General features: G+C 46.5%; 25 protein-coding genes and 3 non-coding genes across 28 annotated transcripts; 15 read left to right on the top strand and 13 right to left on the bottom strand.

Annotated features, from left to right (window-relative positions):
* Nucleotides 1–17,889: 17,889 nt before the first annotated feature.
* On the bottom strand, nucleotides 17,890–20,345 carry cdc28 (cdc28-like). The gene is made up of 3 exons (XM_955024.2): nucleotides 19,592–20,345; nucleotides 18,823–19,507; nucleotides 17,890–18,740 (listed from the first exon to the last, which is right to left on the bottom strand). The coding sequence occupies exons 1-3, from the start codon at nucleotides 19,626–19,628 to the stop codon at nucleotides 18,476–18,478; spliced, it is 987 nt and encodes a 328-aa protein (XP_960117.1). The 5' UTR covers nucleotides 19,629–20,345; the 3' UTR covers nucleotides 17,890–18,475.
* A 223-nt stretch (nucleotides 20,346–20,568) lies between these two features.
* On the top strand, nucleotides 20,569–22,673 carry NCU09779 (oxidoreductase). The gene is made up of 3 exons (XM_955025.3): nucleotides 20,569–20,709; nucleotides 20,776–21,305; nucleotides 21,365–22,673. Exons 2-3 carry the CDS (start codon nucleotides 21,029–21,031, stop codon nucleotides 22,162–22,164), a joined length of 1,077 nt encoding a protein of 358 aa, XP_960118.3. The 5' UTR covers nucleotides 20,569–20,709; nucleotides 20,776–21,028; the 3' UTR covers nucleotides 22,165–22,673.
* An 865-nt stretch (nucleotides 22,674–23,538) lies between these two features.
* On the top strand, nucleotides 23,539–24,177 carry NCU09780 (hypothetical protein; the record flags this gene model as incomplete). The annotated part of the gene is made up of 1 exon (XM_955026.1): nucleotides 23,539–24,177. One exon carries the CDS (start codon nucleotides 23,539–23,541, stop codon nucleotides 24,175–24,177), a length of 639 nt encoding a protein of 212 aa, XP_960119.1.
* Nucleotides 24,178–25,506: 1,329 nt separating this feature from the next.
* NCU09781 (hypothetical protein) lies at nucleotides 25,507–26,832 on the top strand (the record flags this gene model as incomplete). The annotated part of the gene is made up of 1 exon (XM_955027.2): nucleotides 25,507–26,832. One exon carries the CDS (start codon nucleotides 25,507–25,509, stop codon nucleotides 26,596–26,598), a length of 1,092 nt encoding a protein of 363 aa, XP_960120.1. The 3' UTR covers nucleotides 26,599–26,832.
* Nucleotides 26,833–27,388: 556 nt separating this feature from the next.
* Nucleotides 27,389–27,477, bottom strand: NCU15368. Its single transcript has one exon. It is a non-coding gene; the product is annotated as a tRNA-Tyr (tRNA).
* A 2,027-nt stretch (nucleotides 27,478–29,504) lies between these two features.
* Nucleotides 29,505–32,400, top strand: NCU09782 (hypothetical protein). Its single transcript, XM_955028.3, has 4 exons — nucleotides 29,505–30,056; nucleotides 30,119–30,228; nucleotides 30,295–31,172; nucleotides 31,228–32,400. Exons 1-4 carry the CDS (start codon nucleotides 29,901–29,903, stop codon nucleotides 32,208–32,210), a joined length of 2,127 nt encoding a protein of 708 aa, XP_960121.3. The 5' UTR covers nucleotides 29,505–29,900; the 3' UTR covers nucleotides 32,211–32,400.
* Nucleotides 32,401–32,829: 429 nt separating this feature from the next.
* Nucleotides 32,830–34,299, top strand: NCU09783 (D-isomer specific 2-hydroxyacid dehydrogenase). The gene has a single exon (XM_955029.2). The coding sequence runs from the start codon at nucleotides 32,978–32,980 to the stop codon at nucleotides 33,989–33,991; it is 1,014 nt and encodes a 337-aa protein (XP_960122.2). The 5' UTR covers nucleotides 32,830–32,977; the 3' UTR covers nucleotides 33,992–34,299.
* A 1,218-nt stretch (nucleotides 34,300–35,517) lies between these two features.
* NCU09784 (hypothetical protein) lies at nucleotides 35,518–36,961 on the top strand (the record flags this gene model as incomplete). The annotated part of the gene is made up of 2 exons (XM_955030.2): nucleotides 35,518–35,849; nucleotides 35,918–36,961. The coding sequence occupies 2 exons, from the start codon at nucleotides 35,518–35,520 to the stop codon at nucleotides 36,516–36,518; spliced, it is 933 nt and encodes a 310-aa protein (XP_960123.1). The 3' UTR covers nucleotides 36,519–36,961.
* A 470-nt stretch (nucleotides 36,962–37,431) lies between these two features.
* Nucleotides 37,432–40,124, bottom strand: NCU09785 (hypothetical protein). The gene is made up of 2 exons (XM_955031.3): nucleotides 38,952–40,124; nucleotides 37,432–38,890 (listed from the first exon to the last, which is right to left on the bottom strand). Exons 1-2 carry the CDS (start codon nucleotides 39,249–39,251, stop codon nucleotides 37,640–37,642), a joined length of 1,551 nt encoding a protein of 516 aa, XP_960124.1. The 5' UTR covers nucleotides 39,252–40,124; the 3' UTR covers nucleotides 37,432–37,639.
* Nucleotides 40,125–40,476: 352 nt separating this feature from the next.
* Nucleotides 40,477–42,433, top strand: NCU09786 (hypothetical protein). The gene is made up of 4 exons (XM_955032.3): nucleotides 40,477–40,565; nucleotides 40,660–40,756; nucleotides 40,821–41,387; nucleotides 41,474–42,433. The coding sequence occupies exons 3-4, from the start codon at nucleotides 40,907–40,909 to the stop codon at nucleotides 42,310–42,312; spliced, it is 1,320 nt and encodes a 439-aa protein (XP_960125.2). The 5' UTR covers nucleotides 40,477–40,565; nucleotides 40,660–40,756; nucleotides 40,821–40,906; the 3' UTR covers nucleotides 42,313–42,433.
* Nucleotides 42,434–43,767: 1,334 nt separating this feature from the next.
* On the bottom strand, nucleotides 43,768–47,536 carry NCU09787 (hypothetical protein). Its single transcript, XM_955033.2, has one exon. It carries the CDS (start codon nucleotides 46,893–46,895, stop codon nucleotides 44,424–44,426), a length of 2,472 nt encoding a protein of 823 aa, XP_960126.1. The 5' UTR covers nucleotides 46,896–47,536; the 3' UTR covers nucleotides 43,768–44,423.
* Nucleotides 47,537–49,717: 2,181 nt separating this feature from the next.
* On the bottom strand, nucleotides 49,718–50,028 carry NCU10278 (hypothetical protein; the record flags this gene model as incomplete). The annotated part of the gene is made up of 2 exons (XM_001727937.1): nucleotides 49,718–49,774; nucleotides 49,864–50,028. 2 exons carry the CDS (start codon nucleotides 50,026–50,028, stop codon nucleotides 49,718–49,720), a joined length of 222 nt encoding a protein of 73 aa, XP_001727989.1.
* Nucleotides 50,029–51,358: 1,330 nt separating this feature from the next.
* Nucleotides 51,359–52,229, top strand: NCU10161 (hypothetical protein; the record flags this gene model as incomplete). The annotated part of the gene is made up of 4 exons (XM_001727938.2): nucleotides 51,359–51,519; nucleotides 51,636–51,756; nucleotides 51,888–51,929; nucleotides 52,128–52,229. 4 exons carry the CDS (start codon nucleotides 51,359–51,361, stop codon nucleotides 52,227–52,229), a joined length of 426 nt encoding a protein of 141 aa, XP_001727990.2.
* A 741-nt stretch (nucleotides 52,230–52,970) lies between these two features.
* Nucleotides 52,971–55,578, top strand: NCU09788 (endonuclease/exonuclease/phosphatase). Its single transcript, XM_955093.2, has 3 exons — nucleotides 52,971–53,956; nucleotides 54,054–55,050; nucleotides 55,133–55,578. Exons 1-3 carry the CDS (start codon nucleotides 53,284–53,286, stop codon nucleotides 55,329–55,331), a joined length of 1,869 nt encoding a protein of 622 aa, XP_960186.1. The 5' UTR covers nucleotides 52,971–53,283; the 3' UTR covers nucleotides 55,332–55,578.
* Nucleotides 53,899–58,272, bottom strand: ad-8 (adenine-8). Its single transcript, XM_955094.3, has 7 exons — nucleotides 57,760–58,272; nucleotides 57,647–57,660; nucleotides 57,440–57,520; nucleotides 57,038–57,336; nucleotides 56,598–56,969; nucleotides 56,149–56,508; nucleotides 53,899–56,082 (listed from the first exon to the last, which is right to left on the bottom strand). The coding sequence occupies exons 1-7, from the start codon at nucleotides 57,789–57,791 to the stop codon at nucleotides 55,948–55,950; spliced, it is 1,293 nt and encodes a 430-aa protein (XP_960187.1). The 5' UTR covers nucleotides 57,792–58,272; the 3' UTR covers nucleotides 53,899–55,947.
* Nucleotides 58,273–58,778: 506 nt separating this feature from the next.
* NCU09790 (hypothetical protein) lies at nucleotides 58,779–60,669 on the bottom strand. The gene is made up of 3 exons (XM_955095.2): nucleotides 59,945–60,669; nucleotides 59,751–59,876; nucleotides 58,779–59,699 (listed from the first exon to the last, which is right to left on the bottom strand). Exons 1-3 carry the CDS (start codon nucleotides 60,297–60,299, stop codon nucleotides 58,882–58,884), a joined length of 1,299 nt encoding a protein of 432 aa, XP_960188.2. The 5' UTR covers nucleotides 60,300–60,669; the 3' UTR covers nucleotides 58,779–58,881.
* Nucleotides 60,670–61,566: 897 nt separating this feature from the next.
* On the bottom strand, nucleotides 61,567–64,773 carry NCU09791 (beta-1,3-exoglucanase). Its single transcript, XM_955096.3, has 2 exons — nucleotides 64,600–64,773; nucleotides 61,567–64,476 (listed from the first exon to the last, which is right to left on the bottom strand). Exon 2 carries the CDS (start codon nucleotides 64,450–64,452, stop codon nucleotides 61,720–61,722), a length of 2,733 nt encoding a protein of 910 aa, XP_960189.1. The 5' UTR covers nucleotides 64,453–64,476; nucleotides 64,600–64,773; the 3' UTR covers nucleotides 61,567–61,719.
* Nucleotides 64,774–68,096: 3,323 nt separating this feature from the next.
* NCU15369 lies at nucleotides 68,097–68,205 on the top strand. The gene has a single exon. It is a non-coding gene; the product is annotated as a tRNA-Ala (tRNA).
* Nucleotides 68,206–68,999: 794 nt separating this feature from the next.
* On the bottom strand, nucleotides 69,000–69,073 carry NCU15370. The gene has a single exon. It is a non-coding gene; the product is annotated as a tRNA-Val (tRNA).
* A 2,284-nt stretch (nucleotides 69,074–71,357) lies between these two features.
* NCU09792 (UDP-galactose transporter Gms1) lies at nucleotides 71,358–73,924 on the top strand. The gene is made up of 5 exons (XM_955097.2): nucleotides 71,358–71,758; nucleotides 71,829–71,858; nucleotides 71,936–72,244; nucleotides 72,308–73,018; nucleotides 73,079–73,924. Exons 1-5 carry the CDS (start codon nucleotides 71,672–71,674, stop codon nucleotides 73,328–73,330), a joined length of 1,389 nt encoding a protein of 462 aa, XP_960190.1. The 5' UTR covers nucleotides 71,358–71,671; the 3' UTR covers nucleotides 73,331–73,924.
* A 514-nt stretch (nucleotides 73,925–74,438) lies between these two features.
* Nucleotides 74,439–79,508, top strand: NCU09793 (DEAD/DEAH box DNA helicase; the record flags this gene model as incomplete). Its single annotated transcript, XM_955098.2, has 4 exons — nucleotides 74,439–74,670; nucleotides 74,723–75,022; nucleotides 75,075–76,921; nucleotides 76,997–79,508. The coding sequence occupies 4 exons, from the start codon at nucleotides 74,439–74,441 to the stop codon at nucleotides 79,307–79,309; spliced, it is 4,692 nt and encodes a 1,563-aa protein (XP_960191.2). The 3' UTR covers nucleotides 79,310–79,508.
* A 520-nt stretch (nucleotides 79,509–80,028) lies between these two features.
* On the top strand, nucleotides 80,029–81,925 carry NCU09794 (NAD-binding Rossmann fold oxidoreductase). The gene is made up of 3 exons (XM_955099.3): nucleotides 80,029–80,204; nucleotides 80,548–81,072; nucleotides 81,181–81,925. Exons 1-3 carry the CDS (start codon nucleotides 80,159–80,161, stop codon nucleotides 81,681–81,683), a joined length of 1,074 nt encoding a protein of 357 aa, XP_960192.1. The 5' UTR covers nucleotides 80,029–80,158; the 3' UTR covers nucleotides 81,684–81,925.
* On the bottom strand, nucleotides 81,332–84,585 carry NCU09795 (hypothetical protein; the record flags this gene model as incomplete). The annotated part of the gene is made up of 11 exons (XM_955100.3): nucleotides 81,332–81,800; nucleotides 81,873–81,963; nucleotides 82,033–82,148; nucleotides 82,206–82,353; nucleotides 82,439–82,501; nucleotides 82,682–83,121; nucleotides 83,258–83,399; nucleotides 83,582–83,805; nucleotides 83,881–83,964; nucleotides 84,041–84,047; nucleotides 84,123–84,585. 11 exons carry the CDS (start codon nucleotides 84,583–84,585, stop codon nucleotides 81,716–81,718), a joined length of 1,863 nt encoding a protein of 620 aa, XP_960193.3. The 3' UTR covers nucleotides 81,332–81,715.
* A 3,902-nt stretch (nucleotides 84,586–88,487) lies between these two features.
* On the bottom strand, nucleotides 88,488–89,919 carry NCU09796 (integral membrane protein; the record flags this gene model as incomplete). Its single annotated transcript, XM_955101.3, has 4 exons — nucleotides 89,662–89,919; nucleotides 89,571–89,600; nucleotides 89,066–89,510; nucleotides 88,488–89,001 (listed from the first exon to the last, which is right to left on the bottom strand). Exons 1-4 carry the CDS (start codon nucleotides 89,867–89,869, stop codon nucleotides 88,488–88,490), a joined length of 1,197 nt encoding a protein of 398 aa, XP_960194.3. The 5' UTR covers nucleotides 89,870–89,919.
* A 3,801-nt stretch (nucleotides 89,920–93,720) lies between these two features.
* NCU09797 (hypothetical protein) lies at nucleotides 93,721–94,056 on the top strand (the record flags this gene model as incomplete). Its single annotated transcript, XM_955102.3, has 2 exons — nucleotides 93,721–93,817; nucleotides 93,890–94,056. The coding sequence occupies 2 exons, from the start codon at nucleotides 93,721–93,723 to the stop codon at nucleotides 94,054–94,056; spliced, it is 264 nt and encodes an 87-aa protein (XP_960195.3).
* Nucleotides 94,057–94,610: 554 nt separating this feature from the next.
* Nucleotides 94,611–96,540, top strand: NCU09798 (aryl-alcohol dehydrogenase; the record flags this gene model as incomplete). The annotated part of the gene is made up of 2 exons (XM_955015.3): nucleotides 94,611–94,850; nucleotides 94,921–96,540. The coding sequence occupies 2 exons, from the start codon at nucleotides 94,611–94,613 to the stop codon at nucleotides 96,517–96,519; spliced, it is 1,839 nt and encodes a 612-aa protein (XP_960108.2). The 3' UTR covers nucleotides 96,520–96,540.
* Nucleotides 96,541–96,583: 43 nt separating this feature from the next.
* NCU09799 (hypothetical protein) lies at nucleotides 96,584–98,521 on the bottom strand. Its single transcript, XM_955016.3, has 3 exons — nucleotides 98,109–98,521; nucleotides 97,051–98,039; nucleotides 96,584–96,983 (listed from the first exon to the last, which is right to left on the bottom strand). The coding sequence occupies exons 1-3, from the start codon at nucleotides 98,338–98,340 to the stop codon at nucleotides 96,903–96,905; spliced, it is 1,302 nt and encodes a 433-aa protein (XP_960109.2). The 5' UTR covers nucleotides 98,341–98,521; the 3' UTR covers nucleotides 96,584–96,902.
* A 202-nt stretch (nucleotides 98,522–98,723) lies between these two features.
* On the bottom strand, nucleotides 98,724–100,728 carry NCU09800 (taurine dioxygenase). Its single transcript, XM_955017.2, has 2 exons — nucleotides 99,988–100,728; nucleotides 98,724–99,932 (listed from the first exon to the last, which is right to left on the bottom strand). The coding sequence occupies exons 1-2, from the start codon at nucleotides 100,277–100,279 to the stop codon at nucleotides 99,028–99,030; spliced, it is 1,197 nt and encodes a 398-aa protein (XP_960110.1). The 5' UTR covers nucleotides 100,280–100,728; the 3' UTR covers nucleotides 98,724–99,027.
* Between the last annotated feature and the right edge of the window lie 4,875 nt (nucleotides 100,729–105,603).

Consider the following 105,603-nt stretch of genomic DNA (forward strand, 5'->3'; position numbering starts at 1 on the left):
ATAGTAAAGTACTTTTTATATTAATATAATTTTTATTCTATTTCAAATAGTAATAAGGACAAAATTAAATTTCAAACTCCTAATTAAATTAATTAATACAAACTTATAAAACTCCCAAAAAGGATTTCCTAACAACGCAAAAGTTATCCTCAAAAACCTCAAAATACCAACTCGAACGCCAAAAACTAAACAACGAAGGGCTAATCAATTCTTCCAGCAGAGGAACCTCTTACTCAATTTAATAAAAACCTTAATTCTAAATGTATTTAAATCTCCGCTTTATTAACTAATTTATAATTTACTAATAGTAGATTATAAATACTTTAAACTGTTATACTTATAAAATTAAAATAGAAACCCCTTACTTTATAATTTTAAGACCGATTATAATAAAGAAAAAAAATAAAATTAAATTAGAAAGACCCTGAATAGTACCCAAAAAGAAAAATTAAATAAAAAATAATAATTAAAAAAAAGATCGGCATAAATCTACCCCTTACTAAGTAATATTCAATATTTAAATACTTATATGTTATATATAAAGTTAGTACTTTAAACTACCGAAGTTACTATAGGACTAATAATTATATTATTCTATTCCCTACTTAATATTTTTAAAGTAACGTAAATAATATTTTATAAGGTTAATAAAATAAACGAAGAAGTAATATTAATAATTTTAATTCACTAATTATACCGCTCGCCAAACCCTTAAACGCCAATACCTATATAAAACTCTAAAAATTAACTATTACAATTACTAAAGTACTTATATAAAGAAGAAAAAATTGAAAAAGAGTACTAAATCAACTCTTTACCAAACAAAAAGAAAAAGAGTATTGCTTTTCAGTACTAATACTATAAACTACCGAATTATTACCAAAATCCTTACAAATCTCAACCATCTACTATATTTAACACTAACAATACCACTACTAATAAAACTCCTTTAACTAACACTCCTACTTATCCAAATAAAATATCCCTTAATACTATCGCTACCCTCCTTATAAATAATGCTACCTTTACTCAAGAAATTCTCCTAAAGAAAAAATTTAATAGAAAAAGAATCTCTAAATATATTAAATTATTTAAAAAAGAAGTTAATATTTATAAATTTAGAAATAATAAATTTAAAATTAATATTTAATTCTAATAGTATAAAAAGGAGCTTAAGAACGTTAATAAGGGTCTCCTTCGTAACCTTTAAACTAAAAATACCGCCACTTAAAAGGAATTTACTAAAAGATTTAAAATTATTTATAAAATAAAAAATCCCGAATAGACGGATAATATATTTACTACCCTAAAGAAATTCTATACTAAACACGTCCCTTATTAAATAGAAAAAATCGTCGATACTATTCTTACCTATTTAATACTATTTACTTACTAAAAAGTATAAAATTAAAATAACGCCAATTGCAATACTATCAAAAACTTCTATAAGAAGTTATATATTGATACTAAATATATAATTACTACTTTCTTATAAAAATTAAAAGAAGAACTCTATATTATAGAATAAATTAAATTCTCTTAATCTCTAAACAAACTCGTAGTAAAATAATTTAATAATATTAATTCTAATACCTCGTTAAATATTAATAATAATAGTGAAGAAGAAATATCTACTAAAAAATATAAATATAAAACTAAACATATAATTAACTTAAACAACTCTTTAGAATCCTCTAAAAAAGAAGTTATAACTAAAATCCCTATTAAAAAAACTACTATAAAAATACAAATCCCTACTAAAATTACCCCAATTTTTAATAAAAAAACTATAAATAATCTAATTAATTGTATAAAATAATTAATAATTATCCGAAGTATTACTTTTACTCCCTAAATCTAATAATAAATCCCCCTCCCTCAATAACCTACCCTTTACTAACCTACCTAACTTACGAACTTTCAAATTAATATTATCTAAATTAACGCCCTTTATAAAAGAAGTAGGGGTAGATAAAATATAAAAAAAATAATAAGGGAAGGTATTAATAATAATATTATTAATATAATTAATTCGGTTACTATATTTAAGAATATAAGTAGAAGGAGGTTAATTATAATTATAATATTACTAATTAAAAGCCCGCTAACCGAAATAGGAATATAAATACTGTAATATTTATAAACTCCAAAATAAACTATAATAATAAGGTCCCTAAGGATATATACTCTCAAATATCCAATTTAAATTAATTAAAGGATACAATCCACTCCCTTATAATTCTAACTATTAATTACCCTAATTACTAAAAATTCAAGAAATAGGAATTCGAAATCTAATAATAGTACAACCTACAAAACGCACCGTTCATCCCAATCTTTAATTTACTTCAAAATCCTAAATAAATTAAATAACGTTAGGACTAAATCCAAGCTAAAAACGGTTCCCCTACTATTACTATTAACTACATTTTAATAAAAACATTTAAAAAACTATATAAAATATCCTCTCTTACCTAAGAATAAATAACCTAAATTTATACAATCGTTACTAATCCTAATTAAACTACCAAATTAAAAAGGCTCTCCAAAATAAATATAAACTAAAAAAAGATCTATACTACTTCCTAAAATACTATAATAATAACTAATAAATTCAAAAAGCCTAAAATTAATAATACAATACCAAATTCTACAACTACCCCTCCTTTTACTCCAATCCCTTATCCATCTACCGCAAAAATACTCAAATTTACCCCTAAATAGCCTAGGACTACTTTAAATAACGAAATTTAAATATACTTATTTACCCCTACTAATAAAGCGCTAAAACTATAATCTAAAAAGGTTTTGTTCGTATAAAAGGAAGAAGGGCTAGATTAGGTATATATAAAGGATATCCAGACTCGAAACAACATCTTAAATATAAAAGAAATATACCCTATAGCCACCAAATTTATAAATACTAAAATTACTATTACTATTAAAAACATTATCTGAAACAACCCTACTAATACCCTAACCATTTATAATTAAATTAAGTAACTCTCTAAAGTACCTTATAACAAGGATAGGATCCCCACCGCGCAATTTAAATACTATAATAATACAACTCCTAATAATAATTCGGAAACTAATAAATTTATTCCTATTAAACCCAATAAAATACAAATTCATTTTATATTTATAGAAAAACAAAAGCCTAAAACAAATATATTAATAAATTTAATTAAAATTACTTTAAAGAGCGATAGCCCTATATTTGCTTAACCATCTTTAGAAAATAATATTTTCTCTCTATTTAACTAATAAAATATTAAGAATTAAAGAAAGAGCAAATTTATACTATTACGCATTATCTCTCCTCAAAATACCCTAACTCTCGCTACAAACTAAATAAAATTCATTAATAAATCCCCCTTTATAAAGGGTAATATTATATATCTCGCCCCTTTACCTATACTTTATATATTAATTAAATTCTAAGGAGGAAAGAAAGTAACCGCTCTATTAAATACAAGTACCGAATACAATACTATTTATAAAGTACTAATGGATTCGCTAAAACTCTAAAACATTACTATAAAAATCTCTAATATTAATAATAATAAAAGAAGGAAGGGATTTCTTAATAAAACCTACAAAAAAGTTTAACTATTCGATAAGGGATAAGAAATCTATTTCTTTATTATAAAGCAAGCCCTACTAAACTATAACATTATTTTAGGGTTACTATTCTTTTAAAACACTAAAATCTATATAAAATATAAAAAAAGTAGAAGGAACTATATAATTATAACGTTTAACGGGGTAATAATCTATACCACTCTAATTACCAACTTAGAAACTCTTAAAGGGAAGTAAAACGACGGATAAAAGGTTTAACTCCCCTACTATTATAATAGCCTCGTATACTAAAGGGCAAGGAAGTAGGCTTAACGAAAATTATATAGAAGAAACCGCCTTATTAGTAAATTAAAAACAACCGTTAAAGGATATCCTAAAGGAAGATAATAAGCGAATCACCCCCTTTAATAATAAAATAGTAAAGGACTTAATAATTTTCCTAAAAAAGGAATAAACATTTCTAATTAGCCCACAAAGTCCAAATATCTCTCGGCAGGCTTATCGTTATTAAAAAAAACTCATCTTAAAACTAATAAGGACTACCAAATAAAATCTCCCACTAACAATACATACACCCGCACCAAATAAGTACAAAAAAGCTTAAAAGAAATTAAAAAGTATTAAAAGAAGATTAAAATATATAATTATATAAACCAATATAATATACAAGCAAGCGGCACAGAAAGCAAACCCAATTAATAACATTATATTAAATAAGTTAAAACCTAAAGGAGACTCCAACTAAAAAGAAAAGAAATTAATAATAATAAAAAAACAGATCGCCTCTACACTCAAAAATTATAGTTCAAAATAGGACTACTATATAATACTAAAATTTACAAAACTAATTCGAAGGTTACACCTAACGGAAGAACAATTCCAAGCCCTATTAAAAACGGTCTAAAATACCCTAAACGAAAGAGAAACCGAACTATTCACCTACATCCTCTTTAATAAAAAGTAAGCTCTAGCTTAGAACTTTACTAAATATAGAAAATTAAATTCCAATATTATTCTACTTTAAAAAATCCACACTATCCCTCACTCCGCCTAATAAACAAAAACTATCCTAATCCCAAAAACCCTCTATAATAAAGTATATAACCTATTAAAAAATTAAATTAAGAAGGGGATTTTAGAAGAAAATTATACGGTATATAAGAATAATTAATTCTTAATTATAAAGAAGGATAATAGTTTGCATCTTATTAACAATGCCCAACGGATCAATAGGGTAACCCTCCGAAACGCCAACCCACCCCTAAGCTATAAAAAATTCAACGAAACATTTAAAGGCTATAAAATAATATCCCTATTAAATCTTTTCTTAGAATACAACCAAATCCCCCTCAATAAAACTAACTATAACCTTACTACCTTCTTAACCCCTATCGGTCACTTCCAAATAACTACTCTACTATAAGGAAATACAAACTCCATCGTACAATTTATAAGAACAATAACAAAAATACTATATAATTTAATTCTTAACGTCTACTAACTTTACCTTAATAATATCTATATTAAAAGACCCCAAAACAATTATAATAAAGAGTAAATCAGCACTAAGGGGATTAGGAGGTATATATTAGAATACCTTATAAATATTAATAAAGTACTTATTAATATAGAGCTAATAAGAGGAATAATTGTAACCGTAAAATCCTAATAGTACTAAAAGGAAGTAATACTAGTAGGGTATTTATATATACTAAATAGAAGAACGCTAATTATAAATAAAATTATAAAAATTAATAAATAGATTTACTACAAATACTAAACCAATAAGAAAGGAAAGGAGCTAGAATAAATCCATACCTTCCTAAATATTATAAGGTACTATAGAATTTAAATTAAAAAATTCGGCATTATTACAATCCCCCTCTATAACCTAATAAAGAAGGATATTAAATTCTAATAAATAAAGAACGAATAGTTCGTAATAAAGTACTTATAATATATAATTACTATTATATTAATCCTCACTACCCTAATATATAATAATAATTATTATAGGACAATTTTCTTTATAATTAATATATTACTAGAAGGTTAGGGAATTATTCTAAAATAGATTAGCTCGGACGGAAAGCGATACTTATACCAATTCGAGAGTAGGATCTAATCTAGTACCGAAAAGAAGTACAATACTACAAAGAAGGAACTTTAGAACCTCCTCTATACTTTAAAGCGTTTAAGAAGGTACCTATTCGGTATTTACTTTATAATTAAAACCGATATAATAATCCTAATTTACTAATTAAATAATATTATAAATAATATACCCAATATACTACTAATATAGTAAATCGCTTAAATAAAAATTTTTAACTTCAACGTTAAATATATTCTAAAAAGTAAAAATATAATAATTAATAGCTTATTTTACAAACCCTTTAAACCTTCTAACTTCTACAAGTAAATATATAAAGAGGATATTAACAACTTTATAAATATACAAATCTACTCTATCTTTATTATATACATAAATAACCTTTAACTAATATTTAAAGGGGAATAATTTAAGAAATTAAAAGAGATTATTAGGTACTTATTGACCTACGAAGTCCCTTCGAGACTAATAGGAACTATTATAAAATACTAATTCCGGACTAATACTATTAAATTTATAGTATATAATAAAATCCTTTAATTACGCCCTATAATTTTAATTTAAAATTTAAAACAATTAATTAATAGTCTAAAAGAATACTAATAAATTATATCCTATTACTATAATAAAGTAAGATATAGAGGCTAAGAAGGGACGTACTACTATATTACAGAATACTACTACTAAAAAGGAATATATACCCAAATAGAGGAACTAATCCGCTCATACTCTAACTACCAAATATTTAACCCCAAACAATTCGAAGATAGCTACTAATAGACTTACCCGAACTTTTACCCCTTTAGAAAATAATTATTAAATATCTAGTACCTCCCAAGTACAAACAATAAAAGAGTCCTTCTATTAAAAATTAAAAATAATTTAATAAATTACATTGAAACTACCTTACTCCCTACAATTTCGTTAAATAAAATAAAGGACTTTCTTAAACTTCTATTCCTAAAATAAAAATACCCTCTAATAATTCTAATTAATAGTAATACAAAATTCTAAAAGGCTATTACTAAATACTTACTTCAACTAAAAATCCCTAAAGAATCTATCGCACTTTATAATTTACAAACTAATAGTACAAATAAATAAAAATATATTATAATTACTTCTTTATTTATAAAAATAATTAGAGAGAATAGCACTAATTAAAAAAAATATTTACCTTATATCCTTTTTACAAACTAGACTACTATTAAAAGAAACTATAAATATACTCCCTTCTAACTAATATATAATTACAATCCAATATTACTAATCGAATTTAACTTACCCTCCTAGCGAATTACTAACTAAAAGAATAATAATAAGGTAATAATTAGGAAGGAACTAATTAATATAATTACTCAAATATATAAGAACTTTAAATACAAATTTATATAGGCCGCAAAAAAAATTGTAATAATAAGGGAAGTAACAACCAATTACTATAATAAATAAAATTAGTAGAAAATATAACCTAAAAACGCCCAAATTAAAGTTAATAACTTAATTTTAAAGTATAATAATATTAAAAAGATTAATATAAATTTAATAAAGAAATTCTCGTACTAATAGCAAAGCCCTTACAAAATATACTAAATCTCTAATTTAAAGAGTATATACTATATTAACACTCTAAATAGGATATAGCTTAGTAAGTCTATAAATATTAAAAAGATTAAGAAATTTATAGTTAGGGATAAAATAATACTAAACGCTAAGAACCTAAATATAATACTTAAGAAGGAGTAAATCTTACCTAAAGACGGAGGAAATTAAAGAAACCCTAAACCGGCTAATAACAAATTACTTATAGAGGAAACTCTAAACCGAATACTATAATACAAATTTAAAGAAAGTATAACTATAGAGAAAAAGAAAATAAAGTAAAATACTTTTAAAAATAGAATACAAAAAGATCTAACTCGGATAAGGATTAAAATTACAATCCCTAAAAAGCAACCCCTAAGGACATAAACAAATCCTAAGGATTAACTTAACGCCCTACTCATATACCCTAAGGATAGGTAAATCCGTACATACACCCAACAATTAACAACCGACGCATTATAATAAAACCGAAATAATAATATAACTCCCTTTCTTAGCCTTTTTTTTCTTATTTATCTTTCTTTACACTATTTTTCCTTACAAATTTATACTTTATATACTTACAATAATATTTCTTTTATTTTTAAAACGTTTTAATATTTTTACTTTTCTATTTTTTAACGAAGGGAAGTCCCTACCAATCTTATAATACAAAGGATATAGGATCAAACCAACCCTAATATAATAGTACTATATAATAATAATACAAAAATAGGCACAAAGCGGATCTATACTATATAATTAAAAAATTAATAATTTAAAAAATATATAATTATTATATTTTATTACTATTCTATTTAATTTTTTAATAAAAATAATAAATTAGACCCTTACCACTTTCGAAAGGAAGACTAAATACTATAAATATACTAAGGAATAAGGGAAGATCTCGATCTAAATATAATATAATAAAATATCCACCCCCCTCCTCTACCTTTTCTATTTAGGAACCTTTCCCCCTTATATTATAAGAATTTAATTAATTAATAAAAAGGATATTAGAAACGACCTTATTATTTAACTCTATTAAATCCCCTCCTAAGATTACTAAATTATTAATACTAATAAAAGTAGTAACAATATTTCCCTTAGCGTTAAGGAATTTCTTAATATTAAGAAAATCGCTAAAATTATTATCACTTTCTTTAAACAAGGAAATTACTATAAAATTACCCTTTCCTTTTAAACTATAAATATTAATAATAAGAACGAAGTAATAAAATAGAATTTTTAATTTACTACTAGTAATAATAAACTACAGATCCGTACTACCCTTTTTATCAATCTCCTAATTATAAACCTCAATAATAGTAACTATAGGAAGAAGAGTCTCTTTATTTATATAAATAAGAAAATTTATACCTACAAGCGCAATAAGAGAAAAATACTTTAGAGTATTAGGAGGCGGTATTTTAAAACTTATACTACTACTTTTAACTATAATATTAATCTCTATTTTATTACTATTTCCTTTATTTAATTATTCGCTATAATAGATTAGTTTAAAGGTTTTAAGAATTGCTAGAGGAGGAATAATACTTTCCTTAACTTTAAATAAATTAATAACGAACAAATTTATATTATTAACCTCTATTTTATTATTATAGTAGTCCGGTTTAGGGCCCTTAAAAACTAACGAAGGAGGAATTACTTAATCCTTAATCTCAAACTTATTAATATCTTACAAATTTACACCCTAACCTTTATTATTAATTTCTATATTATTACTAGACAAATCCTCGTTATTAGAAACTTTATTAGCCTTAGAGGAATTAGAATTAATTTCCAAATCCTTAGCCCTCTCTTAAAAATTATTATTATTATTAAAAGAACATTATTAAACTAAATAACTCCTTCTAACAATATTACCTTAACCTCTAATTCGGAACTAAAAATATTCAAATTCCACATACTCTTCCTAAAACTTCTTATTAGGAATAATTTACTTATTAACATAAATCTAAATATTCTAAATAACTTTACTAATTACTAAAAAATCCCTACCTATACTTCTATTCTTACTTAAACATTTAGTAAAATCCTTATAAAAAAAGGATAATTTATATTTAGTAACAATTTAAAGACCCTCGAAACTAATAGTTAAATAAATATACTTATCGATTTACTTAATATTCTAAATATAATTACTATAAATCCCTCCTTTAATATTACTAAATATAGAAATATATTTAATAAAAGGCAATTAAACATTAATTATCTCCTACTAATTTCTTATAGAAAAGATAAAAGTAAAAATCTTTTAGGCTTTAGTTAAATAATAAAAATAAAGGAAGCAATTCCTATAAAAAAAAAGTTAATAAGGAAGAATAAAAAGGTGAAATAAGGAAAGGATTTATACAAAATACTAAACGCTTAAATAAAAAAGCCTAAAATCCTTTCCTTCTTAACCCACAAATAGGTACTATAGTAGCCCTAAAACTAAACCCCCTTTTTCTCAATAAATAAACGCTAAGGAGGCTAATCGTTAAAATTTCGGGCTATAAAATAAACCGCTAGGATTATACAGTACTAATCAGTAGGACGAAAAATATTAAAGAATTTAATAAGGCTAGTAAAAGACTAAAGTAAAACCTATTCTATATATAACTTCCTAGCGAAAATAAGCTCGGCAATAGTATAAACCCGAACTAAATTAGCAAAAACTTCGTTAAATTCATTTAAAGTCGCACCCTAAAAGGAATTTATAGTAATAAGACTAAAAAATAAATAAATATATACTTTAAATAATAATTATTATTTACTATTAAAATACTTATTTATATACCAAAAGTTATTCTTCGTTACTAAAGGATAAAAAGGGAATAAACTTTTATTAGGGTTCGTATTACACCCTCTTTTAATAATAATAACTAATAAAGGAACATTAGAAGCCGGCTAGAAATTTATACCCCAACGCTTAAGCAGAAAATTAAATTATTATATAAATTCTTAAATAGGATTATTAGGAGAAATATCCAAATTTAATATAATAAGGGTAGTAAAACTAAATATTAATACTTAAAAATAAGAGGGTATTAAAAGAAAAGAAAAAGAAATAAACGGATTTACTACGAAGGGAAGAAGGTAGTATACTTACTAGCGAGGAATAAAAATAAATAATAAAGTACGCATTACTTAAATAATAATAGCAAGAAAGTTTTAAATAGGGGCGGGAAGTAAATAAACGCACTACAACGTACCCTTCTAACGAATTAGTACTAAAATAGTCCTTAAAAGACTATAGAAAATTATAGAATTACACTAGACTACCATTATAATACTAACCGAATAAATATATTTAAAAACTTCCAACTCCCTACTATACTTAAAAGTAAACTAATAAAAAAAAGCCTCTTACCTCCTAAGAAAAACAATACAACAACTAAATCAACCCCCCCTTTATTCCTAAAAAATACCCTTCTACCCTTTAAACGAAGAATACACTTTCCTAACAATATTAAATATTTTAGAGATCGCCTCGTAAATATTCTCCTTCGAAAGACCCTTTAAAAAATTTAAGAAGAAAAAAATTATAATAACTTCGGCCTTAAAGAGTGTAATTATATAAAGAATAAAAATAGACCGCTCTAAGAAGTATAAAGCGAAACTAGCTACGGGGACCTTAGAAAGTAGTAATAAGGAGTAAATTATTATCTAATAATTATCTATCTCTTTTAAATTAAAGAAGAAGAAATAGCCGGAAGCGAATATTACTATTAAATTTATTATAATCTCTAATAGTTTAAATATATTTAGAGAAGTAATAAGGTTTTAGAAAAGTAAAAATAAAAGTATAAAAATTACATCTCGCCGGATCCCTATAATTTAATTTACTATTAAGGACAACAAAAATAAAAAAAGCTCTAAGGGTTCTAAAAAAAGTAAAAAAACCCCGAAGAAAGATAAAAAATTATCAAAAAACGTATTACTACTTATAGTAAATCTATTTAAAACCCCGTAGAAAGAAAGTACACCCTCAATAAACTAAACTCTTAATAAAACAAATAAAGAAGAAAATAATAAACTTACAATAATTATACTAACTAAAATAATCCCTCTAAACTAAAAGCTATTAAATAATAATAAAGAAGCGTTAAGAAATATATTTCTAATCGTAATATACTTAATTAATACCTTACAAACATCTTTAATAAATCCGACCCCTATTAAAAAGGGAGAAGAGAAGGCTAATAAATTTATACCAAATACGCTTATTAAAGAAAAAATTTTACTAAGCAAGAAGATTAATAATAAGCCCTTAATATTATAAATCCTAACTAACAATTTACTATTAAAAAAGGAATTCCTAACTATAACAGATCCTCTCCCTTATACACTAAAGGAATTAATACTTTTACTAACCTAAATTCCTACTAAAAGTATTCGTAAAATTAATTTTATTAAGAATCCTATTATAAACAAATAATATTTTACCTTAAAAAGAGAAAATAATAATAAAGAACCTACATTACCAATCCCTACTTTACCCTCTATTATTTTTAAATTATCCTACTCTACAACAATAATACTAGAAGAAGAGTAGGGGGAAATTACAAAAGATTATAGAATTCAATAAATATAAAAAGCTACTAATTAATAAAATATTATTTTAGGATTTAAAGAGGTCTACCTCCTTTAGGGAAAAGCGCCGAGGAACTTTAATTTAAAATTTAATTAGAAATTACTTAAATATTTAAATAACAAATTAATAAATAAGGATCGGATAGCACTATTCGAATTAATATTCAATACTCTAAATATCAACCTATATAATACAATACTTAAAATAAATCTCCTTCCCCCAAAAGATTAGCTAACAATAATTCAACTAGACCGAATAACTTAGTATAAATATATACTAGGAATAACGAACTTATAGTATATTACTTATACTAAGGGTTAAATAAATAAAGTAATTATAAATGTAAATTTAATTTAACTATTTAAAGTATACGGAAATTAAATTTATATCCCCTCCTCTACTCAAACCATAACCAAAAACGAATTAGGGAATCCGTACCTAATAAATATTAAATTAATAGAAGAAGCCTTCTTATTATTAATAAAATAATAGTATATTCCGATTTGTAAGGATAAGCATTTTTCCTTAACTATCTTTAACTAATTAAAATATATATAATATTATTTTTATATAATAAAGTACAAATTTAGAATATAGGAAATATTAAAGGCCTATAATATATTTACGCTAGTAAATTATAAATATTTTACCAATAGAAGAAAATAAATTTATATTAAGATACGCTTTAACAATTACGAATTCCCTCAATAAGCAACTATATAACTATACAGCTTCTAAATATTAAAAGTAACTAAAACTTTCTTTTTAAATACAAAGAGAGTAAATCGGCACCTAAATAGACAGATAATTCCTTATATTAAACTATATATCTAGGAGTAATTTAACTATTAGAAATTTTAGATATAGCTATTAGATTTCGAATAATTAGAAGAAGCTATAACTTACCAATAAATAAGAATAACCTACGACTATCTAAGAACACTACAAACTAAATTATTAGTAACTCTTATAAACTAAGAACAAAGAGTAAATTTATAGTACAAAGTAAAATATAGGACAATACAATATTAAAAGATCGAAATAAAAGGAAATCTTCAGGAACCTAAATTTACAAAAGATAATAATATTATATAAGAATACCTAAGAAACCCGTTCGCCCTCTATAATTTACTAATTTATACTTAAAATATCTAGTAGCTAAAGAAGTTCTCCGTATTTGAAGGGCTAAAAGTAGAAAATATTAAGGATATATTAATTAATAATTATAAAGATAATAAAAATAAGAATAAGGAGGATAAATATATAAATAGGTTTACTATACTATAATATTAAATCTCTTCCCCTTCGGAGGATAAAGTACTTCCAAAACCCCTACGGAAGCTAAAGGTAATTAAATAAATAAAAGGCTATAAAGTTAATAAGTAGGTAAAATTATTTAATTTATATAATAAATTTATTATTAATTACTTTATTTTACTTAAAAAGAAGAAGGCGGATCTACGCCTACTAAGAAGAAAAGCTAAAGGAGAAAAGAAGGGGAGGTTAACTATAGAATACTAATACATACTAATACTAGGCAAGTAAATAGTATAGAATATTCCCGCTACTAACAATATTAATATAGAAAAAGCGTAAAAAGTATTAAAAATTTACAAAATATTAATCCGGAATATTAAGAAGGAGGTAAAAAAAAAGAAGAAGATTAAAACAAAGGAAGAAAGAACAAAAATTCGGAAGGTTGTATAGGATAAAAAGAAACAACATTAACAAATCTACTTCTAACCCTTTACTTATATTATTTATTATATATACCTTTACTAATAGTAATTAATACTCTTACCTATATACGTATCTATACTTAAAGTCTTATTTAATAATAAGGGTTATTAGTATACGAATATTCTTATAAAGGATTATAAAAGAATATTCGAAGGGAAGTTTAATATAGAGTAATTAATTCTTTTTTTTGTTTTTTCTTTTCTTACTTTAAAAATTCTTACTTTTATATAATAAGTAGAAATATTAGGGCCTTGGTTTATTATATATTGGGGAGCAGATCTATTATATTAGTCGGTTAGGACCCTAGGAATATACTAAATAAGGAAGAGGATATAAGGAGGAGATCCCAAATTAAGAATAAGCGAAAGGATAGGTACTTTTAATTAAATAATACTTTTTCCTCGTAAATAAACTAAAAAATTCCACTCCCAAATTATAGAATTACTATTAAACACTCTCGTAATAATAAACCTAGTAACCCTCTTATAAAAGAAACTAACTTCTAAAGTCGCCCATTAATCCAAAGCTAATAAGAAGGGTCTTATCCTTCTCGTTAGTCTTTAACAGTAGTTAATAAATTATAACTTTATTACTCTATTTCAATTTCTAAGGACGAAGGCTATGTTTAATTCCAAATCTGCTCCCCGCTACATTTAGGTGTGGTAGGGTGCTTTTCGTATTGGTGTGGTTTTTGCTCCATTTTACTAGTACTATATATTTAATTTTAAGGAAGTTTTTAATACCGTCCCTAAATGCCGTATAGAAGTCGTAACTAAACCCTAGCTTTATAAATTACTTTGCCGGCTGCTCTTTAAGTATAAGTATATTGGGTGGCGCTTTTTTATTCCGGAGTTTATTCCTTAAAGTAATTAGAATTCTATATACTAGTACTATTTTAGTTAACGATCCAATATAGTGACGCTTGTAGAATATTTTGAAGAATTCGGTAATAATCTCTTTAGCCGGCCAATTAAGTAGGGCGGAGGGTAGCGGTAACGAACGAAGACTGAAAGTCGAGGGTATAGGTGGATATAGTATAAATAATTCTCTAGCTTCTATTAGAGAATTTCTAATCTCCTCGCCCTCGTCCTCCTCGCCTACTATTAATAGTAGTATAATTAATAGCGGTACTAATAGTTAAGTAAATATTGTAGTTACTATAGAGATAGGAGGAGGGTTAGTATTAGTACGCTTAGTAGTAAAAGTCTTGCGGTTGGTTGGGTGCCTATAGAATATAGTAGTAAAATACTTTAATAGTGTATATAAATTAATAATTACTATTTTACCCGGTAGGAGGAAAATGCCCGCTATATTATAGTTATAGCTGCTAGCGATTGCCGAATTAGCGATAGAGCCGCCGGCGGTATAAGGTAGTTAGATTTGGGGATATTAAAAGTAGGGAGGGAAGTGCTAGTATAGTAGCGGGTATGGTAGGTATAGGGGAGGAGGGTATAGCTAGTATAGACTTCTAAAATTGTCCTTCCTTAGTATAGTTTATAATAGATTATTTATAGTTTTTATATTGGTACTACTATTATTACTATTAATATTATTAATAATATTAATATTAACCGGTAGATTATTACCTCCTCCCCTATATTTATTATTGCTATTACTAATATTAGAGGCGGCTACTGCCTTATTACCTAGTATATTTCGTACTAGTTTAAATAGTGGGTTAATTACTGTAGCCTTCCCTAGTGATATAGTGCGTATTTATTTACCTATATCTTTAATATTGAGGTTATAATAGGTTATACTTCTATTTATAATGTAATATATTTAGTATTTAATAGCCTTATTGTAATTCTTGTACTTATAATTAAGATTGTACGCCTATATTTATACTAGCTCCTAATATGCGGTATTGTATAGCTTTACTCCCGTACACTCCTTTCGCTGCCGGTCCTCCTTTAGATTCTTTTCGACTTCTACTAGTATAATATTTATTATAATGTACTTAGACTTTTCGGTGCCGGCTAGAGTTTATAACCCTTATAACGATAATATATTAATTACTCGTAGAATTGAGGTAACGAAAGGATTAATTAGATTACGAGAGGGGGTAGGAGTAGAGGGTATACTACTATAGGAGGATAGGGTAGTAGGGATTTTATTAGTGGGCGGGTTAGTTAATTAAAATTTAAATAATATAGTAAAATAATAGTATTAATTAATATAATAGAGGTATAATTTTATAATAGTTTTATATTTAATATTATTATACTTATTATAAAAATCCTTCTTAGGAATAGTCTTATTATATATAATAACCCGGGCGCGGCGGTTATTATAGGTAGTAGCGATATATATAACATTATACAAAGAGACTAACTACTTTATCCCTACGGTTATATTATTACTAATAATATTTTCTATATAATTTTACTATATATATAGGATTTTACTAAATAATATTATCCTAAACTGCTATTTATAGAATTCGCCGTCGTTTTATTTAATTTTAACCTCTTTAAATAAATTATATTCTTTAATAGCGGGTAATTTAGTACGGCTAGTAGTAATATATAAACCGACTATATTAAATTAAATTTATATCGAATTAGGGTATTTAGAATATAACAGTAGCGGTACTATAATAATTAGTTTACGGATAGCGCGGGGTTAGGCCGGTAGTACCGAAGTAATTAATTTAATTAGAGAGGTTATTTCGCTATCGTTATCGTCCGATAAATAAAATAAAATATTAAAAACCCGCTTCTTAGAAATAAAGCGGACGGGGAGCTATTATTCAACCTCATTATTATTATTAGAGTCCTCTTTACTACTAGAAATCTTAATAAGTATTATAAGTTTAAGAAGGGACAATGGTAGTTCTAAGATTAGGATTAGGATTAATTTTAGCGCGGTAGCCTTCCCCTTCTTAATAGTAGTCTTTTTAATAATAATTTTAATAAAAATAATCTTCTTTTTAAGTAGAATAGTTTTAGGGATAATTTTAGTAGACTACTCAGCTTTACAGCTCTTCTTTCTAGAGCGGAATAAGGCGTATTATAGAATTATTAAGTTAGGATCTTCCTAATCTTAATCCTTATTGAAGTAGATTACTAGCGCGCTACTTCGAATACGGAATCGCTTTACGCTGGCGGGTTTTAAATTGAGGATTGTTTTGGGAGGCATTGTTGCGATGGATTTGATTGATTACTAGTATTGTAATTACTTTATACGTTGAAATAGCTTCAAATTGATGTAGAAATTGTTGTGAAATGATGAATTTTGACGAAGTTGTACAATACAGAAGTGCGGTGTGTGTGTGTGTGTGCACGCACACACACCTCTTGCCAAGACTGCACAGGCGATTGAGTGTGGGAAAGACAGACTCTTCTTGCTTGTGGGTGATATAATCTGTTATTTTCTGAATTTGAACCAAATCGTTAGAACTGAAACACCCCGCTTCGCTAATAACCACTCATACCACTCACTCACTGCCCATATTCACACACACCACACCAGCCTTACGGTGAACCACCACATCCGCTGGGAGCCCGAACGTCTTTCCACTATTTTCGAGGGATAATGAGCGTGGTGTCGTACCAAGGCACACTGAAATACACAGTCCTGTGTATTATTCAGTTACTTCCCAATTGACCAATTGCCTACTACCTTTCGTTGATCATGCACGATATCGTCGAACGAATCCGTCCTCCGCTGTCAGCCTTCTCCAAGCCAAATATGTAAGTACTTTTAAGGTACGATAGCAGATGTCGGTCCGGATTGGCGAGATAAAGCTCCTGTTACCGGTTTGTGTTGAAAATACAGACCGTTAAACAGGCAAAAAAAAGGTACGGCCCCGATGGAGTGTCTGGACGCCACACCACGCAACACCACGGTTGAGATACTGGGACTAGGAAGAGCTTCAGTGAGTGTATTGCAGGTATATAGCCTCCCTATGACGCCTGATCTGTCTTGTTGAGTGGTTCCCAATCCACTGACGTGATGCTCTTTTGATAGCTGAAATGTTGGGAGCCAACCGCTTGGTACAGGCTTGAGTGAGCTAGGCTTTTCTGAAAGCATTCTTCATTAGCGCTGTCAGCATGACGATGTCTGCAGTCCCATGTGCTGAGGTACCATTTGCTCAGTCTGATAAAAGCGAATGCCTACAATGTTGGGGGACATGTAATGCGGTGGTGTGAGCGCTTGTCGGAAAGAAAGACAGCCAAGAAGGCAACATGAGAAATCGATCAATGGCAACATAAATCCGAGCAGGGAGAAAGAAATGGAGCACATCAAAGATGAAGGAACAGCCGACATCACTTCGCATCTCCAAACGAAGGACCTGTGTTTGGACAGGGGAAAGTATGTACATGCGAGATTTATTGGAACAATGTCTTGCGCCTTTTCCCTGCCTGTGTACAGTACACTTCACACCACAACTCCCTAATATGCACCAGGGCTAACAGAAAGCCCCATCCCTTGAATGCCATTTGCTCTTCCAGATAACACCGAATCGTGTAATACAGAACTCCATTCCAATGTACTTCCTTTACCCATGACCCCTTTGAACGCTGTTCCCTAAAAACACAACCCTACATACAACAAAATGTAGGTATGGGGAATTTGATGTGTCGAATATCATGTTTCCGAGTATCCTGAAAGCAAAGTGGGATGCTATGATATGCTTCAGGTGTGATAATGACAGTTTGTTTCTGTCACCGTTTCGGTGTGTCGACCTCACTCGCTACTGGTAGAATCACAAAGACTGTACCCTTGCCACGAACTGCCCACTTTGAAGTCACCGAGATCCAACCGAACCTAAGCAGCCGGCTGCAAAACTTGGATAGTCGATCTGCTATTGCCTAACGCTCCTGCTTCGACCTTGGCGAACGTCCCTAGGCGTATCTGCTGCTGTCGCGGTATTTGCTCTTTGGCTTGGGGTTGTAGTCTTCAAAGTAAGGGTGATTGCACGCTGCCTTGGCAGAGATTCGGCCAGCAGGGTCGTAGACAAGCATGGATTCAAGTAGCTCAAGACCGACATCGTCGAGGTTTTGGCAAAGTGGTACGTTGTAGTCGCGTACCCACTTGGGGAAAGATGCCTTGAAGTCGGGATAGGAGGTGACGCCGGGCCAGATGTCCTCAGTAGGGGTTCCAAGCAGACTGTTTGGAGGAAAAGAGGTCAGTATAGCGGACTAGGGGAGAAGCAGAAAGGTGCCAAGAAAAGGTAACTGCATAAACGTACCGGAAGATCTTGAAGATCTCGTCAATTTCCGAATCACCAGGGAACAAGGGCTTGCGTGTGCACATTTCGGCAAAGATGCAACCAACGGACCACATATCGACACCGGTCGAGTACTGACGACCACCCAGCAGGATTTCGGGCGCACGGTACCACAATGTGACGACCTCGTGGGTATAAGTACGGAGTGGAACACCAAAGGCGCGGGCGAGACCGAAATCTGCTAGCTTCAAGTTGCCGTCGCGGTCGATGAGCAGGTTCTGGGGCTTGAGATCGCGGTGTAGGACACGGTGGCTGTGGCAGTATCGGACGCCCTCGCAAAGCTGGCTCATGAACTTCTTGATGATATCCTCGCCCAGTCCCAAATTGTGCAGTCCGGCGCCCGTTCCTTCGGGGAGGGCCTTGCCCCTACCACCGTCGCTGACAGGAAGGGCCTCCATGTACTTCTTCAGATCAAGATCGAGGAATTCGAAGACAAGATACAGCTTATGGCCTTGACCGCCGTCGGCGTGGACAATGTTGAGGAGACGCACAATGTTGGGGTCGCGCATCTCCTTGAGCAGCGAGATCTCACGGATGGCGGTAGAGGGGACGCCCTCATCTTCGGCTTCGAGGCGGATCTTCTTGAGGGCGACAATGCGCCCGCTGTTAGCCAAGTCGCGGGCCTTGTAGACGACACCATACGTTCCTATGCGGAAGGTGGAATGTCAGTACGGGACATGGAAGGAAGAGAGCCAAGGTGGAGGGGTCGAAGAAGAAGGGGGTGTTGTACCCTCGCCAATCTTTTCCAGCTTCTGATAGTTCTCCATGGTTGCTCTGTTACCCGTCCAGGCCGCTATACTGAGATGGGTGGTTTGAAAGTCCCTGGAGGGAAAGAATTGACTTTGCCCGGAGTCGTAGAACTACTAGTTGGGGTTGGTGCCTGGTGTTCGTGGTCGTCGTGGTGGGGGACGATTACGACGAACGATGTTGTACCTAGCGCGCTGAAGCACAGTGATTGATGGAAAAGCCCAGAACGAAGCGTGGGGCGGCGGCGGCGGCGGCGGCGGATGGAGAAAGTGACGGCCGTCGAAGGGTCGCCTTCTTGAGATTGATTGATCCTTGGAGAGTCAAGGTCCAGCCAAGGATAGGTGGTGTCCAAAGGGAGCGCAGTGGCGGATTGGTAAACAAAAACGAAAAAAGGTGGAATCGTCCGTCGTTGCCGTCAAAAGGCTACAGTACTAGCTACCGTAAATACTTTGTTTTGGTGTTGACTTTTGGTGGTGATGATGGTGCCGTGAATGGTCGACGGGTCGTCCTGGGCGGAGGGCTGAATGCGAAAGGCCGCTGATGAAAAGGCAATATGATGCAGCGAGCGATGTAATTGTCGTCCGTTGTTCCTGCAACTTCTTGATACTAAGGGACCGTGATGGTGAAGGGACAGAAATCCAAGGAAGGAGAGGCGGTGGACGTGCAAGTGGAAGTTGAGGTTGTGAAGTTGTGGTTGTCGTTCGAGTGTCGGATTTAGAGGGCAGTCCAGGGGGGTGGTCCGCTGTACTGTAGTGCAGTAGGTAGGTTTTATTCCAGACGGGCATCCGAGTGCAGGTGGTTGGAGACGGGACGATTACGTCTTAGACTTGGCGCTTGCAACGGAAATCCGTGTCAACACAAAAAGCGCGGACCGCGACGGCACCATGGAAACCACTCACTGGAGGGACGGACTGCAAGGGAGGAATGAACGCGTCCAAAAAATGCCCGCTTTCCTCGTCGGTAGGTACTCCGAGTTCAAGGTAGGTAGGTAAACTTTCAAGCAATCTAGGTACATATGTACCACCTCTACCTAGTTCTAGTAAGTACTACTACTTGGAGCATTGACTGTACCCGACAGCCCACCAAGATGGGGCAGAATACGTAGGTACCTTCTAGGTAGCCACGATCTCTAACTGTTGACTACCCCTGACTTGTGGCGCCATTCAGAAGCTCCAGCCATTCAGACGCCCAGCCCAGCCTCAGCTCGACGCCCACACATCAATCCATCTCGACCATCCGTCCCGTCTGAAGCTTCACTCGAGTCCCCACAATTTCATCTCACGATACTTCCCTACTCCAAATCCGCAACGTCACACGAGGACTCGGAAGGAGTCAACTTGTATACTCATATCCATTTCTTCGGTCACTTTTCTGTTCTCTTTTTGGATATCTCGCTCAAAAGAACTACCCGACTTTCAAGATGATGGGTGGACACCATGACCTGGATGCGCACGAGCAGCCGTCGGATGAGCTGCGGCTCAAGTGGAAGTCGTTCGCCAAAGTCGACCAGAAAATCGTCATGAACAGCCCCGAGATCGATGACTTGCGCAGTCCCGAAAAAGCCCCCGAGTTTGTGCTCGCTGGCTCCATTCCTACCGAGACTTTGAACAGGTCCTTCAGCTATATCTGCCCCGAAGACTCACCAGAGTTCCGCACAGACAAGGACGCCCCCATCTATTACCATCCTCTCTTGCCTGGTGAACTCAAGATCCTGGACCCCTCTTCCTCACGAATCATTGCTGACCAACCCCAAAAGGTCTCTTGATTCTCCCAAACCTCATTCCCCCCGAGGTCCAAAAGACGCTACTGCGCAACATCATTCACCGCGATCTCAACCAACCCCATCACCAGACCAACATGCATCTCCATTTCAAGCTCCCCTACCCGCCCGTGGATCCCGAAACAGGCCTTCAGGAATCCTTCTTCTCCTACCCTCCAGATTCCGAGACGTGTTTTGAGCCAAAGGACCCTTCTGTACACAAGCCTCTCACTTTTCAACAAGTCTTCAACCGCAAGCTACACTGGGTCACCCTAGGTGGACAGTATGACTGGACGAATCGCGTTTACCCGGGCGAGCTGCCCCCCGAGTTTCCCAAAGACATTGCCGGCCTTTTGGAGACCCTGTTTCCCGAGACTCAGGCCCAAGCGGCCATTGTCAATTTCTACACCCCCGGCGATACCATGATGATGCACCGCGATGTGTCAGAAGAGACCGACAAAGGCCTGGTCAGCTTGAGTATAGGCTGTGATTCGCTCTTCATGATTTGTCCCGAGGACTGGGGCAAGGTGTCGGAAGACGAAAAGCAAAAGGGATCCGCAGAAAATGAAAGTGGCAAGAGCGACAAGAAGTTCTTGCTGCTAAGGCTACGGTCTGGCGATATCATTTACATGACTAAGGAGTCCAGGTTTGCCTGGCATGGTGTACCCAAAATCTTCAAGGGCACCTGTCCCGAGTGGCTGGAGGATTGGCCCGCCGAAGATGGAAAGTATGAGGCTTGGAGGGGCTGGATGAAGAACAAGCGCATCAATATTAATGTTAGGCAGATGAGGGACTGAGCCGAAGAACGCCACTATCTTCAACCACATGTTCAGTCAACAGAATGCCAAGTGGACAAAGGCCGTCATAAAGCCATGGCCGTCACCATCCCACTTTTGAACTGTCTATGTCTCGTTTTCCAGGACACTTTGTTTCCCCTTTTACCACTCGCCATTAGAGTTTTCCTGAGACCAAGTTTACTGCCCATACCTTGAAACCATGAAATGACAAGCGTCCATGACTAGAGGTTGTGTGTGCTCGCTTATCACATTTGTCCACTTATGTAATCTTTCATCATCACAAACATATCAACATGTCACGCGGCAGAGATCTGGGGATTTCCCCATTATCAAGGTTGATTCTGGTTTTGCTATGAGGTAAAAACGAGCTGAATCACAACATGCTCGATGAAGCGGCGGACGCAAAGCGTACTCAGCGGACATAAGGGCTTGGGCGATGGATTGGATCATCATCCTTGATATTCATGACGAACTCATTTTAGACAGCAACACCGTTTATCAAGTGATACGATAGGGTGACTGTCGCTTTAGCACTATCATATATCATTGTACCTGAGTCGTTCTGTCTCAGGAACTACGGTCGTTTCATTTGCTACTTAGTTAGTTGAAATGGTAAGCATCATATCTAGGCCTGGAAATATACCATATCTTCATTTCACATCAAGTTGGCCAAGTCTGTGCCAGTCCCATGTTTTCTTTTGTGAATACATGCGCTTGTCGACATCATATGTTTGAAAGCAAGACATGATTGTTAACTCCCCCATGATACGATATCCCCCCTATGCAGCACATGCCAGAGTAGAGACTAGCCATCTCTTTGTCTTTGGGACAGAGCTCGGCCGTTTAGCAGGGTTCTAGTCCCTGTGGCTACAAATTCCCTTCTTGTTCACTGAACAAGTCTTGTCAGTGCTGTCATTTTCTTTGTTTCGACGCGGGAACGCCGGGTTCATGTATCCGTAGAAATAGAAAAGAACACCTGCGCTGTTACAAGTATCGGGAACTGAACAGTGAGGATGTATGTCGAACAATTTTCTCTTTCAGAGCACAGCTCAAGCATTCATGACGTTAGTCGCCGCTGTCTCACATCCACGATCAAGCCAAAACAGCTCTCTTTGATTGCTTACCTCCGTCTCATGATGACGACCAAGCCGTATGATATATAAGTATTCCAGGTGATATCTCATCTTTGACTTTCGACAACACGTCAAGCAATCTCTAAAGCATTAAAAGATGCACAACAGCAACCTCACACAAAAACAGCAACAACAAGCTTCACATCAGCAACTTTACAACAACAACAATAACAGCAACTTGACAATGACCACCCCAAACACTCAACCAACCAACCAACAACCCCTGGTATCTCCACCCAAGATGCCGGCCTCCCCCGACTCCCAAAACATCAACACCTTTCTCACCATCGAAGAGATGAACAGCCCCAAACACCGCGCCATCCTCGAGTTCACCTCCAAAAAAGCCGGTTTCACCGACTACGACACCTTCACCGCCTGGCTCGCCTCTCCAGCCGTCGCACCCTTCTGGACCGAATTCGAGCGTGACTTTCTCAAGCCCCTAGTAGCCGCCTCCCGCAAGTCCGACGCCACCACCATCACCATCAACAACAACAACAACAACAACAACAGCCCCCCTGAGGCGGTGGACCCCTTTGCAAAAACCACCACGATTCCCTGCCCCATCTACCACATCATCCCGCTCTTCCAGGGCGTTTTCGGCTCCAGGGAATACCAGCGCAAGAACCCGAGCAAGGCGACCTGGAGGCCGAACCACCACATCATTTTCTTCTTCTTGAACGTGTGGGAGCGCAACCACGACCAGATGCGAAACAGCCCCTGGGCGGGCTGTTATCTGGAGAATGTCAAGATGTGGGCCATGCAGCTTTGTTGGATCGTGGATGCCATGACGAGGTGCAAGTACGCGGAGGAGTTGGGCTTGCATGTGGTGGAGTTTAGAGGGATGAGGGATGAGGGGTGTCTTATCACTTATAAGCATTAGATTAGAGAGGGAGAGAGGAGGGGGGGGTTGACGTGTGGGTTGGTGGTGGATGGATGGTGAAGGGGGCAGTGAGCTTGGTGCTGGCGTGTAAACGATCTCGGGGTTTTCTGGTTTTCTGGTTTTCTGGATATGTTTCTTTACTTTGTGGTGAAATGTGGTAGGAAGCGGTAATGCCGGGTAATCATGTTGGCGGTGGATAGTAAATCTCCTCACATCTTTCAATATCAACCACTCGATTGTCCAATTAATCACTGATTATTAACCAGTCTCTCTTCGTTTGTTGCTCAAATTCGGAATGAAATAGAAGCCAGGATCGAGTAAGCTCATTCATGGATAGAAAGAAGAAACAGTTCGATGTAGACAGGAAATAGTTTGGCTCGGATTGGAGGTGCCAAATATGTGTTCAAAAAATCAATGGTGCTCACCTCAGTTTTGGTGCGCGATCGCTCCTTCTTATACCTTGGAGCGCACGGCAAATGTCCCTTTCCATACGGCAAGTTTCTTGAGAACCACAAACGGTTTTCTGATGGCAGCAGAGACGCATGCTTGCTCGAGGCCCGGATCTTCATGGCATGGGGGATTGGTAATGAGTCAGCATCTACTGCTGCATCAGAGTTGTGAGCAATGTGGTTTAGACTTGTGGATATGTGTTTCCTGGTACGTAGTGGGCGTTGGTGAACAATCTCGAGAACTTGAGAATGCGCTGTGTCTCGGCGTCTTCGGAAAATCATCGCGTTTTGAAATGAGCGGGCTGCGTTTGGTGAAGCTTGACGGTGCCTCGTTGGTTATGGCATTGTTGCCTCGAATATTCTGCGCTCGATTGTTGATCCAAGAAAACAGCTTCCGAAGCCAACGACATGGCAGCTGTCGGGATCTTTGTCGAAGATTGTCGAACCAGAGAATCATCCATTCATCGCCCACGGCCAACACTTGTCATAGCTGTGCGTGTTTCTGCATCAAACTTGTGTTGTCGGTGCCGAAGCCCATCATGGTGTTGGTTCAGCTGATACCGGACTATGTCGTGAAATACAAGACGACAAACACTCTTGTGAATCATCTCTCTGTATCGACACCAACAATGCTGCTGTCAGTGATTACGATGCATCGACAAGCCTCCAGAGTTGTGCGGACCTGGGAACCCGTAACTCGACAGTAGGCGACTTGAAAGTGCATATAACGAACCATTCCCCGACCTGTTCCTGGTCTTCTCTTCCCTCATCACCATCAGCATTAACATCTTCACACCAACGAGAACCATCACTGCAACAACCAAAGCTAACAACAAAGTAACCACATCTAACAACCAACAACTACCAAAACATCAACAAAATGACTACTTGCGTCGCTACTCAGACTTTCACCCACGTCTCTCTCAAGGCGTACCATCCGGAGTCGGACTACACCACCTCCACCGAGCCCGGCAAGCCTCGTCCCGGCAGCCCCGGTCCCAACAAGCCCGACAACTGTGGCTTCGAGTCCGGCGGCCCCTTGAAGAGGGATGATCCTATTCCTCGCCCTCAGACTCCCTTGGTCCCGGTCCCCAACTCTGACGGTGAGGGCGATTCTAAGCCCGCTCCTCGACCCCCTACTCCTCACCCCAATGGTGACCACCTCGAGTTGGACCCCATTCCCCGCCCGCAGACCCCTCTAGTCCCGGTTCCCAATAGCGATGACATGCCCGTTCCTCGTCCCCAGACTCCCCTAGTCCCTGTCACCAGCGACGATTCCGACGATGAGTGCATCGACGAAGAGATGCCGGTCCCTCGTCCCCAGACCCCACTCGTTTCAGTCACCAGCGATGATTCTGATGACGAGTGCCTCGACGAAGAGATGCCGGTCCCTCGTCCCCAGACCCCACTCGTTCCAGTCACCAGCGACGATTCTGATGACGAGTGCCTCGACGAAGAGATGCCGGTCCCTCGTCCCCAGACCCCACTCGTCCCGGTCACCAGCGACGATTCCGACGACGAGTGCCTCGACGAAGAGATGCCCGTCCCTCGTCCCCAGACACCCTTAGTGCCTGTTACTTCCGACGACTCGGATGACGAGTGCCTCGACGAAGAGATGCCCGTCCCTCGTCCCCAAACGCCTTTGGTCCCCGTCACTTCCGACGATTCCGACGATGAATGCCTCGATGAGATCGACCCTATTCCCCGTCCCCAAACCCCTCTCGTCCCTGTTCCCAACTCCGACGACGGTGAGGGTGACTCCAAGCCCGCTCCCCGCCCTCCTACTCCCCACCCCAACGGCGATGATGAGATGCCGGTCCCTCGCCCCCAGACCCCTTTGGTCCCTGTCACCAGCGACGATTCCGATGATGATGAGTGCATCGATGACAACATCGATCCCATTCCTCGTCCTCAGACGCCCATGGTGCCTAAGCCTAATGCTGACATGATCAAGCCGGTTGCTTGCTGCTAAGCTTATGGCTGATGCCGAGACAGTTGGACGATTTTGGAAGAATAGGATTCAAGAGGAGGAAGTGTTTGTATTTGGAAGATGACCGAATGAATGAACGAACGATGGAATGATTGGTTGGTTCACTTGAACATGGAAGAAATACAACGAGAAGGATTGATGGAGCTCGATTTGGTGACAGAAGAGTTCGGCAGTGGATGGGATTTGCGATGGATTTCAATCAGTGTTTGATATAAGGAAAAAAAAAAAAAAAAGAAAAAAAAAAAAGCCGGATTTCCGCACTCAGAAAGTATAGAAACGCGTGTGTCGCAGAATAAAATCATTGATTTCTCCACGTTGGTCACACGCGATGTGACATATATTTTCGATTATACGTGAAGCAGTTGTTGTTTGAGGCGGATCTGACATTGCAATTCGCGTGGTGACTGTGACAGATTGACAACTCTTGACTGGTGGTGAGCGTTTGATGGAAAGGGAAGCATGAAAGCGAGCGAAGTGACTGATGATGAATTGAGGAAAGAAGAGAAAAGTGATGACAGAAATGGAAGTTGCAGTCAAATAACTCAGTTTTCGTTGGAGTGGCCTGTGCGCTACATCTGGCGAACACCGCTCTTAAATGATGATGCCGCGGATGTGAAATCGAGACTTGATCATCCTCGTAGAGACTGCAATTGAGGTTCCCAAGGAAGAAAAAAGAAGCCGCTAATTCAAGAATTTGCCAGTTGTCTTCGTCCTGGTGGAAAACGATAGTCGACGATATAAGAGCAAAAAAAAAAAAGAAAAAAAGATAATGTCCCCTCGACCGGAATCGAGCCGGTGACCTTTCGGTATACAATCTAGACAATTACAGCCGAACGTGATATCCAACTACACCACAAGGGGATTTTAATGGTTTGTTGAAACTGGGAAAAGAAGTGACTACCTAAGTAGTCCAGTGCGCAAAAGCGCTACAAATACCACAAAGCCTGTACTTTGACTTTCGGGGCTGACCTGAGCATCACGTTGGTATCGAACTGGGTTGTAACATAGTAATTGAGCTTTGAAGAATTGTAGCAAGATATCATGAAACTTCCACAGTTTCATTGCCCAGAGCCGTCGAGGCATTCGAAGAAAAGACCTGTAGATGTGCAACCAACATCGACCTTCTTCCTACAACATCTCAGGATACAAAGTAGGGTTTACAGGCTTTGCTAGCCACTTACACTTACTTACTGTATCTGAGAGAAGAGAGCTTCCCTAAGCTTTCTAGGTACCAGTCTCATAACCTCTGAAACGAAACATGGACATGGTGCCGACTCCCGCAACCGCCCACCTCCCGTAGCACAAGTAGACATGGAATTGTTTCTCTGAGACATTTTCCATGGAAAAAAAAAAAGCCACTTCGCTTAGTCCCAAGCAGTCCCAGCCTGTTGCAGCATGTCTCGCATGCACGTTTATAGTCTTGCAGGTCCCACGGTGCCTGCAGGTGTATCCAGTCCAGACTTGCCTTGTCAATAATGCTCATCACGTCCAGACTTCCTCTCAGCAACCAATAGCGGCCAAGTCGGGGAATAGGACAAATCTTACATACTGCCGTTATGTATGTACTGCGTTGATCACCACTCTCCAACCTTTCAGCCCTCTCTGTACAGACCATGACAGGCATTGGTGTTCTAGTCCCCACAATACAGCCCACTAGGCCATTCAACGGCCAGTGTTGTGCATCCTAGAAGATGTCTCGGTCTCTGACGGAGGGGGGTATTCCTGGTTTTGATAAGGCTTATCGTGAAGTTCTAAGGTATCTTAGGAAGTTTCGAGAGCCACTGGGAGTGACATATCTCATTTCCACCATCCATCACACCATTGCCATTTCACACCCTCAGACTCAAGAGGCCTCAAGGCCCGAAGGACTTGTCTAATCTTCTCAAGAGCAAAAAAAAAAAAAAAAAAAAGGCCCAGACCCTCCCTTGGCCTTTGGCCGCCGAGTCCCGACAGCCTTCCCCAAATTTGCCAGAACCGGAGCATGGCCCGCGGTTAGTGGCGCTTTCAACGATAGCTGAATTCCTCAGATCGGCAGGCGATGCAGAGAAGAGCTGGGTAATGGATGGGTGGATGGGTAAAATGGGCCACGGGATTAATTCAGGCCTAGGCTGGAGAGATTGGAAGATTTTGCTTTCTTACATATCCAGTGGACGGACGAGAGCTGAATGAGGGGGCGAGAGGGGAAGGCGCACCAAACGGGCATCGAATTAAATCCCAAACTGCCACAACCTCATGCAACTCACGACCCGTGCATGTTGCGAGTTTGGGATTCGAGATCATCTGTGACGACCGATGAATGGGCAAATGTCGAAATCTGCATGTGCTTTCTGCAGCCAGAAAGGGGGGGGGGGGGGGAGGGAATAAGGTCGAGATCGACAAAGCTGAAGTCAAAGTCCGGCAAAGCTTCTTTCCCAGCCACTGGTTTATTGCAGCCCTTCTTTTCCTTACTATTCTGTGGAGAGTCTAGCTGTCAGTAGCTAGCTTCTTCGTTGGCAGCGAGTCCCTTGTCGTCCTTTTGTTGATTGGAGAGGCCACCCAAAAAAAACTTTCGGACCGGCCCTCCTGGAGAAGGCTCTCTTGCAGCACCAGTCGCAGACAGTCCGGCAGAGCTACCGCGGCCATAAACCGCATGCTTGCTGAAATGTCGTATCGTGGCTGGTCAGCTCTCATCCGGAATTATGGAGCCCAAAGAGCCCTGTTGTGGCCGTCGTGGCACCAATGCCAGCACAGGATCATCTCAACCGAGCCACTGAAAGTCGCAACCATCACGGCCGTCCAACAGGTCAGTTTTGTCGTGTACACTACCTACTGACAGTCACAGCCTGAACCGCAGAGGGTCTTGAAACCCAATGATCGACACTAGGGTCCGCCAAGGCGGCAGCCAGTAGAAGGGCATTCTCGCGATTCTGTTGGATCAAGAAGCTTTTCCAGGGTATCACCGCATTTTCCAGCATTCCCTGCCTTTTGAGTCGAGGGACCGGGGTGCTTTTGGTGCCAAGTCCAGTGATAAACCGTTGTCGCGGACGGAATAGCCGCATGTGGGGCTTGGCTCTCCTTTCTGAAATCGAGAGACCGACCAGATGGGCTTTATAACTCTAGAGCCCTCTCTCGGCTCGGGGGCAAGCACATGTTGGGCTCTCGCCCTTGGGGAGTTTGTGTATACTTCTTTCTTCACGACCATCACCGGGTGTTTGAGGTTTTTGAGGTTTTCAAGTTTTGATCGTCCATCGACATCCAAGCCCCAGCTGCCGTCCCCGGATCAGGACTCCTGATCAGCGGTGAACATGGGCGCCTATACTTCAGTACCCCAGTGCCGTGAGCACTATGGAATCGCGGTAGATTGTACTGTAGTTTACGCATCCGACAACAAGACCGTGATATCTGTCGGAGGAAACAGACCCGGAGACTTTAACCCAGATCCAGATATTGCGGGTATCGGTGTAAGGTTCCCCGGCGTACAACTTGTATGTGGACACAAGCTTACCCGTTCCCGTGTCTTTAGATCCTCGGAGCCTTTGTTGTTATAACGGGGTTTGCGTTAATAATAGCCTTCTTGCATGTCTTGTGGCACTACGCCAAGCTGACAAAGCTCAAAAAACGAATAACGGCAGTGTAAGTCATACTTGGATGGACGAAGCGCTCCAAGGAAGGTGGGGTTGCTAACCGCCTGCTCAACAGAGAGAAGGAAAACAAGAGATGGCAGCTCAGCATCGGCGGCTTCTTCGAGATGCTCATCATCTCGTGTAGTGATCAGCAGATTTTCACCGGAGCGGCGTACGCCATCACGATGCGCTTCGCCAAAGCCTGCTCCATCTCGGCCTACCACTACAATGTTATTGCGAACATGCTGTTGATCACCTGCGCCACACACTTGCTGACCCTTCTGGTGTCCAAGCACTACTGGGAGCACCCTTGGGTGGCCGCGATCCGGACGGTAGCGACAGGGTTATTGTACCTCGCGACAGGAATTTATCTTTCCACCCAGGCAACCCCAGGTTCCGAGCTTGCGTTTCCGACCGCAGTTCCTAAAGACGACGAGAAATGGAGCACCCTCCTTCTACCCGCCGCCTGCTTCCAAGGGAGCGCTGAGAACTTTGCAAACACCCTGCAGCAGTCTTTCCACGGAGCCGGGCTGTTCAAGGTGGGCGACCGTATCACCGGATGGACTCCCTTCGTCATTCTTGTCCTGTACTACGTCCTTGCCAACATCGTTACCCTTGGTCGGGTCGTTCGCGCAGGACGGGAGAATGGCGGAAAGCGGGAAAGGTTTTGCAAGTGGTTGGTGGACATGATCGGACAGAAGAAGCTGAAGTGGGTGAATCGTATCGGTGGACAGATCTATGGCGTCTATCTCTTGGCTGGCCTGGTCATTTCAGGATACACGATGGCCTCCTCTTCCGAGTACATTGAGATGCTTCGCCGCTGGGTGGACCGGTCAGGCTGGATCCAACTCTATAATGGCACCAACCCGGAGAACGACCCCAAGTCCTTTGGTCAGCTTGTTCCTCTTCTGATGATGACACTTACCGTGTTTACGTTTTTGCAGATGCTGAGTGGTAAGTGGCGTTGTGTTCGTTCCGTGGTTTGCTCATCAGCTGATATCTTTTCCAGAGGCCATTACCATCAGGAAGTTGAAGAACAACCACAGCGATGAACTTGAGGACGTGAGGCAGGAATTTGAAGACCAACTCGAAGACGCAAGAACAAGTTCGGACAAAGCCCAAGGCAGTGGCATGGGCAACGGAAAGCGGCCTGAGGTCCACGAGAAGGAGGCGTTCAGCAGGCCATCTGGAGCAAGTGGAAGCCAGGCTTATGGAATGAACTCCCAAACGCCTCTCTCGCCGGCCCCGATGTACACCATGTTCGCCAACCCATCTTCTTCGAGCAGCGCTCCGTTCTTTGTCTACGCCGCACCGCCGACTGGCTCGCCGGTGGCAACACCCGATTGGGCATCCATGACGCCGCAGCAAGGAATGCCGATGCATTTTATCATCCCGGCGCAGTTTGTAGCGGGAGCGTTTCCCATGATGAGTCCTGGAAACGGAGGCGCGCCTTCTCCTCCAGGATTTCCTTGGAACTCTCCCACTCCTTTCGGACCTGGTCCTGCCCCAGCATCGAGCGAACCTGGCCCGAGTAAGCCCTCGCCGTCCGATGATGTGTCGTCCTCGCCGGAAGCCCCAACAAAGGCGGAACCTGAGGTCACCACAAAGGACATCAAGTCGACGCCAGTGGTTTCCGTGTATGATGTGAACCCCACGCCACCTCCGCCATCGAGATCCTCGACCGTTCCAATTCCGAAGTCGGACCCCTCGGACAATGAGAAGCTGGCGCCTCATCCGGCTAACCTTCGAAGGGCTGATAGCGAATTCACGCTGATAGGACAGCCGAGCTCGAGCCTGGATGCCGGGGGCCAGACAGGTCAGCCAATGCCGGCACAAGGCCCCAGTGGTGTTGCCGCGGATCCCAATACTCTAAGTTACTTTCCGGCAGTTGCCGAGTCAAGCGCAGAGGAAGAGGGTCAGGAAGCAGAGAGAAGGGCTGGCGACGGAAACACCGCGGGAGGCACTGGATTTGAGGTTGGAAAGGCGATGTAGGATGCCAGACGTCAATAACGAGCGAGGCTAAAGGGAGTTTATGGAATCAAGGCTACCGGGATAAGGGAACGAAACATGATTTGGCTGGAGTTTTGGGCATTTGGCTTTCTGGAAGGATGTGCTACGATACCACGGATTAATGAGCTTGATATAGCATTGAATAATATGTGACGACGTTTGGAGAGCTCACACCGACGGGCATGGCGTTTGTGGGAGTGTCTGATTTGTATGACGTGATTGAAAAGAGGAAAGGGCTTCAGGTTCAGTTGGACTCCACGCCCCAACCTGCCCGGCCGCTCGGCCCCCACCACAGGCGGAATTCAGCCGAAACGGGCCGTGACCAAGATCGGGACATTGTACCCCGTGGGCGCCCGCATTGTCTTGTCAAATTTCTCCGAACGTGGGAAATTGGGGGACGCGAGAGGAAGTGGGAGTCAGTGGGAGTCAGTGGGAGGCAAGTGGGGGGTTATGTGCGTGGGGAGGGGGAGGGGGAGGGGGGAGGGGGGGGGAAAGCGGGGAAATGCCCTGGAGACCCCTAGGAAATTGGGGTTCAGGACGGGAACTTCTGGGGAAAATGGACCAGAAGCATCTCCACCCCACCTTGGCCCTTAGTGTAGACGGGAACCAGACCCCTCCAAGAGCACCCCAAGGGAACCCAACCCCGGGCGTTCATCTCATTCACCAACCTTCCACTAGGTTACTCCAACAAAACGAGGACGACTTATCATCATCGACATCCCATCCTATCCCTTAAAAGGACGAGCCCAATGCGGTCAACTCCCACCCGCTTTCTTTCCAGCATCAACTCGCATCTCTCTGCAGCAACATCAAACATGAAGCTCCTCTACCCCACCTCTCTCAAGCTGGACGTCTCCCAGATCGAAGGATTCCCTTCCGTCACGCTCCACCCCTACGACGTCAAGGCTCCCATTCCCGAGGAGCACGTCGATGCCGAGATCCTCGTCACCTGGACCAACTCCTCCGACAATCTCAAAGATGCCGTCAACCGTCTGACCAAGCTGCGCTGGATCCAGTCTCTCGCCGCCGGTCCCAATGACGTTCTCAGCGCCGGCTTCGACACCTCCAAGGTTGCCGTCACCACCGGCTCCGGTCTCCACGACCACACCGTTGCCGAGCATACCCTTGGTCTCCTTCTCAATGCCGCCCGCAGATTTTACGAGATGCGGGATTACCAGCTCCAGGGCAAGTGGCCCGGTCACCTCGGCGGTCCCCAGCCCGATCGCCCCGCCGATAGATTCACCACCCTCCGTGACGCTCGCGTCTTGATTTGGGGCTTCGGAAATATCGCAAAGACTCTCACCCCCTCTCTTGTGCAACTTGGATCCCACGTTCGCGGAGTTGCCCGCCGTCAAGGTGTCCGCAATGGAATCGAGGTATACTCTGAGGACAAGCTTGCCGAGCTTCTACCAGAGACCGACGCCTTGGTCATGATCCTCCCTGGCGACCCATCCACAAGGCACGCTCTCAATGCCGAGAGGCTGAAGCTGCTTCCCAAGCACGCCTGGGTGGTCAACGTCGGACGCGGCACCTCCATCGATGAGGATGCCCTCTACGATGCTCTAGTAGAGGAGAGGATTGGCGGTGCCGCTCTCGACGTGTTCGAGACAGAACCTCTTCCTGAGCCAAGCAAGCTCTGGAAGGCCCCCAACCTTATTCTCAGCCCACACGCGGCCGGCGGCAGGCCACAGGGTGCCGAACAGTTGATCGTCGAGAATTTGAGAAAGTTCTTGGCCGGTCAGCAGTTGAAGAACCTCATTTAAGCGTTTCCTGATTTGTTTGGATTTTGGGATTTGAAAAGAAATAGCATCTATAAGGTCAAAGCGATTTATCAAAGGGTCGAATATAATACACCATGACTTCAATCACCATCACTCCCTGCGCCTTTTGTTTGGTTTTTCCAGAAAATCCTTGTGCTCCCGCGTCTCGAGCGACTGTCCTCGCTTTGTCCGGGTTGCAGTTCCGGAAATTGACAACAAGCTTACCAGAAGTTTACGAGTCTAGACTTTCGCACCCACCCGTTCAGATTGCCCTCCTGTGGCTAGAATCTAACGAGCATTCCCGAAAAGCCAGCACGATGCCTTCCCTCTCGCCACCTCGCGTGCGCCTGGAGTAACCCCTTGAGCAATGACTTGGACCGCGCCGTCGCTGGTCGTTGCTTACGACTCATCGCTACGGGCTCCATGTATGACCCGCCAGCAGTTGAGCTCTCCTGGCCAGCCTTTTGTGGGTTTTACCTCATCCTAGCCTTCAGCTGGTGAATTTAAAAAGAGGCGGTGCTCTCCTGCGAGCCATACGTGGCAACGTAAATTGGTTTATGGCTCGCTGAAATCGACTTCTTTCTGAGGTCAAGAAAATGATAGTTGGCAGAGTTCAAGTTGTTGTGCGGAACAACTGAGGGAACTACACCCATCTGGCAATGGCTTCTGATAACCGGGGCTCAGCGAAGCATACTGTGTAGCTTCGGGAGAAAGGGCAAGTGTTTACAGAACCAACCAAAACCCGGCCGCACATACAAACCCCATCGAAACCCAGGCTTTGCAGCAGAGTTTTATACTTGACCAAAGATGGATCAAAGTCTGGAAGGACTTTCGGAGACCTTAGTCCATATACAACTCACCTGCGTAAACGAAAGTACCATCCGATTCGTTCTTTTCCAGCTTAATATAACTTCCTTCTCCCACCTCTACCCTCGCACTTTGGCTAATACTTCCTTGGCTCCCGAACCACTTCTCCCCCTCATTTAAACTAAACAGTACAGCAGCTGCTACTTCGACTTCCCGCAGCTCTTTTGGTTATTTTGTCGAGCTGTACTGAAATTCCCATATTTAGAGGACGTCATGTTGGAGTGGGGACGAAGATCAGGGAGCCGACAAACACGGATGCTAGACTACAGGGCAGTGTGTGACGTTGTTCTTGGACTTTCCACACCGCATCACCTGGTAACATATGCCCAGAACTAGTCCCTTGACTCAAACGGAACGAGAGAACCTGAGGGGTGGATAACCCAAGGTATTCCACATCGATGTTTGCGACTGGTGGCAATCGCGAGGGTTCCTTGGAAGTTTGGGCCCAACATTCCCGGCATCAAGTACCGGGGCCCTAAGTGAACGGGTTTGTTAGGCGGGGAACTTTGGCAGGGGACTTTGTGATGATCTCCACAACTGATACAAGAAGACTCAAAATCTCGTCTTTCGTTTCTTCTTTCTATTACTTATACATCTATCGCAAAATCCTCCCGCTTTGTTCCCTTCAGAGAGATAAAAAAAAAAAAAAAGGAGCCGAAAAGATGACACCATATACCCAAGATCAGCTGGATCGCTATTTCCGGCATATCGGCTATTCGCCGAAGGATGCCGAAGACGACCTCGGCAGGCTTGCCATGTTGCAGCTACGCCACATGGCCCGCGTTCCATTTGAGAGTCTGACATTGCATTACTCCCAACACCACCGATTGTCACTGGACCTGGAGGACCTTTTTGAAAAGATTGTGGACAAGGGGAGGGGAGGCTACTGCATGGAGGTCAATACGTTCTTCGGAGCCGTCTTGCGCAGTCTGGGTTACACACTCATTAACGTAGGAGGAAGAGTGAAGGCAGGCGATGGAGAGTACAAAGGATGGTTTGTGGTACCCGACCGGAGGCCTATGCCCATCTAAAGTCAGCATCGTGCACTAACGGGATTCCCAGGAATCACATGGTCAACATCGTGACCATCAACAACACACGTTATCTGGTTGATGTAGGATTTGGCTCCCATGGCTCGGTTAATCCAGTGCCTCTGGAGCACAACAACGTCTTCACTACAGTCTCACCAGCACGAGGTGTACTCGAATACAAAAGCCTCTCCCAACACACCGACCCTACCAACCAAAGGATATGGGTATACTCAACCCAGGAAAACCCGTCTGCGCCCTGGAAGGAAATGTACTGTTTTGCCGCCGACACAGAGTTCTTCCCGGCCGATTTTGAGGTCATGAACCTATCAACTATGACCAGCCCTCAAAGCTTCTTTGTGCAGACCGTCATGTGCATGTGGCTTCTGCTCAACGACAACAATAACAACGACGACGACAACAAACAGAAACAGCCTATAGGCCTCCTGATCTTGCACAAGGATTATGTCAAGAGGAGGATAGGCGATAAGTCCGAGATCATCGAGCAATTTGAGTCGGAAGAGCAGAGAGTGAAGGCCCTGCACAAGTATTTCGGCATCGTGCTTACAAGAAAAGAGAAGGAGGCAATTCGCGGCTTGCCAAGCGAGTTGAAGACGAGGTGCGGGCATTGTTGAGTGAATACGTAACTGGGGTTACCCGGGAAATTGGAACTGCATGCTGAAGTGAAGGTATGGGGAGCAGAGAACGGAGGTTTTGCCGTTTGTCTCGTCTTCATTCGACACCATAAGACAACGTGCAAATAGTGTGGTACCCAATCATCTTGGGCCCAGCTACCTTGAACATTCGCCGAATAGGTGCTCCTCACACCCGCACCCGCACCCACCTGCCTGGAGAGGATCAAACAAGGGAGCTGTACATGCAAAAACGTGGAAGAGTGGTACGCAATCAGCAAATTCCACGAGGTTGGCGAGAGTTAACTCAATGTTTTTTCCGAGCTCCTTCCTTCCTAAACCTGTTTCCCCTTGGATTAACACACCATCTCGGGGCCAACACCTCACCAAAACCCTTTCCACTCGGTTCATATTCGCAGAATCCGTTCCAGAAAATGTGTTTCAACGCCCTTATTCGACACTCAAGGCTGGATTGAGAATGGCATTTCATTGGCATGTTGATAATCCAAACATCCAACCTTTGCGAACCACGCCATATCATCCCGTTTCCCTATCCCGTATGCTGAGGTGGGAGACTTCACAAGTGTTCCTATGACAAACGAGGTTTACACAGAGAACGCATTTGGCGTATCTCCGTTCATTGGAAGCTTCACGACATTCAGGAAATCTACTACAGTTGCTTTTTTTTTAACCTCGAACGTCGAGACCATTGATGGCCACCTTGTCCTGCAACCACCTGGCACAGCACACAGTTCTCCTCCACCTCCTCCCTTACAGTTACCAATCGCCTGGGGGCTGGATCGCGTGACTTTACCTCTCATTGTTTACTCGTCCTTTATGGTACGGCATAGTATTCTTGCATAAGCGTTTCTTTCGAGTCTGGGGTTTACTTCTTGTCTAGCGTGTTGCAAGCAACTTCAGTGGTGATTCTGATGATTGATATCGTACTAGTCTTTCAATATGGCCTTCATAGCTTCGGTAGTAGTAGTAGCATTCTCAACACATTGAGCATCCTTTATTCTCATGTAACATCTCAATCACTCATCACCTCCTCATTCACACTCAGAGACAGACACAAATCTCTTCTCCAACTCATCCCTAGACCATCATCATCAACATCCTCTCTAAACCAAAGCCAAAACCCCAGCGACACCCACAACCCCGGCCCACATCAACGCCCTCGTCTCCCACCCACCACCCAACAGCCTACCCGCCGCATTCTCATCATCATCCTCGCCACCCTTGCCCGTCGCGCTCGGAGAGCTCTCGCTTCCCGATCCAGTCCCCGTAACAATCGTCCCATCTTCCGTTGTCGTCGGGTTTTCGTCCGTCTTCATCAACACATAAATCTCGCCCGTGCTATCACTCGTCATCCACAGCCTCTCGCTAGAATCCCACGCCATGCCCACCGGTCGGAAGCAACTCTCCGGACAAACCGAATTGTCTTTGTTCATCATGACAGGATGCTGCTGCTGCAAAGCGTCGCGGCTGTTTTCCGCTGATACCGTCGGTTCGCCAGTGACAGAATCAAACGAGATGGCGGACAGCCGGTAACCCACAGGATCCGTCTTGTCAAAGGAGCCCCTGAACGTGACGTAGGCGACGTCCCCCTGGGGAGCGAACTTGATGTCCATGGGGGCGTAGTGGGCTGGGAAGGTGAGGCGGGGACTCACGTAGTCGGAGGCGCAGGTTTCGTCTGTCAGTTTGTTGCCCGAGACGGTCTCCGCGTCTTCGTCTTCGGTGATGACGGCGAATTGCGAGCCGATCTTGAGGTTGTTGCCCTTGTCGTCGTTCTCGTTGGGAATCTCGGACACGTCCCACACGGCGAAGCACTTGGGGTAGCCAAAGTTGCCGCCCTGGTTGGGGAGGATCTTGGTGCCGTTGAGATAGCCAAAGAAGTTGAGCTCCTCGCCCGGGTTGTTCTCGTGAATGTCCTTGCCGTTGCGGGTGACGCCGTCGATGGAGTTTTCCACGGCGTAGATGCCGCCTGTGATGGGGTGCTCGCCGACCCCCACGGAGTTGCGCAGGCCCCAGCCGAGCACGATGCCGTCTTCGTTGTAGTTGTAGGCTTTGGTGGTGGAGCTGGTCATGTTGGAGATGTCGAAGGCGCGGATCTGCGAGAGACCGTTGGTGAGCACCTCGGCTTGGGCCTCGTTGCCGTCGGCGCTGCCGCGGGAGACAAGCAGGTAGCCGTCTTCCTTTTGCGAGAGAAGGAGGGTGCGGGTGACGAGGTCGTTGTTGCTCATGTTGGTGACGATTTCGCGCTTGCCGCTGACGATGCCGGCTTTGGAGTCGTAGTCCCAGGCGTAGACGGCCGAGGCGGAAGATGCGTAGAGGGTCTTGCCATCTTTGGAGAGAGCAATGCCGTGATTCAGCTGTTGTTATTTGTTAGCTTGAGGTTATCTTGCTTCTTTGATGACTCAAAAGGAAACGGACCGTCTTCTCATCGATGAGCGTCTTGGACTCAGAAACAGAGATACAAGTGCCTCCATTGTCTTTAAGCGTATGATGAGTGATACCCTTCCCGCTCTCAACAACCAGCAAAGCACCCGAGCTGTCAAACTGAAGGCTTCGGGGCTTGGTTAACTCGCCGGCGATCAGTTGGGCTTGCCATCCAGCGGCAACGACAGGGAGGTTATATGACGGGACAAGAACTTTGTCGCAGGAGGTTTGAGCGAGGGCAGTGGCTGAAAGTCCAACTGCAAGAGCTGCTTTGGCAACGCCGTTGGTTTTCATTTTGCTGGTATCAAACCGATTCACACAGCCAGTGACTGGATATCAAACAAGCTAAGAGAATGACATCAATGTGTCCTGTTGTTTCAGTAAGAGAACGGCCGGGTTAACTAGAATAGAGAGAAAAAGATGATGTGAGATGGACAGACAGATGGATTAGAGGTTGGGTACAACAAGGTAGTAGATGGCCATGTAAGCACACATGTAAAAGGGGTGCATTCGATGAGGGTTATAAAGGGCTTCCTTCTAAGGACATGTCGAACCAAAAGGGTGGTGACATACAAACATCAGGCCCGTGACGACTATAACTAGGATTCGGCTGCTAAAGAGGAGGCCATATTTCCATAGCTCCGACTTACCGCACAAAACGCCACAAAAGCGACGATAACAGGCCGGACCGGTCATGGTGCATCCAAAAGGGTGTTGGCCAACCACGAGATTCCCACGATAGTTCTTCAGCTCTGTACGTACAGCCAGAGGCGTTCGGTACATAGTCAGGACTTGCCGTGTTCGGCTCGCACTGGTCAGAGTTGGGACTTGAAGCCCGTCGCCGCTCTCCTCAATACCCAGGACATCCTATATAATCCTGCATACGGAATCCAATAGTGTAGCACCCAGACGCGGGTTGAAGCTGTCAGGCATGTCCTTCAGGCTTCAGGCTGTCCTTCACACCATTGCTGTGCCATCCTCAACCGCCAAACCCCGCAATAATCTTCACAGAGAGGGTAGTATTGGGCCAATCCCTGTGGTTCCCCATGGTGTGGTTCTGTATATCGAGTGGCGAGTATCAATAGAGACAAAAGAAGAAATGAGAATAGGGTGATGGCTTGATGGTGTGCTCCCCGCATAGCTCATGGACAATAAAGTGAACGCTGCTGGAAGCCATCAGCAAACAAATTTATGGTACTGTGATATAACACCGTCGATTCGGCACCCAGACGGGTCTCCGATAGGGCTTTAGACAATGTTGGGGAAGGTCATTGCCACTGCAAAGCAGGCCTATCCCAGAGGTTTTGACAGCTGAAGAAGCTGGAAGCCCAAATACCACGAGGGAACATTGCTTTTTATCCCGATTGGGACAGCAGAGGCGTGCGCGTGATGGAGGGTGGGCAGCTGAGGAGATAGGACAAAAGGCTGGAAGCAGAGAGTGAAGAGAGAACCAGTAAAAGGAAAAAAGAGAAAAACACACCTTCACCCCCTACACCATATTTGCATAGAGACTCTTCGTGTCCAAGCTCATGGGAACCGACCATCCGCGGCAACTCTGGTGCAGAGAGATCATGTACATGACCCGCGAAGACAGCTTTGCCTTCTAATGTCAGTTTATACGCATCTGCTTCCACCGTAAACCTGCTTCCAAAATCGACTTTGCACGGCATACGAAGCTTAACCTCTTGTTGAACTCTCACAGTTCGTTGGTGACATTGGTGACACCGTTCATATAATCGCGAGGCTGCCAAATTCCTTGATGCCAAACTGGTTGACAGCGGCCGGTAACGTTTCATGATGTAAGCAGCGCCCAACCACGTCCAAGCAAATACTATGCAATTGGACTGATCACGATGTTAGCAGAGCGGCACTGCCAACGACCGGATGATGTGTGTGGCGAGCTTAGTCAATCCAGCAGATAAAAGCAACCTCTCCGTCGTCTGCCTGGGATGATTATCTCATCGCTCTCTCGCAAAACAGCATCCCTCAAAATGGATCTCCATCCAACCCTCCGGGGCATTCTCGCGATAACACTGGCCGGCTTCGCCCTGGTCGCCCACGCCCTACCACAACCACAGCCTCAGGCCCAAGAAACCGTCGCCCCTTCGCCCAAAGTCTGGGTACACGTCGATGCCACAACCAAGGGCGTAACCATCACGCCCACCGTGACGACCTACCGCGACGGCGACAAAAACACCCAAAGCGCGCCCCCGCCGTATCTCACCGTATCTAAAGCATACAGCAGCTTCAAAGACGACGGGGTTCTGGCGACCTTCACCAGCCTCAACCCTGCTCCAACTGCCTTGGGAATCTCGGGAGCGACCGACCCCCGCGGCGAGTTCCTGGCTTGTCTACCGCAGCAATCGCTCGATGAGCCGTTCTGCGCTCCAAAGCGGGATGCGATCCTGAGGCCTGGACAGGGGTACTACAGTGAGTCTTTCCCTCCCTTTGACCCATTGCATACTTATTTCGCATCCTCCAGGTCCACCAACCATGCTGATACCTCCCCTCTGTAGTAACATGGAACACCCTCTACTTTGCCCTCCCCAACCAGCGTGTGCAAATCCTTCTTCAAACCGCCAACGTCCCTGACTCCCTCTCCCAAGACTCCTCCTCCTCCTCTTCTTCCCCGAAGCCCGTAACCCCAACCCTCCCCCATTTCTCCATCCTCCCCGCCGACCAAGGTTTCGCCTTGCTCCCCCTTCCCAGATCATTCCTGGGATCCTCCTCTTCGCACCAGATAATCAGACTCAACATCACCATGGCTGTCTGGGCCAGCGGTAACTACGACGAAGACGCGCCGACCGAAACAAAGCAAGGTCCTTTGGTCTACGTCACCAACGGTTACCAGTCCGATGATGTTGACGACGACGACGACAACGATGACGGTTTGGTCGGTGACCCTGGTGACCTATCCAAGGGCAAGAAAATCGCCATATCCGTCCCCGTAGCCATTGTGTCTCTGCTGGTGCTCGGTGGATTGTTCGCTTTTGCGGTGTGGGGATATAGGAAGAAAGGGGCAGTGCCGTGGGTTGGTGGACTCTTCGGTAAGAGAAGGGGAGGACCGGGAGGTAGGGGTGGTGGAAGCGGGTATGGAGTGAGGAAGAGTTATTCGGAGAGGGTTGGCGGGAAGAGAGGCGCTGGCGCGGGAGTGTCGGGGTTTGAAGAGGGGATGATCGCGACGAGGGGCGCGGGGGATAACAAGGGCGGTGGTGGTGGTGGTGGTGGTGGTGGTGGTGTCGAGTTGACGGATCGGGACAGTTGGTCGCCGACGAGCCCGACTAGTGCGCGGTTGGGCGGGGTGAATGTGTTCCGCGCGGAGGTGGAGAGGCAGGAAAGGGCAAGGCAGGGCTGAGGCATGGTCATGGCCATGGTCGCGATGCGGTTGTGGAGGAGGGACGGGAAAACGATGGAATGATGCCGATGATTGTTATGTCATTTTCTCTGGTTGGTTATGTATGGTTGTTCATAGAGCATTGTCGGCGTAGATTTCGGTAGATTGCAACTGAGGTGTTGTCTTGTCATTGTGCGGGGTGTCTTCGCATTCGTTTTTTGTCGAAGTGGCATGTTTGCTGCGTAGGTTGAAGAGGAGGGAAGAGAAGCGATCAAGGATGACGCTGCTGGCGACATGCTTTCTGGTGGGGAAGTGGACCAGAGTTGGCGATGCCTGCGTTACCCGTTTGGGGGGAGGGTTCAGATTTCACAGGCAGTTGAGCGTCTGATATTTCTTTAGCAAACTTGTGCCTGTTGTTCTGGCATCTTCGTTAGCGCGATAAGATCTTCCATCCAGATAGTGCAAGGCAACGAACCTGAAGGGACAGGGCGGGAACTCCAAAAATTTGTTAATATTGATTCTGACGAGGTGAGGAAAATGCTTTAATAAACTAGAGGCCTTGGGATTCCTTACATGCAAGTAGACTCATAGTTTTCCGTGTCCAACTGGACTTTCACTCCGCCATAGGCTCCCTTTCCGCGATCTGGGAATGCCCTCCTTTCTAAGCATCGACAACAAGCGGATGACCAGCCAGCAGGCAGTGCAAAAACTGTTTTATCAACAGGTAATCTCTTCTTCTTCCCCATGGCACGACCTCGCAGGCCGAGCACACATTGAAAAAGAGAAAAAAAAAAACAGTTGCAATAGGAACTTGCATTGCACTTGGATCGAGAACCAAAAATTGCGACCAGACGGCCCCCGAAGGGACAATCAACGGCGGCTAGCACCACGATGTGCAATGCAGGCTCTCCACCGTACTACGCGGATTTCTTGATCACCGCGCAGTCAGTCAATCATGAAAAGGATGAAGAAAAGAAAAGAGGAGGAGGAGGAAGATTTGGGAGGGCGGAGCAGGTGTTACTATTAAATAGAGAAGAATTTGGAGAGATTGCACGAGTGCAAATTCCATGAAATTCCGTACAGCTGCTGACGGTCTGTCTGTCTCGCTGTCCGTACGTAATAATGGCTTCCTTGAATTACTACTCAGTAGTCTTGAACTCACTCCTTCTTTTGTTGGTCATCGCCTTGTTGCCGTGGTCTCTTTCCTTTGCATCTACAGGTGCGCGCCTGCTATATATCCCGATCGCTACCTTCCCAAGACGGGACACATGGTGTTTGATATGTACCCTGGGTTAGTATAGTCGGTCGAACAGAGAGCTTAGCATTATTAGACTCATCGCGAAGCAGGGCAGGAATGAAGATGATGATGATCTTTTTCGTAACCTTTTCTTCTCTACTCCGAAGATGTCGTTCAAATGTCACACACTCACAATCTGCCATCACGAATCGCCAAGAAGCATCAAAGAACAGCATCAGTCTTGTTTGACTACCCTCTTCCGAGGAAGTCAATCGCGTCTGTCGCGTATTATTAGTTTGTATGTGTATGTTGTGCTATGTATATGACATATCCTCACGCCTTTTCCAACCGGGTATAAGTGTGGTGTGGTGTGGTATACATGTACTACAACTCTCAGAAAGCTTATCTTCATCATCAGCAATGATCAGCAACCACCATTAAAAGAGCATGTACAGAAGCCGGTTAGTGGTAATAACAACAACAGCCTCGTAGAATGCCAGGGACTTGTCGTGGGATCCTGCCTCTTCTCCTTTCCCAGGCCGCAAAATACGAATCGAAAAACATCGAGTACGGTTTGCTAGTGCGTTGCTGATCCATTGCCCAATCATGATAACAAGTCATTGGTTTTCCCGCCCAAAAACCTTTATGTTGCCTTCCCTTGTCCCGGCCCTACCCTGCCCTCCCCCTTTGTTCTTGTGGTATCTCTGACTCTCCGTTCCTTCCTCGTACATAAACAAAAAAGAAATGCAAAGCTATGCCTCCCTCCGTACTACCTTCGTACCGCTCTTCTTGTCATGTTCAACTTGTTCAAGGTGTTGTTGTTGTTGTTTGTTATTGTATCCACGGGTTCCCATCCATCTTAATTTGATTTTGTGCTATTTGTGCATCGTGTCGGTTAATGCCCAACAGCGCTCAGCCTGAGGTTCTTCTTCAGCATCGAAAGAGGCACCGGGAAGTCACCAGGCGAGATGGGCGAGTCAGGGCGGGGGATGCCATCCTCCATGTCGTCCTCCTCAGGGGCCTCGACAATTCGGTTACGGCGCTCCGCCTCGCGGCAAAGATGACCAAAAGTCTGGGGGCTGACCTGATCCGAGTCCCTCCTGTCTCGCGACGAAGCCTTGGAGCGTGAGGACGGAGTCCTCTGAGCCCTGTGGGATCCGGAAGTCGAGTGCGCACCGAGACTGGATCGGCTATTCCGCCTGTCATCGCCTTCATAAGGCCCACCGAAAGCACCCCTCGTCAAAATCTCGTCGCCGGCGTCGTCATAGTGCATAAACCGATCCATATCTAGGCTGGGCTCCGAATCGTCGCCCCTCGACTGCCTAAGCTGTCTGTCCATCATGACAAAAATCTGTCCCGAAGACTCCGACATTCTATCCGACTTCTTGTCGACGGATCCAGTGCTGATGCGGATCTGCGGTCGCTGATGCCCATGTGGTCGCGCGCTCAACGAGTGGGCCTCCATCAGGCGCATCGTGCTGGCCGACGACTGCCTCGAAACCCTGCTGGTGGGGCTTTCGCTTAGCACAGAGTGGCGCCCATCTCTCGCGTCATCGCCGTCCATGTCGTCCCGGTTGTCTCCATACTCGGCAAGGATATCCTCGCGCATGCGGGCGCGCTTCTGTCGCAGCGCTGCTAGCAACATCTCCTCCTGTCGAGTGACGGCCATGAATCGCCCGCTGGCGTTGTCCTGGATGCTGCTGGTGTTGCTTCCACGCCGTCCTGGACCCATCCCTTCGCTTCCTAGGCTCCTACCGCTGTATACGGATCTGTTGTCTGGCGCATACGCCCCAAACGTCTCGCTGCTGCGATTTTGAAGATAAAAGTCAACGCTGGTTGGCGACATGGGGGGCGTGGCATTGGTTTCCTTCTTCAACTGCGCAGATGCACCATGCATCGCGGTCTGGGAGGTGGATGTGCTGCCGATGGAGAGACGGGAAGTCTGGTACAGCAACGATGCTGCCTGCTGCTTCGATGAGCTTGTTTTGTGGGAGCTGCCTCGCGAAGAGCTCTTCCTCGAAACATCAGTTGCCGCAGCACCTTCGGGAATAGGTAGAAATTGCGATTGCGTGCCGTACTGGGATCGCTTTGCTGACTTGGTCCGACTATAATCTGCTGTCAATGAGGCAGGTAGCGAGCTTGCGGAACGAGTGCTGGCTGGGCTCATTGGTCCCTGCTCGCCCAACCCCATTGGCACGGCCAGCGAGTTCTGTGTAGACGGCTCATAGCTATCCTCCTCTGAATCCGATGAAAGAGACAAGACGCTGTTCATCTGGAGGTCAAGCTCGGTCATGCTGCGATCTGTCCGCTTCGAGGCCTTGGAGGTCCTGGTGTGACGACTCGAGATGCTTGCACTGTCCGCGTGAGGCGATGCTGAGCTGGAAGGGGTAAAAGCGTTGGACGGCGGGCCCTCGGGCTGCTTGGGTGTTTGAACGGGTCGACCGCTCGGTGCTGGCGGGAACAGAGACAGGGAAACCCTTCTTGCAGCAGGATTCAGAGGCGGCGCTGGAAATGAAGAGACTTCTTCGTCAGGTGCCGGGCCCTCATCCACACCTGGCTTCTCGTACATCTCCTGCCCGGCCGAGTTGGCATAGGATTCCTGTTGGTAGCGTTCGTAATCTGTCCTTTCCGTCCGGCGCTTCGTCGGCTGCTGGCTCATGTCGGGCGTTGTCGGCATAGCTGGAGAGTTGGTAATCATATCTGCCCCGAGAACATGGGCGCTGTAGTCAACCAAATCAGGCTTCAGGTGTTTGGAAGTCTTGGATTTCAGTATGCGGGAGGAGATATCAAGCATGGATGACTTCTTTTTCCTGATCTTCGCTTCGGGTATCGTCTCTGGAATGCCGTTGTCGTAATCAAGTAGTTGATGGGCCTTGGATGGTAGTTGTTTGGCCATGGCCGAGTTTTGTGTTTGTTGCTGTTGTAGCTGGTGCTGCTTGTCGTAATACGATGCGATTGTCGAGCTAGACTGTCGTCGTTGTTGATGAGAAGTGTTGGCAACCTCGTAGTTCATGGCTTCGGGCCTTTCGTGATGTTGCCAGCCCGAATTCCTTGGGGCCGGTTCTGGCTCGTTATCCCACCGTCTTCCGTGGGCAACGGACGCTTCCGCATCATTGTGATGAGCCCTTCGCCGACCAGCATCTCTCTCGTTATGATGAGCTGCGCCCGAAACAGGGGCGTTGCTGATGGCCGGACTAGCTCGTATTTCCCATGGAGAATCGATGTTGATCTCCCCCGTGCCAAGGATCTTTTGTGCCTTGGTTAACGGGCCAGAAGGTGGCTGTGGTTGAGGAGGAGGAGGAGGCGGAGGGACCGGCTTGGCTTTCCGGCCCGGTATGGAAAAAGGAAACTTTGATCGAGGGCCCATGATGGGCCTTTTTTTTCGCTGTAGAACAATGGAAAACTATAGAGGTTGCGCGGATCCGGTAGACATGCGGTTTCTGGGTTCCAAGGCGCAAAACTCCAAACAGACCCAGGCCTTGAGGTTCGAAAGAGTTGATCAACGAGAGGGAACCATGAGAAGTAAAGTTTTGTTCGATGAGAAGTCGCTCGGCGGTGGAGAGGTTTTTTTTTGTGTGTGTGTGTGTGTGTGTGCGGAAGAAACGCTCGGTGGAAAATACTGTTGTTGTTTTTTTTATTGGTTCTTGTTGTTTTCCCTGAAGTCGCGCAAGATGCCGAGCTGTCAAAAAAGGTGGTGGAGATATGTCACTCAAAAGGTTTGCGTCAAGAGCTGCAATTCCGGGATCCAGCAGCAATAAGTCGTCGAAATCGGTCAGAGGTGAAAAGAGGCGTCCCGGCGATTCCGACCCAGGCAGGCGGTCATCTCTTGGGTGCAAGGAACAGCCTGACAGTGAAGCAAAAACAAACAAAAGGGAAATAGGATCGGGAGTGTACTTGAGTGGTGTGGGAGAAGCCGAGAATATGAGAAAAGAGGCCCGAGAAGTTTGCTGCCGTGTCCTCCTTTTTCCCTTAGCCAAGTATGCGAAAATCATCGCTGTCCTGGCCCCGGGAATGGCAGTGGACAGGATCCCCGGCAGCGGTTTTGGAGTCGGGGGGTCCACCGAGACCGATGCTCCAAAATTGTCACCCAAAACGTGGCTCCCTTTGCAGTGCCGGGGGGTGGTGATGGAGGGAGATATCTCACCAGGCTCCCCCCTGATCAGCTAGGGAAAAACACGTGTACTGTGTACTCCGATACAGGTAGTCCCCAGGCCTAGTAGGACTTGGCGATCGAAAAGCGAAGTCCTCCAATATGGTCCTCTCAATTTGTATCTCGTTGGAGATTACCTCTACACTACATACACTATGGTACAAGGTGGCGTTGAAGGACCGGAGGTGACACAACATGGAAGCATCTGGCAGTCTGACAGCAACTCGCAAATGCCATTGGATCCCAAGGAGGCAAAAGGCCCAGCAGTGTATGCCGTGTCCCTTGGAACTTTATGCCACGGGCGCCACCCTTTTGGTTATTCGTCCGGCATTAATTTCCTGTACCGGTTGTTGTTTGTGGTGTTGAGCTCACGTGAAGCTGCAGAAGTGAGCTGCATAGAAGGAGGACGGAAGGTCGAGGGATGGACGCTGTTCGCGGTACAATAGTACACAGTAGTGTACGAGTGCACGGTGCTTAATGGGAATAGTGTCGAAGAGGATTGGGTCACCCGAGGTCCCTGGAGATTTGCTCCATGGGTACATGGGTGTAGCAGAACTGGTTCCTGTGTTTTCTTTTTTTTTTGTCTCTTTTTTTTTTTGTCTGTCTCATTTTTTTTTTCTTTTCTCCAAGTCGTCCTCCACCGCTTTGAAAGTCCGCTGACATATTGCTCTTGATTCTCTTTGTTTCTGATATTGCTCGATCGAGCCCCGACGTTTTGGCTATGGCGTTGCAGAGGGCGAGACTTGACAAGAACAGCCAAATCCTCATGGCACAAATCATAACCTCGTCCAGAAAGCCAAAAGGATCAAGTGATGAATGGCGAGGAGGATAGCGAGAGTTGTTGCTCTGCTGTCATGTCTGCGTCAAAGATTTGCTTCCTCATTGACCGCCGTGACAGAGACTGCTGAACATCTCTTGGCGCTGTAATTAGGGTGCGGACACATCATGGGATTGCCCTTGTTGCCATGTCTGATGTGCTCCCAGCATTGCCAGTATCGTCCCTTTTGCGCATTTCCCAGCATGACGATGATTTGGTGGGCATCTCGTCGGCGACCTTGTTAAACGACGCTGCAATAAAGGGTCTCGACGCGAGTTGATTGATGGTGACTGTTTCTGGTGGACCAGAGTGCTGATCACCAACAGTTCATATCGCGGACCCTGGAGGAAGATCCAGAGGACGGCGATCTCGTGGTGCAAGTCAAGCAGCAGAACTACTCTACTGTAAAGCCAAGATGTCGAAATGACGGGCACTGTCAGACAACCAAGCAGCAACTTAAAGTCCGTCGTGGGCTGGCGGGATATTGCGAGGTCTTGGTGCTCTAAAAGAAGGGAGATGAGCCCCGCCGAGTTTGAGGACAGGCTCAACCCCGCTGTGATGTCACTGGAAGCACCTTAGTGGTGTGCCCTGCCCTGTCCCTTGATCCAGATGAGATGCCCCTGGTGCCTGGAACTCCGAAGCGGAACGGATTGAATCCATGGAATCTTTCAGCTCAGCTGCCCGCCCCTGACGGGAGGAGTCCAGGTCCGTCGCTGCAGGTGCTGCCGTCCCTTTTATGCCAGGGGCAGGCACCTCAGGCACATCCCGTTCGGTTCCCCAAGATCCCATGGAACTCAAATGCCACCTCACCTAACGCCGCCACAAGCCCAGCCAGGTGCAAGCACGTGGAAGTCAAACGAACGCTCGGGCATCTCGAATCTCAGCCAAACTCGCGTCATGATACCTTTTTTTTTTTTTTTTTTTTTTTTTTTTTTTTTTTTTCTCGCTGATTCGTCCCCCATTATTCCGCATCATGCAGCCAGGGCAAAGTCCATGCCGTTTGAGGTGTGCAGCAATCGGCGACTGCGAAGAGTGCTGAAGAGAAAAGCAAGTGATGAAGGATCAAGGACGGGACCTGTAACACACCCACGCCTGACTGGCCCGTTCGGCGTTACCTCAGCTCTAGGTCCGCGTCCAGTCATCCATTGATTGCCTCGGCTTCTTTCAATGCCGGCCGGCATCAATTTATCTTAACATCAGGCACCACAAAACATGCCCGTCATCAGCCATATGCAGCAGCAGCAGCAGCAGCAGCATGAAGATCGAGTCCGAAAAGAGGCTGAAATTACAACCAAAACAGTCACATCACAGCGGACACTACCTACTCTTTGCAGTGAGTGGTGCTATCTAAATCATGACATTTTGTACCGTAGTGTACCTGCGCAGCATTTCGCAGCGTCGCATCCGGCCCCAGTCCTCATCAAAAGTTGCAGCATTGCCCTGGCCAACATTGGCACGCTGACATTGGATCCACCGCCATCCACCACCACCACTTCCACCACCACCACCACCACCACCACGACCCTCGCTCATTCTGTTTCTGTTTCTTTGCGTGAAACAAATATCCCCGTCTTGTCCAAAACACGCGATACCACTACAAAATATGAAGCCCGTTATTATCGAAAACATCGCCAGCGACCTTGCTCACTCTGACACCCGAGAGAGAGAAAGAGAGAGAGAGAGAGATCTGTGGTAGTCTCGCACCGGAGAAAGTGTCCGTCATAGGTGGTCAGCCTCCTCCAGCTTTGACAAGCAAGCCTCTTCCAGCTTCAACGACACGACCTCGAACACGACAAGACCACCACCACTACCAAGACCTTTCAAGTGAGGATACGAGCCCCTGCTGGGTGTCTAGCCGTTGTGGCTAGGGCCGGTAGCTACCGAGATGAGCTAGGTCACCATGGGCCTGTTAACATGAGACCCAGACAGGCCCTTCATGCCACCATCGTGCCCTACCATGGGGGATCGACAGAGGCCTAGAGATCACGAGAATGGCATGCCCCATACTCATTATATATCTGCATGCAACCACATGGATGGCATGTCGACATCAGCACCCTCTCTTTGAGGTTACTATCTGTAAGTGGCAGCTTGATCATCACCTCTACGGCACCAGGGACACCGAAAAGGTACTACTGGAGACTATCTCGCCTCACCGGGCAGCTCGCTACAGCCTCTCAGCCACCATAAGCCGATACCTGACCACTCTCCATTGGATCTTTTCGGCATAAAACCTATACATACAAGCGACCCTTCGCGTGTGTCCTCTTTTCTTCTTCTCCTCTTTCCCCTCCCCCTTCCCCTCCGCAGGGCTATTTTCAGTGCTTATGTGGATAGACCGCAGCTCCTTCAAGTCCAGACCGATGCTGAAATGCATAGAGGGGGTGGACCGTGAGATTGTGATAACCCAAAAGCCCCTGTTTCCCTATCAGGGTCACCATCACCGCCAACATGTTTTAAACATCCAAAGGAGGAAGATCGGCGGCTGGCTATCATATCACGAAACGATGGACAGGGCCTACCTATATCATCGTTAATTCGTCCGGGAATTTTACACTCCGGGGTTCAACACGCCGGCGCGCGCCAGTCGCACGACATGCTCAGGGGCAGCTAAGGGCTAACGGTAGCACTAACAGAATCAGGTGAGGATTAGAGCTAAAGCTGTTAGGCACCTCATTCTTGACCCACCCCCTTCATATGGGCATTCGGTCATGGCTAGACCGGATCCGAGCTGGCGTCGTTTGTTGGTTCGGTTGGCCGGGCCTTCTCCGCCTTCTCGGCTCCGTGGTAGCCGCTGCCGGACTTCCGGGCTCCGGTGCGGTAATTTGTTATCGTCTGCCGTCACATCCTGCAAATGAACATCATGCCCAAGACCGGTTACACAAGTCCAGAACGGCCCCGCTCTTCCCGGCGACTACCTTGCTTGCTCCCGTCCAGACTCGGGCCTTCGCGCCCTGTTCCTCCACTCCCCCGCATTGCAAGCAAGTTCGCTTTCAACATCGGCCGGTCGGCACTGTTCCCCATGTCTCAATGTCCAATTTCCAAATTTACCGCAACTCGACCCTTTTTTTTTTTTCTTGTCCCTAGCGTATCGCGACATCAACCCATCTGTAACGCTCTGCGACGCTCTGCAACTATAGGGCTGCCGATCGCCAACATCCGTTCACGCAGCTTGACTGCACATGGATCGATGTGTCGCATATGCAATTTCAGGCCCCCTCGGCATCGGGGGACAAATTGATCTCTTTGGAGATACAACAAGTGTGTTCCGGATAGGGATAAATAAGAGAGGTGTCATGAGAGCGATAGAGGCTTGTCGTGAACATGGGTAAAAGTTCGACAGTCCCTCCTCCTGCCAACACCTTCCATAAACAAAACAATCGGCCAATCAGGCGACTTCCGATGACCGGTCCCATCTCATCCCCCATCAGTCAGTGAGTCGGGTGTTCGTCCGTTGTTTTTTTTTTTTTTTTTTTTTTTTTTTTTTTTTTTTTTTTTTTTTTCTTTCTCCCTATCCTCGTCCCTCCATCTCATCAGCCTTCCATAATACTCCCTGTCGCTTCCCGAGAGACAGTTCTCTCTTACTGCCCTATTTCTCACCATACAACAACTTACTACTTCACCTCTTCCAGGCTATCATCTCCGAGCAACAACAACAACAACAACAACAACAACAACAACAACAACAACAACAACAACTCTACAGGTCATCTAATAAACTTGTCAATAAGTAAATTCAGACAACTTTTTGGTCGTTCCTATCACCAGTTGCAGTCTTCCACATCTGCTACTTCCTTGACATTCAAGCCAAGTACGAGAATGTCTCCCGATATCTCAGTAAATCAGAATCATCAACCTATCAGAGGTCCCCTCGGTCGGTCCCGTCCTCGATCAGGCCCATTTAGTTCCCATTCAGATTATCTTTCCCAACTTCTCTGGGCTCAGCTGTCCACTTTGTCATTTACTATGTTATATCTCTCAACAGCTTGGCTTTACTAGTCAGTCCATCGTCGGCATCAGTTCGGTATCCGGGATCTGATCTGCCGTCTCTCGGAGCGCATCTACATAACCATCTGCATTAACGTGCGTACCTGCTGCTTTCTCCGCAGGCACTCTGCTCTGTGTACATACATATCTGTTGTTAATTTGCTGCTTGTCCTGCTTCGTCTATGCGGCGTTACCCTGCGGCGGAGCTTGTCCATCTGCTAGACTAGCTCTCCATCCCCCCCCTGGCAACAACATCTTGGCACCTGTCCGTTTGGGAAGGTGAAGCAACACCACCAAGAAGAACGTGCCAACCATCTCACCAATCAACGCAGCTGTCCCGGTCATAACGTTACTGATTACAGCAAGTGGGATACCATCGTTTGCCGATTGTTCTCTGTCATCGCGCTGTGATTTCCCTGAATTGGTCAAGATCGTGCGATAAGCGGGTGTAACATCGCGGGATGCTTGATTTTGTTTTTTTTTTCTTTCTACTCGCAATAAACCATCCAGGCATTTCGCGACTGGTCCCCACGTGTACCACGATTCCGTGGCACTCTTGCCCGTTCGGCTCGGTCTGGCCTCGGAGTACCACCACTCAAAGAGGTATGTAGTATGTAACTGTATGTAGCTGGGGGAAATTTCTTTATAAAAGCTCAATGGGCTGCTGCCCCCGATCGCCAATGTCCGAGTCAGAAAGAGAGAGAGAGAGAGAGAAAGAGAGGTAGAAAGATCTTCAGTGGTTTGCCCTCCGCGGAAGTGTTCTCATCATCCGTCACTTCTTAAAACTACTCCTCCTCCATCATGAAGGGCGTTCTCTGCTGGGCCGTTGCCGGCTTGCAGCCTCTCCTCTCCGCGGCCTTGACTATTTCCGAGATCAACGGCAACAGGTACATCTCGCCCTACAACGGCAAGACTGTCAGCGATGTCACCGGTCTCGTTACTGCCAAGTCCTCCGCCGGTATCTACATCCGCTCGACCACCCCGGACGATGATGAGGCCACTTCCGATTCCATCTACGTCTTCAGCAGCACCATTGGCAGGACCGTCGACGTCGGCGACATCATCAACCTGGGCAGCGCCAAAGTGTCTGAGTACAGGTCTTCCAACACCTACATGTACCTGACCGAGCTCACCAACCCATCGGACATCACCGTTGTGTCCAGCAACAACGCTGTCACTCCTCTCGTCATCGGCAAGGACACTCTCTCGCCTCCCACCGAGCAGTTCACCAGCCTCGACGAAGGCGACATCTACAGCGTCCCTAACGCTCAACATAACATTTCTGCCGTCAACCCTGTTCTGAAGCCCGCCCAGTATGGCCTCGACTTTTGGGAGTCCCTCACCGGCGAGTTGGTCACCGTCAAGGCCCCCACTGCCCTCAAGATCCCCAGCAGCTACCGGGATACCTGGGTCATCGGTGACTGGAAGGTCACTGGCAAGAACGACGCCGGTTCTCTCACCATGAGCGCCAAGGGTAAATTCTTTTCTTTTCTTTTCTTTCCTTTTCTTCTCCTTCCTTCCCAGATTCTGCCACAGAACTCATGTCTAATACCTGCTTCAAAAAAAAAAAGACTCCAACCCCGAAACCATCCTCATCGGCGCCCCCCTCGACTCCACCAAAAACCCCACCACCACCAAGCTCGGCGACGCCCTCGAAGACATCACCGGTATAGTCACCAACACCTACGGCTTCTACACCATCCTGCCCCTCACCGCCATCAAGATCAAGACCCCCTCCGCGCTCACCCCGCCCCCTACCAGCTTGGTCTCCTCCGGATCCTGCAACGGTCTGACAGTCGGCACCTACAACGTCGAGAACCTCGCGCCCACATCCGCCCACATGCCCAAGGTCGCCTCGCAAATCGTCAAGTACCTCAAGTCCCCCGACCTGCTCTTCATCCAGGAAGTCCAAGACAACACGGGCGCTACTGACGATGGTGTGGTGTCCGCCAACAAGACCTTGGCCACCTTGATCTCCGCTATCCAGAGTGCTGGCGGCCCGACTTATGACTATGTCACCATCGAGCCAGTAAATGACGAAGACGGTGGACAACCGGGTGGCAACATCCGCACTGCCTATCTTTACAACCCCTCCATCCTCAGTCTCAAGAACCCGAACCCGGGCTCCAGCACGGATGCCAACGAGGTCATCGTTGATGCCGAAACGGGCCAGCCGAGCCTCAAGTTCAACCCTGGCCGCGTGGACCCCCTTAACGCAGCATGGAGAGCTACGCGCAAGCCGTTGGTTGCCGAATGGATTGCCAAAGACGGAAAGAAGCCCTTCTTCACGGTGAATGTGCACATGACCTCCAAGGGCGGGGGTAGCAGTGTGCATGGCGATGTGAGGCCGCCGATTAATGGCGGGGTTGCGAAACGCACGCAACAGGCGGAGATTACGGCCAAGTTCATCTCGAAGATTTTGCAAGCCGACCCGGCGGCTCGTGTGATTGCTGCTGGTGACTTCAACGAGTTCGCCTTTGTCAAGCCGCTGACTACTTTTGCTGAGGTGTCGGGGCTGAAGGAGCTTGATGAGGCTTTGAACACTCCAGTTGAAAACCGTTATACCTAGTAAGTCCTCGCTCTTCTTTTGGTCGTCACGAATTTTTATCTTCCAGATCCATAGCTGACAGTCCAACCAACCAACCAATAGCTCCTACGACATGAACGCCCAGGCCCTCGATCACATGTACATCTCCCCTGTTCTCGCTTCCTCCAAGAGCAAGTTCCAGCACATCCACGTTAGCTCGTGGGTGACTGATTCTGCTGTTGTTTCGGACCACGATCCTAGCGTTGCGCTGTTCGATGTGTGCGGAGGCGCGGATTCGAATAAGAGGGTTCATAAGCTTTAAGCTGAAGAACATGTGATGTGACTTTGTCGAATTTTCCGATTGGATAGGTCTTGGATATAACAGGATGGAAGTCATAGCCTGTGTATTATGTAAAAAATGGAATCATGTGAAAGAAGGATGTCGATCTGTACCTGTGCTTGGTGATGGTAGGTGATTTGCAAAGCTCCATGAAGAGACTCACAAGGGAACACCTGGTCAAAAGAAAAAAAAAACCAACGTTCTATTTTTTTCCAACAACCCGCAAAAAGTGACAAAGGCTAACCACACCGCCAGAGCCAACGAACAACCTCTATCTAGTTGTTGTAAAGATTCGAATCTCTGATCCGAAGCCGTTTAAATCATGTGATGTATAGTGTATAGGGGGTATCACTGTCCCTGGCGTTCTTATGTAGCGCAGTGCAGATGGGAAAAAGAGGAATGACGGATGAGATCATCATAAGTTAAAGCGCCCTCGCTTTTTTTTTCCTGTCGTTGTCCGTTCTCCTTATAGTGGTTGTTGTTGTAAATCATTGTTAATATGATATCATGTTTGTTCCTGTCCATGGTATCGTTGACGACGGAGTGTTGTACTTTAAATCCCACAAACCCAAACATAAACGCCTTTTTAGGTGGTAATTTACTCCTTGATGGCGGAGGTCTTGCGGACAATCATGTCCTCACGCTTGGGGCCGGTGCCAATGTAGCAAATGGGGACGCCGACGAACTCCTCAATGAACTCAATGTAGGCGCGAGCCTCCTTGGGGAGATCGTACTACAGATGCGTGGTTAGCAAAGCAGCAAAGACGGTAATAAAAGACCCAAGTCGGTAAAAACTCACGTAGGTCTTGCAGTCAGTGATGGGCTTGTTCCAGCCGGGAAGCTCCTTGTAGACAACCTCAAGGCTGTCGAGGATGTCGAGATCGGCAGGGAAGTACTCGACCTCCTCACCGGTCTGAGGGTCCTTGTAAGCGACGGCAACCTTAATGGTCTCGAAAGTATCGAGGATATCGAGCTTGGTAAGGTTGAGGGCGGTATAGTTGTTGATGGCGGTCGAGTACTTGAGGACGACGAGATCGAGCCAGCCGCAACGACGCTTGCGACCAGTGCTGACACCCCATTCGCGACCAATCTCTTGGAGCTTGGTACCAGCCTCCTCGAGGTCCTCAGTCTTGAAGGGACCACCACCGACACGAGTGGTCTATTGTCACGGAAACGTGGGTTAGCAAACCAGATCATGACGTCATACCCTGCAGGGCTTCAAAGGTGTGAAAAAAAAAAGAAACTCACGTAGGCCTTGACGACACCAATGATGTTGTCAATCTTGGTAGGGTTAATGGCAAGACCAGTAATGATACCACCAAGACCGGTGTTGCTGGAGGTGACGTAGGGGTAGGTGCCGTAGTCGATATCCAGCATGAGGGCGTTGGCACCCTCGATGAGGATCTTGTAGCCGCGGTCCTGGGCCTCCTTCATGTACTGGATGGCATCGACAGTATAGCGGGCGAGCTTGACACGGTACTCCTTGAAGCGGGCAATCTCCTCCTCGACATCGTACTTGAGGAGATCACCAAATCTCTTCTTGTAGCCGGCAGCGAGTTGCCTGAGCTTGCGCTCAAAGATCTCCTCGTTGAAGATCTCGTGGATTCTGACACCGCTTCTCTGTATGAGACATGGTCTTGTCAGCGCCTCTATTCTGGCCGTAGTGTGTCTTTCGGGGTTTACCATACCGCCATCTTGGTACTGTAAGAGGGACCGATACCACGGCCGGTGGTGCCGATCTTGCGGTCACCGAGCTCAACCTCCTCGAGACCATCAACGGCAGCGTGAAGGTCGAAGTTGACGTGGCAGCGGTCGGAGACGAGGATGCGGTTGTGAACATCGGTGAGGCCCTTCTCCTCAAGCTTGCTGAGCTCGCTGAAGAAGCTGGGGACGTGGAAGACGACAGAGGAACCGATGAGGTTCATGCAGTTGGGGTTGACGAGACCGGAGGGGAGAAGGTGGAAGTCGTACTCGACGCCATTGGCGACTGTGGCACGGCGGCAATGTCAGTGATCTTTCCTGCTGGCGTACATTGTGTCCCTAAGGCACCGAGGCGCATCCGGGACTTGGAGCCATCAAGGTTCACGTACCGATGGAGTGACCAGCGTTGTGGCCGCCAGCGGCTCTGGCGCAGATCTGGGCCTTGGGGCAGAGGATGTCGGTAAGCTTTCCTGTACGTCGGGCAAGTCAGTCGCTGTGCATATTGTGTCGCATATATCGGTTGTGTATATTGAGATTGGGGACGTGGATTCGACGTGTGTGTAATCTGTGGCTGTAATGCCATGTTTGTATCGTACCTTTACCCTCGTCACTAAAACAAAACAACAACACCAAACGGTCAGCTACTATCTCCGATGTGTGCCGGATCCCGGACGTGTGAGCAACTCGGCAAAGAAGTGGATTCACTTACCCCCACTGGGAACCAAGAATGAGAGTGGCCATTTTGATGAATTGATTAGGATAAACAAACAGAAGCGATATCGAGAAAGAAGTGGTATGATAGTATTAGCACCTTTAGGTCGCCCTCAAGGTACGGAACGGAGTTCAAACGACGAAACCGAAAAGACGAGCGGGAAAGAGAAATGGCGCGGTGGGCGGACCGGCTTAAAGCCTAGAAAAGGGCCTCGCCCACTTCCCTTGCAAAAGATTTCAGTTGCGGGGGTGGGGTTCTTTCTTTCCACTTGCGCGCTTCAGGCGCTCGGTCAGGTCCCGCAGGAACAGGAAGTGCAAGTGCAAGTGGAAGTGGGCAATCGCAGCGGGGTTATTTCTTATCGGAGGCGGGCAACCCACCTTGCCCTGACTCACATCGCTGGGCAGTTCTTAAGTTGACTCGTCCCGTCCCATGTCCACTGTCAGGGCTGAGCTGAAGCACATCATCATATGTTAGTGCATGGTGTGTGGTGTTGGGATGGCGCAAGGAGTGAGGTGATTCAAAAAAAAAAGGTGCGCGCAACAGCCATTGATAAGTGGAATCATGAATGTTGATTCCAAGACTGTGAGCGGCCTTTCTCAGAAGTCGTATTCAACGAATCGCTGTTGCTAAAGGAACTGAATTCTCTTCCAATGCCAAAGTGGAAGTCACCCTCTCCTTCAGATGAGCCATTCCATGCGCCCAGATGCCTCTGTTTTCCTTTCCCCGCCTCAACCCCAAGAATAGGTACATACCGCCCTAACAATAAAAATAGTGTAGACAACCCTGAGCACGTCCACACCAAGGTACGTAAGGGACCCACGTCTTCGGTACTGGAGGTGGAGTTGCATGAACTGGCGGCTGTGACTCTGGCTATATCAGACACGTGATTGGCCAATTGCTGACCATGACAGTTCCCCTGGGCTTTTATTCTCATCCCAGGTTTAAACACTTTCCCATACTTTTTCTTTGTCCACGTTCAGGGTTCAATATTGACATAACACATAACCGGGCGTTCTGGCCTTTGACAGTTTGTCCAGACCTTGCTCTTTCCAGTTGTGTATCGAGCACCACAATTAACTAAGAACGAGCTTGTTTTGGTTCGAGGGCGGGATACATACACTAATTTGTATGACTACTATTCTCTCTCTTCTCCAACCTGTCTAGCAAGACCTTGTTCATGGCGAGCAATCGCGTGTTCAAGTCTTCCTGCCACTCGACCAAGTTCCCATGAGTAGCCCTGAGTTTATCTGTCGACATCCTTCTATATCGCGTCTCCCAGGCCGTGACTTTGTTCACACTAGAACTTCCATCTGGGCGTGGTAGGATCGGAGGTTCGCCGTTGTTCTGCTGGACAATTTGGGCCTCCATGTGGGGGTAGTCCAAAAATGGTGTGTACGCCGGAGAAGCGGATGAGACGGACGCCAGGAATGCCGGATGCACTTGACCAGTATTCTCAAGCTGCTGCCCATGCTCCATCGGCTGTCCTTTTGGCGGCGGTGGTGGTGGTGGTGGTGGTGGTGGGGAGATGAGCAAGGGATTATATCGCGCCGCACCTAACCGTTCCTTACGCTTGTCGGCTGGGTTGCGGAAACTGCACAAGGAACCCTGACGCCCATACCAGCAGTTGGCACAAGCACCACCCGTTAGTTTAGCGTCTTCTGAGTCTGCAAATGCCACACAACCAACAAAGGTCCCGCCCACATAACGCTTTTTGATTTTGACCCCTCTGCAGCGTGCGCAAGCCTGCTCGTCTGGCAGCAGATGGCCTGTCGCTTGAAGGAAGTAGGCGCTGAAATTGTCGGGTTTATTGTCCACAAAAGGTTTTCCAAGAATTGGCATTCGTTTTATAGGACGCTCAGCTAGATGTCGAGCGATCGGGGCAAGGTGACGGGGCAACTGAAAATTTGGTAGAGCGTGCTGAAATAAGTCGACAGACGCTGGCGTTACACGTCAGTAAGTTGATGACATGCGTAGGAGTTGTAACTCACTCATGCCCACAAGATCTGGATGCAAAGGGAGTTTATCTGCTGAGGGACAACGAGGTATCCAAGGGGAGACGTCTTCTGACACAATAAATCGCCCTGGCGCGGAATGGTAAGGGTAAGAACCACTTCCTATTTCAGATGTTACTTGGTAAGACCAGGATCTCAAAGCTCGGCGAACCAGATAACGGGATGCTTACCTTGGCCCTCTTCGTCGTCATCCTCGTCCTCTTCATCCTCCTCAGAGCTAGAATATTCCTCTTCTTCATCCGACGTTTCTTCATCTTCTTGATCAAGCTTGGGATACTTTGCGACGTGATCATTTGCAAAGTCATCCGCCGGCGCTCTTTTGACGTTGTTGATGAGCTTGCCTGTGACATGATTCCCAGTCGTTCCAGTATGCTGAGAAGTCAGGCGTGAGGCTAGGACATCCATTGCACTTTCCCGTAGCTTCTGGAGAGAGTCAGATTCTGGAACGGCCTCAAGGGACCCCGAATCCGAGACCTCATCTTCGGAGGAGTTCTCATCGGACCTCTGCGATAGCGGCGGCGGCATTGTATGTAATGGTCAAGTATCCCCGAAGCGCCGTCAGATTCAAAACTCTTGCCCTCCAACAAAGCTGGTCAGAAACTCAAAAGTATTCTGGTCGTCTGGGTGAGCTTGAGTAAAAGAAGTGGTGACAGGCGCCTCTCTGGGAGAGGGTATGTAGCAGGTGTTGGCACGGACCAACAAAGGGCAACGCGCTCCTGTTTGCTTGTTTGCTTTCTGGAGTACAAAACTCGCGGACAGCGGTCAAACAATCGATAAAAAAAGGTGGTTGTTCCTCGAGACCACAAGGCTGCAAGATTTTTGACGAGTCCTTGCAACCAGTTGTGCGGTTATCACTTGTGCGCATATGCCGGAGTGAAGAAATCCCCAAAAAGATGTCGTCGCGAACATGCAACAGATGCTGTCGTTGTTTTGAAGGTATCCTTGTACCCTGTGCCTTGTCCAATCAGATGTGCCCGATAGTGACATAGAGGCTCCACTTAACTGTTCTCATCAATCACCGCACCTCCGCTTCCTTCAACCTCACAACTGCATCTCTTTCCTCCTCCTCCAAGTTCTCCAATTCCTTCAGGTTTCTTGCCCACCCTCTTTTTCCCACCACAAAATGGTTCATTCTTCAAACAACAATGCCCATACAGTAACCATCTCGCCAAGTGGTGAGTGATCATCCTGGTCATCAATCCGATCACGTCACAATCATGCTTCAGAAATCGCAGATGCCAAATCTGGTTTGCCCAAAACACCGTCGGGTGGGATGGTGATGGGCTCAAAGTATTGATTATCACGAATACTACGAAGGAAATCGAGGTCCGACTCGAGCCCCAACATTCCAGGTGCCCGGATGCGTTAGCACGCGAAATTATACAGGGCGGTTGCCAAGTTCACCATGGCTGAAATCGACTTGCATTTGAGGGCCCTTGACGGAAGACGCCATGACCGATGGAAAGACATCATCTTACGGGTTGCAACCATCCTCATCTCAGCAACATCGCATTTTTGAATGGCGAGGTAACATATACGTACTGAACCGGCCGTCACTCTTTCCGTTGGCTACGGCCCATCAATGCGGACGAAAAACACAACCCGACATGGTCAAACCACAATTTCATTGATCTTGTCGCTTGCCGGCCTTGACACACGCAGCTCTCATCCTCTTATCTGCTCCCCTCCTAGCCATTGAACTTGGATCCATTACCATCTACAGTCATACTGCAGTCCACTTATCCCAAGCAAGTTCACAGCACGAAAAGGTCAAAAGACAGCATCACAAAGATTGAAAAATTCCAAAAACTGACATTCGTTATAGTAAAGTAGCTAGTCATCACTTCATAACCCTGGGGCCTGCAGTAATCTAACCAACAAACAACTCTCGAAATGAATACCCAACTTCAATCCGTCCCCCTAAACCCTCCCAAGTCCAACTCCTTCAAGCGGAAGCGGTGTGGACATACGCAACAGAATCAACAAACATGCCGTCGTTATCCGCCGCTGGGATGATATCCATCCCATCCACCGTCGCCATATACGTCGTGCCCACCGTGTTCAGATTGTATACCGAGACATCATTCGTCCCCTCCAGCGAAAAGATGTTCCTCTGGCAATTCTTGGCATCGATGCACACCAACTGATCATAGTTGTTGAAGAAGCTGTACAAGCCCGCACCATACACTCTAACACCCTCGCTATCCACGATTCTCAGACCCCAGCCATCCTCGCCGGGTCCAAACAAAGGATCATGGAACCGCGCATCGGCAGGGAACGGGAACCGCGCATCCGGGTTGGGCTGGTAGTACGCCGTCTCGGTCTGGATCTGGCCCATCTCGATGTCGTTCGTGTTATAAAGCTGGTACTCGTACATCTGATGATGCTCGACGCCGGTGCCGACCAACCAGATCTGGCCGGCGAGGGACTCGATCAGCAGGCCGCGGCCGGCGTACACGGTAATCTGCGAGTTGTTGGCTTCATCCTCAATGTCGTGGTCCGCCACCCACAACCAGCAGTTCTCCATGTACAGACCGGACGACAGGGCGGTGATGTGCATGCTCATGAACGCGGCGATGCAGTTCGGGTCAACGTTGCCAGGAGGATTGGCGTTAATCGTGGGGGTCTTGGCGCACTGCTCCAGCTGCAACTCGGACCCCATGAACCCACCGATGCGGACGTGCACGTCCCACATGCCCGAAGGTTGCCCGGAACCGGCGCTGGCGAGGTTGTACTGGATACCGATGGCGCCAGCCTGCTGTCCGCGCGTGGATACGATGGTGTCAGACCATTCGATGCTGCCCGGCTGACCTGCAATACCGATTTGCACGACAGGCTGGGGGTTGGCCATGTCGTTGAAGACTGGACCAGCTGAGACGATCTGTGGGTACGACTCGCCCGTGATGCGAGTGCCTGGCGGGATGAAGACGGTGCTCGTCACGATGTACTGCCCGTGGTCGATGTAGGCGACCTTGCCCTGTTCGGCGGCGGCGGCAAAGAGCTGGTTGAGCGCCTCGGTATCGTCTGTCTGGCCGTTGCCGACGGCGCCGAAAGAGCGCGCACTTAGGAAGGAGGAAGCCGGCAGCTCAGAGTAGAGAGGCTTGGAACGGGCATAGTAGCGGCCGTCGGAAGTTAGCAGGCTGGCAGGACGCGCGAAGGGTGTGAATGTGCCCGCGATGGGTGTGCCGGCAGTGTTGTTCTGGGCGGTGGCCGTGTTGTACTCGTTGCCCCTGCCCCAGGCGCCGATGACCGTGTTGACGGGCGTGCCGGCAAGGTCGATGCCGCCGTTGTTCAGATCGCGGATGGCGATAGGCACGTTGTTGAGCGCGATGTTCTCGAAGATGAAGTTGTTGACGGACCGCGTGTCCGCGCCGTTGGCATTGCCAATCAGGATGCCGGTAGGCGTGTCGCTGATAGAGCTGTCGAGGATGGTGATGGAGCCGACCTGGTATTGACCCAAGAATTGGGGATCGTTGCTGATTGAGGTAAAGTCAAAGCCAACGCCGCAGTTGTTGATGCTAATGCCTTGGTACGTCCAACCCCAGGACCAGATCTGCCGAATGGCAGTCTGGACGTTGTTGAACACCAGGTTGCGCATGGTGAACTGCTGGTTACCAACTTGGAGACCATAGCGACCACCATTGAAGGTCAGGTCGCCGAGGTAACCACCCGATCCCGACTCGATAAAGATGCCCTGCTGCGTTGTACCGATTTCCCGAGACATCCTGAACTCGATATTGGAAAGAGAAGTGGCCTGCGAGGAAGGCCAGTGAATACCTGCCAGACCTGGGGCGTTAGGATCCGTGGGCGGTGGCGCAGCGGTCATGTCAATGATGAAGTTGGAAATCTGGCGCCAGAAGACATTGGTGGAGCCCCAGGCTAGGTTACCATTGCTCTGGTATGGGTTGCTGTCAATGACCCAGTTAGCGGTGAAGTTGCCGCTGGCCTTGATAGTGGGCGGGCATCGCGCGTTGCCGATGATCTGGGTGTAGTAGTAGTCGATGATGGGACGGGACACGAGGTACGTGCCAGGCGGGAAGTAGACCAGGGCTGGGCTCGTTGTGGAACCATCGCATCCCGGGCCGCACCGGTTGCCGGAGCTGATGGCGGCGTTGATGGCGTCGGTGTCATCGTTAATCCCATCGCCCCTGGCGCCAAAGTCCTTGACGCTACGGAAGACACTATAGCCCGGAATGGCATAGGGAGCGAGGCCCTGGTGAGCAATGTTTTCGAGCCAGTAGTCGCTGCAAGCAGTCGGGCTGGCAGTAGACGTTGTGGTGGCAGTTGTGGTGGTCGGGTTGGTGGTGGTGGTGCCGGTGGTGGTAGTGACGTCGGTGGTGGTAGAGATGTCGGTGGTGGTGGTGGTTGTTGTGGTGGTGGTGGTGGTTATGGGTGAGCTGCCGTTGCCATTATATGGAGGAAAACCACCGTGGGTACCGTTGCCGTGAAACGGGGGGTAACCAGGGGGTCCGCCATGACCACCACCACCATGGCCACCACCATGGCCACCGCCATGGCCATTGCCAGCTCCATTATGAGAGCCTCCTCCGGGGCCATGGGCATGGCTTACGCCGCCGTTGTGGGGACCGTGCGGGCGGCAGGGAGAGGCAGCTACACCCGAACCTGGAACGAGAGGGAGAAGCCCTATCAGGGCGGGAAAGAACGAGTGGCTGCGCATCCTGAAGAAGTGTGCAAAGAGTGACTGGATGCGTTGAGGGAACTATCTTGTCAGCATGAAGAAACGATGCCCTTACTCCTGGCAAAGACAAGAAGACGATCTCAGGATGCTCTTCATCAAAACGGGGGAAGGGGCGGCGGATCTTACATGGCTTTAAAGGAGATTTAGCGGGTTACTGATGCGCGTGGTCTGCCCATGGGAAGGAAGGCCAGCAATGTTCGATCCGGGAAACGCGGATTGTCGAAGAGTGGAATTCAAGACGATGAGGGCATGGGCATGGAGCATCGCATCGGCCGGATTCCCAATGGCAGGGCAGTCGCCGTGGTAACGGAGCAGAGATATGATATACAAATCTCAGCTCCATACCTAACAAGACCACCTCAGATTGTGGCATGATGACAATGAATGCAGGTCCCGTCCACCACACCTCAGGCACTTGGCCTATGATGGGGGCGCGATTGTCGATCACCTTCAACCACCCCTGCATGTTCACATCCTCTCGGGGGAAAAAAGAAGGAGGAAAAGCAATTCGCATGCAACTCTCTTCACGTGTTTGTTTTTCAGCTTTCAGAGGCCAAGGCCTCTGTGTAAATATCCCTTCCCAGGGGTATTCAATCAATCGCATCCGATACCTTTGCTTATTTTCACATCTCTCTCATTCATCGATAGTACTCGGTGCGCAAGTATGGTAAGTCACTTTCATCATCTACACTACACTACCACGCGACACTCGAAATTTCGAGATCCATTCGCCTGTCATTTAGCCAGGGATAGGCCAGCCAGTTGCAGTCACAAGCCATCAAAAGCCATGAACCCCGAAGGAAAGCTATTCCCGAAAAGACTCATTGGTGCTAATGGGGAATAAAGAAGGGAGTTAAGATTAGTGACAAGGGAGTACCCCATGAATGGGGACAGGGGTCGGCGGCGGACTTAAGTGATGACAGGGGTGAGACACATCAACACCCACCACACGTTCACACATTCCGATGTCCGGCCTACTCAACCAATGGAGACCGACTCCAGACCTACTTTTGTTTAACGTACATAGCTCAAAGTTTCTTCCTGGCGAGAATGCGGTCGACAAATATTGGGTATGCTTTCTTTTTGGCTCGGTTGTTTATCACCTGCTCAGAGAGGAGGGAAAGGGGCAAGGGGCTTGCACTCAAATCCTCAAATCAGGTACGTGTGTTGTTGCATCTTTTTTTTTTCTCCCTTGCTCGGTGCGGGCTTGTTTGTGCTTTCTTGGCTTTTCATCTCGTGCATGTCACGATGCTTATTTTCTCTCTTTCTTTTTTTTTTTCTTTTTCTTTTTCTTTTTTTTATCTTTTTGTTCGTGGATGGTGGAACCCGTGATGGAAATTGCGCGCGGTCTGATGGTGACTCCACGACACTGTGACCAACGACCAACGAGGAGAAGGCGATTCCCAATGCCGGATTAGGTGCTACACCCGGCTTTCGGTCGGTCTAACGGACATTGAAGGTCTCGTGGTGAGTTTAACGTGGCCTTGGTTCCAGTATGTTTCCCTCCTTTTCGTGGCTTTGGCGTATAATAGAGGTACTCAAGTCGACTCAAATGAGCAACTTGTCCGAAACTTCCTTGAAGTTAGGGCCCCAAACTATGAGCTTCTCCCCCGCCCTGATTCAAAATCAGCCCCGAAGCGGGAGGTATGGCGCTGTTGCGCGATCAACATCAAATCGGCACGCATGTCTGAAGATTAAATCCCGGCGGCGATCATCGAGAAGTTCATGCGCGTATCCATGTACTTGCCCGCCCGGACTCCCATGATGGTCCAGAATCCATGAATGTCGCAAAGTCGTAGATCACACGGTTCCTGCATTGGTGCTTGTACAACGGCAAGCGGGGGTTGTGTTACCTCAGTTAGGGATCGGAACACGAATTCGGCCCCAGCACTGAGTCGCGGGGTTGAAGCTGGGTAGTCTCGCAATATTCGGAAAGTCGTTGTCATCGTTGCATGTTGAAAGCTTGCGGATCAACCCTGCTCGTCGTGGGGAAGGTGTAACATCAGATCCTTTGCCCCAGGAAATCGTGTTCCTGGAGCAAACAGACAGTTTTGCAGGAAATTCCGTTGTGACGCGGAATAAGAGAATATAGGGAACGCGGTATTGTGGGGGTTTCCATTCACTGTAGAGGACGCATGTGCTGATATTACCGAATACGGCCGATGGAACATCAATTTCACCATCTTTAGCATACAATATTGGTTACGGTCTAGTTTTAGAAAACGAAATGGAATAGTTTGGAGAGCTCATTCCATACTACAACAACACAAGGACGCATCAGAAGGGAAGTCAGAACAACCACATTCAGCTTCCCTTCTTACAGCCTTCTCAACATCTCGCTCAAAAGAAACATTGCCAACTCGGTGGTACTCATTGGCGCCAGGATCATGACTCAAGCGGTGTCTTGTTTTCCCCCTTCAACTTGGCTAGAGATACACAGCCTCCACCTCACCAACTACGTCCACGCTTTGTAGGCCTCCACATAACATATCCCCTACTATACTTCCATCTCCCAAGTTCAACACACCATTGGCACGGCATGCCAGAGGGTCCCCCGTGTTCCGTCACCGTGTAATGGCAATCGCAGTCCCCTGGTCGGACGTTGACTGCCTCTGTGAAGGAAGGGTAGGTTGTGATGTGAGAGCAGGCGTGGTTGATGGAGCCTTGAAAGATTGTCCAGCACATTTTGTTGTTGTAGGTTCATAGGTATTGGGCGAGTGTGCTGTTGAGGTATCACGGCTTGTACGCAAGTATCCGGTCAACAGCTCAGCTGGTCTTGGTTAGGTAACTTGGTCCCGTGGGATGAAATCCTTCCTGGATGGCATGCGACTTCGACATTGGCTTTACGGACCTTTTGGCTCGCAACTGTTGGACTTACCTCGTCGAAATCCCTTAGTCACGGGAAAAATTGTGAGGAAAATAACTTCTGGTCTTCAGAAATGTGTCCTTCTCGTGTGGAGAGCCTTGAGCGTCGACCTGGGCTTGAAACTGCTTGCGAATCGCGACACTGGTTGATGAACGCTGAACAAAAGTATCAAATTGCTCGCCATGTCACGTATTGCGGTTCTACGAACTGATATAACTGAATTTCTGCTTCTGACAATTCAATGTCACCAATTCGGAAAGCCATCGCCGGGACACAGAAGCGTTTGTTAACCAGTTGTTTTTGCATTGTCTGGCTCTTCGCCGCCTCTCTGCATTCATTGTTTGTCGATTTTTATTAACAAAAGAAAAGGTCCTTCTTCATTGTGCTACACCAACACGAATATACCGCGTTTCATTGTATTGTTGTTTAACGATACATAGCTGGCCGTTGAACGATGATGTCAAGCCAATAACTGAATTCTGGGATCTTGTACAGACACTGAACTGCTACAGGTTCTCCTTGCGCCCCTGCGGTTATACGATCAAGATAAAGATAAACAACTATTTCGGCGGCTAATTTCTTCACGAAGATGTGTAGTTTCAATGCACAGCATTACTCAGAAGCCCACGTCGTCGTCGTCGTCGTCGTCGTCGTCGTCGTCGTCGTCGTCTGTGTACTGGTACAACTCGCATCAAAGGTTTTTTTCACGCCGTATATAGACCAAATATCAAAGTATCCGAGCAACAGCCAATTATAAGGGCGTGTGGCTCAGTTGGTAGAGCGTTCGCTTAGCATACTTACAGCATTCTTATCCAAGATTGTCTCTTGTATGCGAAAGGTCCTGGGTTCGATTCCCAGCTCGTCCACGTTTTTTTTGCGACTTTTACCCCTTCCTCTGTAGAATATCTTGTTCCTCGCTGTTCTTGCGCGTCCATGATGTTCGTACGGTACAAGTGCGTTCGATTTTTTGTGTAAGTGCATCCAAGTCGCTGAACGATGCGAGAATACTTGGACTGGAGACCGATGCTTCGGTTGCGTGGTTGAAGATGGAATTATGCCCAAAGCTATTGCTTCGAGACTTCAAGCTGTGTGTATCTTGTTTGCACTTCCGGGCCAATAACCCCCTGCGTCGGTACTGTTTAATGTCCGAATGTTTCTCGCCTTTTCTCTTCTTGCACGTCACGGCGTCAATGAAAAACTCCTGCAGTTCAATCCTCTCATTGCTAACCGGGACTTCTCTGCTTGTGTCGCTTCTCCTTTTTCCAAACCAAGAGGTGCGCTACTAGGAAGCTGCGATTATCGTGTTTTGTCATAACTACTTGTCAGAACCTGAAGGATCGTCTGGCGCATTATAAGTGACATGGCATGGCGATTGTGTCGCAACGAACGAAGTTTGGTTGTCGAAGGTTGCATCGATATGTCACACAATAGAAGAAATTGAAAACGGAGTTCTGAACCCAATGCATCGCTTCAAATACAACTGTCAGATGACTAAAACCATGAACAAGTAAGGGCAACCAGGTAGTAAACGGCAATAATATCGTGAGGCGTGCCAATATAATTGATGCATCCTTTGTTGGAAAGAAAGAGAGTATAACAAAGGGAGGTGGAACTGCTGTGACAATTTGGGGAAATAAAAAGTAAAAAAAAGATGTGTTCGTGATCCGACCCAGGCTCGATCTGGGGACCTTCAGTGTGTTAGACTGACGTGATAACCAACTACACCATCGGACCAGTTGTGGATATTTAGGTTTATTATAATAGGAGTCCTATAAGCCAGAAGTGACTCAATCCAGTGGCATCTTTGCATTTCCTCATCATGAACCCTCGAAACGACTTCACAAGCAGCAAACATCGATACCTGTCATTAACAACATGAAAATGGCACTGCGTTCCTCTGGCACCGGCGTCATACTCATCGGTTTACTCAACCTCCTTTGCCTACCAATAGGCATCGGCATACCGTTGTTGCTCTGCGCAAACATAGATAATAGAGGAGCAGGCAGCGTCGAGGTCACTCTCGACTGCACATCAAGTTTCCCCATAAATACCTCCGCGTTCATCGTAGAAGCGCGAATCTTATGAGATTCCGGCTACAGGATCTGCCGACTTCAGGCGATCAGAGTCAGCGAGCCAGCCTCAGAGTCGGGAACTTCTTAGAGAATGTAGCTGAAGAGAACAACATGTTCCTCCGAAGCCTGGACCCTTGAGTAACTCGAGTCTTTGCGGTACATGGTATCATGAGAATGTAAGACGGGCCGGAAGAAGTAACCGAAGTGGACCCCCCGGACACCGAGAAACGTGGATTTGGTCGCGGCTCCGGATTTTAATTGCAGAAGTGGAAATTATCTCGGTCCGGGACAGTCGCGCGCCGGCGCACATATGAATCCGAGGCCGAAGCACTGGCATCGAGGTGCAGCAAGCAACAAGCAACAGGTAACAAGGCGATCGCAGCCCAATCTTGAGGATATTGCCGGCTTTCCGTTCTGTTCCGTTCTGTTGACTGTGCTCACTCACTTCAAGTTAATCGCAGTTTTGTGTTGGGGATGAACATGCTCAGCTGGAACCGATTTGCCAAGGGGATACCAAAGCAGGTCAAGCGAGCCAACCTAAGCTTGCAGATGCTGCGGGGAAGAAGGTCCAATCATTGGATCTAGAATCGAGAGAAATGCGGGGGAGGCCCGAGTGCTGAATCCAGTTTGTTTTTTTAGCGGCCGGCTCGCGAGCCGACGACTTTAGTTTTCTTGCTCCAGTCTCCAGGATTGTGATTTCCGAGCTCGAGCTTTCATGTTGTTCGCTCAACTGTTGGAAGTCCAAGTTGCTCGAGAAAGAGCTTGTGAAAGTTGGAAAGTGTGTAGTTACACAGTGTTGGCGAGTGAGGTCATGAATGTCAGCCACAAAGCAGATGGTAAGAGATGGCGGCCTCTCATATTGTCGGATTGTCAACTTGACATGTTCGTTCTTGTCGGTCACATTATTCAATTGTGTGATGTGGACGTGCTTTTTGGAGTTCGATTGGAGATGCGCTTGCCCCTGCGCAATGCTTCCACTGTGGGGAACACACCTGAACGGAGTGTCTCCGCAAGGTACGTACCAAAGGCGGTGGGCAGTGAAATGTTCCTGGCGACTTGGTTGAAAGCTGGCCCGGGGGGAAAAAAAGCCTTGAGTTTCCTTATGGGACAAACATCAAAAAACGTGCAACTGAAACATCAAATTGATCAATTGCTCAGGTTCTGGATCAGGCATCTTGGCTCTTGAGTAGCGTACGTTTCATGGAGATGATGTGACCTGTGATATCCATTTTGTTTGAGAATGGAAGTAAAATGGTTCCGGCCTAGGTTTCAGATCCACCACAGGTCTACTGCAGAATGGCCCCGCTGTGAATTTTGGGAGAGCTCCTGCTGTGTCAGGGACACCATGGGCATTCTTCCAATCAGCCGCCATTACGGGCAACCAACGATTCTCACACCAAATAAAAAAGTAGTCTACTTTCAGACGTGTTTCTCTACCAAATAGGTAGGTAGTGTTCGGATAGACAAGAGTGTCGACAAAAACGGCCGTTGGTGGTCGTTGGTGTCCGTGAACAGCCAAGCAGCGAGAGAATGCGAAATGGGTAAACGCCAAGTCTATACCTACGTCAACACTGTCACGACGCTGCACAGCGCAACCATTCCTCGCTCTCCTCCAGTACCAAGCCAAGAGCAAATTTCGACTGCAGCCAAACACAAGCTGTGGTGTTGATGGTGTGCAAAGTAGGACAGGACCTACTTGACGAGGTTGCAGGGCAACCTTTCATGCGCCTGATCGAGTTTCGCAGGGCAGCAGTGTTAGGTTGCTTGAGACTTTCCATCTCCATGCTTCAGACGGGGCAAGAGCTGCCATTCAGACCCAAGAGGGCCAGGGCAGCCCAGGGTTCTCCAGGGGTATAAGGTTGCGAGCGCGACCATCCACGGCTGCCGGGAATGTATTAAGTTCCATGGCTGGCCATCTCTTTGGCTTCTCCAGCTGCAACTTTTCTTTTTTTCGTGCCCGTGACGTCGGTATTCCCACTTGGGGGTCCGAAACCAACCAACAGCATCGCCAAAAGATCCAACCACCCTTGACTACCTAACCACCCCGGGGGAGCCTCAAGAAGGCCAGACGCCCACAGGCCGTCGCCAGCTACTCGCGCACGCTCTCTTCAACTACGACCTCTTTTTCTTTTCTTCTTTTTTTTTTCTTCATATACAACCGGCACGTCTATCGATCGAAGCACGAGTAGTACCACCAAAAAGCACACTTGCAACTGACGAGTGGTCGCTGTCGCTGTCTCCGAACCATCTCACCTCCATCATGGCTCCGTCCACTGCCCCGCCCGCGCTCGCCGCGAGCGGTCCAACCCTGTTCGGCATTCCTATGAAGCAGGTTTCATTGATCACCGTAGGAGGCCTGCTCGACTTCGTTGTCAAAAGGCGAGAGATTTACTAACGTGACCGAACGTGTGGTGTAGTTGACATTCCAAAACTCGGCGCTTATACTGGTATGTGTACCTTGCTGGCCAAGCTGGCGTGGGTGCTATCAGTCGCGGTATCGTCAACTAACATCACGGCCGATCAGATAATGCACTACTCGCGAATCATGACACCACCCGGCGACCATCGATACTTTGCCTCGACTGCCGTCCTTCTCAACGAAGTCATCAAGCTCGCAATCTCTTTGACTTGCTCCATCTACGAGGTCTCGAATACCCTAGCCCCGCAAACACCCTTGACGGTTATCCTGGAACAAATCTACAACTCGGTCTTTGCTGGAGATGGATGGAAGCTGGCTATCCCCGCCGTGCTATACACACTCGAGAACACGCTGCAATATGTAGCTTTGGGGAATTTGGATCCCGTCCACTTCCAAATTCTCTTTCAACTCAAGGTATGCGCCCTGACGCGTTGGGTTAAGAACACGTTGGAGGGGACGGAAACTGACACTGTTTAGATTATCACTACCGCTTTCTTCAGCGTCGTTATGCTCGGCCGCACACTGGGTATCAAGCGCTGGCTATCCCTTGTCGTACTCACCTTCGGCGTTTCCATCGTCTCCCTCCCTTCATCGAATGACAACTCTTTGACGATCCACGACTTCAGCGATCACTTCTTCCCCCGATCTGTCCACGAGCTAGGCCAAGCCGCTGGCGCGACCTTTGACGTGGCGCGCGAGTTGACAAAGAGGGGTATGGAAGGCTTGGCCACGGAGCTCACCAAGCGCTCGGCAACATACGAGGGCATCAAGGAGGATCAAGATGGTGGCCGCCTGGTGATGAACTACTCCGCTGGATTGACAGCCTGCCTGGTTGCTGCTGTCGTGTCAGGCGTGACGGGTGTTTACTTTGAGAAGGTGCTCAAGGATTCCTCCACCAACGTGTCAGTATGGACTCGCAACATTCAACTCTCCTTCTATTCACTTTTCCCCGCCCTCTTTGTCGGGGTCATTTACAACGACGGCGAGGAGATTGCGAAGCACGGGTTTTTCGATGGTTACAACAGCATCGTTTGGACTGCCATTGTCTTTCAGGCAGTGGGAGGGTTGCTATCCTCCATCTGCATCAACTACGCCGACAACATCGCAAAGAACTTCGCTACCAGCATCAGCATTGTTATAAGCTGCGTGTTCAGCGTCTTCTTCTTTGACTTTGACATGACCTCTTCGGTATGTTTCCCTCCCGTCAACGTCTCCGACGGCCGTTCGCTAACTCCCTCTTCTCTGCAGTTCATCATTGGCACTGCCCTTGTGATTGGATCTACCTATCTCTACAGCACACCCGACAGAAAGCGGTCTCGACCGCCTCCCATCAACATTGTAGATTACGAAAAGATCTCGATCGATCATACTCCGAGATTGTTGGACCAGAACCTACTGAATGTCAACCCCATGGATTCCGCCAGGGCAACCTCGAGACCCTCCTCACCATCGCCATTAGCCCGCACACCATCGTCTAGGGGCAAGTTGTTGGACGAGTGAACGTAAAGACGGCACACGAGCGAACAAATGATTGAACATGGGGGCAACCCACGGTGGGTAGACTCCGGGGAACGGCTTCAAAGCGGAGAAAGTGTTTCGCCCAAAATAAAGACAAAGAAAAAAAAAAAAAACCGAAAAGAAACCGACGTGCACAGGCTGCTAGGAATGGCTGCTGTGAGGCTTTGAGTGGTCTACTATCACTACATACGTCCCTTCTTGGGAACTTGGAATTGACGGAGGCTGCGTTATGATGGCATGAGCGTATGAGAGATACCAGGACATGAGCTTTTTGGGTTTGTATATGCATATGCGCGAGCAGAACCGGCGCTCTGGATACACGACCGATGCTTAGGGGAAAAGGGAGTTGCAAGAAGGAAGATGGGATTCGGGTTCGGCCAGGGCAGGTTCAGTTCCTCCTGTTCTAGGCATGGGAGGAATGAGATGCCATCGTTCACACAACACAACAAGAACAATGAAAATCCGAAAAGCGATTTGCATGTAGTATTAAACTACATTTTGTATACAAATATCCCATTCTCTCACTTCAAGCTCCTAAAATGATCCAGTTCGCTCATGGGCCAAGCTAAACCTCGATCATGCTTTTTGGGACGGGCCAGCCAAGGAGGTCAGTCATCTCGCTCATGCAGTTCACCCATCGAATTCCAGGTTTGGGCTGGATGGGCATCCAGTGCGGAAGGAGCGGAGGGGTAAATTTCAAACGGCTCCTCATGATCAGTGTCGTAAGGGAAGGCACGTCGGGCCCTCGCCGCATCGGTAGTCATACCGCGGTTGGTTCCGGATATCTTTCAATGCCTCTTTCCGTTTATGCATCCATGGCTCTTTCTGTTTCCTTCATATTTTCTTAATCGTGCGACGCCAGTGAGTGCTCGAGGCTCCTTCCTCGTTCGGTTGTTGTTTTGTGCCAGGGCTTCAATCACGTACACAATATTCTCCTCGAGTCAACCCCCGCCGCAGCTCGCAAATGAGTTTCGTCTATCGAGTCTCAATTTCCATTGCTCGTTACCACTTTGTGTCCCGTTGCTCTCAAGTCAGTTTTCAGACTGTTGTCCTATCATTGATTCCCATTCGATCGCGAAGTGAAGTAGCCATGACGGGACGTTGGCGCGAGTCGGCACGCGAAAGAATAGCCCAAAGACAGCCAGAACGGCACAGACACAGACCCGAGATCCTCGAGGACCGCGACGAGCTTGCCATGTCTCCTCGCCCAGACTGTTACCCAGTACGCTATCGTGACGAACACGACCGTGGACAACTTGGGCCATCAACACGCTACTACGCCGAACCACCTCAGCCATACGCAGATGAACTAGATGATTTCGGTATGTGGATGAAGTCTGAGCCGTGCCTTCCCTTGAGTCTAACATATATTAGATCGCCATCTTCTTGCTCATCCTGCCCCGCAAACTGGCGATGACGAACAGTACCAAATCGCGCTCTCGCATCTTAGTAGACATGCCCGGCCTCACATCTCCCCCGGATACAGCTCGTATATGGACGCCACTATGCCTCAGTCCATATCTACTGGCTTGCCTTCCTCTGCCATAGTACCTGTTGCCGAAGATCACCTCATCCCGACTCCGAGGACACTAGACATCATCAACCGTGAACCAAATCATCGTTTCAGGGAACTGTATGGCTCCCACCAGCAGCCGACGCCTCCAATGCATTCAGGTTGGTCTTGTGTCCCCAACATATATCTTGTGGCCGTTCTGACAGTGCCCAGCAGCTTCATACGCACAAAGCCCAGCGAGTCAAGCGTCCACGAAAGAGACCCTCCATAGCCTCAGTAGCTCCAGTCCCACCATACGAGCCAGCGCGCATAAGAAGCATAGTGCCTCTAGACGGGCCCGTCAAATGTCGTATTTGGCCGAAGAGCCTATGGAAATATCTCAGCCATCGCAGCCGTCTCAAGATACTCTCACAAATTTTACTCAATCGACCCCCATTGTTCACGGTATACGGCTGGTGAGTGTACGACAAGCCTTGCCAAGCAGGTTTCAGGAAGTCTTCCCTTATGAGTTGCTCAATGCTGTACAATCGAAATGTTTCGGAGTTGTCTATGGGTCCACCGACAACGTGGTCGTATCTGCTCCGACAGGAAGCGGCAAAACCGCCATCTTAGAACTCGCCATCTGCAAACTCGCCCTGGACCGATGTAACGAGAACTTCAAGATCGTCTATCAAGCTCCCACCAAAGCTCTTTGTTCCGAGAAGGCTAGGGATTGGGAGAAGAAATTTAGCCATATGGGCTTGAAATGTGCTGAGCTAACCGGCGACACCTCTCAAGCTGAAATGAGGCGAGTCGGGGAAGCTTCCATCATTGTCACCACTCCCGAGAAGTGGGATTCTATAACACGCAAGTGGCAGGACCATCGGAGGCTTCTTCAACTTGTCGAGTTATTTCTCATCGACGAAGTTCACATCCTCAAGGACGTCCGCGGTGCTACCCTTGAGGCTGTGGTGTCGCGGATGAAGACGATTGGGGCTAATGTTCGTTTTGTTGCACTAAGCGCCACTGTTCCCAACTCAGATGACATCGCCAAATGGTTGGGACGCAATCACACGACTCAACAGCTGCCCGCTTACCGTGAGGTCTTTGGTGAAGAGTTCCGCCCCGTTAAGCTGCAGAAGTTTGTCTACGGATACGAATGCAATGGGAATGACTTCATCTTCGACAGGTTCCTGGACGGCAAGCTCCCCACGCTGCTCTCTAAACACAATCAACGGAAACCGACTTTGATATTTTGCTTCACAAGGAAATCATGCGAGTCTACGGCCACCAAGCTGGCGGAGCATGCTTCGGGGTTGTCAGAAACTAACAGCCTGTGGCCGATTCCAACAAAGAGAATCCCCGTTCTCAGCCGTGAGCTGCAGGAGATTGTTCGGTTCGGTGTTGCCTTTCATCATGCGGGTCTTGATGTACAAGACAGAATTGCTATTGAGCAGCATTTTCTGAACGGGGAGTTGAGCGTCATTTGTTGCACATCAACGTTGGCTGTTGGTGTCAATCTCCCATGTCATACGGTGGTCATGAAAGGAACTGTCGCTTTCATGGACGACAAGCTTCAAGAGTACTCGGATCTCGAGATCATGCAGATGCTTGGACGAGCGGGCCGGCCACAGTTCGATACCAGCGCTACCGCCATCATTTTGACGCGTGCTGCGAACAAATTACGCTACGAAAACATGGTCTCAGGTCGGGAAATTCTCGAAAGCACCCTGCATCTCAACCTCATTGAGCACCTCAACTCTGAGATATGTCTTGGTACGATCGGAGATCTCGCTTCAGCAAAGCTGTGGCTTGGTGGGACCTTCTTGAGTGTTCGTCTCAGACGAAACCCTGATCACTACCGACTTACAGAAGACATTTCCAATCCTTCTCAGATTGACGATAAGATTGAAGAGATTTGCGAGCGTGACATAAAGCTTTTGCAAAATACCCAGCTCGTGACTGCGGACGCGAAGTTCAAGTGTACCGAGTATGGCCGTGCAATGTCCAAGTACATGGTGGAGTTTGAGACGATGAAGTTGATATTGAAGATTCCGCGTGCTGCCACCATTGATATTTTGGTACGTTTGTCTCCTCAATTTCTTCTTTTTTCTTCTTCTTTTCTTTTCTACAGCAAGTAGCTAACTCAACTGTAGATCAATGCTCTCGCTGAAGCAGTGGAGTTTAAAGAGTTCCGCATGAAACCTGCCGAAAGAACACTCTTCCGCGAGATCAACAAGAACCCGCTTATCATGTACCCGGTGAAAGAGCAAGTCCAGCATACTCAACATAAAATCTCTCTGATTGTGCAGCTTCATCTTGGGAGTGTTCAATACCCAGATTCTGCCGAAGCAGCTAAACTGAGACGACAGCTGATAATGGAAAAGAAGATGATATTCGAAAGACTCCAGCGTCTTATTCGTGCTGTTATTGATTGCAAGGGGTTTGATCGCGATGCCCCGGGAGTAAAGAATGCGTTGGACCTGGCTAGGGCACTTTCCGCCGAGTCTTGGGAAGGTCGTCCAACACAACTCACACAGATTCCCAACATTGGTCCAGTTGGTATGAGGAAACTGGCAAGCCAGGACATTCGGACAGTGTTGGAGCTGGCAGAGAAAGAGAGCGTTGAACTCGAGCGTCTCATGTCCCGACAGCCACCGTTTGGAAAGAAACTAAAAGCAGATCTTAACAAGTTCCCTCGTCTCGATTTGGACGTGTCGGTCGTCAAATACATCACCCCCAAAAGACGCAATGAAGACGTAACACTCAACGTTCAAACGACACTCAAATATCTCAACAAGAACGGCCCCCCTAACTGGCTGGGCAGATGTCCGATGCTCACTTTCATGATCGAGTCTTCTAACGAGAATCTGCTATACTTTTGGCGTGGAAGTCTCAGAAAGATCGACAAACAGATTGGGCTGGTACTTCCAGTTTCTGTTCCGTTGAAAAGTCCTGATGAACGTATCATCTGTCACCTGAGCTGCGAGGAAATCGTTGGAACACTCGTTTCGAAAGTTTTGAAGCACGAGGTACCCCTAGCGGCTTTTCCATCCCAGCAGTTTTTGCAGGGTAGAACGTCGCCCGCAAACGGAGGGCAAACGCAGCGGCTATTGAAGGAAACAGCCGAAGAATACGTAGGTGATGATGGAATAGACGACTCAGACCTGCTCCAAGCAGCTGAAGAAGCAACTTCCTGCGCTTCTGTCATTCATGGAGCCAAGTGCCAAGTAGAATCAGATCCCGACGAGTATCCTGAGGTGGAAGAACTCATGGAAGTCGTGGCACCAGCGAGCGAGCCAGTGCATCAAGAGTTCGACAGACATATGACTGCGAATGAGGTTGATGACTCGTGGGACATGGAGAACAGCCAGATACTGGACCGTGAGCCTGTGCAATTGCCAAACGGGAGATGGCAGTGCAACCATGCTTGCAGTGGAGGAGCACCTACGAAATCGGGGAAGCCCTGTACTCACAAGTGTTGTCAAGAGGGGCTCGAGAAACACCGAAAGCGACCAACCAAAAAGCGCAAGAAGACAGAGCAAGGCAATAAGAAGAGCGAGTCTCAGAGCGTATTGACCCAAACGTCATTTGAGGCGTTGAGTAAGACATCAACAGGAAGTCAAGCGACCGCCAACAAGACAATCTCACGCGCCGCGACAGGGAAGGAGGCATACGCGCCGGTAAACAAGAAGCCCAAATTGGAACTACCCTTGCAGAAGCAGACCATCGACGGCGTCGATTTTGACTACATTGACCTTTCCTATGATGATGACGAGTTTGAAGATATTGCGGCCGGCGTTCAGCGGAAGACAACCGAAACAACCACTATCGGCCAGGGGCAACGCGCCAACATCAAAAGCCAGTTTTCACACAATGAGGCTTGGGGAGTCGCTCAGGCACAATCTGAAGGTATAAGAGGGTCCGCGGCGCCATCATCACAGGGCCTGATGGCGGATCAGAGCATCGAGTTTCCTCTGTCAACCCAGGTCTATGGGGATGACCCGTTTGACGCCGGCAATCTTGCAACTCTCGATAGCATGATGTTGGAAGCAAGTAACAGACATACAGCCAAATCACCCTTCAGCATTGGCGGGAAGGATCAAGTTTTCTACCAGACTCCTTCCAGCCGGTCACTCGAACCTGCCATGAACTTGTCCGATGAACTCGTTCCGCTCAATCCACAGTCCGCGGGGAACATCGACCAGCCAACCTCCGTGATTGATCTCGACTGGGACGACGTGCCCATGGAAAGTAAAGATCCCATGAACGATGACCGGTCTGTTTCTTATACCATCGAAGCTCCTTCTCCACACGAACTTGCCCACGGCAGCCCCCAGACCCCCAACGTTGTCGAGAGTAATGAGGCCAAAGACCAGGACCGAAAGATAGAGGGCGAGCCGGAGTGGGTATCGACCATGGACACTGATGTTGTTGACATGCTTCGAGGCTTTGTGACATTCGTGTGAAGAAAAAGGGAAGTCAATGTAGTGTAGGATGATGGAGTGCTGGCTGCTGCTGTTGCTGGTCTATCAGCTTATCTTTTTAGTGCGGTGATTTGGGTTGTAATGCTTCACAGGTAGCATAGGAAAATGTACTGCAACAATCGTCAATTCGCCCTAGCAGTTGAAGGCGAAGTTGTGCTAGTGAATGTGTATTGAGTATCTCATTGCAAGGGCGCCGAAACTGTCATCATTTGTGCGATCGCGTGCTCCTCCCCCTTCCAAAACTATGGAGGATGTGCCATACAACATATTCAACACATGTAATTGTGTCGAAGATACACGGCGGTAAAATTCGCGAGTATACCTATGTTTAGACTAAGAATCAACTTGCCGGAGCCCTTCTCCAATGGTTGGGGCAACAGCGCCGCGTCCGCACATTAGGTGTGTCATGGATGACTCTACGGAGTAGTTCTTCACTTCTTTCGGACTCTATCGCCAGTGACATACATAGAAGGCGAGAGACCCCACTGTATCTGGGGCTGAAAGCACAGAAATCAGGATATAGAAACAACGGGAGACTGGTGATACGGGCCGATTATCAACATTAAACGCAACGGCCCAGACAGCCCCCCTTATTTCCGTATGCCCGTGGGGATCGTGGTCCACTGTCCCCCATTCATTGCGGACATAGTGACCCCCACCCTTTGAAATTGGGGCCCCGCATCACCACCCACTGACTGCATCATCAGTCATCCATATTCTTGGGAACCTGGGGTTGTTTTTAAAACATTGTCGCCGACGCTCTCGCATTGCATCAAATTCTTCAAACACAAAAAGAAGTGTAGCTGTAATCATCGTCATAACTTTGTCAAAATGGTCGGAATCGCTCTGCTAGGCGCTGGCATTTTTGCCCGGGAGCGTAAGTCTCCGTTGTTCAGTTCATCTTCCAACCATTTCCCCAATTTCACCCCCTCACTGATGTCATCACTTTTTTTTTTTTTTTTTTGGGTGGTGCTCACCAACCATCATGACAACAACATCACCACCTACCACGGCGGCATCCCAAGCAACACCATATAACAATATATCAAGTCCATTGACGACGACGACGACGACGACGACGACGACGACGACGACGACGATGATGATGATGATGATGATGATGATGATACTTATACACGCCACAATGTGACACACAGCCCCAAACAACAAAATGTATTCAAGCTAACAAACCCCTCCTCCCCCCTTCTTCCACTCACTAGAACACCTCCCCGCAATCGAATCCGTTCCCTCCCTCTCTCTCAAAGCCATCTACTCCCGCTCCGAATCCTCCGCCAACACGCTCGCCTCGGCCGCCTCGTCTCCCGTAGACGTCTACTACGACGTGCCCACCGCCGGCTCCGGCTCCGGCGAAGCCGCCAATGTAGAGAAAACTCTCGACGCTTTGCTCGCCCGCACCGACATCGACGCCGTCGTCATCGCCCTGCCTATCCTCGCGCAGCCGGCTGTCATCGAAAAGGCGCTCAAAGCCGGCAAACATGTGTTGAGCGAGAAGCCGGTGGCCAAGGATGTGGAAGAGGCGAAGCGGTTGGTTGGATTCTATGAGGCGCTGGACCTGGACAACAATAAGAAGAAGCCGTTGTGGGCGGTGGCGGAGAATTTCAGGTATACGCCTAGTCTGCTGAAGGCGGCGGAGAAGGTGAAGGAGATTGGGGGCAAGTTGACTACGTTCCGATTGAACATGAATGGGTGGGTGGAGGAGGGAAACAAGTATTTCAAGACTGAGTGTAAGTTTTTTTTTTTTTTCTTCTTCTTCTTTTTTCCCCCCTTGCTCTCTTTCTAGGTTTCAGAGGAGGGGTAACGGTGGCTGACGAAAACACACACAAAATAAACAGGGCGCAAAGTCCCCTCCTACCAGGGCGGTTTCCTCCTCGACGGCGGTGTCCACTTCATTGCCGGCCTGCGCCTCTTGCTCTCCGAACTCAACCAAGAAATTACCCACGTCGCTGGCTTCAGCGCCCTCCTGGAGGAACGCCTGCTCCCCGTCGACACGGTGCACGCCGTTGCTTTGACCAACGACGGAAAGTCGGGAACCATCAGCATCTCGTTCGGCACCCAGTTCAAGACCGGACTCGAGGTCGAGGTAGTCACGACCCAGGGATCCGTTTACTGGAACCCGACCCAGATCAAGACCAAGACGAAGGAAGGTGAGGAGACGGAGGAGTTTGAGAAGAGTACCGGTGTTAAGGAGGAGATGGCGGCGTTCGCTAAGGCGATTGAGAAGGGACAGACGGAGAAGGAGCAGACGCCTGAGGAGGCGCTGAAGGATTTGGAGGTGGTGCAGAGGTTGTTGGAGTCGGGTGAGGGGAAGGGCATTGTCAAGGCCGTTGAGGCGTGAGTGAGTGTGTCTGGTAGGTTTGGTGAGGGTAGTTATTCGGATTCAGCGTCCGGGGTCTCGGTTGGGGAGAGGAGACCTTGGCGGGAGGCTCTGTTTTTTGCTGCGAGACGTTGTGGGCTGTGACGAATGCGGGTCAGACCAGTGTGTAAAAGGGGGTTTCCAGGGATATGATCAGGTGTTGTAGCTCACAGTAGAATTCGAACATCGATAATGTTCAGCATCCAACACATGATGATGACGAGTATCCAAAGCACGATGGATATCTGCCAGGCATAGTGGTCTGTGGGACGAGAGGCTGTCAGCCGTGGAAACCGGCAAACGTGGGATAAAGGGAGTGGGTGAAACACACAGTAAGGAGCCTGTGAAGCAGGCCATATAAGAACCTGTGACCAGGTCAAGATGGCGTAGACCCCGGCTATGGAGTACCCGACTATCAAGGTGCGAGCCTCTGAGTCTTGCGGCAGTCTATATAATCAAGATCAGCTTCCAAAGCCCTTCCTCCCAGGTAGGATGCGGACTTACATATCAGACAGCCAAGAAATAATCAGCGGCGCTGTTCCTAGACTCATATAAGTCATGAAGTAACTGGCGTAGGCGGCAGAAACTGGAGTGGTATCTGGATGAGAGGTCCAGATGCTCATGATGATGCATGGAATCAGTCCAATGACGCCTCCAGGTCGATGAAATCGATGTTAGCATGAGCATGTTACCCCGAGTATTGTGTAGAAGACCTTATGGGTGTTCAACACACTCACCTTGAGCAACCAACAGCGTCCACCGAGTCTGCAACAGATCCGATAAAATCGCCCAAATCCAAACTGTCATGTCAAACCACATCAGTCATCCTCGTCCATGTCTACCTTCTCACCCGCCCTCCTCACACCAACCCATGTCCCCTTTCCTCAAAACTCCTCAACAACATTCTACCCAGTAGGTAGGTAGGTAGGTAGGCAAGTATGTAGGTAGGTAGGTAGGTAAGTATGTAGGTAGGTACTCACCAAACACCACATTCACCCCATTTCCCGCAATCGGAATTGCATTCACCTGCTCAACGCTCCATCTCGGCCTCCCGTCTTTGTCTTTTAGCTCCTTCAAGAAGAGATTGAAATAATTGTACCCATAAGGCGCCAACACCGAAGCAACATACAGTGCCGGAATGAAGTAGGAGATCCATAACCTAAAGGTACGCTTGGCGGCGCGCCAAGTGATCTTTTTGGAGTCGGTTCGGCCGTGTCGTTTGAGGCGGTCCTCGGCGGCTTGGATGTGTGCGGGGGTGAGCCAGCCGAACCTCAGGGGGAAAGGGGTTGATGTGGAGGAGAATGTTTGAGGAGGGGCTTTGAGGCAGCGTGGATTGGGGGAGCGGGGGTAGTCCGGGATGAGGAAGAAGCCGGTGAATCCGATCAGGAGGGTTAGGAGACCGTTTATTATGAAGAGCCAACTTGGTTATGGGGACGATGATGGGTTAGCGTTGGGTACGTTGCGACGTTGGGTGCGGTAGTTTTGGGGGGAAGAAGCAAGAGAGGAGAAGAGGGGAGGAGATGGAGGAGGAAAAGAAGGAGGAGGAAACTACTAACCGCCAACCCCTAAGTCCCCATCTTCCTTCGAGAGACTCAAGCACCGCAACCTGTAATGCCCCAGACATCATCGACCCCAATGCCTGACAAGAATGGTAAAAGCCCATGCGCTTAGCGAGTTCTAGGGGAGTGTACCAGTACACTGTTTCGTTTATAACCCAGCAGTCAAGTCGTCAGCTATCGTGTCAATTTAGCGTTACATTCGTGCCTTGCATAACTACTTCCGTGTTTATGGGAGCCATGGCACTGATGGAGTCAGAAAAGGGTAAATGGGGTGGAACAGAAAGAAGAGAACGAGAAAGACAACAAGGAAACTGCACTGACTGAAAAGGGTCATCATGCCCGGCCACGCACTGCTTTCAAACAAGCCGAGCAAGACTCGCAAGGCGTAGACCTGGTGAGCATTCTGGGCGAAGGCAATGAGAGCGGTCACGAGACCCCATCCAATCTCAAGACCGGGAAGCCAGTAGCTGGGACGAACGTATGTGATGATTACCTGGGAGGGGATGAGCATGAGACAGTAGGAGATGCTGAAGAAGGTGAGGAAGCTGGGTAGAGCGAGAGGACATCAGCTGGCTTTGTTACATGTGGAGCATTACAACGGATATCGTTTTTTTTCTCACTAGTTTAACTCGTTGCCGTTGAGTTGCAAGTCTTCTTTCATGCCAGAGACGTATGCGGAGCTGATGTTGGTTTGGTCGAGGTATCTGAACAGACCGAATTTGTCAATCTTTATTTTTATTTTTTTTACGTCTTGGAAAGAAAAACATGGAAATTCCTCACTTGATCACTGAGTTGAAGGCATCATCATCATCAACCTCACGTCCTCACAAAGTTATACATCGGTGTGCTATTCCAAACCTACCTTGCGAGATACACCCAAAAGTCAAGAGAAAGACATCCAGCCTCCGCACCAGATCCTTTTCCAAAGGCGACCGTTCACTTTCATCCCGTTGCAGGAAAACGAGTCGCTTGGAGATGATGTCCCAAAGTCGGTGCTTTGCCGACGATGCTTGAGGTGATGTGGTATTCAACCGTTGTTCCTGACGAGGGTTTGGTTGGCGCGCATGGTACGCTTCATCGACATCGCCATGCTCCTCGCCGGCGCCATGTCCATGCCTAGAGATAACCCTGCAACCGTTGGAATCACTAGGCCCAGGGCTGTTTCTGTTCTTGGTGGTGTTGACACTGTTGTCGAGGTCCGTGTACCCGGGACTTTGACGATCGAAGAGCAACGGGGTATTCTCAAGGGCGGTGTTAGTAGCGGCGGAAGCATCCATCCCATCACGGAGGGAGTCCAATGGTTGGTGTCCACCGTCTTGCGACATTGTGGCTCGTCCTAAAGACTCTTCCAGACGGTCTTGCAGTGTGTTCTTGGAGGGGGAGGGGGAGGTCTGAACCAAACAGGCTGGGTACAAGTGGTTGGAGTCATGAAGGGACGGACATGGAGGCGGGGACGTTGCCGCGGGGGACATTCGTGGGGGAGAGAGGGTGAGCTTGTTGGTAGTGGTTTGAGGCTAACCCTACTTGGGATTGTTATCGTGGAGATGTGACAGGGGGTGATCAAGAAAGTCGGCGAGATTGGCAAGCCAGCTGACTGCCACTTGTCCAAGCCTCTCTGCAGCTGTAGGCACAAGAGGATGAGCCTTTACGCAGTAGACTGTGGCGCGATGTGAGGGACAGCCACACGAGAAAAATCACGACTGGATGAGTCGATGGCCACTCACAGCAGAATACCCTATGAATGCAATTACTGATAAACGCAAAGACACAGTAAACGGCACAGATTTTGGTGTACCTGAGTTATTTTACTATGCCGTGGCCTAACAGCCGCTAAATGCATGGAAACTTGTAGGGCCAGGTCTTGCATTTATAGGGGTTCTCTTTCGCTAGGAGGATCTCCGGCTCTCGGTAAAGGGGTCCAGGTCACTCACTCACTCCACCGGCTACCCCACTCGAGCAGCGGACCCCAGTGGGCGAGGACGGCCGGGAACGGGACCCGTCCACTCGCACCGCGCTATGTGCAAATGGTCACTAAGTGCAAATAAAGATCGCCTATCCCAATTGCTTGTGTTTACAGGGCAGGTGACCATACCGACGACCCCCGCATGTCCGAGGGAGTTCCGGTTCTGGAGATGGCCAGAGCGAGAAGGGAATGGTCGGTGGAAGAGATGTTTCCATTGACTAAAAGCGGAGATACACTTTATGAGTGCACTTTAGGTTCTTGCCGGGGGGGATCGAAAGGAGGTTGGTTGTTCTCGGGTTGTTGTGGGCGGCTTCAGTTTTAGCATTGTTCCGTCGTTACAGTGAGTCCCGTCTCTGGCGGCCTTCCCCCGTCATACATAGCGTACCCAGTGTCCGATCACCAGCGCATACCCCCGAGTGTCCACTGTTGTTCTTCCGCGTACATAAAGCCGGTGCAATCAATCACGACGGGAAAGTCCAGACGCGTTCCATTCCTCTTTTAGTTGGATCCTCGTTTCTGGTGTTAGTCACACTAAACCTTCATTGGTTTGCTCATCAAGGAATATCGCTGCTTGTCACAAAAGCTGTCTCCTCCTTGCCAATCTCCATCGTCCGCGCGTTAAACGAGGGAACAGCCGAAAAAGAAAGGAGTCCCTTGTCTTGATACATATCTAGGAATTGGACCCCTGATTCGTCCCAAACCTTATTTGGACATCTTTTCCGCCATGGAGTATGTAGCCCGCCCGTCCGCTCGCTTTTTGCAACGAACGCAGGGCATTCAGTGGAAACTCGTATGTATGTATGTATGTATGTAAACAGACGAGAACAAACCCTCGGACGTCCGCAATTTCCCCCCTGCCCCATATGTATGTAAGGTAATGTTTCCGCCCGCTTGGTACTCCGTTAGCATGGATCCTCAGCTCATCAATTCCCACCAGGGCAACTCACTCCATCGCGACAGTACCTATCCCAGCACTCTGCCCTGGGTTCTTGCAATTTACCAAAGATTCGGGCGGACGGACTTTGTCAGCTCGTCAGCACGTCAGCTCGTCAGAAAAACCGTCATATTGATCTCTTCCAGTGCGCTAGGTGGTTCCGTCCCTCTCGCTTCCGAATGTTTGGTTCTCCCAGATATCTGGGACCGTACATACCTACTTGTGGGGGAGGTGAGATTTTGGCGACCGACTTTTTGTCCTGACATGTCAATGTCAATGTCAATTGAATGTCATTCACCCGGAATCACAACTCTCAGGTTCCGAACATTTGGGGGTTCTGTTACACTTTCCTTTCAACTGTCGTGCCCGGTCATCCTTTTTCCGGCTGGTGTTCCTTTCCGTTGTCCCCCTTTGTTCGATGTACTGGTGCAGCCGAGCAACCCAATGTCGGCCTGCCCCTGCCCCCCGTCCCGGGAAGTGACGGTATCCATCCGGTTACAGAACCCTTTACTATTGGAGTGCGCATTGCAGTGGGTTATGTATACATCAATGCTTAAAAGTTTGTTAGCGCGGTTCTTGTGACCGGGGTTTGCGAGACTTCACAGAAAAATAACGGGACAACCACATTCATAGCGGAAAAATGAAGAAAGTGTATAAACTATTCGAAACGCATCTGGTTGATACCAACTTCTTGCATCAAAAGAGGTGGAATATTCGTTGAGTTGCGAAGAGTGTGTAGTAAAGTCCCGCGCTAACGAACTTTCAAGGGGTGATGTGTACGTACACTACAGCGGTGCCTGGTACCTGCTGGCCCTGGGCTGCCGCCTCTTTGTCCCCAACCGTGCCCGATGACCTGAGGGGAGGTATCTGGCTGGCTGGCTGACCGGGCATCCCCGTTCAGGAATCCACGGTGTCGGTTACATATTACGTTTAGAGATCCACTTTTACTTCATTGCTAGTAATACGCAGTCCTATTGGCTTATTTGTCTTTTTGGCTCCTGCTGGTTGCTGCCACAACGGCAACAAAGTTCCTATTGGATGCCCCATGCTTGGTTTCTGTCAGGATCGTGTATTGACGTCTCGCTCGCTAACAAGAGGAGTTGAAGTCCACACTTTTCACTATCGCTACACGGAACTTATGAAGCCATATCATATGTGAAGAATACGACTATCTCTACTATAGCTGAATCTCACGGCAGCACAACTGAAACTTCGGTAGGTAGTTGGTCGTTCATACGTTACCGACACCCTAGTTTTCACATGCTTGGTGGCATACGCGCGGGCCGTTACCGCGCGCCACTGTCTCGAATCTTGCAGTCCGTCTGTCCTCAGTTGAGGGTCCCATTGAGGAGCGGACTTCACTCCGGCACGGGGCACGGAACACAGGGAAGGGCCTTGCTACGCTATACGGGCTGAGGAATTAGGTTGAGATGCATCTCCGTGTAACGCTACCTAGGGGGATTACGATCGTCAAGAACAAGAACTACGGACTATTTTTTTCCTTCCCACTTCCCATTTTAAAGTAACCCGTCGCTGGAGCATTCCTGCGTGTCGTGAAAAAAAAAAAGAAACTCCGAGTCTAGACCTTTGAGCTGTGCTGGATCTGTGTAATCGGGATCGCCTAGTCGCCGCCCAAGTGCCCCAGTGGTCCCCGGGAACGAGCTAGAACCTCAATTCTTATTCGGTCTCTCTCGCGTCAACGTGCTCAGCACCGAGCTTTTGAGAGACGTTGAATGAATCCCGAGAAGTTCCCACAGTGCACGGACGTATGGAGTTCAAATAAGACAGAGATTAACGAACCAAAAATTTACACTACTTTCAGGCTGACAACGGTTCGGCAAAGGTTCAACAAGCCACTGTTACTACTGTAACCGCACCTGTGAGACAAACAAAAGTTCACCATATTATTTTGGCCATCATGTGCGTGTGTTTGTGTGTTTGTGTGTGTGTATGGATTTGCATAAAACGTTCTTCTATGTCAGATTTATGAGGATCAATGGCGTTTCGTTGCCTTCCTCATATCCGTTGCCCATGGTATCGCGCAAATAAAACAGATGGAAAGAAAATGTTGGTCTAGAAGTTCACACCGCTAACTCGAAAATTGCTCTCAGGAGATGGCTGAAAAGAAAACCGCCGTAGCAAATGAAGCCTGTGTGTGCCTTTTGTGGCAAGCACTAAAGACAACGCCCGTGTCCATGTCCGTTGAAAGAAGAGATGGACAGAGCAAGGACGTTTGAGAACGGAGAAGAGAGACAAAGAAGCACAAATAAGAAGGGGGAAAGGTAAGAGCAAAAAAGAAAAAAATTTAAAAAGAAAAAGGAATAAAGACCCTATTGGTTCTGGTCAACGGAAATGGTCCACTTCGTCTGAACCGTAATAACGCCAGGATCCTTGAAAGACCCCGGCTCGGCGGTCAGCTCAACCTCCGACCCGTCATCCCTGCTGAGGTTCCCCAGCCTGTTGTGATGACCGCGATGCTCCTTCTCCCCGGAAGCCGCAACAGCGGACTGGTGGTGGACATCCTTGTTGGAGGCGTACAGATTCTCAAGGCCAATGTTGTCCTCCTCGGCCAAGTGGCTGTTATTCTTGAGCCTGTTAAAGCCAGAATTCTTGGTGCCGCCAAAAGTAGCCGTGCCGTCTGAATTCGAGGGACCCAGCTTGGTGGTTCCTCGACGTGTGGTGCAGCGGGCCCAAAGAGAGCCCAACATGGGCATGCTAACGCAGAGGATAGCCAGATTAGGCTCAACGGTAGACCAGAAATCGGCATAGATCATGGTGCCAGTGAGGTTATTCATATCGAGGCCAACAAGGGTGACGATACGGATGATGGCGACGACGGAAGTGCTGCATGTTTTGGTTAGTATCATAAGGCAAGAAACAGATAGCCAGAAGTAAAGGGTAAACTTACAGTAAACCGATCAAGAAAACGCCCGTCAGACCGGCTCTGGCAGTCCAGCTCATCTTCAAACCCCAGACGGTAGGCAAAGGCAGCGTCAAAATAACCATGTCGGTGACGACATTGAAGGCACCAATGGCAATGAAGGATGCCTTTTGACTACCGCACACGGCGTCCGGAGCTGACATGGGGTCGTAGGCAGCCCTAAAGGGGCGGCAGATCAAGAAGACCTGGAGAATGTTGCCTGTGCTCCAGAGTAGGACAAAGGTCATGGCAATCTTGGTAGCAGTGCGCAGGCCATCGTTGACGAAGACGCGCAAGTAGAAGAACATGACGGACAGCTTGACGGTGCTGATGCATGTGGCAAAGATGAGTTCGTACGAGACCAACAGCTTGAGGATAGGGACCAGGTTCATGTAGGTTTCCGCGAAGGGATAGCCGACACCCATTCCAATCCCTGTGATACCCATATGTTAGAAACCTATTGTCGCTGTTCAGCAGAAAGCAGTGAACTCACAACAGCCTTGGATGATAAGCATTCCAATACCTGCGATGCCACTTGTTAGATCTTGTCACTGTACTGTAAAGCACAAAGTGGGAAACTTTACCTTGAGGCACGGCAGCAAGAATGAGCCAGTCGTCCCACCACAGCTTGGCTCCAGACAGGAATCGAGCAAACATGCGCAATCCAATGACTCCTAGTGTCAATGCCACCAAACAGACGTTGATGATCAAGTGCGTCTTGACTATGCCCTTGGGCTCAAAGTATTTTGTGCCGAACAGGTGCGTCATCTCGGCGGGGTTAGGGGCCTCCATGATGTGTGGTGTTTTTTATTGTCGTCGTTGCTTTCGTCGGAGATTTCCTTCCCGTCTTCGTTGCTTTTTTCTGAACGGGTGCGACCTCGTGGGTCTTCTGTGCGCTGCCTTTGTTTGTTCCTTCCTTCTGGTTTCCTCTATCACTTGCTCTTTCCTCTTCTTTTGTTCTCGTGATGTGTCTCTTTCCTAAGATTACTTTGGGTAGGTGCTTCCCGTCGACTCCAAGTGGGAAAGTGGAGTGGGTGAGTTCGGTAAGTTGTAAACGAGTGTGTGTGTGTAAGAGAGAGAGAGTGACAGATGTAGGATGCCGTCAAGTCAACAGATCGTTGTGTTGTTGGTGAGCCTGGGATGTTGATGCCGTAGATAGTGTTCTACGACCACCATGGGAGGACGTTGTTATTTCTCGGCGCAAATTACGGCTCGGGCCAGATCGGTCTGTGCTGTTCCAGAGACTCGGGTCCGAGACTGGCTGTCTTGAGAGTGTGTGGACTGTGCGTGTGAAGGTTGGGATGAGAACGGGCGGGAGGGCCAGTTTTTGAAAACGTCTGAGCTCACAGCTTGCTTCTTTCCCTGGAGAGCCTTGTCGCGATAGGTAGGGTAGGTCCCATGTTAGTGCTTTTTTCCCCTTGGGGATATTGTCTTTGCTTTTTGTGGGAGAGTGGCGCCTAGCGAGTGCCTACCTAGACATAGAATATGCAGCGACGAGGGAGGCTGACGAGGGGTCAGTGTAGGATTGGAGCCTAGGAAGGAGCAAAGGAACGTTCCCCGAAAGAAGGTCTGGACGTATGCTGTACTGATCAGTTCTTGGCGTGTGAAGATCACTGCTCTAGCCAGAGAATCGAAACCTTAGCGAAGATGACCTCACGTCGACGGGAAGGTTGAACATATGCGCTTAACTACTATGGTGTACCACGTCTGTTCGTTGAGGTTGCCTCCTGATGCGCCTGGGCTCCAGAATGAGACTGGCCTGGACGAGGTTGCAATCGACAACTAATGTAGGTCATGGCTCCGTCAGGCGTCAAGTGCCGCTCGGGGATGAGACCCGGGGACCAGACCATCAGGGCATTTCTTTTCTTTTTTTCTCTTCCTTCTGGGTCCTGCCCGCCTTCTGTTGCATCTGTAAAGCCCACTCGTTTCCGTCATCCTGGCACATGCCGGCCGCCTGGGCCTCCTGTCGGTAGGTGAGTGGGAACTTGACAATTTGACACTGACACAGGAAGAAGCTGGGCAACGGTCCATGAGACCCTGACTGCAAAGTCGGCAAATAGCCAAGGCTCTCAATGTGACCTCTTCCCGGTATAATCACGGTCTTCACCGAAATGCTGACCTGGGCTCATGGGAATCGGGGCACCCAGTAAAAAGGCAACCTAACCAATGAAAAGGCAACCAAAGCAACGAGCGAGGCGTCCCAGTCCCAATAATCTGTCCGCTGTGCCAGCCCATGGTAAGGAACGTACATACCTAAACACACCGAAAATGAGCTAAAAGTGCACAAGTGCTTCTGCCTACCTGGCGGGAAGTGAGGGCTTCCAGCCCAATGATAGAAGAGCTAAAGTTGCACGAGGCCAGGTCGCTCCCAGCGTAGTGTAGCGGCCGGAGGACGATGAGTGGATGATACCTAATTTGTATGACCCGCTTTGACCACTGGGATGAAGGCTTCTTGTGGGCCTACTAGGTAATGGAGCCATTGTGTGGTTTTCCACTCCCCTCCGGACTTCCCTCTGGACTCACTCACCTTCCAAGCTCTAGCAAGTCCAAAGTCATCAAGACGGTTTCTATCTTTCTTTGCCTAGATAGTCATTGCTCCTTCTTTCTTCACACAGTCCCTCAAATTCCTGGATGATTTCTGTCAATTTGATGTTGAAGACCTCCCGTCCAGTCTATGTTTATTTGCCGGTCGGGTGCTAAGGTGTCCTGTAAGCGCGGCGATGCTGTGCCCTTGGTCCGCCATTTATGTTTTGGTGAGAGATTGCATCAAGGTCGCCGAAGTGGAGGGGGGTCCGATGAGGTTTGATTTAACTCGAATTGCTGATGGTGGCGGTGCGGCACACGGCACGGCACGGCTGACTGCATTCGTACTGCCGCAGTCATCTACCATACCGCCCGGGCTTATTCTTGTGTATGTAGCCCAGATTGGTATTCTGTATGCGCGGTAGAAGTATGTATGTATGCGGGCAGCAAGGCTCGCTTAGGTTGCTGCCTGCCATGTGCGACCAACAACTTGAATTGTGCACTTGTTTCGTTGCGCATACTTGTAGGTAGTTATTGGTCGGTGCAGACGACAAAGCGGGCCCCAAACTTGAACCCCACGGCACGAGTTGCTTTCCCATTTCCTACACTACAAGACCCAGCAAGCAGTCTTGCTTCAGAGCGTAATAATAAAGGGTGGGCCGTTAGGGATTCTAGCCACTCACAGGCACTGGACACCGAAGGAGCGAGGATGTAGATGCATAGGCCGAAACCGACAAGTCCCCCCAGTTCGGGGAGGAGCGACTAGCATGTTGGACGTATGTCGAGTGCCAGCATATAACTTGAACCTTCTGGCATACGTTGCAGCTTACCTACCTAGGGTTCTGATCACCTATGAGAACTACATCGGCGATTTGCTTCTTGTTGAATTAGTGTCGTTGCTTCGATTTTCTTTCTGGGGGGTTTTCAGGGTTCGAATGTCTCAGCGGAAGACAGGCAACACCAAAAAGAACATGTGCCGTTGAAGAATCGGCGATAGTGTGGAAACTTTCCCGAGCAACATGATTGGTTGCTGGATGCTTGGATTTCCCACTATCGACAAAGCGTTGGATGCGGGTTGTTCGTTCCGACCCATGTCGACTCCAACGTCCATACATGTCACGGTATTTGCCCCACTCAGCCATCAGAACTCGGGCTGACATTGGCTGACTGGCCCTCTTCTAGAGTGTGGGCAAAACTCCCCTGTTCCTCGCACTAAATGTCAACCCCTGAGCCCCTGGTGAATACGGTTACACTATGTATACTAGTGTAGTACTGGAAAGTTTGTTAGCGCGAAACGAAATCCCTCTGGGGGCATTGATTGGCCTTGGAGGCTACATTTCGGAGAACGGGAGAAGAACACTTGCCTTCAAACTTTCGCACGACGACCATTCTCGCCGCCCCACTTCCCCTACTATCTCAAGCACCACCGCTCAGAGTGTTAACTTACCGAGAGATTCCTCCCTGACCCATACGTACCTACCAACTGGAAACTGGAAGCAGTACACTAAGCGAATCACGCCAACGAAACCAAACCCTTTCTCGGGTTCCAGGGCTGGATTATAGTGTACACTATTTTCCGACCGTCCGACTCCATCTGTTTGGGACACTGAGACGAGACCATATTCTGCTTCCTTCTTCTTGCTCCTCCACGGCCTAGGCACACACGTCTCTTGCGGCTCGCTACACTCGCTTCTTTGGGTTCTTGCACAGAACACAACAATTTCAAAACACTTTTGTGTTTGTTCATCAAACAGAATGACAACGTACGATCTGCGAACCATCCCCAAGGTCATACACGTCGGTGTATCTGTATCTTGTATAACATTCCCCCAACCGCCCCGTCTTGCATGGCAAGCTTTCCCCTTATCCTTACATACCAAGCCAGACTATTTTACAGTAGAAACCCCTGCTCTGGCAACTAATGCAGGCAGTCCAGAACTCTTTGCAAAAGGGGGGGTTGCAAAAGCAGGGGTTTTAACTGTATGCCTTTTACAAGCGAACCCATCATATACCCTTGAATGAAGCCACTACAAAATAGCCCCAACACACTTGCTCCATAGCATACGTATATATGCTTGCAATCCTGAACAGCCAAGAAGACCCAAGTTCGACTGATAAACATGGTCTACAGACTCGTAAGTCTTCAACAGTGGAACTGTGGCCCCAATCCCCCTTCCCCCTTCTCTCTCCCCTCCCAACTTTTGGGCTTCAGTTGCTGTAAGTACCAGCCTTGCCATCCCCGCTCTTTTTGCATGATCATGTATGGCAAATCCTACTTTTCTCCACCAGGTTTTACCGGTGGCTCGGATGGGCAGGTGGGCAACAACCTAGTCGAGGCGATTACTGTACACACTGCTCCCGATAAACCGGGCTCTCTCGCCCACATTGCGGACAAGTGTGGTCTGCTCTGGCACCAAACCTGCGGAGCCTTTGAAGTGACTATATATCATGAGTAGATTCCATCGTGAGGGACCACCAACACAAAGGAACGGGGTCTGTTGTGTGGATTCTCTCAAGATCCTCTCTCGGGGTATGTCAAAGCCCCGATTCCTTATCAAACGTAACCACGATGCCGCACGATGTGTGTCCCGGTCTCAGCGCGGAATTCGCGTACCACTTGCGAGTTGTCACTTTGTGCATGTGCTCTCGTGCAAAGTTAGACGGTGCGATTAGGAGGCACCTTTGTCAGGCCCAAGTTGTACGGTTTCCACTACGTGATTTCCGGAGCCCGGAGGACTGCGTGGGGGGGGGGGGGGGGGGGGGGGCGACGGGGATGGTGATCCTACCTTATAAGGTTCCTGCCCCAGCCCCGAGAAAACGGGTGATGTGTTATCCAAACCGTACTACGCCCTCCACCTCCTGACGCCAAGCCCGCTGCTCCTACCCCCTTCCTCCTTCCTCCTTCTCTCCCCCTTGCTATTTAAGCTTCAACCCTTTTCCTTCTTGCAACCTTCTTAAGACACACTTTTCATATGCAATTAGCTGTTTAAATACAAGTCACCTCATCACCATGGGCTCTGTTGCTGTTCCACTTGCCGGACTCGAGGAGTCCTACGACTACATCATCGTCGGTGGTGGTACGGCCGGTTGCGTTCTCGCTAACCGTCTTACCGAGGACAAGGATGTCCGTGTCCTCCTACTCGAGGCCGGTGATGACAGAACCACCGATCCCTTGGTTCTCACACCCGGCCTCGTCGCCGGCGTTTACGGCAAGGATGAGTACGACTGGAACTTCCAGTCTGTTCCTCAGGTAGGTTTTTTCTTCGTGGTGGCAGCAAGCATCGAATCAAAGCAAATTCAGGGACTTATCAATAATGTAGTCCACTCTTAACAACCGCATCATCAACCAAGCCCGCGGTAAGATGCTTGGCGGTTCCTCCGCCCTCAATTTCATGATGCTGGTGTATCCCTCTAAGGCCTCCATCGACGCCTGGGCCGCCGTCGGCAACCCCAACTGGAACTTTGAGGCTCTCAAGCCTTACCTCAAGAAGTTCGCCACGGTGGACGTGCCCTCGGCCAGCACCAAGGACATCTGCTCCATCACGTACAACAACGACACGGTAGCCTACGGCGACGGCCCCGTCCAGGTCTCCTTCGGCGAGGGTTACGGCGTTACCAACAAGGGCTGGTTCGACACCTTTGCGTCGCTCGACCTGCTCTCCAAGAGGGACGCGCGCGACGGCCAGGCGCTGGGCGCCTTCCAGAACGCCAGCTCCATCGACCCGACCACCAAGACGCGCTCCTTCTCTGCTGTTACTTATCTCACTCCCGAGGTCCGCGCCCGCGAGAACCTCAAGATCCTAACCAACACCCACGTCAACAAGGTCCTTTTTGATACTACCGGTCCCGAGCCTGTCGCCACCGGCGTCGAGATCAACGTCAACGGCATCGTCAGCCAAGTCTCCGCCAGCCTCGAGGTCATCCTATCCGCCGGCGCTCTCCAGTCCCCTCAGATCCTTGAGCTTTCCGGCGTCGGTAGCAAGGAGATCCTCGCCCAGCACAACATCCCCGTTGTCTTCGAGAACCCCGCCGTTGGCGAGGGTATGCAGGACCACCCGATCGTGTGCCAGTCCTTCGAGGTCAAAGAGGGCACTCCCTCCGGCGACGTCCTGCGCGACCCTGCCGTGCTCAAGGCTCTGCTTGACATGTACACGGCCGACCGCTCCGGCCCCCTGGGCCAGCTGACCATCTCCGTCGCCTACACGCCCCTTGTCAACAAGACGGGCGTCATCTCGGACGAGGGTGTCAAGAAACTCTTTGCTGGCCGTGACTTCTCGAACCCTGCCCGCGCCGCGATCCGCGACATCGTCACCAACCCCAACGAGCCCACTTTCCAGTACATCCTGTTCCCGACGCAGGTGCACATCGCCGACAAGCCCGACAACATGGCGACGCACCTGATCCCCGTGGAGCCCGAGAACTTTTTGACCGTCATGACCATCCTGAACTCTCCCTTCTCGCGCGGGTCCGTGCACATCCAGTCCTCCGACCCCAAGGCGGCGCCCGTGTGGGACCCCAAGTACAACCACGACGACCTCGACATGGAGCTGCTTGCGCGCGGTGTGCAATTCGTCGAGCACCTGGTCGCCCCCGAGTCGGCGCTCGGCAAGCTTTTGAACCAGAGTGGTCGTCGCCTGCCGCAGCTCAAGGGCGATGATCTCGAGACGGCCAAGGAGATTGTTCGCCAGAGACAGATTTCCGTCTTCCACGTCTCGGGATCGTGCTCCATGCGCCCCCGCGAGCAGGGCGGTGTCGTGAACGAGCGCCTCCAAGTGTACGGTGCCAAGGGGCTTAGAGTTGTCGATGCTTCCATCTTCCCTATCGAGCCGGCGGGTAACATCCAGTCGGTTGTTTACTCGGTTGCTGAGCGGGCGGCGGATCTGATCAAGGAGGATCGACGCAAGGCGGTAAAGGTTTGAGGACACTCCATTTAATCCAGCGAGCGACTTGATTGATTGAAGTTTCTTTGTTTTTTTGTATAGCATTTTGGATATACCTTTTACTTATAGCATATGATGAATGATTAGTAAACCTGATAACGTCTTTTCACGATATCTAGGGAGAAAATTATAATGTGAAAGGGCCCAATGAACACGAGCAGCATCAGCCTCGAAATGAACAGAAGCAATCTCAGTCCTCATTCTGTACGGTCGTGGAAAGCCTGCTTTCGGGGCAATTGCTAACGGACAGCTTTGCATTGTCTAATGCGTCTAAGAACGTTTTAGTACTATCTTCGCTTCATGTATCATGGAGTCTATACCCCCTTTCAAGCATGGTTTGATACCAATATCTTGTACGTCTACTACGCATCTGCAACATTCTGGGCTGCTCTGAGCGCACCAACGACAGAGAAGGCAATCACCGGAGTAGCAACGTAAGAAATCTATTAGGCTTGAGTCAGTAACTGCATTTTTTTCTTGTTGCCTATTTTGATAGGACAAGGAACTCACAGTAAGAAGCTTAGCCGTCGCCATCTTAGCTTGTTGAGGCAGGTTGTTGACATCGGCAAGCGCCACCAACCTCATAGCAGGCGGGCCAATAGGCATCATCATCATGGTGAACCACAGCACCGGGTCATCAAACAAGAGGCCCGTCTTCTTGGCCAACACCCAAATGATGGGGATACTAAGAGCCGGCATCACCAAGAATCTCCAGGCAAGAATAAACACAATGCTAGGCCACGGCACACGTCCTCCCTCATCTCCTTCCTTCATCTTGCGCAAGCTAAGGCTGAGCTTGACACCCACAATGATAACCTGCAGTGTAACAAACAGCTCGCCGGTGTTTTTGATGGGCGTAGTAAGCCAAGCCTTGAAGTATCCGCCGTCTTGCGAGTCGTTGAAGAACATACGGTGTAGAGCAGGAACCAAGCCGATGACAACACCAGTCGATGCTCCCAGGGCTGGAGGGTTAAAGAAGGGCGCAATCCAGCTTACGGTCTTTTGGAGAGGCTTGGGTAAAGCACTGTAAGTCTTGTTCTGCGCATTCTCGATTTGCCGGGCCGTGGTCTTGGCGAAGCGTACGGCTTTCTTGGGGAGGAGCGAGGTCGTCTCGGAGGGACCAGAGCTATCGTCGCTGTTTCTTCCCGACCCGTCGTGATCCTCCTCGTCTTCTTCGCCTGAATCCCGTCCGGATTCCGGGTCGCTGTCTGTCTGCCCGCCATCATCTTGGTCGAGAAGGACCGGGCCGTAGCCAAAGGTTAGAGTGTTGCTGATGACGGCGCAAACGAGAAAATAGGAGCGGGCCTTTTCAACTACATTGGGGTCGGAGGTCAAGTTTTTGAGGACTCCGGCAGCATCGAGTGCTTGGATGAGGAGGAGCGGCAGCGAGGTTGAGTTGTTGAATGCTAGGGCGGGGGTGGTCCATGCTGGAAGCTTGAAGATGCGGACGGATAGCTTGCCCACCACGATGGACAAGACAACGAAAATCAGGGACCAGACTGGCGTAGTATTCGTTAGCGTCGGGGGGGTCTTTGCGTCAGTTACAGAATTGGTGTGATATCATATACCAACAATGGGGAGATAGTGCATAGCAGTATCAGAGTCGAGCTGCTTTCCCAGGTTGGCCACCAGCAACAACGGCAAGAAGATGGTGACACACATGGACGACAGGCGTTTGGCAGCACCATCGTCGATGAGGTCGAACTGGGCCGCAAGGACACCGATCCAAATGGTTATCAGAACGGATATGGCAGCTTGAATAGCCCCCATGAAGGAGACCAGAATATCCGACGACGCCATGCTATATCATAGGTTGGTGTTTCGCCTGTGGACGAGTATTGGTGATATTATGATTATGTCGGGTATACCCTGATGTTTCTGCTGTCGACGAAGATTGGGCTGTCGACGAAGACTGGGCAGTCGACGGAGGTGAGGAGGGGCTAGAACAGTAGGGGTAGTGTACCGGCTGTGTGGGTGGGTGGTGCCAGGTTTAAGACATGGAATAAATGGTTGGAGGTTGAAATGTTCCGGGCAATCGACGATCTTGTCGCATTACGTCATGATTCAGGAACCCGGCCGATCTTTGTTTGGTTTGTGCTCCGTTAACGGAACAAGCTTAGTTGGATGACTGCCGTGCTTAGTTGCTTGCAGCTTCCTTTCCATCCAATGGCAATGCAAAGGGAGTTTTTCTTCCGAGATATTATTCAGCCGTCGGATCTTAGTCTTGTTTTCTTTCTCTTTTCACCATCTGAATCATGTTTTCTTCCTTCTGCCTTCTTGGCATCCACCATCTGACAAGTCAGTCTAGACTGCCATTCAGGGCACAACACGACTGACTGCATCACGACACGGATAGAATCTAAGATAACTGGAACGACCAACATTGATTGTCAAGTACGATTTATATCGGGATATCGCAACATCATCAAATGCTATGAACTACACAGAACCGAAAATGAAAGAGGACATTGACATGCTCAACCCTTTTCACAGCCCAAGATGCGACTTGTCACTGAGCGCCTCCCTCCTGCTGGTGCTCTGAGGATCAAAGTACGGCCTCTCCCCCAGGCTGACCGCCCTGTTGCCCTTGCGCTCACCGAGACCCTCCTCAAAGACATAGTCGGGCGTGGCAGCGTGGTACACGCTCCTGTTATCCCAGATGGCAACATCGTTGGGGTTCTGCCACTTGAGGCGCACCTGCAGGTCGTGGTTCTCGACAATGAGCCGGACGAACCAGTCAAGGAAATGCTTGCTCTCCTCGTCGGTCAGGCCGTGGATGCGCTGGCAGTGGTGGTCGACTGCATAAACTGACCTCCAGCCGGTGACGGGATTGGTGCGGATGACGGGGTGGATGGCCTCGAGGATCTCGCCCACGTTCTCGGGAGCGCCGCGCTCGCCGCTGTATATGCTAAAGTTGTTGCGCTTGGCCGCCTCGTTGAACAGGGGCTGGGCATAGTAGGCAGTGAGAGTGTCGAGGAAGGAGCGCAAAGTGGGCGAGATGCGGTCGTAGAGCTCGTAGCCCGAGGCCCAGAGCGTGTCGCCACCGGTCTTGGGGAGCTGCACCAGCCTCAGGAGGGCATAGTCGCTGGGAATGGGCTCAAAGGTGATATCCGAGTGCCATTGGTCCTTGGCGCTCTGACGGCCGCTATTGACACCGAAACCCTTGAACAAGTACTTGTCCTTGTACAGCGACTTGGCTTGCGCGGAGGAGATGACGCTGATCTCGTTGTCTTGGACACCATGCTCGCGGCTGGCGTTGCTGATGGGGTGGATGTGAAGGCCCGAAGTCGCGGGCTTGCCGGCGAGCTTGCCTAGTCTGTCGACGAGTTCCTTCTGGAGGTCGTCGGTGAGCTTGTCCTGCTTGCGAAAGAAGACAACACCGCGTTGGGAGACTTGGGTTGCATGTTAGCATCAAGTCGGCGAATTCGGCACAAGTTCATGGCTTACTGATAATGGCAAGATCCCTCAGGAGCTCGTCAGAGTTGGGGGCGCGCAGCCATTCCACGAGATCGACGTTGACATACTCGCGACCGATAACAGGGGTGACCTCAAAGTTCTCGAATTGTTCGAGAGCACCACTGAGCTCAAGGGGCTCCTTATGATCCTCGAATCTCTTGGGAGCACTCTCCGCCTCAGGACTATCGGTCTTGATGGCGGCGGACTTTTGCTGAATAGGGAGGACCTTGGTCTTGATCTCGTCAACCGTCTGCTGGACGGACTCTACTGCTGAAGGAGACATGGTGAAGATTGCGAAAAGGGATATTGCCAAAGGGTATCTCGGAGAACAAAAAGCTCGGATTGCTCAATGGATGTCGGACTGGATGACTGAGTGGTAGCAAGAAGCTCCTTTTATGCCGAAAGTTCTGCTGAAAGGTCTAGAGGTATCGCCATGGTGTTGTTAGGTGATGCTATCGTCGGCGATTGTTCAGCCCCGAGTAGCGGCAAGTCGGCAGCCGTTGATATATGAACTCCATGGTGAAAGAGCCATCGTGTCTGACGTGCGTGGCATCTGGCCTATTACAGGAGACTATATCATGGTTGGTTTCCTGAATAGGGACAAAAGGAGAGGGGAAGCTGAGTGCAATGTCGCATGGTGGCTATCTCGTACATGTTAAGGAGCATTCGCTCACTGATAAGTTTGCTTTCACCCCGCGTTGCCACATATCAGTGGAGAATGGTGGTTGTGAAATGTTCCCGCCCTCGTGGTGGAGCGGTGGTGCAATCTTGGCTTTGATCACGGAATCGCGAGTGCGAATGTACATTCCCACACTCAATCGCCTGTGCAGTCTTGGCAAGAGGTATGTGTGCGTGCACACACACACACCGCATTTAACAAATCTGGCCATTTGACATCGCTTTATACGACTCAACTCAATCGTTTAATATCGAAATCTAGCTAAAACTGGTGTAAAAAGTCGATATTTTAATATTCTACGTTGTGTAGTTGTTTATTTTGATATTTATATTGTTTTTTAAATTATTATTAATATAGTACGCTACCCTAATACCCGCTAGAAGGTATTAATAATAATAATATTAGTAAATAATAAGTATTCTAATAACGTTACTAAGATTATTAATATAAGTATAAGGAGTGCGTAGAAATATAAGTATACTCTATTGGATATTAGTAAAGTATTTTTACTATTGCGAGCTTCCTAGAATACTAAAAAGCTTCCTATATAGGCGTTTAAAGTATAGCGTATATTATATTGCTCCCTATACTTTATTAACTATAATTAATATTATAAAGGAAGTTATAAACCTCCTTATATTGAAACCCAATTTATACTTCGACGAGATTTGTATTTTTTTGGCTAATGAGTATAATATGTACGTTTCGACTGAAATTGTACGGTAGTACCTTCGATAGGAGAAGTGGAAGAAGAAGCGATTTTATATAAAGGTATTATAATAATCCCTTATATTAGTAGTTAAATAAATGTTAAAGATTTCTTTATTTATTGTAAAGATGTTTGTATTTTGTAACGAGTTTGGTATAGACCGAAGGGACGGCGTTCGTTGTATTAATTAGGTACTCTACAACGCTATTATAATAGTATTAAGTAAATTCGTACGCAGTACACAGTATTACCTCCTCCTAATTATTATAGTAAATAGGCTATTTAATATATTAGTATTTAGAGGTACAATAAATTTAGCCGGGGTTTAGGATTAAATAGTAAAATACTTATTCTTTAAAATAAATTTATTTCCTAATTGTAATAGTATTTTAGTAATAAATAATATTAATTAGCACCCCTATACCGAACTTTAATACACGTATAATTAGAAGGGGGTTCTATTATAGTATTTACTATTATACTCTCCCGAGTTTAACCTTATTAAAATATATTTTAGCAATTTTAAATAGTAGTTTAAGAGGGTATATTGAAATAGCGAGGAAACTACAACAACAACACCAACACCACTACAGCCATTATAAAGACCGTAGTTCTCGGATGTCTAATTAGGTAGAGCTAGGTAGTAAGTAATTTCCAAGCCTTTCTCGGAAGGTCGAGATGGGAGGCATTAAACTAGATACGGTTTACTAGCGTCACGCATCTTATTGTGTGGTTTAATGTTTAGTTTTCGGTGGAAAGTAAGGATAGTTATTAAATCTTTTAGCATCCTCTTCCTAGAGGCAGATAGAGAAATAAATAAACATTCCTTTAAGAGGAATAAATAATTATTTAATATAATAAACAAATAGAGGTAAATAATTAGAGATTACTAAAAGCAAATCATTCTTTTTTTACTAAAAATTAAAATTAAAAGATTAATTATTTAATATAACAATTAAATAAATATTATAATAATCTATTATATTATCCTTTAAGGTTCAATATCCTATCCTTCCTTTTTTCTCTTTTTTCCTTTTATTATCCCTATTTTTCTACCTCTTCTAGTCCATTATTTTATTAAGTTAGCCCTTTATTCTTTATCTTTTGTCTATGCTAATTATTTAGATCTATTTAATCTAGAAAGTGTGTCTTTTAATCTAGTATTTTTATTAAAAATTCGAAAAAAATCACTATAGAAAATCAATGTATATATTCTTGTATACCACCCTAAATTAAATCTTCCCTTTAAATTTACAATAAATCCTTTAAATAAATTTATTATTAAATATATATATATACATAATTAGTATCCCCCTTTATTATTTCTATTTCCTCTATACCCCCTCTCACCCTTGTAAATCAAATCCTTTTCCTTAATACTTTAAGTAAGGAGACAATTATTTATATTTTTAATAATATTATTCTAAATTATTCCAATAAGCATTAAAGGTCCTTATAACTTTAAATAAATATTTAAATTAAACCTTTCTTTAAATTTTATTAGAATTTGGGTAGGGTTATTCGGATTATAGTTAGGAAGGCTATTTAGTTTACGCTCTATACGGCGAACGGGATAGACTAATAAATTTACTATAAATTTATAGGAATTAAAATTAAGTAGTATATTTATAGCTATTTTATTAGGTATTGGACTTCGGCTTATAATAGGTATCTCTCTTATAAAATAGAAATTCTCAAATCCGGTTACTAGAAATAATCCTTATTGTAAAATAGACATAGGATTTAATAGTATACGCTTATATTGAGAGGAATGGGGAGGGGTAGATAGGTTCGACGGCCTCCTAAAATCTAAAGGGATTAGTAATTAATTAATCCACTTTATTTAAATAAATATTTATATTAAATTTATAAATAATCCCAAACTACTTAGTAAATTAATACTTCTTAATATTAATAGAGCTTTATTTTTTAATAATAGTTCGAGAATTCCTATATTCCTAAATAGTAGAGGAATTCGTAATTATATCTAATTTATTAGAATATTAAAAAAAAGAGCGTTAATTCCCCTAGAAGGGTTAGATATAATTAGCGTTAAACTATAGCGCATATTATTATTAATAATTAATTAAATAGAGGTACTCTATCTCCTAATTAATTAAGGATTTAGGGGTAATAATACCGCTAAATAAAATAAAATTAGAATAGAAGACGGCTAATTCGTTATCCTAGAACTTTACAAACGAATTATAATTTATTAAGGCGGAGTTAGAATTAATTATATAGAAGAATCTATAAACGGGGGTAAATAAATATTATTAGAGGAAGAGGTTAATCTTCTAACTTCTCTTCGTTTTATTATAAAAGTAGGAGAGGAAGATGTAGATAATAAAGAGTTAGAGGATAAGGAATTATCTTTACTACTTCCTTTAATAGGTCTTATAGATATATATTAAAATAAAAAAAGGTTAATAAGGGCATTAGGGCTATTATATAGCTAATACCGAGAGAGGATCTCTATACTTCTTAGTCCTTATATACGGCTATTAATATTCTAAGTAATATAATTCCTTAGCTATATAAGACGCTAGGGCTTTCCTTTAATACCGTATATATATTTACTTTATTAGAATAAAAAGCTATTTAATCTTTAGTTAATTATATATAATACTTTAAATTTAGGCTTACGAGGTGGATTATTAGAGTGCTATTACTTTATTCGTAAGGTATTATAAATTATTTTCTAATACTACTATATTATAACGTTTTCTTTCTATTCCTAATTAAATACCGTATAATATTTCTATATTGTACTTTATTACCAAGTCTTTAACTTTAATATTTAGAAGTTTAAATTATATTCTACTAATCTTATTCTTATAACTTCTACTATTATTAATTTATAAATCTAATTAGAAGCTTGGGTAATAAATTCAACCTATTAAATAATAAAACCTAAATCTAATTTTAATGCTCCCCAAATGTTGAATTTTTAAAACAATAAAATTAAAGCCGTCTTTATATTTTTTAGTATATTGTCTTTAAAATTAGAGTTATAGTAGTCCTATTGGCCTGCCAATTAATTAAAGATAGCTATAGCGAAATAGTAGTTCTTAAAGTAGAAAGGGATTACTTAAAACCTCTTATTTTTTATAAGTAATACAATATTGTTCGGATTACTCATAAACCTCAAAATCCTACTATTAAGTTAAACACACTTATTTAGTACAAAAATCATTCTTACCCCTTTTCTAATTACCTACAAAAGTAGGGCAACTAAATTATTAATATAAGTATAAGTATATTTATTAATACTATGCCAAAGGTCGGCCAAGCGTACTACAATTTATTTCCAATTATAAAAACCTTTCTTATTAAGTAGGAAGGCGCCCACCTAATTAAGTTATAATCTATAATAAAAGAGCCTATCGAATAATTTATTAAATTCTAGTTCGTTATAAAGTATTTTTAAATCGTATTACTAGTTTAATTAAATCCTATTCAATTTAGGATACTCTAAAGGTATATATCCGTTCTTTGAATTTAAATTTCGAAGGAAGCTAAAGTATATTTTACAATATAGTAGCTTATTCTTATATTTTAGGATCCAACTACGTAGTTGGTTTATTTTTATAATATGTAATTATATTTTAATCCTTTATAATAAATTAGGAAAGGATCCCCAACAATCTTATATATACTAATTAATAAAGCCTTAATATATTATCAATATTAGCTCAAACGCTTTATTCGTATTAGGTCGATTTATTCAATTAATAAACGGTTAATTAAATATAAATTTAATAGCTTCTTTAGTCTATTTCTACTAAAAGCTTAATAATAGCGTAATTACTAGGCTATTAAGGTAGTTAGCAATCGGTACTTTACTATAGCCGCGTAAGAATTGAATACTGCGAGTAATAATAGGCTACTAAAGTTGCTTACTATTAGTATTGCCGGATTTAACTATATTACTCTAATTTAAAGCAATTTTAGGCCTTTTGCCCTTAGTTTTAGTAAATTTAATTATATTATTACTACTAGAGGTAGCCTTAGCCTTATTATTAGAAGAAATACGGTTATTAGAAGATATAATAATAATATAATATCTTAAATAAGTATCTAATTTATATTTAGTAGGAAGGAAGGGTCAAGTTAATATTTAAATTGTATTAAATCAAGTTTGGGGGAGGAGTGAAGGATATAAGTCGTATTAGATTGAAATTGTTATAATAGAGAAGAGAGTACTTAAAAGTCTTAG

This window comes from Neurospora crassa, linkage group VI, assembly GCF_000182925.2.
Source record: "Neurospora crassa OR74A linkage group VI, whole genome shotgun sequence".
Taxonomy (NCBI): domain Eukaryota; kingdom Fungi; phylum Ascomycota; class Sordariomycetes; order Sordariales; family Sordariaceae; genus Neurospora; species Neurospora crassa.

What these genes read in the sequence shown, in the direction of transcription:
- cdc28 (XM_955024.2), bottom strand. Translation starts at nt 19,628, where the DNA reads ATGGAGAACTATCAGAAGCTGGAAAAGATTGGCGAGG. An exon ending in GCTGGAAAAGATTGGCGAGG is followed by an intron (nt 19,508 to 19,591) that starts GTACAACACCCC and finishes CCTTCCGCATAG; the next exon opens with GAACGTATGGTGTCGTCTAC. An exon ending in GAGATCTTCAAGATCTTCCG is followed by an intron (nt 18,741 to 18,822) that starts GTACGTTTATGC and finishes TCCTCCAAACAG; the next exon opens with TCTGCTTGGAACCCCTACTG.
- NCU09779 (XM_955025.3), top strand. Translation starts at nt 21,029, where the DNA reads ATGATGGGTGGACACCATGACCTGGATGCGCACGAGCAGCCGTCGGAT. An exon ending in TTACCATCCTCTCTTGCCTG is followed by an intron (nt 21,306 to 21,364) that starts GTGAACTCAAGA and finishes CAACCCCAAAAG; the next exon opens with GTCTCTTGATTCTCCCAAAC.
- NCU09782 (XM_955028.3), top strand. Translation starts at nt 29,901, where the DNA reads ATGGGCGCCTATACTTCAGTACCCCAGTGCCGTGAGCACTATGGAATC. An exon ending in AAAAAACGAATAACGGCAGT is followed by an intron (nt 30,229 to 30,294) that starts GTAAGTCATACT and finishes CCTGCTCAACAG; the next exon opens with AGAGAAGGAAAACAAGAGAT. An exon ending in GTTTTTGCAGATGCTGAGTG is followed by an intron (nt 31,173 to 31,227) that starts GTAAGTGGCGTT and finishes TATCTTTTCCAG; the next exon opens with AGGCCATTACCATCAGGAAG.
- NCU09783 (XM_955029.2), top strand. Translation starts at nt 32,978, where the DNA reads ATGCGGTCAACTCCCACCCGCTTTCTTTCCAGCATCAACTCGCATCTC.
- NCU09785 (XM_955031.3), bottom strand. Translation starts at nt 39,251, where the DNA reads ATGAAAACCAACGGCGTTGCCAAAGCAGCTCTTGCAGTTGGACTTTCA. An exon ending in CGCTCATCGATGAGAAGACG is followed by an intron (nt 38,891 to 38,951) that starts GTCCGTTTCCTT and finishes AAATAACAACAG; the next exon opens with CTGAATCACGGCATTGCTCT.
- NCU09786 (XM_955032.3), top strand. Translation starts at nt 40,907, where the DNA reads ATGATTATCTCATCGCTCTCTCGCAAAACAGCATCCCTCAAAATGGAT. An exon ending in GCCTGGACAGGGGTACTACA is followed by an intron (nt 41,388 to 41,473) that starts GTGAGTCTTTCC and finishes TCCCCTCTGTAG; the next exon opens with TAACATGGAACACCCTCTAC.
- NCU09787 (XM_955033.2), bottom strand. Translation starts at nt 46,895, where the DNA reads ATGGGCCCTCGATCAAAGTTTCCTTTTTCCATACCGGGCCGGAAAGCC.
- NCU09788 (XM_955093.2), top strand. Translation starts at nt 53,284, where the DNA reads ATGAAGGGCGTTCTCTGCTGGGCCGTTGCCGGCTTGCAGCCTCTCCTC. An exon ending in TCTCACCATGAGCGCCAAGG is followed by an intron (nt 53,957 to 54,053) that starts GTAAATTCTTTT and finishes AAAAAAAAAAAG; the next exon opens with ACTCCAACCCCGAAACCATC. An exon ending in GTTGAAAACCGTTATACCTA is followed by an intron (nt 55,051 to 55,132) that starts GTAAGTCCTCGC and finishes ACCAACCAATAG; the next exon opens with CTCCTACGACATGAACGCCC.
- ad-8 (XM_955094.3), bottom strand. Translation starts at nt 57,791, where the DNA reads ATGGCCACTCTCATTCTTGGTTCCCAGTGGGG. An exon ending in CTTACAGTACCAAGATGGCG is followed by an intron (nt 56,970 to 57,037) that starts GTATGGTAAACC and finishes TGTCTCATACAG; the next exon opens with AGAAGCGGTGTCAGAATCCA. An exon ending in TCACTGACTGCAAGACCTAC is followed by an intron (nt 56,083 to 56,148) that starts GTGAGTTTTTAC and finishes ACGCATCTGTAG; the next exon opens with TACGATCTCCCCAAGGAGGC.
- NCU09790 (XM_955095.2), bottom strand. Translation starts at nt 60,299, where the DNA reads ATGCCGCCGCCGCTATCGCAGAGGTCCGATGAGAACTCCTCCGAAGAT. An exon ending in TGACGACGAAGAGGGCCAAG is followed by an intron (nt 59,877 to 59,944) that starts GTAAGCATCCCG and finishes CATCTGAAATAG; the next exon opens with GAAGTGGTTCTTACCCTTAC. An exon ending in TCCAGATCTTGTGGGCATGA is followed by an intron (nt 59,700 to 59,750) that starts GTGAGTTACAAC and finishes GTGTAACGCCAG; the next exon opens with CGTCTGTCGACTTATTTCAG.
- NCU09791 (XM_955096.3), bottom strand. Translation starts at nt 64,452, where the DNA reads ATGCGCAGCCACTCGTTCTTTCCCGCCCTGATAGGGCTTCTCCCTCTC.
- NCU09792 (XM_955097.2), top strand. Translation starts at nt 71,672, where the DNA reads ATGGCTCCGTCCACTGCCCCGCCCGCGCTCGCCGCGAGCGGTCCAACC. An exon ending in AGCAGGTTTCATTGATCACC is followed by an intron (nt 71,759 to 71,828) that starts GTAGGAGGCCTG and finishes CGTGTGGTGTAG; the next exon opens with TTGACATTCCAAAACTCGGC. An exon ending in AAATTCTCTTTCAACTCAAG is followed by an intron (nt 72,245 to 72,307) that starts GTATGCGCCCTG and finishes GACACTGTTTAG; the next exon opens with ATTATCACTACCGCTTTCTT.
- NCU09794 (XM_955099.3), top strand. Translation starts at nt 80,159, where the DNA reads ATGGTCGGAATCGCTCTGCTAGGCGCTGGCATTTTTGCCCGGGAGC. An exon ending in TGGCATTTTTGCCCGGGAGC is followed by an intron (nt 80,205 to 80,547) that starts GTAAGTCTCCGT and finishes TCCACTCACTAG; the next exon opens with AACACCTCCCCGCAATCGAA. An exon ending in CAAGTATTTCAAGACTGAGT is followed by an intron (nt 81,073 to 81,180) that starts GTAAGTTTTTTT and finishes CAAAATAAACAG; the next exon opens with GGCGCAAAGTCCCCTCCTAC.
- NCU09799 (XM_955016.3), bottom strand. Translation starts at nt 98,340, where the DNA reads ATGGCGTCGTCGGATATTCTGGTCTCCTTCATGGGGGCTATTCAAGCT. An exon ending in GCACTATCTCCCCATTGTTG is followed by an intron (nt 98,040 to 98,108) that starts GTATATGATATC and finishes ATACTACGCCAG; the next exon opens with TCTGGTCCCTGATTTTCGTT. An exon ending in CGACGGCTAAGCTTCTTACT is followed by an intron (nt 96,984 to 97,050) that starts GTGAGTTCCTTG and finishes CAAGCCTAATAG; the next exon opens with ATTTCTTACGTTGCTACTCC.
- NCU09800 (XM_955017.2), bottom strand. Translation starts at nt 100,279, where the DNA reads ATGTCTCCTTCAGCAGTAGAGTCCGTCCAGCAGACGGTTGACGAGATC. An exon ending in GAGGGATCTTGCCATTATCA is followed by an intron (nt 99,933 to 99,987) that starts GTAAGCCATGAA and finishes ATGCAACCCAAG; the next exon opens with TCTCCCAACGCGGTGTTGTC.